Genomic DNA, 141,643 nt, shown 5'->3' on the forward strand with positions numbered 1-141,643 from the left:
GCTGCTGACGTCCTCAAATCATGGGTTACAGGTTTCAAGTGAATTCACCATTGACACTGGCTCAAACCTGCAAGGGACACGCTGCAGAAGAAGGTGAAACTCTCCCCCCCCCCCAAGTCTCTGCCAATCTGACCTGGGGGAAATCTGGGGATCAGTGAGATCCTGAGGGTGTGGGCAGGGCCCACCAGCCAGAGCCTGGGAAAGAATTTGCTGCAGTAACTCAGAGTCCTCCCCAGCCAGTGTCCCGTCTCCAACCACCAAGGATAGCAGAGCCGCAGCAGAGGTAGGTCCTGGACCCGTCGCAAGCCAGGACTGAGCTGGGCTGTTGGCCAGTCTGCTAAGAAATGGACTGGTGAGGGGGAGGGTAGAATTGTGTGTAGTCTATAGCACTAACCCAGTGGTCCCCAACGCGGTGCCCGCAGGTGCCATGGCGCCCGCCGGGCCATTTACGTGCGCCCGTGGAGACATCTGGGCTGGCCCCACCCCCGGGTGTGCAGCAGGTCCCAGGTGCGTGGCACATGCCGGTGCTGGCCCCAGGGCACACAGCGCCTGGGCGGCTCCTGCCCAGGGTCACGGCACCTGGCCGGCCCCTGCCCCCAGGCCCATGGCCCGTGAACGGCCCCGCCCCCGTACGCGCGGCGCGTGAGCAGCCCCGCTCCCAGGCGCCCGGCAGCCCCAAAACGTTGGGGACCACTGCACTAACCTATAAGCTATGCTTATCGGTTAATCGACTATACTATTACATCCCTACTGCAAACAAATACCTCTGGCCTGACACCGTTCAGTGGGACCCACTGCAGTCACCCGCACAGCCAATTCCTTAGCCACCTCTCCGTTCTTGTATTGCTCCCATCTTCTCCAAATTCTCCAATGAGTGCTCATGTAGAACAGCACCCGTTGCCTTGCGAACATGCAGGTAGATTAGCTCTGCTGCATTTCCTTTGTCCACCTCTTTGATTCAACAATTGAGCCAAATGGAAAAAACCTGCAGGAACTTTCTATCCTTCAGGCCACTCTCTTTTTGCAAGTCCCCGGGGCCCTTTAACTTTAGGAGACACCCAACTGCCTTTTCTTGTCTTAGTCCCCTGTGAATCACTCTGCTTATAAACCAGGTTGGGACTCGCAGCCCCTCGGACAACAGCAAAGAGGGAGCAACAGGTGCAGGCCCCTGGCAGCAGGAAGCTGTTTTTGCAGAACACCCTGCGCATTCCGGCCGCCTGCCTGCCTCTTGCAGTTTGGGGAAAGGAGGCAACAGCCCCCATGCCCCAGACTCCGCCTCTGTGCTCGGCTCATGCGCTTGCTGCTCTGAGAGCCACCTGCAGGGAAGGGTGCGTGCGCTCCCCACACTAGCATGGCATGGGGGTTTGTTTTGTGCACATAAGAGGATAAAAACCTACCACAGGTTCAGCAAAGAGAGTGCCCCTAGTACCTTGGGTACTAGAGACTTTGAACAGTGCAAGCACTGGGGAAAGGGGTTTCCAGAGCCACATCTAGCCCACAGGAGGCACAGGCGCAGGAACTATGGGTGCGGGGGAGGGTGTCTTGCAGCACCCCCAGGTTTTACCCAGGGCTCTGCTCCTGGGGCTCCTCTGCCCCCTTACCTCTGTCTACCTCCTCTTCTCCCAGAGCCACAGCCTGCTCCCAGCTCCAGCTCTAGGGGGTGCCGACAGGGCACAAGAGGAACAGCATCCTCACTCTAAAGAGCGTTCCAGCCCCATTGGTAGAGGGCATTAGCCTGGGGGCTGGCTCCAGGCTGGGTTGCGGAGACACGATTCCAAGGCGTGGTTCACAGATGCCAAGGCCCGGCTGAGCTGGTCCATTAGCCCAGGGGATGCGGGAGTTTAATGAGCTGCCATTTTGTAGCTACCTCCCCGGTGGCAAGGGCGTCCTTTAGCACGAAGTGCACCGTGCTCTCATGCTGCAGGCTATATTTACCCACAGGCTCCACACATCCTGTGAGAACCGTTCGCTCTGCGCAGCACCAGCTCTCGCTCTCGCTGCAGCCTGCTTCCTGCACTAGTGTTTCGGCGAGCTAGGGGCAGGAGGCAACGTGCGGGCTCTTTGAGCAGCTCCAAACATCTCCGTCCTGTCCCAGGCCCCCGGTGCGGGGGAGCTTGCTGGTGGCCGAGGCACATGGCGTGGGGGTGCCCTGTGCGGTGTCGTGGTGGCTGGAAGGCATTCTCAAGACTGCAGAGGCGCAGGAACGTGAGAAGATAAACGTTGGTATTACTGCCCTCGGCTCCCCTGTCCTCCTGTCCGCCAGCCCTCAGGCACCCTGTGCCCCAGAGGGCTCTGTCTAGGGATCCCCCCAACACAGATTTCCCCAGCTATGAAGCGACCATGTCTCTGGTGGTGCCTCTAAGGGCTCTGAATGGGGGTCTCCTTTGGGCCTCACTCTTCCTTGCCAGGCTGAGCCCAGGGGACCTGCCCCACCAGCCCCAATGCCATGGCCTTCCTCCTCAAGCTCTTCCGCTTGGGCCTGGAGAAGAAGAAGGTGAGACACTACGAGAATGTGAAGCGAGATGTCAACCCCGAGGACGTTTGGACTGTGCTGGGGGAGCTGGGGGATGGCGCCTTTGGGAAAGTCTTCAAGGTAAGTGGGGGAAGGGCTGGGATAGGCCCAATCGCTAGGCCCCTCTGCTCAGAAGTCAGGCCAAGTCAGGGCTAGCAGCCCAGCCTGATCCCTTAGCAAAGGCCAGTGTTCAGAACTGTGCCAGGCCACAAACCGGCAATGAGGGAGGCCAGAGATGCTGTGGAGGGGACCAGGCCTCTGGTTTGGGTGGTCCGGGAAGGAAGGGACGTGAGAGGAAATGTCCCGGCTCACTTCCCGGGGTCCTGTGGTCTTTGGTGTGTGGGCAATGGACTGTTTGGAGGAGGAATACACGTGGGTTTCTGGAGGGGTCCTGCGTGTACCACTGTGCCTCCGGGCCAAGCGTTTTAAAAGGATTCCCTATAGTGGGTGCCCAGCTGAAACACCTTAAAGACCCCTGATTTTCAGAGTTTTTCAGCCCCCCCAAATCAGGCCCCCGGAAGGAAGCTCAGGGCCAGCACCCATAGTCACTGGTTGCTTTTGGAAATCTGGGCTCTGTTATTTCCTTCTCACTGTGCTCAGATCTTGTACTCAGCTCTCAGCCAGGTGCAATGAGCCACTTGCCTGAACTCTCTGGATCAGGCTGATAACAAAGCCTCATCATTTAGTTTTTCTACCTCTCGCCATGATCTTCAACCCCTCCACATACAGCTCCTCAGTCCCTGCATCTTAGTTCCCTCTGAAAGATAGGGAAACTGAGGTACAGAGGGTCATGCCCAATAGCTTAAAGGTCAGGGGCGTGAACTCCCAGGGTTTGGGGAGACCCGTTCCTGCCAGCGGCTTGCAGGGTGTCTAGCAGAGCAAGAATCGCTGGTAATTAAGAAACCACAATGACTTCCGCAGGGCCTTGCACATGCACTCAGCACCTGGGCCTTGCTGCTCTGTGCTGAGAGCCGAGCCGCAGGGAGGGGAAGAAACATGGCTGCCCCATGGCACGGCCTCCCAGGCAGCTCCAAGCTTCATGCAGCGCCAGGCTGGGGCTGGAAGGGTTCCAGAGCGTGTCTTGCGTTCTGCTCTATAGGAGTCAGAGTCCCAGCTGCTCACTCGAGGGCCAAGAATAATTCGCTGCCTCTCAGCCCTCCCAGCCCCACTCTGGGAGAGGGAGCCAGGCAGGGCCGTCTCGAGGCACTTGTAGCGTCCGTAGGGCATCACTGAATGCTGTGGGTACCTAGGAACAGGATGTTAACCAGCCACAGGCAGCACCAGCCCGGCTGCCCCTCCTGCAAGCTCACCACTGGACAGAGAGGAAGCTGTTGCTCCCCTGGCCTTGCCGAGGTATCCAATGCGCTCTGAGGGGAGCGTGGAAAGAACGTAAATGACAAATGCCAAGGCCTGCTGGGAGGGGAAGGTGACTCAGTGGGAATGGAGGAGAGGAGTCTGGGGAGCAGCAAGAGATGGGGTGATTATGGGAAGTGGGTGGGTAGGACTGGGAGAGGAGTTGGGGAGGGAGCTGGAGGGATGGGATGTTGGGAAGAGAAGTGCCTGTCAGCCCCACATTCCCTTCCTCTGTGTGTGTGCCAGGGTCTGAGGGGGGCAGGCCTTCTAGGGGGGTCTGGCCCAGACATTGCTCTTCCACTTCTGAGATCTGGGGGTGTCTGAACCTCATTGCCTGCCCCTGTGTTTGTGTAGAGATCTGGGATGCCTTGGCCATCTGTGAAGGTCTGAGCATCTCTGGTCCCCATCATGTGGGTTGAAATCTGCAGGGGGCAGGGCTTGTTCCTCTGGAGGGGTCTGAGATCCTCTCTGTGTCCCCCATGCGAGCCAGGATCTGGGGAAGCCCTGCTGAGAAGAGGGTATTGGGGAGCGTGCACCAAGAACTGGGGGGAGGAGATAAGAACGGGCAGATCACAGGGTCATATCCCAGGGTCTCCAGCTTCCCCTGCCCTGAGTGGAGCAGTTCACACATCTCAGAGCTGCTGCCTTAGGGTGGATTCATCTCCATGAGGTGTGCTCATTCCATGCCAAACTGCTCAAATGGGCCACTCCACATCTCTGAGCCTCCTGCCCAGCAGCCGGGGGTGGACAGCCCTGACCCTCCACTCTCCCTGGTATGGCATGGAAGGCTGCTGGAGTCACTTGCTATAGTGAAGGTTACTGTAGACCAGCTATTATTTAAAGTTTGACAGCATACTTTGTGTAAGGGGGGAGGGATAGCCTGTTAAACCCAGGGTTGTGAGTTCAATCCTTGCAGAGACCGTTTGGGGCAAAAATTTGTCAGGGATGGTCCTTGGTCCTGCTGTGAAAGCAGGGGACTGGACTCGATGACTTTTCAAGGGCCCTTCCAGCTCTAGGAGATAGGCAATCTCCATTCATTTATTTATTTTATAAGAGCTATTGATTAAAGACCATGTCAAAAGCTTTCTGGAAATCTAAGTACACTATAGCTCCCTCTTGTCCACATGCTTGCTGACGCTCTCAAAAAATTCCAGCAGACAGTTTGATGTTGAAGCACATCTGTTTGTGGCTTGTGTTTGGCATGGGTGCATGGATTCATAGCATCCATACAACACCATTACTTCACTCTCTTTGGGTCTAGTGTTTTGAAGGTCTTTTGATTTCCAACAGTCAGTTCATTGGCTGTCAGCTCATTCCTTCCCTTTCCCGCTGATCAAGTCTCAGCAGAGATGGTGCACTATCTTTCATATCTGTTTGTGGCTTGTGTTTGGCATGGGTGCACAGGTTCAGTGTCAGTGCGATATATCCTCAAGACAGTGCTGAATTATATGAACAAGAATGTATCTGTTCAACACATGGAGCTTGCTACAGAAAGCTGGGTATCTGGGACGCAGGGTACAGCACACAGAACCAGCCTGGGCCAAATGACACTGGACATTGTTTGTTGGGACAGTATGCCCAGAGCTCTTCCCTTGAACTACAGCTCACAGCCGATCCATCTCGAGGCCATGGAATTGAGGGTCACAGCTCAGTGGTGGTGCAGGAACTTGACATTGTAGCTTTTGCAGCATGACGGATCCCTTACAAACTGCGTGTGCATCTTTGCAATAGTTTCTTTAGCAATCGACAAATAATTCCTCTGCCTGCCACCACCGGCTCCCCGCCTTTCCGCCCCCAGCCCGACTCCCTCCACCTCTGCCAAAGGATTAGTGCTTGCGGGACCCAGCCCCAAACTGGAGGGGGTGGGTAAGATGCAGTATAAGCTCCCCCCACTCCACCCGGGGTCGAGCTCAGCTATGAGCCAGGTTTGGGCCCCCACCATTTGGCAGGAGGGGGTGCCAATTTTGCCTTTGCCCCGGGCGCATAACTCCCTCGCTACGCCTCTGGAGAGGAAGGGGGTGTTTGTGAAAATGTGGTGCTGAGCAGTATCAGGGAACTTCACGAGCAGGTGTTTTAGGGGTTTTTTGGTATTCTTTAGTTAGTGGGATCAAAGGAGAGAAGCTTGTAGAATCTGGAGTTGGTGAGTTGTCTGGTTGCTTCCTGTTGATAATCTGTTCTGTTCATGATGACTACTGCGCCCCCTTTGTCAGCCTCTTGGATTATGATGCTAGAATTGGTTTGGAGACTTAGGCTGTGTCCAGACTCAGGGGTTTTTTCGGGAAAAGTAGCCTTTTTCCGAAAAAACTTCACCTGCGTCTAGACTGCAGCCGCGTTCTTTCGAAATTAAATCGAAAGAACGCAGCTTTTTTTTCGACGGCGGTAAACCTCATTTCACGAGGAAGAACGCCTTCTTTCGAAAGTGCTTCTTTCGAAAGAAGGCGTTCTTGAATGTAAATAGGGCTTCTTCGAAAGAGAGCATCCAGACTCACTGGGTGCTTTCTTTCGAAAAAGCGGCTTGCTCTTTCGAAAGTTCCGCGTGCAGTCTAGACGCTCTCTTTCGAAAGAGGCTTGCAGTCTAGACATAGCCTTACTGTATAGTATTGCAGTCTGCATGGCTTTGGTTATGTGTTATATGTTGTTGTTTGCTAACAATGTCAGCCCGGGCATTTTTGCGGAAGCAATCAATGTAGAAGTCAAGACTCTCGTTACGACTGTTAGTAGGGTTCCACATAGACGCTTTCCTCCTGTACAATTGGCAGAGGTTGTTGCACGTTGGTGTGTTAGAAATATTCCTTTAGGTGGAGGCGGTAAAAGTAGGCCTCCAGCTCTCCATGGAATTGAATCATATTCATGGGGGTGGTGGGGCAGGAGAGTCCTCAAGATAGGACAGATTCCTCTGCCTGGCTCAGAGTGTGGTTGGATCGGCTGACAATGTTGCTAAGTGAGTTAGCAATCAAGTTGCTCTGTGAGAATTTGAGTTTGCCATGTTGCCTGTTTGCTGGGATTTCCTCTCTTCCTACTTGGCTTCCATCTTCCCCTCAAGAGGTGGCTGCAATTCAGTGGCACTGAGTATAACATGTGGGAAGTGCTTTGAGATCCTCACATGAAAAGTGCCACATCATGTGAACTAGGGGATTTTCTAGAGCTGACCCTCAGCATCTGGCTGTTCCCAAGGTGACTGGGCAGGTTTGGGGAAATAAAGGGGATTGACTGAAGATTGCGCTGCACATGTGACCTCTGTCTCACCAGGCACAGAACAGAGTGACAGGAGTGCTGGCTGCTGCCAAGGTGATTGATACGCAGGGGGAGGAGGAGCTGGAAGATTACATGGTGGAGATCGACATCCTTGCGGGCTGTGATCACCCAAACATCGTCAAGCTGCTGGATGCACTGTACTGGGATGGCCGGCTGTGGGTGAGCTGCGGGACCTAACCTGCCAGGGGTTGACCCCCAAGCCAGGCTTGCCCCAGGCCACGGTCCCTACTGAGCCTTAGGATGAAAGCTGAGTGTGCCAGGCAAGGCCTGGAAAGAGCTAATGACCCTACCAGCACAGGCACCCTGGGCAGGTAACTGGGACCAGCTGTGTGAACCTTTGAGCTCAAGGGAGCTCATACAGCTTCTTGCAGTGTGGCAAAGCTCTGGCCAGGCCCTGTGGGCCCCGCACTCCTAGGCAGTTATTGTGGCTCTCTGTGACCCTCAACGCTCCCGCTTACCTTTTCTAGAGGCCAGAGTCACGCTTACCGAGCTATTCACATCATTGGTGCAGTCAAAGGATTGGGGTGAAACCCCTCCGTAATTCTAGCCTCCCTTTCCAGGAGCAGACTCTAGTGGTGTGGGGAGGGTTGGGGCAACCCAGGCCCACCCACTACTCCAGGTTCCAACCCAAGGATCCTAGATAGGAGCACCTGATGGGGTTTTTCATCTGGCCCCAATACTACAGCCTTTTCCCTGGACCACTTCCCCAAACATCCCAGCTACGTCTACAGTGCAGGCTTCTCGTGCGAGAACTGTTTTGCCTAAGCGTTCTGGTGCAAAACAGTTCTTGCGCAAGAGCACGTCCACACTGCCATGTGCTTTTGCACAAGAGACGTGCTTTTCCACAAGAGCGTCCATGGCAGTGTGGACGCTCTCGTGCGCAAGAAAGCTCTGAGGGCCATTTTAGCCATAGGGGTTTCTTGTGCAAAGAAACCCCTGTTGCCCATCCACAGTGCCTTCTTGTGCAAGAGCTCTTGGGCAAGAGGGCTTATTCCTCGTGGGGAGAGAAATAACTCTTGCACAAGAAGCTCTCTGTTCTGACGCTTTACTGTAAATTTACTTGCACAAGAACACACACGATGGCTGAGTCTAGATTGGCATGATTTTCCGGAAATGCTTTTAATGATAAAGTGCCACCCATGACAGTGGCGGGAGGAGGTTAGCAAAATAATGCTGCTTTTCTCCATGTGTTCACGTTGTGCAGCCTCCACTCAGTGAGTGAAGTCAGTCTCATTTTGGTTGCTAGCCAAACACACTTCCTACCTCACGCATAATTTAGCTCTTGTGCTGCTCTGGGCATGCCCTGTCCCAGGCCTGGGCAGGAAGCAGTAAATCAGAAACGGCAGCTAAGGAAGTAGCCAGTAGCAGTGGGGAGAGAAGGGGAGGAGGTGTGGGACAGAGCATGTGAGGTGTCTGCTCGAAGACCCTTCTAATCCTCCACAGAAGAGCAGAGGGACCCACAAAGGTACTCCTGGGGCATGTGGTTTCACAGGTGCTTTAACACAAAAGAGATTTTTTTTAAATGTGGTCAGTTTAAAAAATAATCTAGCTGTTGTCCTGGGACCTGAGCCAATTGCCATCATTGAAGCCGTGGAGGGTTGTTCCCTTTAGCATGAGAAATTAATGCCACGAATCAGGGATATTCTCAGGTGTGTGATCTTGACTGTTCACGAAACACATGGGCTGTGTCTAGACTGGCAAGTTTTTCCGCAAAAGCAGCTGCTTTTGCAGAAAAACTTGCCAGCTGTCTACACTGGCCGCTTGAATTTCCGCAAAAGCACTGACTTCCTACTGTAAGAAATCAGTGCTTCTTGCGGAAATACTATGCTGCTCCCGTTCGGGCAAAAGTCCTTTTGCGGAAAAGGGCCAGTGTAGACAGCTCAGATTTGTTTTGCGCAAAAAAGCCCCGATCGCGAAAATGGCAATCGGGGCTTTTTTGAGGAAAAGCGCGTCTAGATTGGCACGGACGCTTTTCTGCGAAAAGTGCTTTTGCGCAAAAGCATCCGTGCCCATCTAGACGCTCTTTTCCGCAAATGCTTTTAACGGAAAACTTTTCCGTTAAAAGCATTTGCGGAAAATCCTGCCAGTCTAGACGTAGCCATGCACTGTGCTTGAGTCCCTGAACGCTGTAGGAACGAACAGTCAGCAGCTTCGCCGCTCAGGAATCCCCCTGCCTGCCTGTCCTGCCCTCTCTGTGCCCAAGAAGCTCCATCTCTGCTTCCTCCCTGGAAACTGGGGTTTCAACACGACTAAGAGCAGAGGTGTTGGAGGGAAGTCTAGGGAATCGTTGCCTTTATCACAGCAGTGCAATCAGTCCAGCAGCAGTGGGGGATAGCTAGGGCAGGGTCAGAGAATGAGGCATTGATGGTGGGGAAAGAGAGACTAGCAGATAGGTGACACTGTCTGGGTGGGGAGAATGGGGAGTATCCAAGCCAGCACCCCCGACATGTCAAGAGATTAGACGCTGTGCCATTGGCGTGGCCCTGCTCTGACATATTGCCCTCTTCTCAGATCCTGATTGAGTTTTGCCCAGGAGGAGCAGTGGATGCAGCAATGCTGGGTAAGTAAATATTCTCCTGGCATCTCTCCAGGGGCCTGTCTGTATGACCACATAGTACACAGCAGTGTTGTCAGCTGGCTTGTGCGTGCGTGTGTGTGTGTGTGTGCTTTCCATGTGCACAGACAGCTGGCTCAGCAGACCTTGCTAGTGCTAGTCAGGGTGATTAGGTGCTGGAGACTGGAAGGGTGTTGCCTCAATTACACTGTCTAGGCTGCCTCGGAGCTCCCATGTTATCGGTAGGCAGTGCAGCCTGGGAGTTCTACAGACTCATAAAGGAAGAGCACGAGCACAACTCGATTTGAAGGCACTCGGCCAGCAGTCAGCAACGGGACTTTCAACTGCCCCCCCGTTGCCTGGACAAAGAATTAAGGTGAAGTAGGGTCATTTATAGGCTGAGACAAACAACTAGAATACACGACTACACCCCCCCTTACATGCTCCATGGCATCTGTTTGTTACGTCCCTTTGTTCCTCCTCGTCTCGTGGACAAAACACCTCTAGCCAGTTTTGTCAAACCATCTAATCTTGTGCCCAGTTAGGCAGTGTCTGTGCCAGCTGGGCTATGCTGACGTGAATTTCTAATACCTGGGACAGTAGCAACTGCGCCACATTCAGGGGCTGGCTTTAATCCATAGTCTGACTTTGGTTCACAGGCTCTGGGTCAGGCCTGAGATCTTGTACCAGGCAAGGTGCTCCAGGCCCTCTCTTAGATCAAGGCGCCGTAGGGACATTCCAGTGCATGGCAGCAGGGATCTCACAGACACTTAGTGCACAGCAGGCCAGTACATGGCAGATTTACACCCTAGCCTGCCGCCAACTAAATATTTGTATAGACAAGCCGCCCCAGACTTCCTTTCCCCCTGGTGTCATATTCACCCCGGCACAACCCTCAGATCCTAGGATCTGTGTTACCAAAGCCTGGACAGGGCTTTGAAAGTGCAACTGTGATTTGCACTAACTCGAGCCCTTTTCAGCCCCAGTCTTACTGCTCTTTACAGCCTCTCACAAGAGCCCTGCAGCACTCTTCCCAATCGCCAGGTGAATAAGGCCCAGAGGAAAGAGTAACTTGTGCTTAAGGCTGGGATGGGGATGTGAGAGATATGGCTGAAACTCCTGTCTTGCCACAGGCTCTTGGTGACTTTGAGCGAGTGGCTTTGTGTCACAGTTTCCCCCTGTGCCTGGCTATCTATTGAGAGTGCAGGCTCTTTGGGGCAGGGTCGGGTTCTGGCTCTGCCCATTCAATGGGGCCCTGATTCATCCTGAAGTCCCTGTACCAGGCTGCCTTTGTACCCACACTAGCTAGGCCAGCTGTACCTCCAGGCCAGGGCCTCTCTCGGTGTCTGCGCGGCGCCTGCACACACAGCCCTGAACCCTTCTGCTGCTTTCATAACAACTTCTATTCTGCCACCCAGCTCTGTGGAATAGATGAGGTGAGGCAGGGACCATCTTCTGTGGTGAGAGAGGCCAGCTTTCAAGTGCTTCTTTGCAGGTCTGCTTGCACCACTTCTGCCTACCTCGAGCCAGGCCATAGGGGCCCCTCCCCTGGTTGTTCAAGCAGAGATCCCGAGAGACCCACAGGGGCTGGCTATGCAGAGGGAGACCCGGCTCAGGAGTCAGACCCCAGCCCTGAGGGAGGGTCATGATGGTTCTTGCACTGTGCCCTAGGCGTTGTGGGCCGTTAGCATTAACTGCCCAGAGGGGTCTCTGTTTGCAGAGCTGGAGAAGGGCCTGACTGAGGAGCAGATCCGAGTGGCCTGCAGGCAGATCCTGCTGGCCCTACAATATCTCCACAGCCACAAGATCATTCACAGGGACCTGAAGGCTGGGAATGTCTTGCTGACCTTGGAAGGGGATGTCAAGCTGGGTGAGCCTGTTGGGAAGGGAAGTGGGGAGGCTGGGGATGGGACACGCGTGCTCAAAGGCAGTACAACTCCCTAGCAGCAACCCAGGATCCTGCAGCAGGGGAGCTGCACCACCTTCCCCCAGTGCTTGTGAAATGTACAGGGACCAGATTTTGGTCCCTGTGCTCCATGTAGCCAGCACCTGAGGTTGGTCAGCCGTCACGTGTTTGGTGTAAACACACTGTAGGGTTGCAGGTGGCCCTGCACTGTCCACACACTGCTCCAGGTGTGCTGTCCCAGCTAGGGAAATGTGGGGTCCTGGCAATTAAATTTCCTTCCCCCCCCCCGTCCATTTCACTTCATTTTCAGACATTACAGATGCTCCTAGAGACCTGATTGGCCATGAATAGTTTTGACAAAGTGGCTACATTGGTTAGGAGCATGAAAAAATCCCCTACCAACCAACGTAGCTGTGCCAGCAAAAGCCCTGGTGTAGACACAGTTATACTGGCAAAAATATCCTTTTGCTATCTGGCATAACCCATTTCTTTTGGGAACCTGGTATCAGCTACACCAGCAAAAGGACTCTTGCTGGACCAAGCTTCCAGGAGGGGGAATGCCAGCATAGCTTTTCTGGTAGAGGTACCCCCTAGGCTAGCTAATGCCTTTGGGTAACTCACAGATAGTTCTACCCTCAGAAGCGTTCTAGTGCATGATCAGCAGGAGCTATGGGCCACAGCCAGCGAGATGCACCGTGTTCCCAGAGCAACCGTAGCGGTGGTGTGGGCAAGCGAGGGGTCACACACTTGGCTGCCGTAACACCACTGGCAGCAGTGAAGTGCCCTCTTCCATTGCTATGGAGTTACATACACAGAGAGCTCAGCCCCAGGAAACGAGGCCCACTCACAGTCATTGTCTTCTTTCTTTATCACGTAGCTGATTTTGGAGTTTCTGCCAAAAATGCCCGCACCCTGCAGCGACGGGCATCCTTCCTTGGGACACCATATTGGTAAGTTCAAGCACTGTCTGGGGACAGAAGGGCATTGTGGGTAATGGACTTGGGAACAAAGTGCTTTTCGACTGGCTTCTGGAGCCTGTAGATACGCATCAGAAATGGTCAGTACTGTCCCTTCAGGGGCAGGCTGAGCTCCAGTGAGCCAAGAGACGGGAAACGGGAACCAAGGGTTTCCATTGGCATAATTTCAGCACAACAAGGGTGTTTTATTGAAAAGGAAAATGTGATACAAAAAGAGGTTTGGATGAAAAAGCAGCAGCTGAAAAAAATCTGACAATCCTTGGCTTTTGGTAAAAATTGTTGCTTGCTAATATTGAAACCCATATTTTGTTTTACTGGCGATGGTTTCATAAAACGATTTTTTTCTGTTTCCGAGTCCGGCTTTTCTTTGCAAATGTGACAAATTTCCTAGGAAATTTTGAAAAAAACCCAGAAACAATGATGTTTCCCATCATAAATTCTTGGCCTTTTGACCAGCTGTGTCCGGTGCAGGATGTAGTCAATTCCAGCTGTCCCCTGACATTGGGTGGCATCTGCAGCCCCAGGTGAGCGCCGAACAGGCTTTTGGCCCTGAGCCACTTCACCTAGGCAGACCCCTGTTCCCACATGCCTCGCTTTAGGAGCCTGAGCAGCGCTGGATGGGCTCCATGGAAAAGACGCCAAGCTCATCCTCATTCCTGGGCCACTTGCAAGACAGCCCGACATGCCACTTGGTGCTGTAGACAGCAAATGCTCCGGGCAAGGCAGATGCTGAAACCTCTGTCCCCTGAGTGCACCAGGGCAGTGGACTGCAGGGGGCACCAGTAACCGTTGTGAGCTTGTCTTTCTCCTGGGGTGCAGGATGGCTCCAGAAGTGGTGCAGTGTGAGACCTCAAAGGAGAACCCCTACAACTACAAGGCTGACATCTGGTCCCTGGGGATCACCCTGATCGAGATGGCGGAGATGGAGCCCCCCTACCATGAGCTGAACCCCATGAGGGTGCTGCTGAAAATCTCCAAGTCCCACCCGCCCACCCTGTGCTATCCCAAGCGGTGGTGAGTCCATTGACCAGGGAACCCTGCAATGTCTCGTTCTGGAAACTCGCCTTCGTGGCCACAGCAGTGACGTCCAAGGGCACTCACTTCCAGCAACCCACACTGCTCAGCAGGTAGCATCTCTGGGGTGGGCACCAATGTGCTGGTAACTCTGGTCCATGGTGCAAGCTGGTAATGGGTAGTTACCATCACCCCATAAGGCAGCTGCAGGCACTGAGCCAAGGTCACCTAGTTAGCTCCTAGGAGTGCCAGCTTCTAGGCCACTTCTTAGCCACAAACTGAGTCTTCTTCCCACCGCCTGCCTAGGCTTAAAGGAGGGTCCTTGGCCAGGCTGCCTGGGGGAGCCCAGAGCTAGCAGAGCTCAGGGCGAAGCAGCACAGAGTGGCTGAATTGTCCATTGCTGTGTCCTGCAGGTCTGAGGAATTCAAAGATTTTCTGAGGAAATCGCTGGAGAGGAATCCCGAGGCCCGGTGGTCAGCCATCCAGCTCCTTCAGGTGAGACACGCACCCACGTTGGCCATGTCCTCCAATCAAGGAAGGGGCAGAGTGGGGGTGCGGGCGAGGGGAGAAATGTTCCCTTTAATCTTTCTCATCCATGTGTGGAATAAATTATGTGCACCAAGGCCTGTGAAAATGTGCACTACCAGTATAAACACAAACCTAGCTGTGGGCGCTCTACTAATCAACTGGGCGGCACTGGACTCTCTCCTAAGTGGCTGCATGTGTGCACAGCTTACAAGGAATACCGGAGGGGAGTTCATGTCATCTTGTGCCCCAGAATCCCCCTTCCCTCAGCAGTGAAACTCAGGTTCCACCTGGTTTTGTGGAGCTCACATCATGGGGCAGTTTACACCAGCTGGGCCCTGGCCCTGGGCCTGGCAGACAGAGACCATCTGGTGGAGAACTGCACCGTATGGGCCTTTGCTTCCTTCCAGCATCCCTTCGTGGCAGAGGTGTCAGAGAAGAGGCCCCTGCGGGAGTTGATTGCAGAGGCCAGGGCTGAGGTGATGGAGGAGGTGGAAGAGGAGGAGGAGGAAGAAGGACACGTACTGTCAGTAAGCACCAACTGAATCCCATTCTCGTGTTCTTAAGGCTGTCAGCTCAGGAAGGGAAACATCAGACCACGTGGACCAGGGCAGCCTGCCCCTCAAAGAGCCCCTGCTGAACCTGGCCTGCCTTGGGGGGAGGGGTGATAGTGGGGGGCCAAGTGTGCTGCACGGGAGAGAAAGAGCAAGACCCATGTGCTGGGAGGGACAGGCTGGGGTGATAGGGGGCAAGGCTAGTTTCCGGAGTGGGGAGTAGAGTGTGTGAATCCAGGTGTGTTGGGGTTGTGGAGCGAGCAAGGCCAGGCATGTTGGGCTCTAGAGCAATGATCTGGCCCACTGGCGCCTCGTGATTTGATAGGGCAGGTTCCCGGGGTTGGGATGGGAAAGGATACATCCATATGCAGCCTCTAACCCATCTCCTTTTGGTCCAACAGCCACCGCATGGCTCCTACAAGGCCTCCAGCAGCAGTCCCTGCCAGCAGGAGACACTGTCCAAACCCAGCCAGAACCTAGAGGGGAGGGAAGTGCCTCCCTGCTGGCTGGTAGGAGCTGGCGGGGAGATGGAGATGGCTCAGCCAGCCAGCCAGTCTGCTGCGCCAACAGAGGAGAGTCAGCAGGAAGAGCAAATGGGGTTTCCAAAGAATGAGACAGGGAGCCCTTCCCCTCTTGCCCAGCTGGAGTCTGCAGGACCGGGGGGAAGCACCAGTCTTCAGGGGGAATCTGGTCACTGTGGTCCCCAGATGAGGGCAAAAAAAGCTTCTGACTTCCTAAAACAAATGAGGCGAAAGTCCACACCCTTGTTTGCGGCTTCCCGGGAGCTGCGTGGCTCCATGAGGCTCCCCTCTCGAAGGCCCCCCGACATCCTGAAGCTAATGAGACGCAGGTCATTCTTTGGTGGATTCAAGACACAAGAAAATGGCAGCAAACAACGTGGGGTCAGTGGCGAGCCTGGGGTGCATGCAGCCACTGGAAAAGAGGGGCTGGAGGAGGAGCCGCTGCCTGTGTGTCCTGAGCCTCAGCCGTGTGTGGGACGGCCAGGCACACTAGAAGGAACAGCAGCACTCAAACTAGAAGCAGAGATGCAATTTATAGACCGCCGTGAAAAAGAGACTAGCCCTGTAGAGAGACCAGCTCCAGCAAAAGAACTGTATATTGAGCCAAATCATTTAGCACCATCTACAGATCCAGCCGAAGGGCAAGAGCCGGAAAGAGAAGCAGCAGAAACTGATGATCAGGCCAAGTCTGTATTGGAAGGGATTCAGGCAGGTTTTAAACTCTGTGAGACCCCCACAACAGACAGAATTCCCTCCCCAGAAGCCTGCAGTACTCCAGAGAGTCACCAGGCTGCTCCAGGCCTAGAGGGCAGAACCCCGACGTGCCCCAGTTTGCACTCAGGGAGTCCCACGGAAAGCCTGTCAAATCACGACCCTACCTGTGATTTATTGTCTCTGCATGAACATGCAGGAGCAGCCAAGTGGGACATGTCTGAACGCTCAGCTGGGACGGGAGAAGGGCAGACAGGGGATGAGAATCCTGCCTCCGGTCCCAGGAGACTGAGGACTCAGGCTGAAAGGACAGAGGAAATGCGGTGCCTAGCCATGAACCATTACCTGGATTGTGCGTCTGTGCCCAGCCCTCGTGCAAAGCTGGACCTGAGCGAGGGCATGCGGCTAATAGCAGCTCTAGACCTTTGTCAGACTAGCACAGGAGGTCTGAGCATCACAGAATCCTGGCGACACGTCTGGCCCAAAGGCTCTGGAACGTGTGTCAACCAGGGATCAAGTGGGGTTAGATTACAGACTGAAAATTGCTTACCTGCAGCAGAAGTACGAGCAATAGCAGAGCAGACACCCTGTGAAAGTGAGAAGGAACAGCTCCCCAAGGAACTAGCCCAGAGTGATGAGAATCAGCAGGAGCCAGAACCATCCTCAGTGACAAATGAAACAGAAGGAGATGTGGAGAACACAAATGAAAACATAAAGGTGGGATCAGCAGCCCTAGAAGAGCAACAAGAGCCACACTGTATGGGAGAGACTGAGACAGTGGGCAATAGATTTTCTAAAGAGACAGAGGTTCCATCCAAAGAGGAAAGAGGGAAAACTGAGGAAGAAATTCCAGACTATAGAAGGGGTCCTGTAAATGAAGACCCACAGTCAGGGGTGGACACCTCCCCCAAGGAGATCATGGGGCCAGCACGTGAGGAGACGGAAAGAGTTCCTGTAAAGCAGGTTGTGGAGGAATATTTCAATGGAGACCAAAGTGCAGAGGTGGACACCTCCAGCCAGGAGATACTGGGGCCTGCAAAAGAGAGAGCCCAGGAAGGCAACACAACACTGGGATATTTAAATTTAGAGGCTGAAAACTCAGTGGTGGATATCTCCCCTGAGGAGAGCCTGGTGCCAGCCAAAGCACACTCAGGGGAGAAAATGAAAGACACAATAGACAGCTCTAGAGGTGGCCCATTACATGTTGTTGAGGACAGAAATCATAAAGCTGAGGGAGGCGTACATGGTAGAGAAACAGCGAAGGAAGAGAGACGCCCACCTGGAGAAGATCTGGCAGAGGCTGCTCCGGATCCAGAAGGGGCTTCAGGAGCTGGAAAAGAAGAGATAAGTGCCCCACTGGGGAACGGAGCTGTGCCAGAACCCCAGAGGGCACCTGCTGAGCACCCAAAGGTACAGAAGAGAGTGAGCTTTGGTGAGGAGCCCCTGGAACAAGCAGCTGATAGAGGAGCAATGAGAGATGGAAAAGATCCTAGTGGTAAGGGAGATTCGACCTTAAATGATGGTTTAATACAAAGCCAAGGAGAAGAGACGCTGACCTCACCAGGCGCTACAGAGTCTGACATACACCACCACCTTCCTTCTGCCAGGCTGCAGCCCCCATGCCATGTGCAAGACATCACACAGGTACGGTGGCACGGCACATGAGTCCAGAATGCTTTGTGTGGGGGTGGGATGGGCTGCCAGGGGCTGAGGCCTGGGGCCTTTTATCTCTAGGGCTGTCTCTGGGCCTGGCTGAGAGGCTGATGTGGGCTTACTTGGCATGCTAAGTCCTGTGTCCATTCCCCCTGAGCCCCTGTAACACAGCTGGCCCAGCACAAACTGGCTCCCTGGAGAGGACTGAGCTGATGGAATTGAGAAACGGGTCCCATTGGGTCAGGGCTGAGACAGCCATGGGTAAAGGAGAAAGCAACTTGCTGCCATTTCGTGGCTGCAGACAGGACATCATCCTGCTGTGCTCTCCCCTGGCCGCTCCAAGGGCCGGCTCCATTCCGAGCCATGCTGTGTGGCTGGGCAGTGCAAAGCAGTCCAGTAGCACAGTGCTGGATGGTGTGTGTCTCACAGCACATAGTGAAACAGAAAAGCCATAGAAATGGATTAAACTGCCAGCAGCAACCCCGACACCCTTTTCTCTGCCTGTGCTCAGTGGGACAGACTCCCTGCTGGTGCCACGTGCACTTTACCCTGGCTGAGGAGCTGTTCCAAAATCTCCTGCACTGGAGCTTTGCCTGAGTATGGATGGTGCGTGGCTTTGGGAACTCGCCACCAGCCCATTAGTCTGTGGGTGGTATGGAGCAGCCCTCGGGGGCTTCACCTCACAACTGCCTGAAAACAACCAACATGAAGTTAGACCCACAGCCAGATGGAATTTCCTTGGGGAAACCCACCCTGCTAAAAATAGCAAACAAAGCTGCTGCTACTGTCTCTGCCTCCACATTAGACAAAGCTACAGCTTCAAGGTACCTGTTGGCAAAATCTGCCCCACAAAGATGTGCTCCTTCCAAGGGCGGCCCGTGGACCTAGGAAAACTAGGCAGTTTCCTAGGGCGCCGCGGGCCCGGGCGCCCAATGATGATGTCACGGCCATTGATGGCCGTGCAGGCGGGGGCGCAGACCACACCTTCCGTCTAGGGCGCCAGCTGCCGCAGTCGGCCTCGGGCCGCTCCTGGCTCCTTCCCATTCCTGAAAGGCGTTGGGAGTGGTCCCACCGACACTCTGGCAAAGGCCTCCCCAATGATGGGTAGAGGCTGCAGGGGCACCTTGCTAGGCCCCCTTAACTTCTTATGCTTCTGTCACAACTCAGCTTCTGTGATAGTCTCACTGACCTGAACATGTGGGGTCAGTAGAAATTTTGCTCCGGCCTATCACCAGTTTTGCTGACACCCAGATGTCCTGCAAATGGACCATGATGAGCCATTTTTAACAATTCATCACAATAACACTCAGGTATCACAAGCTGCTTGCTAACTGCTGCCTGGGAACGCATCCTCCCACCAGGAGGCTCCCTATACTGCAGCAAGGGAGGTTGAGGTTGGACATTAGGAAAAATTTCCTGTCGGGGTGGTTAAACACTGGAATAAATTGCCTAGGGAGGTTGTGGAATCTCCATCACTGGAGATATTGAAGAGCAGATTGGATAGACATCTATCAGGGATGGTCTAGACTAGCGGTTCCCAACCTTTTCCAGATGGGGACCCATTTTGACAATTCAGGAAGACTTGGTGACCCAAGGCAACTTAAAAACGGGGGAGGGAGGGAGGCAGAGCCACCCAGGGAGACACTTGGTGACCCTTTTGAAATGTAATAATGACCCATATTTGGATCCCGACCCATAGGTTGGGAGACCCTAGTCTAGACAGTGCTTGGTCCTGCCATGAGGGCAGGGGACTGGACTCAATGACCTCTCAAGGTCCCTTTCAGTTCTAGTATTCTATGATTCTGTGATTGGGTGGCTGGCTTTGGGCTGCCCTTCAGCTCCAGGCAGTCTGGCCTCGTGTGGTCAGGCCTACCTATCACAGCATGCTAATGAAATTTGCAGATGACACAAAGCAGGAAGGTATTTTCAATCCAGAGAAGAAGATGCAAGAAGATCTGAATGACCTTGAAAACTGGAATAATAGAAATCGGATGAAATGTAATAATGCAAAGTGCAAGGTCATGCACATAGGGACTAAAACCAGAATTTTTTGCTATAACCTGGGGCATATCAGTTAGAAGTGAAAGAGGAGAACAATCTTGAGTGGTGGGGAACAGACTATCCCTAGTTTGTTCCTTCAGCACTTGCCCCCAGAAATTGTCCCTAACACGCTTCAAAAATATTCAAATTCTTTATCTGGAAACCCTGAGTGCAGTTCTGGTCTCCATGTAAGAAAGTTGAATTCAGACTGGAACAGATGAACTGCTGAGCTACTAAGAGGATCTGAGGAATGGAAAACCCACCTTATCAGAGAGACTCAAAGAGTTTGGCTTGTTTAGCCTAAGGAAACGAAGGCTGAGGGAGGCTTTGATTGCTCTCTATAAATACATCAAAGGGATAAATACCGGGGGGAGAGGAGTTATTCAAGTTAAGGGTCAATGTGGGCACAAGAACAAATGGATAGAAACTGGCCATCAACAAGTTTAGGCTTGAAATGTATCAATGGTTTCTAGCCATCAAAGGGGTGAAGGTCTGGAACAGCCTCCCAAGAGGAGCAGTGGGGGCAAAGACCTACCTGAGCTTGGTAAGTTTATGGCGGGAAGGAGAAGTTGCCCCCAAGGGCATGGATCTGACCTGTGACTGCTAATGGCAAATATCTCCAATGGCCGGAGATGGGACACTAGGTGGAGAGGGCACTGAGTTACTGCAGAGGATTCTTTCCCGGGTATCTGCCTGGTGGGTCTTGCCCACATGTGCAGTGTCTAACTGGCTGCTGTTTTGGGGGTAGGAAAGGAATTTTCCGCTAAGTCAGATTGGGAGAGGCCCTGGGTTGAGGGGATGTCAAGGGGTGCAGGTCATGTGCTGGTCTGAATTAGAGAGAGTGGGTGCAGTTCTATGGCTGGCAATGTGCAGGAGATCACACTGGATGATCATGGTGGCCTCTTCTGGCCTTGCTGTCTGTGAATCTATGAGTATTAACTCAGTCCTTTCTCAGGCAGTGACTTGGCTTCTCTGGGAGCTCCCCCGAGAAAGAACAGAGTGAACGCTTGTGTCAGTCCTCATGGTTATCTGGGCCCTGAGTGGTACAGGAGCAAATGGAATTCTGTGGTGCAGGCTGACGCTGACTCCACATCAGTTATTTTGTTGGGTTTCGCTCTGAATTTGTGGATTCTAGGCTTGTTGTGAGCTTAAAACCCCATTTCTGATCTCAGGAGCCTGTTGCCCTAAGAAGAACAGTGAGGAAAACCCGGAAGTTTGTTGTGGATGGGAAGGAGATCAGTGTGACAACCTCAAAGACAATCAGCAAAGTGGATATGAAGGATGAGAAGATGCGCTCAGAGCGGTAAGGGGCACTTGGTCAACTGGGAAGGGACATAGAGGAATGAATATAGCAGGGGATCCTGGTGCAGGGGTTGAGTGCACCCTGCCTTTCCCATATTGTGAAAAAGGGAGGGATGTCTGCAAACAGCATGTGTCAGAGTGTGGGAAGGACGCTGGCAGAAAGCATGCGCTGGGGTGTGGGAGGGACGCTGGCAGGCAGCATGCGCTGGGGTGTGGGAGGGATGCTGGCAGGCAGCATGCGCTGGGGTGTGGGAGGAACGCTGGCAGACAGCATGCGCTGGGGTGTGGGAGGGAGGTTGACAGCACACTGGAGTGTGGTTGCGACATGTGCAGACAATGTGCTCTGGGGTGTAGAAGGGACATTGACAGACAGCATGTGCTGGGCTGTGTGAGGGAGGTTGACCCCGCGCTGTAGTGTGGGTGGGACATGTGCACTGTGGTGTGGGAGGGATGCTGGCAGACAGCATGCCCTGGAGTGTGGGAGGGACGATGGCAGACCGCATGCACTGCGGTGTGGGAGGGATGCTGGCAGACAGCATGCGCTGCGGTGTGGGAGGGACCTTGGCAGACAGCATGCGCTGGGGTGTGGGAGGGACCTTGGCAGACAGCATGCGCTGGGGTGTGGGAGGGACCTTGGCAGACAGCATGCGCTGCGGTGTGGGAGGGACCTTGGCAGACAGCATGCGCTGGGGTGTGGGAGGGACGCTGGCAGACAGCATGCGCTGCGGTGTGGGAGGGACCTTGGCAGACAGCATGCGCTGGGGTGTGGGAGGGACCTTGGCAGACAGCATGCGCTGGGGTGTGGGAGGGACCTTGGCAGACAGCATGCGCTGCGGTGTGGGAGGGACCTTGGCAGACAGCATGCGCTGGGGTGTGGGAGGGACCTTGGCAGACAGCATGCGCTGGGGTGTGGGAGGGACCTTGGCAGACAGCATGCGCTGGGGTGTGGGAGGGACCTTGGCAGACAGCATGCGCTGGGGTGTGGGAGGGACCTTGGCAGACAGCATGCGCTGGGGTGTGGGAGGGACCTTGGCAGACAGCATGCGCTGCGGTGTGGGAGGGACCTTGGCAGACAGCATGCGCTGGGGTGTGGGAGGGACCTTGGCAGACAGCATGCGCTGGGGTGTGGGAGGGACCTTGGCAGACAGCATGCGCTGGGGTGTGGGAGGGACCTTGGCAGACAGCATGCGCTGGGGTGTGGGAGGGACCTTGGCAGACAGCATGCGCTGCGGTGTGGGAGGGACCTTGGCAGACAGCATGCGCTGGGGTGTGGGAGGGACCTTGGCAGACAGCATGCGCTGGGGTGTGGGAGGGACCTTGGCAGACAGCATGCGCTGGGGTGTGGGAGGGACCTTGGCAGACAGCATGCGCTGGGGTGTGGGAGGGACCTTGGCAGACAGCATGCACTGCGGTGTGGGAAGGACGCTGGCAGACAGCATGCACTGCGGTGTGGGAGGGAGTTTGACAGCATGCTGCAGTGTGGGTGAGACATGTGCAGAGAATGTGTGCTGGGGTGTGGGAAGGACACCTGCGGACCAGTATATAGAGAGTGAAAAGCCTGTTGAGAGTCTACGGGTTAAGTTTAGAGGTGGAAGCAACAGGAGTGATGTTGTGTTTGGGATCTGCTATAGACCACCGGGTCAGGTGGATGAGGTAGACCAGGCTTTCTTCAGACAACCGAGAGAAGCTTCCAGATTGCAGGCCCTGGTTCTCATGGGGGACTTTAATCACCCTGACATCTGTTGGGAGACCAATACGGCAGTACACAGACAATCCAGGAAGTTTTTGGGAGAATGTTGGGGATAACTTCTTGGTACAAGTGCTGAAGGAACCTACCAGGGGCCATGTGCAGTTTGACCTGCTGCTCACAAACAGGGAGGAACTAGTAGGGGAAGTGTAGAGGCGGATGACAACCTCAGAAGCAGTGATCATGAAATGGTAGATTTCAGGATCCTGACCAAAGGAAGAAGGAAGAGTAGCAAAATACACACCCTGGAATTCAGAAAAGCAGACTTTGACTCCCTCAGAGAACTGATGGGCAGGATTCTGGGGAATGCTTACATGAAGGGAAAAGTAGTCCAGGAGAACTGGCAGTATTTTAAAGAAGCCTTATTGAAGGCACAGGAAGAAACCATTCCGATGCGCAGTAAGAAAAGCAAATATGGTAGGTGACCAGGTTGGCTTACCGGGGAAATCCTTGGTGAGCTTAAACACAAAAGGAAGCTGACAAGAAGTGGAAACCTGGACAGATGACTAGGGAGGAGTATCAATATATTGCTCGAGAATGCAGAGGTGTTATCAAGAAGGCGAAAGTGCAATTGGAATTCCAGCTAGCAAGGGATGTGAGGGGTAACAAAAAAGGTTTCTGCAGGCATGTGAGCAATAAGAAAGGGTGTGGGGCCATTACTGGTTGAGGGAGGTAACCTAGGGTATGTCTAGACTACCTGGCTTCATCGACAGAGCCATGTAAACTAGTTTACCCGACATAGGCAAAGAAGTGGGGATTTAAATAGATGCGGATCTGTCGGCTGGGGAAGCCTTTGCCGACCGATCCTGTAAACCTCAATTTACGAGGCATAAGGGATCAGTCAGCAAAGGCTTCCCCAGCCGACAGATCCGCATCTAGACTGCCGCGCTGTGCTGGATCAGCTGATTGTCAGCACAGCGCGGCAGCCGTGTTTATTTTAATGAAGCGGGGATTATTTAAATCCCCGCTTTTTTGCCTATGCTGGGCAAACTAGTTTACATGGCTCCGTCAATGGAGCCATTTAGTCTAGACATACTCCTAGTGACAGATGATGTGGGAAAAGCTGAAGTGCTCAATGCTTTCTTTGCCTCGCTCTTCCAGGGCAAGGTCAGCTCCCAGACAAATGCACTAGACAACGCAGTAGGGAAAGGAGGTGCACAGCCCCGGGTGGAGAAAGAACAAGTTAGGAACTATTTAGAAAAGCTAGACATAAACAAATCCATGGGTCCGGATTTAATGCATCCAAGGATTCTGAGGGAGTTGGCAAATTTCATTGAAGAGCCTTTGGCCATTATCTTTGAAAACTCATGGAGATCGGGAGAGATCCCGGATGATTGGAAAAAAGCAAATGTAGTGCCCATCTTTAAAAAAGGGAAGAAGGACAATCCAGGGAACCACAGACCAGTGAGCCTTACCTTGGTCCCCAGAAAAATCATGGAGGGGTTCCTCGAGGAATCCATTTTGAGGCACTTGGAAGAGGGGAAAGTGATGAGGAATAGTCAACATGGATTCATGAAGGGCAAGCATGCCTGACCAATCTGATTGGCTTCTGTGATGAGGTAACTGGCTCTGTGGATATGGGAATGTCGGTGGATGTGATAGACCTTGACTTCAGCAAAGCTTTTGATACAGTCTCCCACAATATTCTTGCCAGCAAGTTAAGGGAGTATGGATTGGATAAATGGACTGTAAGATGGATAGAAAGCTGGCTGGAATGTCAGGCCCAACGGGTAGTGATCAACGGCTCGATGTCAGGTTGGCGGTCAGTTTCTAGCAGAGTGCCCCAAGGATCAGTTCTAGGGCTGGTTTTGTTCAACATTTTTATTAATGACCTAGATGAGGAGATGGATTGCACCCTCAGCAAGTTTGCGGATGACACTAAGCCAGGGGGAGAGGTACATATGCTGGAGGGCAGGGATAGGGTCCAGAGTGACCTAAACAGATTAGGGGATTGGACCAAAAGAAATCTGATGAGGTTCAACAAGGACAAGTGTAGAGTCCTGCACTTGGGACGGAAGAATCCCAAGCATTGTTACAGGCTTGGGATGGAATGGCTAAGTAGCAGTTCGGCAGAAAAGGACCTGGGGGTTACAGTGGATGAGAAGCTGGATATGAGTCAACAGTTGCCTTTGTAGCCAAGAAGGCTAATGGCATATAAGGTTGCATTAGGAAGAGCATTGCTATGAGATCTAGAGAAGTGATTATTCCCCTTTATTTTTTGTTGGTGAGGCCACACCTGGGCTACGTCTACACTGGCACGTTCTCACACAAAAACTTTCGCGGAAGAGTTCTTCTGCAAAAATTCTTCCAGAAGAGAGCGTCTACACTGGCATGTGCTTTTGTGCAAGAGCATCCATGCTAGTGTAGACGCTCTCTTGCGCAAGAAAGTTCTGATGGCCATTTTAACCATAGGGCTTTCTTGAGCAAGAAATTCATGTTGCCTGTCTACATTGGCCTCTTCTGGAAGTGCTCTTGCGCAAGAGGGCTTATTCCTGAGCGGGAGTGTCAGAGTATTTGCGCAAGAGGCCTTGATTTTATACATTAGAACATCAGTTTACTTGCACAAGAATACGTGGCCAGTGTAGACAGGCAGCAAGTTTTTGCGTAAGAGCGGCTGCTTTTGTGCGAGATCGCGCCAGTGTAGACACAGCCCTGGAGTATTATATCCAGTTCTGGGCTCCCCACTAAAGAAAGGATGTGGACACATCGGAGAGGGTCCAGCGGAGGGTGACCAAAATTATTAGGGGACTGGAGCGCATGACCTGAGGAGAGACTGAGCGATTTGGGTTTGTTTAGTCTGCAGAAGAGAAGAGTGAGGGGGGATTTGATAGCAGCCTTCAACTTCCTGAAGGGAGGTTCCAAAGAGGATGGAGAGAGGCTGTTCACAGTTGTGACGGATGGCAGAACAAGGAGCAATGGTCTCAAGTTACAGTGGGGGAGATCTAGGTTGGATATTAGGAAGAACTATTTCCCTAGGAGGGTGGTGAAGTAGTGGAATGGGTTACCTAGGGCGGGGGTGGAATCTCCATCCCTGGAGGTTTTTAAATCTCGGCTTGACAGGGCCCTGGCTGGGTTGATTTAGTTGGGATTGGGCCTGCGTTGGGAAGGGGGCCAGACTTGATGACCTCCTGAGGTCTCTTCCAGCTCTCTGATTCTACCAGTGCTGACTCGTGTTTCTATTGGCATAGCTGTGCTGAAGACAGTGGAGTTTGAAAACTTAGGAAAGGGTCACCCGAGGAGACAAATGAAATGGGTTTGGGGTCAAGTCTGGGTCTGAAATGGCTGACTGTCACGAGGTTGCTTGCCAATGTATCTCCCTCTTGGTGGATCTGACTTGCCAGGCGCCAGGAGCTGCATGAACTCCGCCTCCTCCAGAAGGAAGAGCAGCGAGCCCAGAGTCACCTGGAGCAGAAGCTCCATCAGCAGCGGGAGCAGATGTTCCGCCACATTGAGCAGGAAATGATGGTAACCAGGCCAGGCAGACCACAGCCCCTCCCATCCCCATGGCACATCCTGTAGCACCAGGCTCACATGCAGCTCAGCAAGCAGGGAACTGAAAACCATCCCAGGCCTCAATCTCCCCAGATTCCTCTTCCAAATCCCACATGTATGGGACATGCTGAGGGTGACCATCATTCCCAAAGGGAAATGGGACACCACATGGGACTGGACCAAGGACCTCTGGTACCCGGCACGGGACTGGTCTAAGTCACTCGCCCAAGCCCTCCTGGCCTGAGCTGCCCTCCCCATGTGGGGCTGGTGTCGCTGCTCACCTGAGACTCCTCCCTGCATATGTCTGGGGCTGGCAACCCTGCTCCCCCCCCACACTGAGCCCTGTCTCCCTTTTGCATGGGGTCTCATTGCCCCCCGGGCCGAGCCCTACCCCCTTCAGCATGGAGTGTCATTGGGCCTGCAGACGGGGGGCGAGAGGAGGGCAGAGGCCTGGAGGCTGCCCCGTGTTCACAGCCTGTGGGAGGCAAGTGTGCAAGAGGCTCATGTGCCCAGCACTTTCCCGCTCTGCGAGGAAGACCCAGGGTGGCCAAAGCCCAGAGGCTTGGAGCCAACTGTTTGCCTGGGAACAGCAACCCCTGCGATTTGGGGCTGGTGCTTTCTTGGTTCAGCCCCTCTGGCAGGCCCCGCTATCAGGGCTGCTGGGAGTGTGTGGAAAAGGCCTGCTAAGCACCCTGCTCTGTGCTCATAGAGCAAGAAGCAGTATTATGACCAGGAGGTGGAGAGCCTGGAGCGGCAGCATCGGCAGGCCCGGGAACGCCAGGAGCACGAGTTCACCACCCGGCTCCGGGACGAAGCCAAGCGCCTGAAAGCCCTGCAGGAAAAGGACTATGGCAAGAAGCTACCAGCCTTGAGAGGCAACAGGAGAGAGGTACCTGCCTGCCGAGAGCCTACAGTCTCAAGCCAGTGGGATCTGGGTCTCCTTTCCCCCCCGCCCCGAGCCAGTGAGACCTATGATCCTTCTTCCAGACAATGGAACCTAGAGCCCTAGGGATCCTTCCTCCCCGAGCCAGTGAGACCTATGATCCTTCTTCCAGACAATGGAACCTAGAGCCCTAGGGATCCTTCCTCCCCGAGCCAGTGGGACCCAGGGATCTTTTCTTTCCCCCCTAAGCCATGGGGAATCTAGGGATCCCTCTCCTTCCCTAAGCCAATGGGCAACAATGACAATCCGGCTGCTCAGAGCTAAGCCGCCTGACTTAGCTAATGGACTCTGCAGCCCCCACTGTGCCACTGGCTCTAAGACACTTCACTTACCCAGTAGGATCCAAAGGTCCCTGCCATCCTGTAAAAACCCTGGTCATGCAGCCTAGGTGCGCCTACGGCTAGGGCTATTTCTGTGGGGAGCACTCCTGGCTCCCGAGCCCTTGTACTGCTGTTCCTGCCCTACAGCAGGATTTGTGACTGGAGCCCTGAGGGCTCAGCTCCCAGCTGAGGCCAGTGCTGGTCTAGTTCAGCTGGGTCACTTTCATACACCAGCAAAGCTGGGACTTTGCACAAGGCCAAAGGGGGGCAAGTGCCCGACATGTGTTGCAATGTGACTCCTTTGGGCCCAAGGAAAAGCCCAGGCCGCGTGGAATGGCATTAACAGCAAGCTGGAGCTGGGCTCCTGCAGAACAGACTTTGTTCAATGGTTAGTTCCTGCCCAATTTTTGCTGCCAGCAGCACGGGGCATGTGGAGCCCTCTCTTGCTAGGGGCCCTGGGGTGAGATTCCCTGCCTTGGGGGGCTCCGAGCAGGCCTGCTAAGGACCCTTCAAGCAAGCTGCTAAATGGTGGGCAGAGCAGCCTGGGCACTGACCCAGAGAGGTCCCAGCTGATGGAGCTGGCTCATAGCAGCGGGTCTGACTGTTTGAGACTGGTTGCCGTGGGCGGGATTCATGTGATTCTAACTGGCAGGAGCAGAGATTTCTGCAGCAGCAGCAAGAGGAGCTAAACCTGGCCTTGCAGAGAATTGTGCAGGAGCACAAAAAGAAAGTGACCTCCATCGAGTGGGAGTGCGTCAGCAAGATCCACAGTCTCAAGAGAGGTACCTGGAGCTCGGGGAGGGATAAGGGCTGAGATGCAGCAAACCAGTGATTCACGTCTGCTTTTTTGCTGTCCTCCATTGTTAGCTCTCCTTCCCCGCTAAGAGGAGGACCGGCACTTGCCTTCCCCTTCCTCCTAGGTCTTTAAAGAGCCTTCTCTGCATGCTGGTTTAGAGGGAGAAGGAGCAGCAGGGATGGGTGGTGCTAGGAACAGCTACATGGGGGAGTCACGTGGTGGAGGGAGGGAAGGAGGGAGGGTCAGGGAGTGTCAAAGGCCTGGCGGGACTGAGCAGAGAGAAGCACTTTGTGTGGGTCAGAGCAGGGATTCTCCGCCCTTTGCAGCCCGGGAGTCAGTGGTGTGGAGCGTTGAGCAAGGCCACCTGCAGGAGAAGTACCATCTCTTCAAGCAGCAGGTGAAGGAGCAGTACTCCCTGCAGCAGCAGCAGCTCAACAAGCGGCAGGAGCAGGTGAGCACTGAAGCTCCCCCTGCATGGGACAGGGGAGCGGGTTGAGCCCAGCCACTGAGTGAGCCACGTGGGCAGAATGGAAGCTAGGGCAGGAGGCTTCAGTATCCGCAGAGAAGGACCAGAGCCCCTGGGCCAGCAGGACCCAGCATCTCCTGTACCTGAAGAACTGGGCTGAGCCCACACTGGCACAGCCATTGCCCACCCCGGTCCCAGGCTCAAGCTGGGGAGGGAATGGCAGGCCTGGGCCAGTGCACATGAGCACCCCCTGCCTGAGCAGCACTCTCCCTGCACACGGCCTCCTCCAGCCACTGCATTGCACTGCCCTGCCCCTCCAGGGCGCCCGGCCTGGCTCATGCTGGTTCCTGAGGGAGGGGGTGCTGGGCTAGGGATCATTGCTGGAACCCCACCGAAGTTCTCGCAGCTCAGCCTGGAGCCAGCACTGAGAAGAGAGGGGGAGACTGGAGCTTGGAGGGGAGATTTCTGCCAGGCATTCACTCTGCCCCCAGGAGGGGCTGTGCAGTTGTCAACAGGAGCCAGCAGGCAGTCCAGAGCTAACAGCAGCTCACTGCCTAAGCACCTGGGCCTGCCCCATGCTGGCTGCTGACCCCTGAGACTTGTGTGTGCCTCTCTCCTAGGAGACCGAGCGGATGACCCGCTTCCACCAGCGCCTGCTGGCCGAGCTGAGGCAGCAGCAGGCACAGCAGCAGGTACAGCTGCTGAAAACCCAGCGTGGGGAGGCCAAGCTCCGCTTGGCCATGTTCAAGGAGAGTCTGAAGATCCAGGAGGTGATGGGCGCTGAGCAGAGGGACAGGACTAAGCAGGTACTGGCCACTAGCAGCCCCTCTCCTGCTGCATGGGCCTCAGCACAGCCACAGGTCGCTGCTAGTGCAGAGCCTGCGTGGCCAGCCCAGGCACTGGGCAGAGGAAGGCGCTTTCTCAGCTGTGGGCAGCCATGGCCCAGCTCAGCCCCACAGCTGAGTACGTTTCCGTTGCTAGCAGGGAAGATAAGAGGGTCCAGTAGTGGAGCCACCAGCAGCTGGCCAGTCCCCGAGACTCCCAGCACATGGGGTCTGGGGCCCAGAGTGGCTGTAATTTCTGTGAAGGGTCCTGGAGACCACCACCTCCCTCCTGGCTCGGCTCTGGCTGCCAGCTGGACCTCTGGCACCCTAGCCAGCAGCAGGCTCAGTCCCGGGGGGCCGCTCAAGGAGCTGGGCTGATGCCAAGAGGGTTGTGCTGAGCAGGAAGAGCCTGCACCTGCCCAAGGCCTCTGGCAGGTCCCCCACCCCTGAGGCCTTGCCAGAATTGCGAGCACAGCAGCGTAATGCAAGGTCCTACCTGCTCTCAGTTCCTGCAGCAGGAGGAGCCACGCCAGAGGGCAGAGGTGCAGCGCCAGCAGCAGCAGCACAAGCAGCAGCTGCAGGACCTGCAGCAGCATCTGGCTGAGAGCCTCAGTGAGCTGGAGCAGCTGCAGGTGAGTCTGAGCCAAGTCTGGGCAGGTCACTTCCCAGCACCACACAGGAGCAGGCCTCTTTCCCTTCCCCTATGGCCCAGCTGGCTGACGTGGGCTGCTGGGCAGTTGCCTCGGGAACCAGCACACCAGCCCTTGCAGGTTTTGGTATCAGGCAACTGTGAGCTCCTCAGGCATCTGGGAGCCTGGCCTGGAGGTGCTCTGCCTCAGCGGCATGCTCAGATCCCGGCTGTGCTATCCCCATGGTCCTGGCTAACAGCTCCGGCCTCGCACTTTACCAGCCCCCTGCTCAGAGCAGGGATGGTAAATTGCAAGTAGTTGACTAATCGATGCATTTTGCATTGACTATCCAGTTAGTCGATAGGGCGGCTCCACCTTTGAAGTGTAACGGCAGCCTTAGGGCTCTTGCTGCTCTTCAAAGGTGAAAGTGCCAAGTGGAGCCTAGGGACAGCTGGAGCCTCCCATGCTGACTCTGGGCTCCATGCGGAGCTACCGCTTTGAAACACTGTGCGGAGCCCGGCATCAGACTCCTCATGGCATTTCAAAACAGCAGTGCCCCATGGAGCCCAGGATCAGCTGGGGACTCCCCCACTGAGCCTGGGCTCCTGGAGTCCCCAGCTCGTCCTGGGTTGCACGCAGTGCTGCCCTTTGAAGTATCCCATCTCCCCCCCCACGCTGCCTATTTCTGATATAGAGGCAACAAGGGGGAAAGCAACTAGTCAACTACTCTGGTGACCATCCGATAAGCATTTGCCTATCGGATAGTCAACTAGTCGTTCACATCCAGCTGGGGTCTCCTCATCGCTCTAGCTAACTGCCCCTGCCTCACACGTCTCACCAGCCGCATGCTCAGAGCTGGGCAGGGCTTTCCCCACAGCCCTACCTAACTGCTCTTGCCCTGCACATCCCCAGAGAGAGAAGCTCCGCCTGCTGGTTGAGCAGGAGAAGAAGCAGCTGAAGGGACTGGATGAGGAACACACCATGGAGCTGAGCGAGTGGAAACAGCGGCTCGCTGCCCGCAAAGAAGTGAGCCTCCCAGAGCTGGGATTATCACATCAGCACCGGGAGAGGGGGAACAGCATTGCAAAGCCCTAGAAATCCAAAGGGGGGAGGTTCTAGGCCCCACTTCTCCTTCCCCACACCGTGCTGTAGCGGCACCAGCTGTACTGCAGGGATATGGGGGAAGAAACTGACCTCATGGGCAGGCCAGCCTGGCTGTTGGGAGCTCTTAGGAGCGGTGGATGGCAGCTCTGGAGCTTGCTGTGCACACAGCACATCCCCAGGAGTGGGGCACAATCTACATAGAGCAGCACGCTCCTGGCCCTGCTCCAGGCACCCATCGCAAGGCCCAGTCAACCTTAGGAGCAGGTGTGGAGCCTTCACATGTCTGACACGTGCTGCTTTGAACCTGGGTCTCCAGCTGGGGCAAGGAAGGGCCTTGGCTGAAAGGCCGAGCAGGCTTCCCTGGGCAAGCGGCTCTAAGCTGCACTGCTGGTAACCCCTGACCCTTTCTTCTCATCTGCTCTAGATGCTGGAGGAAGAGCTGGCTCACAGGCACCCACTGCAGCTGAAGGGGCTACCCCAAGGCAGCGGACCAGGCAGCAGGATATCCCGGTTCTTCCACTTCCCACCCTGACAGCGCCCTTGGATCTCAGCGGGGACAGCCAGGGGGGGTCCTAGGCCTTCTCCCCAGGACCCGCTCGGCTCCTGCGAGCCAGAGCAGAGAAAGTGCCTGAGCAGACAGGAGAAGATCCCACCTATGGGTTTGACCAAGGTGACATCAGGCAGAAAGGACATGCTGGGACCTGCTATGCGATACGGCCAGGGAGTCCTGGGGGTAGACTGCTGTTTCCAGTTGGACACTGTGAGGGGGAGCCACAGAGCTTGTTGGCCCAGAGCTCTATAGACTGATGCTCATGGCCCATAGTAGGAGCATCTCAGGCTGCTGGAAACAAAACCTGTCCTGGAGGGACATAGGACAGACTCTTGTGGGGAGGCTCAGCCATAGCTACTTTCTGTGTCCCCCTTCTGCCCAGCCCAGTATGTTCTGCTCCCTAAGCAGGAGCATAAATCCTTATGTGCTCGTGGCACTAGAAGGCCTCCCAGCAGGATTCACTGACTTCATAAGCACAGGAACACTTTGCATTTAAGGGCAATCCAGGATCTACCTCAAACCCAACACCTGTGGCCCGCCTCCTTCTCCACTCCTGAGACCCCACCTCTTCTCACATCCTCACTCACTTTCACCAGGCTGGGGCAGGAGTTTGGGTGCAGGTTCTGGTCTTGGGCCAAGAGGTTGGGAGTATGGGAAAGGCCCCAGGCTGAGCTTGGGGCAGAGGGTTGGGGTGCAGGAGGGGACTCAGGGCTGGGAGGTCAGGATGCGTGCTCAGGCTGGGCACCACTTACCTCAGGTGGCTCCCAGACAGTGGTGCAACAGGGCAAAAGCAAGCTCACCCCTCTGGCCTTGCACTGCTCCCAAAAAGTGGAGGCTCCGTGTGCTGCCCTGCATCCACAGGCACTGCCCCTGCAACTCCCAGTGGCCACTAGCAGTCCAGGAATGGGGAACTGTGACCAATCTCCTTGTTTGGCTACAGCAGCCTCCAAGATTTATCCCGATTCCAGGAGACTTCCTGCTGGTTTCCCTTCTAATTTTTTCCATGTGCAGAATGAGTTTTGTTATTAAGGTAACATGTGGATGTGCACCATCAGTAGAAACCATTCATATATGGCAATTAAAAAAAAAAAAAGAGAGATAATTACTCCAGCCATGACAGGTTAGGCATTTTTTAACTCACTACTCAGAGAATTAAAATTTAAGCACAAGAGAAATAAAAGTTATGAAATTCACAGGCCAGTCAAAACCCTACAAACACTTTGAAAGTAGGTGAGTGTGAAAGACAGGGTATGTGAGAGACAGCGTACATAAAAGGATAGAATGACAGATGCGCATCACTCCTTTAAATATTCTGAGCAGTCAGACATAAGAGCTGCTGCCAGCAAGCTCCTCCATCTGAGCCATCATATTCCCCTTATCTCTGCAGAGATGGAGTACAGAAGTGGAGGAAGGGGGACACCAGGACATCCATGCTCCCCTCTTCTCCCTCACACAGCAAGCAGGAGGCTCCTGTGGGGCAGCCAAAGCAGAGGGCAAGTACAGCATGACAGTAGGTGAGGGGCAGCTGAAATGCTTGCATTTGATAGTTTCATGGCCAAATCAGTCAGGATCACCTGTCAGAGGCTCCAGGATCTACTGGGTGGTCAACTTAGAGAAACTTATGAGGGCAAAATCCAGGCCTCGGATTCTAATTCAAGGTGTGCAGTCCATTGGCCACAAGAGGGATTATTCGGGCCACTGACAAAAGCACATTAACCTACAGGCAGAATTGCAGGGAGCACCCATGGAGGAGCTAACTTAACGAGCTATTGTGCTGTACCAAACCACCATGAAATGACTCCTTTGGCAGGAGTGGAGTAAAACCAAACTACAAATCTCATGTTTCATGGTCTTAATATAGCAAGAAACATGCATTTATACCAGTTTGAAGGGAGAGATTGTGGGTCTTAGCAAAGTGGCTGTAGTGACACTGGATCTCCATGATGGGGCTGGTATATTTCCCCAACTGGTGTGGAAGGCACTGCGGTTACTGAAGCAAACTTTTCTTCCAACACAAGCCACAGAAAAAGGGTGACATTAAAGCAGCTGAGACATTCTTCCGGGCAGAGTAAGAATGTTCCTTCTTTCACGCCTTGACCCATACATTTTCCAAGCGACTTTGCAAGGCTGCCTTAGAAAGATCAAAAACTAGGGGAAACATTTCCAAAAGGTCATAAGCAACTACAGTGTTTCAGTTCCAATGAAACAGACCCTGATCCTCCCAGTACTCCTGTTACAATCCACACAGCTTGCTCTGCACCAGCATCCTCATGCTGAATTCCACTTGCTGGCAGGCTTTCTTGTTGCTTCTCAGCCACAGCTACGGAAGTTGGGGAAGAGAACCAGCTCCCCCAGGGCTCTTTGCTGGGGACACCACAGGAATGCAGAGAGAGAAGGGAACTTAACACTCTCAAATGGGGCTCAGGAAAAGGGTCACCGTTGGTACTTGCATGGTATCAGTCTTTTCCAAATCATAGAACATGGCAGAGAGCTGAGTGAAATAGTCTTCATGATAATTTCACTATGTACGGTTTCATGAGCCAGAGGAGCATGGGGTAGGCTGGGTCTCCAAGGATGACTATTGGCATTTCAACATCTCCAATGATTTTCCGGTGTGGGTAGAAAGTTCTGTCTTGCAGCTTTCTGAAGAGGAAGATGTTCCTAAAGATGCACGCATCATAGACTTTTCCCAAGCAGTCTACTTTTATGTTGGTGAAATGGCCTTTATGATCCACCAGTGCCTGCAGCACCACTGGGAAGCACCCCTTGTGGTTTATGTACTATTTATTTGGCAAGGTGACCAGGATGATGCACCATGGAATTCTACAGCTCAGTGGTGGCACCATTTGCTGTTTACTCCAGTTTTGAGAACGGGCAGAAGAATTAGTGTCAAGTCTGTCAATGCAGCCTCTTCAGGCACCCTAGGTCTTGTGCCAGAGGTGCAGGAGGGCATTCGCAGTCCCATGCTGCAGCATTCACAGTTTTACTCTTCTCTGCTTTAGCACCTCCCAGCCCTGAGAATTCTATAAGGGAGATGTGGTAGGTTTGATTCTACCCTGGGGAAACCCTCTCTCCCCCACCCTCGTGAAAGCAGAACCCCTCAGATCTGAACCAACGCTGCAGCAGTTTATTTTTTTTTAAAAAGAAGTCTCTGTACAAAATATGTAAAATCATTTCAGAGAGAACGCAGGCAAGGGGGTGAAGCCTCATCTGTACAGGAGAGCTCAGCAGTGTTCACACCCAGAGATGGGTGATACTGGGGAGTTCCTTGCTGAAGCAGTGGCTCTGGCAAGCACCAGAAATCTGTGGGTCACTATTACAGGGGACCCACCTAACAAAGCAAGGGAGAAGGGTGATAGTTCAAAGAGGTCTTCCGCTCCCCTGGAGGCCAAAGAGCAGCAATCCCATCTGCCTGAGTGACCTTACAAGCTCAGGTTGAAGAGGCAGGTGTCCATGATTTGCACGAGGGGTTGAGAAAGCCAATTGATATTGCTGGCCGGGGAGAGAAACCTCTGAGTGATGAGACCCAGTCGTGTCACTTGCTGGAGCAAATGGCCAGTCTCATGGTGGGATGAAAAGCAGCCAGCTCTGCCCACGGTAGGTCAATCCCCTTGCTTCACAAGGACATCAGACAGGTCCTCCACCCCCTCCAGCTTCAGATTCTGAAAAGAGTAGGAAAGATTCTACAAGCCAGACTCTTTCCATCAGCACCCAAGCACCATGACAGCATCCCACAGGTACACTGTAACCCATCAGTCACAGGGCTCAGGACAGGGTCAGCAGTAGCTAGACCGACTTCCAGCTTTGTCCCTAAAATGGTTCCAGGTGGCTCAGGATGGCTCTTGAGCCACTACCCAGGAGCCAACTTGCCTATTTCTTATCTGCACTCAGGGAACGGAACTAAAACCCAGAACTGATGTTCAGAGGGAAGCTTGGGGTCTGATTTCAGAGGTGAAAAGCCAAATTCAAGCTGTAAATTGTGGCCAGTGTGTTTGCTGCTGGATGAATAGCCACTTCCAAGAGAATGCAGGAGTAAGCAGAGAGACTTATACAAGGACTCACAGAAGGGACCGATCAGCAAAGAAAGCTACAGCTGGGAGGCTAGAAAGCATAGGGATGAGAGAGGGTTCAAAAAGTCAAGCTGAGTTACCTCTTGCAAAGGAAATTTAAATAGCAAGAAAAGGTATCTGGCCATAGAAACAAACAGAATGAGAAGAAAAGTGGGGTTACTATGAAGCAGCAGAGGGGTGAAGATCTGGAACAGCCTGCCAAGGGGAGCAGTGGGGGCAAAAACCTACCTGGCTTTGAGCTTGAACGTGGCTTTGAGACTTACGGCAGGACAGGATGGTGGGACTGCCTCTAATGGCATGGCGCTGACCTGGGACTGCTAACAGCAAATATCTCCAGTGGCCGGAGATGGGACACTAGGTGGGGAGGGTGCTGAATCACTGAAGAGGATTCTTTCCTGGGTATGTGCCAGGTGGGTCTTTCAAACCCAGCACCCCACCCTCTTTCACTGACTGCTGCCTGTAGACCCCATTGATTCATGGGAGTTGCTCGGAAATGCACTCACATACAGCACTCACCTTTTCATTTGCCAAGTGCAAGAGGCAGGCAAACGCCAGTGGCACAGAGAGGTTCTGAGCCATCATGGAAGGCAGCCTGCAAAACAGCCAAGGGAAGGAAGGTGGTTATACGGCGAAGCCTGCAGCTGTCTGAACATACCACCGATGGAGCACACTGGTTAAGTATGGACAGATCCTTCATTGGTCTCCAGCTTTTCCAATTTCTCAATAAAGGAGCCCAAAATCTGTCTCCCCCGAAGGGAAGTGCTCACAAACCCGGCTCAGGCCTGAAGCTACTTCACACTGGTCTCAGCAAAGCAGCCTAGATGGTGCCTGGGCTGAAGGGTAATCGGCATTCAGCAACCAGAACTTCAGCCCAAGCAGTTCTGACACGCAGCAACTAGGAGAGCCTCTCATTACAGCCAAGACAGGCAGCGCTGGCCACACAACCAAGAGGCACCGCAGCTGGCTTGGGCTCAGGGCTATAAAATGCCAGTATAGACCTATGAACTCAGCCCAAGCTCTGGGATCTGGCAGAGGGAGGGTCCCAGAACCCAGGGTCCCGTCTGTGCCTGAGCTGACACAGGGCAGCTGTTGGTGTTGCACTGTAATTCAGGCACACCCTCAGCAGCCAATTGCTTCAGACTGACACCCCTGGTTAAAAGCCAAGAGTGACATTATCCTACAACAGGACAAGATGGGTAGTTAACTGGCAACACCCGGGACAGCTGTGGGCAAACCATGGCCCTCGGTCCACATCCAGACAATCAGCCATTTTTATCCATTCCTCAAGCTCCTACTAGAGCCTGGGGTCGGAGGCTTGCCTCGTCCCACATGGCTCCTGGAAGCAGGAGCACATTTCCTCTCCAACTCTTATGTGTAGGCACAGCCAGAGGCTGCGTGTGCTGCCCCCACAACTCCCATTGGCTAGGAACCACAGCCAAAGGGAACTGCAGGAGTGTGCCTCCGGACGGGGCAGTGCACGGAGCTGCCCAGCCATGCCTAAGCATAGGGGCTGGCTGGACGGGGGGACGTGCATCTGGGAGCTGCTTGAGGAGGTAAGCACCACCAGAGCCTGCAACCTGACCTCCTCCTGTGCCCAATCACCCTACCAGAACCCTGATCCCCCCCTCCTACCCTCCAAGGCCAGGCCCAGGCCCTCTCAGTCCCAGCCCAGGGCCCCTTCCTGAGCTCCAAACCCCTCATCCCCAACCCCACTGTGGAGCCTGTGCCCCCAGCTGGAGCCCTACTCCCCTTCTCACAGCCCATCCCCAATTTCATGAGCATTCATGGTCCACAATACAATTTCCATACTCTGACATGGCCCTCAGGTCAGAAAGTTTGTCCACCTCTGCTCTAGAGGCTTCTAGCAGCATCACATCTGAGTCAGCCACCAGCAGCCGTGGCCCAGCCCCTGTAAGGGTCTTGGCCCCACATACCTGTGAAGCAGATCCTTTGTGATGCCACTGAAAACCTTCTCGCCTGCTACTGTTGCAGAGTGAGTCTTCTTCTCTGCCTCTTCATTCTGCTTCAGCAAGGGGAGAAAAGGCGGGTCATATTCAGGCACAGGCAGGTCCAGCAATCGGGTGCTCTCTGAGACCACGCCAGGAAAGCCTCCAGGTCTTTTGTTTTCCCAAATATGAGCAGGCACAAGATGCATCAAGGAGGAGACTCACAGCAGCACCAGACTTGAACTTCTCTCCCCATCAGTGCAGGAAGGGACAGCTCCTTTTGAAGGGAGCCAGCCCCTCTCCTAAGGCTGCCAGGGACAGTCTAGCCCTCAAGGGGCCATGGGCATTGATCTGCAGCCCTCCCAAGCCCACCTCAGCATGAGAGAAAGGGACCAAAGCCAAGAGCATGTCCTTGGAGCTCCTACACCTGAACAAGACAATTCTGCCAGTGCTAGATGGGTTGCACTCAATGGACTGCTTCATCCAACGTTCAAGATCCACCAGGGAGGTAACTGGCTCTGTGGACGTGGGAAAGTCAGTGGCTGTGATATACCTTGACTTTAGCAAGGCTTTTGATACCGTCTCCCACAATATTCTTGCCAGCAAGTTAAGGGAATGTGGATTGGATAAATGGACGGTAAGATGGATAGAAAGATGGCTAGAAGGCCGGGCCCAGCGGGTAGTGATCAACGGCTCGATGTCAGGATGGTGGTCGGTTTCTAGCGGAGTGCCCCAAGGTTCGGTTCTAGGACCAGTTTTGTTCAATATCTTTATTAATGACCTGGATGAGGGGATGGATTGCACCCTCAGCAAGTTTGCGGATGACACTAAGCTAGGGGGAGAGGTAGATACGCTGGAGGGCAGAGATAGGGTCCAGAGTGACTTAGACAAATTGGAGGATTAGGCCACAAGAAATCTGATGAGGTTCAACAAGGACAAGTGTAGAGTCCTGCACTTGGGACGGAAGAATCTCAAGCATAGCTACAAGTTGGGGACCAACCAGTTAACTAGCAGTTCTGCAGAAAAGGACCTGGAGGTTACAGTGGATGAGAAGCTGGATATGAGTCGACAGGGAGCCCTTGTAGCCAAGAAGGCTAATGGCATATTAGGTTGCATTAAGAGGAGCGTTGCCAGCAGATCCAGAGATGTCATCATTTCCCTTTATTTGGCTTTGGTGAGGCCACATCTGGAGTATTGTGTCCAGTTCTGGGCCCCCCACTACAAAAAGGATGTGGACGCATTGGAGAGGGTCCAGTGGAGGGCAACCAAAATGATTAGGGGGCTGGAGCATATGACTGATGAGGAGAGGCTGAGGGACTTGGGTCTGTTTAGTCTGCAGAAGCGAAGAGTGAGGGGGGATTTGATTGCAGCCTTCAACTTCCTGAAGGGAAGAGAGGATGGAGAGAGGCTGTTCTCAGTAGTGACAGATGGCAGAATAAGGAGCAATGGTCTCAAGTTGTGGTGGGAGAGGTCCGGGTTGGATATTAGGAAAAACTTTCACTAGGAGAGTGGTGAAGCACTGGAATGGGTTACCTAGGGAAGTAGTGGAATCTCCATCCCTAGAGGTGTTTAAGTCTCGGCTTGACAAAGCCCTGGCCGGGTTGATTTAGTTGGGATTGGTCCTGCCTAGAGCAGGGGGCTGGACTTGATGACCTCCTGAGGTCTCTTCCAGCTCTATGGTTCTATGATTCTAAGGTGACTCCTAGAAGCAGCAGAGATCCCTTGGCTACAAATGCAGGGGACTAAGTCAGCTAGGGCACTAAGATGCAGAGGGCAGCCTGAGATTGGGATGTCAGGTTGGTTTACACAGGGGTGAGTGGATGGATGGTGGCTTTGGATTCTCTTTGCACTCACCTCTGCCCCCACCTGTTCCTTCTGCACATCAGTCAGGAGATCCCACATGGTCCGCTTTAGCCTCTTCATATCCATCTTTTTGGCCATCTTTGCATAATGTATTTCTATCTTATTGACCTGAAGACAGAGATGCAAGGTGAGAAGGGTGGTGCGGAGCAAAGAAAACAGCTGTTGCCCCAAACAAGTGGAAATGTATCCATTTGACTAAAGAGCTGAGCCCAGCAGGGTCCCCTCTCTGGTCGATTTGAATCCTAGAATACTAGGACTGGAAGGGACCTCGAGAGGTCATTGAGTCCAGTCCACTGCCCTCATGGCAGGACCCAGTAGCCCATCCCTGATAGATGTCTATCTAACCTGCTCTTAAATATCTCCAGAGATGGAGAATCCACAACCTCCCTGGGCAACTTATTCCAGTGTTTGACCCCCCTGACAGGATACCTGCTCCATCTCACAGCTTTCCTCCCAGGGACTGAGCCCCCTTCAGATGAGTTACCCTCTCCTGCACTGACTGCTAGTGTGCTATGGGGAGCAACACAGGGCTCCCCTGCTCTCCGGGGGCCACAGCCCGGACAGGACTGGCCCTGATGGTGCTTGGCCACATACCTGAAGGGACTGCACATGCAGCGCACCAGTTCTTACCTTCTGGGGCTCAGCAACAAGGTTGGCCTCGCCGTACGTCATGATGTCAGCCACAAGCGCCCCGCTGAGCTCACCGTATGGATCCACGCCCCCGACAGTCACCTCAAAGGTTCCACCCTGGCCCACACAATCCATGGGATCATCGTCGTCATCACTGGCAGCAGCCTAAGCAGATTTTGCAGAGAGAGGCCTCATGCAGCTGCTGGAGCCCATGTCCTTCCTGCACTCGCACACCCCTCAAATATCCCCAGCACGGTGCATTTCCCAGCGCTGGACACAGGACGCCTAAGCTCTCCCATGACTGAACAAATGGTCTGAGAGGGCCCTGAAACAAGTCCATGAAGCTCTGAAAGAGCCAAAGCAGAGCACTTGGACCAGGATCCTGAAAACCAGCTGAGATGCTGCTGGAGGCCTTGGAGGATGTGACAGTGGCGCTGCAGGCTGGGCAAGGGGTTGCACACTGGAGATGGCCCAGAGGGTGAAAGTCCGGCCCAGGGTTTCAGCAGGTTTGCAGACCCAGGAGCTGGCAAGTTCGTGTCAGCATGAGTCCAAGGTTAGTAAGTGTGGAGGGGTAGAGTTAGTCATGAAGACGCTCCTATGGGCCAAGAAAACTTACAGCTGCATTATAGGCCAGTCAACAGCCATTCCACCAGTGGGCTTTTCTAGTGCTGGCTCAAGCACTGCAGGGACCACATGGGAATGAGTGGAAGCAGGCAGGGCAGCAAGACACGGGGTCTGAGCAGTGCGGCAGGCCACCCTACCAGCTGGGGCAGGCGGGATAAAGGGCCTACCCGTGGTAAGGTGGACAGGACAGCCCACATCTGAGTGCCCCACCTACCTTCAGTGCAGGACAGAAGTCGGAGGTGTCATTGGGGTTGTTGTAATCATACTCGCCAATCTCATCCTCTTGCTCAGCAGGGTTGCTCTGCACAGCTCTCCTCCACAGCTGCAGGGACAAGGCCAGAGTGAGGAGAGGACACACAGACCCTGGCCGTTGCACAGAACAACTGGCCACATCCCCTTCCTCCTAGGCCCGCCCCAGCCCTCCTCCGCTTTACCCTCCCCTCCTGCTTGTGCACAGGGTGAGGAGCACAACACATCCGATACCAACAAGTCAGGTAAGGCCAGATAGGTCACCAAGGAGGTGCTCAGTTTATCTCCTGCTGGAGGATGCTCAGTGATTGCACAATACGAGTCCCTCTGCCCACAGCACATTGGCCAGGCAGAGAACACAATGAGGTCAGGAACTCTACCTTGACAGCTGGTTTGAGGGAGAGCTGGATGATGCTGTCAGGGTCATAGTGGAAGTCTTCAGGGAGCGTGGTGCCCTTCTTGTTTTGGTTGTCCAGAGTTGATTTGGCCAGAGTTGTAGCTGCCTGTTGAAGGTCAGCACCGTATTACATAAGATCACCTGCCAACCTGACGGCTGGGCCTAGACTAATCATCTCCAGCCTACACACTGAGGAGCCATTTCAAAGAACCCCTTTGCTTGCCAGGGCACAGCAGCTGCAAGGTCCATGGTGCATTGGAGCTAGCACACTAAAAATTCTGCAGTGGGTCCTCAGAGCTTCATGTGGCACAGCAAGTGGGGGATAGCAGCAGAGAGTATGTGGGCCTAGCACTATGGTAACTCAAGAGGCTTGAGCTATGGGTCTCATCTCACAAGTAATGATGGAAAAGAGACCCTATTTACTCAACAGATCTGCCCCATTCTCTCTGAAGCCAGAATCAAGCAACCGGTTAGGAGGGGAAAAGAACATAAGAACAGACTGGGTCAGACCAAAGGTCCATCCAGCCCCAGTGTCCTGTCTTCCCACAGTGGCCAATGCCAGGTGCCCTAGAGGGAATGAACAGAACAGGGAATCAGTGAGTGATCCCTCCCCTCTCACCCATTCCCAGCTTGACTAACAGAGGCTAGGACCACCATTCCCCAATTCCAGCTGGGACGGGGCACAGGGGGTAAAGGCTCAGCAGCATCAGGGCTGAGAAGGGGCACACATGGAAACAGACTCTGTCAGCAGGGAGACCTATGGCCGGGCTTGCTTGGAACAAACCCCAATAAACATGGCATCGCCTGCACTTCGGAGTGCTGATCCTTCGTCGTCTGTCTTTGACAAGAACTGGGGGGGAAGGCCGCTAACAGTTTGTATTAAAGAGACTCCTAATGTCCTGGAGAAGGGAGCAGCAAACAGACAGGTCCTCTTGACAACTCAGTACATACCCTAGTCTTACGGAAATGCATCTCAAAGTCAATATCCTCATCAAAGTTGAGTTCAAAGTCTTTCTTTGTGTTCTTCTTCCTGCCAACCTTCTCAGAGGCCACGTCTGCTGCAGAAAGGGGGGTGAGAGTCAGCGTTAGACCTTTTGGGGAAGAGAACAAAGTGCTGCTGCGCTTACTTCTCAGCATTCCTGGCCTACTTGGAAAGCTCCTCAGAACACCTCACCCAGATACTCCTGAGCTAAAGGAAAGGAAGATGGGATATGCTCTGCCTTCACACAGCACAGCTTTCCTGGGAGCTACCAGAGGTACTGGAGTTTTCATTCTAGGGCTGCTTGTTTTCCTAAAGAAGCACAAGCAGAAAATGCAAATGAGTTTTGTGGTGTTAGAGGGAGGTTGCAGGCTGAACAAGGATAGATGCTGTACTAGGAGAGTGCCTAGATACATATTGCCTCTCACTCCATACCTACCTAGAAAGAATTCCTCTTAACTGGCTGCAAAACAACTGGAGAGCAAAGCACGGAGGATCCCTACCCAGCTATTCACAATTCAGTGGCTCTAGACATACTCAAAGCGTATAGCAATTGGATCCACTTTCTGAACTGCATCCACTAAATACATACGTTTATGGAGAGGCTTAAAACGCCAGTGCTCAGGGCCGGCCCACATTGACATGGTGCGAGGGCTGAAGTAGGAATACTCTCCAGGGTTCACAGAGAGATGGAGGCACATGGTCCCGATGTCTCCCTCCACAAGGGGAATCTCGTCCTTTCTAGAAAGAGCATCCCCCACAAGTCAGTTATAACCTGTACAAGCTTTGCATTCAAAAAGCCCCCACCACACACCACAGGAGCCCAGAGGGTGGCCAGTGTGTGCTTGCTTCACTGTTGGATGACATCAGCCCTGCTCAGATGCTTGTCATTTTCCCCTCCAGTGGTTAGTCTGCAAAAACCACAGACAACTCTTGGGCTCAAGCAAGGGGGAGCAGGGGCCTCTAATCCCTACATCTCTTCTTCATTAGAGCCCATGCCGTTTGTTATAGAGGCACACACACAAAGTATTACAAGTTAGCTTACTTGCCAACAGAGTTCTGGGAAGCAGATGGTGACTGGCTATCTTGCTCCCTAAAGGAGGTACCAGAGAAGCAACTGGATAAGGGTGATTTCCTGAGTTTCATTCCTTTTTGTCTCATCCCATCCCAGCAAGTGGTGGGAAGGAGTTTTACTTTCCTCCTTCTGAAGTCTACAGGGGGTAAAGCTAGCTGTTCTGGCTCTAGCCAAAGGAACAGTCTGGGTACCTTACAGTCCCTGCCACATGTTTGGGGCTGTCAGCTTCCAGCTACAAAAGCTTTTCAGGACACAGCGGTCAAATGGTTGGTGCAGGGCAAGGATGCCAGTCCTTTCAGAGATGCTTTACACAGGGCCAGGGACTGGTGGTCAACAGACTGAAGCGTCTTGAATTGAAGTAACAAATACTTTGGTGTGACACAGACAAGTTCTAACCAAAGATGGAGGTTCACTGACATAGCTCAACATGAATATCTTCTGCAAGGAGGGTCCCAGTGATTCATAATAGGAATGGTCAGTATTGGGGAATGGGAGAAATGTAACACCATTTTAATTGCATGTAAAGCCCTTTGCAGCCTAAAGAAACCCTTCAGAGAGCTATGTAGCTTATTTTTAACCTGGATAACATACTGGATGGATGCTGGCTAGTTTTCTGTGATAAGAACATAAGAAAGGCCAAACTGGGTCAGACCAAAGGTCCATATAGCCCAGTATCCTGCTTTCCCACAGTGGCCACTGACAAATGCCTCGGGGGAATGATCAGGGATCCTTCTCCTGTCACCCATTCCCAGCTTCTGGCAAACAGAAGCTAAGGACTCCATCTCTGCCCATCCTGGCTAACAGCCATTAAAGGATCTATCCTCCATGAATTTATCTAGTTCTTTTTTAAACCCTGTTAAAGTCCTGGTCTTCACAACACTCTCAGGCAAGGAGCTCCACAAGTTGACTGTGTTATGTGAAAAAGGAGAAATTGGATGGGGTCCAGAGAAGAGCAACAAGAATGATTAAAGGTCTAGAGAACATGACCTATGAAGGAAGGCTGAAGGAATTGGGTTTGTTTAGTTTAGAAAAGAGAAGATTGAGGGAGGACATGATAGCAGTTTTCAGGTATCTAAAAGGGTGTCATAAGGAGGAGGGAGAAAACTTGTTCATCTTGGCCTCTGAGGATAGAACAAGCAATGGGCTTAAACTGCAGCAAGGGAGGTTTAGGTTGGACATTAGGAAAAAGTTCCTAACTGTCAGGGTGGTCAAACACTGGAATAAATTGCCCAGGGAGGTTGTGGAATTTCCATTTCTGGAGATATTGAAGAGCAGGGACTGCACTCAATGACCTCTCAAGGTCCCTTCCAGTCCTAGTATTCTATGATTCTAAGTTGGACCTCCCTGATCTGGCATCCTCAGGACCTTAGCGGTCCCAATGGAGGGAATTTGCCAGACCAGGGAAGGTCCCCTATCATCAGCCCCCTCAGCCTGCTGCCACTCCTCACCGCCAGCAAAAAAGTCCAGGAAAAGTATCAGGAAACCTATAAGCAAGACAATGCTGTATGGCATGGCAATCCTGAGCTGGAAGCTGTTGCTCAATTGCAAACCCCAGCTGAGTGCCATAGCCCTAGAGACCAAAGCAACGTACCTCATGTTCTCACGCACCATCCTGCGGGCTTCCAGCTTTTCTGAGAATTCTCCAAGATCCTCTGCTACTGTCCTATCTGGCATGTCTGCATCAAAGTCATCGTCTACTAGAGCGTCAGCCAAGTCTACAGGGTCACAATCCACCTCAGTGTTGATATCAAACACGTGGTCGCTTTTCTTAAATTTATCCAGCAGAGCAGATGCTGACTACAGAAAGAGCAACAAAGGGTTCAATCCAAACCCTGGGCCTCCAGGGCAAAACAAGCACCTACCAACAGCTTTAACACGTGCCCCAGAATATAAACCACAGTACTTGGAGACAGTGGACCAACCAAACACATCAAGGAGATTGGTTATCCAGAGAATGGTCACTTCAGAGAATCCCACATTCAAGCTACATTTAGACTATAGGGGTTTGGGGGATACCATAGGTATCCCACAAAAACCCCAGTGTCCAAGGAACACATTTTGCTCTTCTGCTTTTTTTGAGGAAGAGTAAATGCACTCTTTCGGGGAGCACTGTATACCTCATTTCACGAGGCACAAAGGCTCCACCAAAACAGGAGGATTTTCCGCCATTTGGCCCCATCTAGACGGGGCCAAATGGCAGAAAAGTCTCTTCTCGGAAAAAAAACAAAAACACGGAAAAAGCTATGCAATATGCGGAGTGCATTGTGTGTAGCTTTTTCCACAAAAACATCGCAGTCTAGACCTAGGTCACAGATAACCTGCTCAGCCATGGAGCCTCCAGCCTGCAGATTAGATGCTATAGGACAGTGGGCTCCAACCTTTTTACACCCAAGATCACTTTTTAAATCTCCGAACAGGCGAAGATCTATCGCCCCGCCCCTTTCTTGAAGCCCCGCCCTCTCTATTCTCCTCCTGTCCATCATTTGCTATCCCCAGGCCTTATTTACATACTCTGATAAACAGTTCATTTTTAAATTATGCGATGTATAAAATTAAAATCAGGTGTTTATAGTTATGAAATAAATGGTCTGTTTTTTATTCATGCCATTTAAATCTAAAATGAAGCATTTAAAATTATACATTTTGTGGGGACAGAGTTCTGTGGCTGGGGGCAGGGAACAGGGTGCTGGGAGGGCAGAGGACAGGATTCTGTAGCAGGGGACAGGGTGCCAGTGGGGACAGGAATAGGGACAGAGTTCTGTAGCTGGGGACAGGAGAATGGGGACAGAATTCTGTGGCTGGGAACAGAGTTCGGGGAGTGGGGGACCGGGGAGTGGGGGACCGAATTCTGTGGCTGGGGACCGGGGGACAGAGTTCGGGGAGTGGGGGACAGGAGAGTGGGGACAGAGTTCTGTGGCTGGGGAGTGGGGTGCCAGTGGAGGCAGAGTCCCCTGTATCTGCCTCCTCCCAGGATTCCTCCGCCCCCACAGGGAAACCAGCGCGCGCCTCCCCTGGGGCCGACCCCCCCCGGCGCAGGGAAACCCCGCGCGCGCGCCTCCCCCGGGGGTGACTCACCCCTCCCGTGCGGTGCAGGGAGCCGATGCTCCCTCCCGCAGTACACCCGGCAGAGCAGCTAGTGCACTTCTGGAATCGCCAGAAGTGGCGCTAAGCTGCGGGACTTCTGTCCATCCCTGGGAAGCCTACACTACCTCCATTTTCACTGGAGGTAGGTAGCGGGGCTTCTCAGGGGCGGGAGGGAAATTGGGGTGGGGCAGACAGGACGCCTCGTGATCGACTGGTCGAGGCCTCGCGATTGACCAGTCGATCGCGATCGACCTGTTGGTGACCACAGCTATAGGACATTAGCCCTAGGGAAGAGATGGGGGAAGAAATGGTTAAGAATCTGAAGCCCTGAACTCAAGTGATGCCTCCAGAATGAATCATATCCTCAGGCACATGCAGGCCATTTGAGCCCAGAGTACGTCACCCTCCTCCCAATCTAGGAGGACAAGATTTGTTTTCTCAGAACCTCAATATGCAAGAGAAATCAACCTTTCTGCTCCACACCAATGGGTGCTGGGGAACCCCTTTGCAAAGGCTTTAGATGTCTGAGCAGTCCGTATTTCTCCAGAGATGTCCCTTCTAATAGGTTTGAACCCTATTTTCTGTTTAAAAGTAGTTCAGAGAATGCTTTACTTAGTCCCAGAGTTCTGGTTAAGGTGCACCCCAGGGAAATCCTGCATACCACTTCCCTGTCCAGTTCCGGTAGAACAGCACCAACCCCACAGAGCAAATCTCACTTTTCTTTCCAGCCTACAGAAATATTTGACAGAGGCAGTGGAGCACACAGAGTACGACTCCCATATCACAGTCTGCATGGAGCTCATACAAGCCGCTTGTTAACAGACATACCTCATTATGGGAGTCACTGTCCCACTGAGTGAACTGGAAGCCACTCAAGGTTGGGCAGATGGGGCGCTGTTCCAGACACTGCAGCAGGATAGCTGGGTACCATAAAACAGTAAGGAGACATTACAAACAGGTTAATGATCAGCAGTTACCTAAACATATACTTCTGCTGAGGTGACGGTGCTTCAAGTACGAATGAGCATTTCAGAACACACTCAAGGGAGCTGAAGGTTGGAGAAGAAAGCTATTGCCCCACAGCTGAGTGACCTAAAACAGAAAATAAAAGCCTGAAGCCTCTCATCCTACACGGTCGACAATTTTATGATCTAAGCCTAAAAAGCTGGAACCCAGAAACATAAAATACGCACCAAGTGTAGGAATCAATCTCCCTAAGCAATAGATGCAGGACAGCACTAAAGACATAACTGGGGGGGGGGGGGGGGGGGGGGGGGGGGGGGAGGAGCCAGAATTGGATAACAAACAAGAATGAGATCAGCTGAGACCAAAATGTTCACAAATGATCCAACAGGAAGGGAGCATACAGCCCATGCATGGAGAGATAACGAGCATAAGAACTTCATTAGGGAGTTAGATAGAGAATGAGCTTATTGACAGTTATGACTTGCACCTACATTTCAAGTCTGCCACCTTCACAGGAGTTGAGCTCGGCGACTCTACAGGTTCAGAAGATGGGAGAGGTGTGACCTTAGAATCCAACAGGAGTTCACAGCAATAGCTGTGAGTGTGCAGGGTGCTGAGGAAGATGCCAGCCGTGCTGCACTCATCAAAGGAGGCTGCGGTCTTCTGGAACATGGGATCGACCTGCATATGGACACAAAGCGAGAAGAATCAAGCAACAGAGGGGGAGGGAAAACATGACGGATGGACACAAGGCCCCACCACGGAGAAGCTCTAAATAGATGCATGAGCTTCACACTCACATTTGGGTTAGTGTCCTGGGCTAGTGCAGAGTTGTTATGCTGTAGGACAGTGGGGTAATCTGCGACCCGTGGGCCACATGCAAGTCCTCAAGGTTGTGTGTTCAGCCTGTGAGAGGTTTACTGTTGCCCATGCACAGGGTTGCCAGATTCTGCTGGTATCCATCCGTGTCATTTTTTTCCTACCAGTATTACTAAAATGACACGCCCGTAAAGCAAGGGCCCGTGATGTGAGGTGCATGCTGATTGCACATGACACTGACTGATTGCTGTGCGCTCCCTCTGCATCCAGTCAGCACAGCCTGTAAATTCTAGGCCTGCACATGCAGTGAGCAAAACAAACCTATCCTGGGAGACCATCTTGGTTATGATAATTTTGCAGCTCATTGAGATGCAGAGCTACTCATGCAGCCATTCACTACCTAAATACATAATATAAGAACTAGGGGCCACCAAATGGAATTAATGGGCAGCAGGTTTAAAACAAATAAAAGGAAGTTCTTCTTCACACAGCACACAGTCAACCTGTGGAACTCCTTGCCTGAGGAGGCTGTGAAGGCTAGGACTAGAACAGGGTTTAAAAGAGAACTAGATACATTCATGGAGGTTAAGTCCATCAATGGCTATTAGCCCGGCAGGGTAAGGAATGGTGTCCCCAGCCTCTGTTTGTCAGAGTGTGGAGATGGATGGCAGGAGAGAGATCGCTTGATCATTACCTGTTCGGTTCATTTCCTCTGGGGCACCTGGCATTGGCCATTGTCGGCAGACAGAGTACTGGGCTGGATGGACCTTTGGTCTGACCCAGTATGGCCATTCTTATGTTCTTTCCTGAGGTTGCCCATCGCTGCTGTAGAATGTAAAGCACATCACTACGGGAGGGGCAGAGGGAGACAGAAAAGGGACTTGCTAGGACAGCAGTGTGTAGATAGACAAGAGGAGAGCATATGAATGCCAAAGCCTGACTCAGGATTGCCATGTTGAGGAGAGCAGTTACATAGGGGTGAGGAAGGAGAAGTGTCCATCTGGCACAGGGTTGACTAGAACAATTGCTACACTATGACACCAGGGTCATGTTCCCCACCTCACTTCTGCGATCTGCCTCAGAGATATTTATGTTATTCAGATTCTGCTCGATTGTTTTGTACGAGTGCTTCTTCTTTGGCTGAGATTTCTTGGCAGCTTCCGTACCAGCAGCAGCTCCATCTATGAAAAGAAGAATTACTGCAGAGGCTGTCTCAAGAGCAGTGAGGGGGAGCGGGAGGGTTCAACTCACCACTTTTCAAGAAGAGTCAGAGTATATCCAACCTAGACCTGACCTACCCATACCGTTTATCTCTGCTATTCCCTCAAGGCCTTGTCTATGAGGGGTTGTGTGATTCGGTTTTATGAGGTCTTACCACAGAATCAGTGAGCAGGTTCAAGAGTTTACAAAAAACCCCAAACACACTCAGAATTACTATAAATAACACCAGTCCTACAATCAACAGATACCTCCCCTTCTTCCCCCATTATAAATAACTTGGTTTCTGTTATTCCTACTCCAGCTCATCAACTGCTGAAGTGGGTTTTGCCCACAAAAAACCCAAAACAAACAAAAAACCTCATGATACTATATATTTTTGTTAGTCTCACAGGGTGTGTCTAGACTACATGCCTCCTTCGACGGAGGCATGTAGATTAGCCAGATCGGAAGAGGGAAATGAAGCCGCGATTAAAATAATCGCGGCTTCATTTAAATTTAAATGGCTGCCCCGATCTGCCGATCAGCTGTTTGTCGGCAGATCGGGGGAGTCTGGACGCGATGCCCCGACAAAGAAGCCTTTCTTCATCGACACAGGTAAGCCTGGTTTCACGAGGCTTACCTGTGTCGATGAAGAAAGGCTTCTTTGTCGGGGCATCGCGTCCAGACTCCCCCGATCTGCCGACAAACAGCTGATCGGCAGATCGGGGCAGCCATTTAAATTTAAATGAAGCCGCGATTATTTTAATCGCGGCTTCATTTCCCTCTTCCGATCTGGCTAATCTACATGCCTCCGTCGAAGGAGGCATGTAGTCTAGACACACCCTAAGGTGCCACAGAACTACTTGTAATAATTCTAGTGTTATGTAGCAATCTGAGAACAACAGGCATTACTTAACCTAATGGGCAGATACTGCAGAGATGCAGACAAGAAAGTGTCCTTTGGTGTGCAGAATCCAATGCAGTCTTCCATAAAATCTCTTCCCATTTAAATGAGTTTATAGAATGACACTGCTGGCAAGACTATCCTCTCTGATTTCGCATTGTACAGCCCTACCTCACTGATTGTGCAGCTAGTAGTGACAAGTCCTTGGGCTCAGTTGAAGCGGACACAGTTTAACAAAGCCAGTGTTCTGTCTGCCAGCAAACAGGAAACTAATTGTACACTTGTAGATCGTCATCTCCTTTCTCCTCCTTGTGTTGGTCTAGGTAAGCAACTCTTTGGACTTCATTATTCATTAGGGAATGCAGACCTAGACAAGTCAGAAACCAAGGCCCCAAAACCGATCAAGTCACCCCCAAAATATCTACTAACAACAAAGCCTTCCTTACACTAAAGGAAAGTAGGGAGCACAAACAGGCCAGAATAAGCACTAAACATTTGGAGAAATCTTTTAAATTATTTCTTATTCAACTGCACTTATATTGCTAAATTAACAGGGAATCAGAAACCCAAGCAATTCAGCCCTTCCCTTACTGCCCATGTATTGGGAAGCTAAAAAAGAATGCTCTAGCATACTAGAGCAATCTGAATTCATCCAGCTTTCTTAGGAATATAGGTTTGCCATAAACAGGTCAGCCCATTAGTCCATATGGCTCAATATGTTGCTTCAACCTGTAGCCAACACCTGCACACAAAACTGTCCTATAATGCATCTAATCAACGATGTGACGCTGATGATCACAAAGGGTGTGGAAAATCCAGGGCAATGAAGATAGTACCCTAAGGATTAGATTCCATAAGTTTTATTTTATCTTGTATGTCTACAAAGGTTGATGGGCATAAAGTTATTCATACTGGGTAATCTGAATTCCCAGCAAAGGGAAGTTACTAAAATTAGATAAAGACTTTGTTTCCTTTTGTTGAGTTATCTTGCTGCATAACATTCTGCATTTGTAACAAGATAGGTTGAACACAAACATGCTGCTTCTCATGAGTTTGAATCTGTCAGGCCTTTCAGACCAAGTAAACCAAGTTCTCACCCGTGGCTCAGGGGAGGGAGAAGGCTGTAGCAGACTAAACACAGGACGTAATGTCAGGAGATTTGGATTCTAATCCTGCCCATCACTGACTTACTGTGTGAATTTATGCGCTTTCCTCCATTTTCCCATGTTTAAAAAGGCCCTTGAAATCTATAGATGCTGTTCAAGCATAGGATTGCTATACAAGCAGTCCCCGGGTTACGTACAAGATAGGGACTGTAGGTTTGTTCTTAAATTGAATCTGTATGTAAGTCGGAACTGGCGTCAGCCGCTACTGAAACTGATCAGTTTCAACAGCGGCTGAATCTGGACGCCAGTTCTGACTTACATACAGATTCAACTTAGGAAACCCAGGCGTCCCCAAGTCAGCTGCTGCTGAAACTGATCAGTTTCAACAGTGGCTGAATCTGGACGCCAGTTCTGACTTACATACAAATTCAACTTAAGAAACCCAGGCGTCCCCAAGTCAGCTGCTGCTGAAACTGATCAGCGGCTGATTACAGGAAGCATGGGGCAGAGCAACTCTGCCTCGGGCTTCCTGTAGTAAGCCCCTGGTCAGTTTCAGCAGCGGCTGACTTGGGGACGCCTGGGGCAGAGCAGCTGGGGTGCTGCTGAGTTGCTCCAGTAGCGCCGCTCCTCGGCGCTACTGGAGCAATTCAGCAGCACCCCAGCTGTTCTGCCCCAGGCGTCCTGATTCAGCAACTGCTGAAACTGACCAGCAGCGGCTGAATCAGGGCGCCTGGGGCAGAGCAGCTGGGGTGCTGCCGGGTTGGTAAAGTAGCGCCGAGGAGCGGCGCTACTGGAGCAACCCAGCAGCACCCCAGCTGCTCTGCCCCAGGCGTAGGCAAGAAAAGCCTGGTCTGCTGGGGGGGCACTAGCTGCACCCCCCCCCCAGCAGACCAGGGAGACACAGGTGGCGGGACCGCCCGCGTCCTCCACGGCTTTGCTCCATCTCCCTGGTCTGCTGAAAAGCAAAGCCTTGGCGCACGCCCGCAGCAGGACAGCCCAGGGTCTGCAGGGAGATGGGGAGCAAAGCCTTGGAGCACCCCCACAGCAGACCAGGGGGACAGGAGCAAAGCCGCCCAGGCGGCGGCTTTCCTCAGGTGTCCCTGGTCTGCTGGGGGGGGGTCCAGCGGCTTTGCTGGACCCCCCCCCAGCAGACCAGGGGGACAGAAGCAAAGCCGCCCAGGCGGCGGGAGTCCCGCTGCCTGGACGGCTTTGCTCCCGGGCAAACGAGCAAAGCCGCCCAGGCGGCGGCTTTGCTCGGGTGTCCCTGGTCTGCTGGGGGGGTCCAGCGGCTTTGCTGGACCCCCCCAGCAGACCAGGGAGACCGGGAGAAGCTTTTCTTGCCCCGGAGGACACGGGTGGCGACCCGCCGCCCGTGAGCTCTGGGGCGAGAAAAGCCCCGTTCGTAAGTGCGGATCCGACATAAGTCGGGGACTGCCTGTACTAAGGTTCTGCACCGGTATTTGGAATTATGACCAGAAGAGTCTGTTCTGTCTCCCTTGATTAATATACCAAAATAAAAGCAGCAAGCAGCACACCTGTATCCTGGCTGTCCACATCCCTTGGAGGTGCTGAGTCTTTGCCCAGCCCTCCAAGAACTTTGTACACATCTGCATGGACAGCATCCACTCTAACCGCATAGATCTTTGTGCTGGCATCCAGGGTGCCGGCTGCTATCTGTGAACAGACCAAACAGAACACACAATTAGACATGATCTGATCTCATCGGGACAAAGCGCTGTCAGAGAAAATATACACATAATGGGAGCTGCAGGACTGAATTTCTGCAAGAACGTTTATTTTTATATTCCCTATGTGACTGGAGACTAGCAAAAAGGTGATAGGTAACAGCCAGCATGGATTTATAAAGAACAAATCATGTCAAACCAATCTAATAGCTTTTTTTTAATAGGCTAACGGGTCTAGTGGATAAGTGAGACGTGGTGAACATGGTATACCTAGAATTCAGTAAACATTGAATAATCTCACATGACCTTCTTATCAATAAACTAGGGAAATACAACATAGATGGGGCTACTATAAGGTGCGTGCACAACTGGCTGGATAATCAGTCTCAAAAAGTAGTTATTAATGGTTTACAGCAGGAATGTCAAACTCGAAGCCACACAAACGAAAACTGATAGCTTTCAGAACCACCAAAGAAAACATACTTCTATTGGAAAGTCATAAATATTTATTATAGATTATGTTTTAGGTATACTTTATAATATTTGTTCAGGTCTTGTTTTAATATAATAGTCATTTGAGGTGTAAAATTGTTATCTGCATCCATGAAGACTTTGATTTTAAGGTACTTCAACTCCCCCCCCCTCCCCCCCGCTGTAACCCAATGCCCTCCCCCTCCCGCAGAGCCAAGCAACCTCAGCCTCCCTGCTCTAACCCATTCCTCCTCTTCTCCCCCAGAGCCAGGCACTCCCAGCTCCCCTCCCCACTGCTCTAACCCAATCTCCCGCCTCTCCCCCAGAGCCAAGCACTCCCACCCCTCCCCCTCTAACCAAATGCCTCACCCCTCCCCCAGCCAGGCACTCCCCCTCCTCTCTAACCCAATCTCCCTCCTCTTCTCCAGAGCCAGGCACCCCCCAGCTTCCTGTCCTGCTCTAACCTAATGCCTGGGTCCCAGAGCCGCTGCCGCCTTGTGCTTCTCCCTCCAGGCACTGGGGTGCATGCACAGAGTGGCCTGCCGTGAGCAGGTGCTGGGACATGTGTGCACAGTGGCCGGCCGTGAGCACTCTGGGCGTGCGGCTCAGAACCAGCAGGAGCCGCATTTATTTAATCAAAGAGCCGCATGTGGCTCGAAAGCCACGGGTTAGCCACCCCTGTTATAAACAATGTAACCGGGCCGCACTTAGATAATTTATAAAGATGTAGTTGTGGGCCACAAAAAAATTCGATCAGGCCACATGTTTGACATTTCTGGCTTACAGTCATGCTGGAAGGGCATAACAAATGGAGTTACTCAGGGGTCAGTTTTGGGACCGGTGCTGTTCAATATCTTCATCAATGATGTAGATATTGGCATAGAGAGTACGCTTATTAAGTTTGCAGATGATCCCAAGCTGGGCGGGGTTGTAAGTGCTTTGGAGGATAGGGTTATAATTCACAATGATCTGGACAAACTGAAGAAATGGTCTAACTGGAGCTTGGGCTCCCCCAGACAGAAGCAGCTGGAGAGAGCCGCTAGAGCCTAGCTTCCCCCCAAACAGCCTGCAGGGAGGGCTGCTGGGGAGGGGCAACCTTTGGATCCTGGGTCCCCCAGCCTGTAGGCTGTGCGGGACAGCCCCCAGATCCTCCCCCCACTCAAGATACTGCAGGCTTTGTGCATGGGGATGGGGATGCTGCAAGCCAGGGCCAGCCCCAGGAACCTCATCCCCCCAGAGAGCCTGCAGACTGTGGGTGAGGGTGGTAGAGGGGGGCCAATGGAGGCCCCAGAGCCTCACCTCTCCCCCAGACAGCCTGCAATGAGGGCCGCTGAACGGGGGGCAGCACCTGCAGCCTGCCGCCCCAGACTGCCTGCAGGGGGCAGGCAGCCTCAGGAGCATGGTTCCCCCCCATAGCCTGCAGGCTGTGAGGAGGGGCTGCTGGGGGCAGAGGGGGTCAGCCATGTTTGGTGCCTCCGACTTCACACACAGCCTGAAGGAGGCTGATGGCAGCCCCCAGAGTCTCGTCCCCACCTCAACAGTCTAAAAACCATGGTGGGAGGCCACTGCAGACCAGCCGCAGTCCCCAGAACCTTATCCCCCCCCAGACGACCTGAAGGCTGCCAGTGGGGGCTGGTGGAGGCAGCAGCTTCCAGAACTTGGTCCTCCCCCCCCGCAGACAGCCTGCAGAGGGAGACCACTGGCAGGGAAGCATTGCCCTGGCTTCCTCAGAGGAGTTGCTGCCGGAGCAGCACCACCCTTGCTGCCACAGGAAGCCCTGGTAAGCCCTCCCCGCCCCTACCTCCAGCCCCTTGTCCTTAGCCCCCTGCCCTGACTCCTGCACCTCCTCTCCCTGCCCTGAGCCCCCTCACACCGTCCAACTCCCTGCCCTAAGCCACTCACTCCCTGCCCCTCCTCACACCTGAACACACTCAAGCCTTCATTTTCGAAAAATACAACAATTGAAATAAAGCATGAACATTTTTCATTTGTTTTTCAAAAACAAAAAACAAAAAACAAACAACGCCCCTCCCACAAAAAATAACACACCACACAGACCTTCAGTTAAAGACCCGAGCAATGCCAGGCACATCTGCTAGTATAATATTTTCAGCTATCCAAAACCAATCATTCTACTGAAATTAAAACGAATTCTAACATTTTGTAACGTGATTATCTAACCCAGTGTTTCCCAATTTTGGCCACAGAACCCCTAGTGTTGCCTTAAAAAAAAAAAAAAAAAGCCCCCACTGCATTTCATCAAGCAAAAACTAAAAAAATCACGAGTCCTGCCACAAAAAATAAAAGCTCTGTCTCATTGAGAGGGGGCGCAGGAGTGCCAGGTCTCAGGGTTCCACGAGCACCAATTGGGAAACACTGATATAACCAATTATATCCCACCGCCTAATTGGTTTACTCCCAACAACATTAATTATGCAGGAAACAGAAACAATACAAAAACCAGACACAGACCATACAGATAAACACTAGCGAGATAGAGAACATAATGACAAAGCAATAAAGAAATGCAGATTTCACAACCCTTCTATTGACATGTGGGTCATTGCCAAACTGAAAGCTATCAACCTGTTTCTAGGCTCTTCTCTTTATCTGGGAGCAATAGATTGGACGGCCAAGTTGTTGGAATGTGCCTAATTTCAAAGACTGGTTTGGAATGTGCTTTATTACATTGTTGCAGAAAGTTTCATTAATGGCTTCTCCATGTGCCTCTCCCATCCCATTACATTACCACTGCCTGCCAGAGACAGTTTCACTTGTACTTATGCTGTACAATTTTCTAGCCTGTAGTGCCCTTCAGCCAATACCAGCTTTCTAAGTCCACCCAAAGCTTGGAAAAGATTGCAGAAGTGTGGGATGTTGATGCTTCTCAGCAGTCTGTACCACAAGGAATTCTTGTCTACTAGGTATCTGTTCCTCAACACCAGCAGCCTCTGGCAACAGCAGAAGGGCCATTTTGGATAAGACCAACGGTCCGCCCAGCCCAGCATCCTGGCTTCGGACAGTGGTTAATACAAGACACTTCAGGAGAATTTAACAGAACAGGGCAATTATTAAACAAAGCTTAAGGGCTCAGAGCATGGACTAGCATCCCTGCCCATCCTGGTGAACAGCCATTGTTGGACCTGTCCTCTAAGAACTTATCTTATTCTTCCTGAATCCAGTCACTCTTGCCCTTCACATCATCTGGCAGCCTGTGCCACAGACTGTGCATAGTGTGAAGAAACACTTTTATTTTAAACCTATTAATTTCATTGGGTGACCCCTGGTTCTGGTCTTACATAAAAGAATAAAATTGTGAAGCATGTAGAAGAACATAATTTGTTGGACAAAAGTCAACATGGTTTCTGTAAAGGGAAATCCGGTCTTACTAATCTATTAGAGTTCTTTGAAGGGGTTAACAAACATGCGGACAAGGGGGATCCAGTAGATATAGTATACTTGGATTTTCAGAAAGCCTTTGACAAGGTCCCTCACCAAAGGCTCTTGTGTAAATTACATGGCCATGGGATAAGAGGGAAGGTCCTTTCTTGGATTGAGAACTGGTTAAAAGACAGGAAACAAAGGGTAGGAATAAATGGTAAATTTTCAGATTGGAGAGGGGTAATTAGTGGTATCCCCCAAGGGTCAGTCCTGGGACCAATCCTTTACAACTTATTCATAAATGATCTGGAGAAAGGGGTAAGCAATGAGGTAGTAAAGTTTGCAAGTAATACCAAACTGTTTAGGATAGTCAAGACAGAAGCAGACTGTGAGGGACTCCAAGAAGATCTCACCAAACTGAGTGATTGGACAACAAAATGGCAAATGAAATTTAATGTGGATAAGTGTAAAGTAATGCACATCGGGAAAAATAACCCCAACTATACGTACACTATGATGGGGGCTAATTTGGCTACGACAAATCAGGAAAGAGATCTTGGAGTTATCGTGGACAGTTCTCTGAAAACTTCCACACAGTGTGCAGCGGCGGTCAAAAAGGCAAATAGGATGCTAGGAATTATTAAGAAAGGGATAGAAAATAAGACCCAGACTATCTTACTGCCCCTGTATAAAACTATGGTACGCCCACATCTTGAATACTGTGTACAGATGTGGTCTCCTCACCTTAAAAAAGATATTTTGGCTTTGGAAAGGGTTCAGAAAAGGGCAACTAAAATGATTAGGGGTTTGGAACGGGTCCCATATGAGGAGAGGTTAAAGCGACTGGGACTTTTCAGTTTAGAAAAGAGGAGACTGAGGGGGGATACGATAGAGGTATATAAAATCATGAGTGGTGTGGAGAGGGCCAATAAAGAAAGTTATTTATTAGTTCCCTAAATAGAAGAACTAGAGGACACCAAATGAAATTAATGGGTAGCAGGTTTAAAACTAATAAAAGAAAGTTCTTCTTCACTCAGCGTGTAGTCAACCTGTGGAACTCCTTGCCAGAGGAGGCTGTGAAGGCTAGGACTATAACAGAGTTTAAAGAGAAGCTAGATAATTTCATGGAGATTAGGTCCATAAAAGGCTATTAGCCAGGGGATAAAATGGTGTCCTTGGCCTCTGTCTGTCAGAGGCTGGAGAGGGATGGCAGGAGACAAATTGCTTGATCATTGTCTTCAGTCCACCCTCTCTGGGGCACCTGGTGCTGGCCACTGTCGGCAGACAGGATACTGGGCTAGATGGACCCTTGGTCAGACCCAGTACGGCCGTTTTTATGTTCTTATTCACTATTTCTACACCATTCATGATTTTATAGATCGTTATCATACCACCTCTTGCTCATGTCTTTTCCAATCTGAGTAGTCCCTATCTTTTTAATTTCTCCTCATACGGCAACTTTTCCATATTCCTAACAATTGTTGTTGCCCTTCTCTTCATATTTCTCAATTCTAATATACCTTTTTGGAGAAGGGGTGACCAGAACTGCATGGAGGATTCAAGGTGTGGGTGTTCAATGGAATTATACAGAGGCATTAGGATATTAACTAATTAATTAATGTTAGGATATCTGTATCCCTTTCCTAATATTTTTACTGCCTCTGCAGATTGAGTTGACATTTAGAAAACTGTCCACAATGACTAAGATCTTGAGTGGTAAGCTAATTTAGTACCCATCAGTTTGTATGCATAGTTAGATATTTGCCCAGGTGCAGTACTTCGCATTTATCAACATGGAATTTCATCTGCCATTTTGTTGCCTAGTCACCCAGTTTTGTGAGATCCCTTTGTGACTCTCTGCAGCCTGAGAGGTAGAGAAGTGTCTCCTGTTTGAAAGAAACTCAATTACTACCTTCTGATGAGCAGCCCTAACTCAAACAGATCTTGAGCACATTATTTTGAGTATACACACATCGATCCTCACTGGTTATCTGTGCACGTTTCACAAGGATTATGACCACTAGGGTGACAAGTTTCAGTTGAGATCTATGTGGCAGTCTGTGGCAAACAAATATGTAAAGGCCAGATTCAGGGGATCTCTGTAATCCTTGGTAATCTCTCTCTAATTTGGCAACAAGAGGTCCCTGAGGCACAGAGACAATGTTTTGGACATGAATTCCTCCTTGGCTGAAGTGGAATTATAAACTCTTCTGTGCAGGCTCTTCTTTCGCCAAGCCTAACAGAATCCTCTGCTGAATGAAGATGTCAATACTCTTGCCTATCTTATCTTTTACATAGTTTCTATGGGCTAAATTCTGCTCAATTATACCAATGCAGAACTTCAGTGAAGTCTCAGGGAAACTGGCCCTATTGAAGACTATTTGGGGTTACTTACTATCCAGTCATTTCTAGCTGCTCTTCTAATCAGGGCCAGCAGAGGGGTTCTCATCCACCTGGCTGTGCCCACTGGAGGACGCTGAAGCAGAGAGGAAGAGACAGACCATTGTGCCAAGTTGGCAGCAGCCACCCCCCTCACCTTGAAATTGGTCAGTTCGGAGTCCTTCTGTTTGAGTATCTCGGCCATGTAGTCTATGAGGTGCAGGCCAAATGCATTCTTCGTGGTGATTCTCTGAAACAGAGCACATAAGTCAACCTTTAGCTTTGGAAAGTCATGTCCCTCAATTCAGTTACATGAGCAACTCTTTTTGGGGGGACAGGGGAAATCTCTTCTTTGGGGAGCAGTTCAAGGCCTGACACTGTTCAGCATTGTCATCAGTGATCCACACACAAATACATAAATCTCAGCTGTTAAAATCTGAGGCTAGCACAAAGATCAGCAGAATGGTAAATACTACGCATGACAGGAGTCACAGTGATCTGTATCCCTGGGCAAACTGTGCCCATTTAAAACACACTGTTGTAATGCAGCCAAAGGCTAAGTTTACACATCTAGGCATAAAGAATGCAGACTACACCTTCAGAGTTCATCAATTATAAGTTATTGCCAACATCTAGGCTGAGCTCCTGCATAGCACAGGCCAAAGAACTTCCCACAATCCTATCCTGTTTGAACTAGAAGGTATATTTTAGAAAAATATCCAAACATTATTTAATTAAATTTCCCAACGCGTGGGACTCCACCATGACCACTCATGGTGAGCTCTCCTCACGGTTAACAATTTGTGCCTATTTAGAGTCTGATCTTGTCTAACTCCCACTTCCAGCCACTGGCTCTTGTTCTCTCTGTCAGACTGAAAAGCCTTCTATTATCCCATTTCTGGGGTCCCGAACTCCTCGCAATCAACTGGTCGAGCCCTCCCCATCGACGGGTTGGTGACCATAGGTCTACACCCTTCCTGGGTTGGTGACCATGGGTCTACACCCTTCCTGAATTGTCAGAACTGGGCATAGTATTTCAATAGTTACTGTACTGCTGCCAAATACAGAAGTTAAATATCCTCTCTGTTCCTACTCAGTATTCCCCAGTTTATCCCTCCAAGGATTGCATTAGACCTTTTGGCCTCAGCATCATACTGGGAGCTCATGTTCAGCTGATTATATGCCACGACCTCCAAGACTTTTGCAGAGTCACTGCTTCCCAGGTTCACAATAATGATTGGAAGGGACCTCTAGGAGTCACTAAGTTCATCCTCTGTCCCCCGGCTGAGGCAGGATCAAGTAAACCTAGACCACTCCTGACAGGTGTCCATCTAATCATTTCTTAAAGACCTCTAATGATGGGGATCCCACAGTCATCCCTGGAAGACTATTCCAGAGCCTAACTTTCCCTCAGAGTAAGGTCATGTCTACAATTGCAATTAAACAACAGTAGTTTTGTTGTTCACAGTTTGCTGCATCAAGTGCAAATGTCACTCTTGTCGCCATTTGAGAGGGGTAGAAGTATTTCATTAGCAAAAGCACTAACAAACAGCGTTTACACTGCCCAACTTAACAACAGGCCTATGTCGACACAACCTTGTTGCTAAAAAGCAGCACAGTGTAGACAAAGCTGTTAGAAAACTTTGCCTAAAATCTAACCTAAATCCCCCAAGACTTCTTGGCCTATCTCCAGGCAACATGGAGACTAGTCCTCCTTAGAACAGTCAATCACATATTTGAAGACTGTTGGCAGGTACCTACACAGCTTCTATTTCTCAAAACTAAACAGGCTCACGTATTTTAACCTTTCCTCTCAGGGCAGGTTTTCTAACCCTTTTCATTTCTGTTTCCCTCCTCTGAATTCTTTCCAACATGTTCACATCTTGTTCACAACTTCTGCACCCAACCTCCATCCCAGCCCCAGCACCTCCTCCATTAACACAGAAGTGTGCAGCCCTTTGACCACTTACCAAATTCTTGGAGCGGCCCATCAAAAATTATTGCCGGTTCCTGCTGTAGCATATGCATAAGAGCCTCAAACATCACCATCCCCAGCAGGCTATGCCACCTCTTTCAGATTTGTGTTTAGGTATGAGCTGCACGTGTAGAACTGCCCCACCTTAGAACCAACTTTTTTCAAAGCTAGCTTGCTGTTCTACATGCAGAACTATTTTCACTCACATTCTCTGTTGACAGCTTGATGCAGGTGGAATAGTGATCTGAAATCTGGGTGTTTGTCAATTTCGGGATCACAGGTACAGAAATCTCAGCTGACCTAAAGAAACAAGCAAAAACCTCTGCTTTAGAGAGCAAAGCTTCCCCCTGAACTGCAAGGCACAAGAGAGCAGGTATAAAACACACACGTTATGCACTCAGAAATGCCTTCTTATCCTTGAGTCCTGGCCTTTAGCACAACTCTACCAGCATATTTACCCACCTCCGCTGGTACTATCCCAGACCAGGGCATATCCTGCATGCAATCATCAAACTTGTACAGACCTGCTTCACATGGGCAACCTGGACTAGTGAGTAGGCTGCATGAATGGACCTCAAGATTGTCGTTAACCAGGGCTCAACAAGCACGGCGAAAATCCACTCACCAGCCCCGCACATGCGCCAGACCCGCACTACGCATGCACGCACCACCGGTGAACGGGGCGACCGGCTGAAATCCACTCGCCATGGGCGAGTAGATAAGCAGATTTGTCGAGCCCTGGCCGTAACCAAGACAGTATCCAAGGATAAGGTAGTTTTGTTAACGGTAGTTGCGTACCTAGAATTTGTGGGGTGTACCAATTGCACCACAGCAGCACTTTGATGGATGCAGTGGAAGAGCACAGTTTTCACAATGTTGTGTACAATCAGTACGCACCTCACTTCAGGCACCCCTACCCCTCTATGTGTGTGTCACTTCTGTAATACAGGCAGGAAAAAAAAAAACTATCCCGATGGACACCAGCAGAATCTGGCAACTCTGTGCATGGGCTACGGTAAACCAAATGTCTGGTGGACCACACCTAGAACCCTAATGGGCTGCAATTTGCCTGTCACTGATCTGACCTGTTGGAAATGGACTTCACAGAGAGGGGTGACTCATTGCTGCTGAGATGCAGATCAATGGCCCGGGAGCGTCGTCGCTGCTTCCTTTCCTGTTCATCGTCATTCCCCAGAAAGCTGTCAAGCACCGGAGTGTTGGAGGCACTGAGAGGCTGCCGCCGGGTGCTGGGGGACACGAACACACCATTGGAGGAGGCACTCTGGCTGCGACCATGACACTGGGGTGTGGAACCACTCATCTTCCTTGCAGGGCACAGCTGAGAAATCAAAGACAGGTGATGAGCTAAAGAGACCTTATCTTCTGCCCCGGCCTGCTGCCAGTAACTGCTCTGAGACCGCTCCTCTTCCCCCCCCCCCCCCCGGCTACCTTCCAGTAACTGCCCCGAGACCGCTCCTCTGCCCCCCCCGCCTGCCCCCCCAGTAACTGCCCCGAGACCGCTCCTCTGCCCCCCCCGCCTGCCCCCCCAGTAACTGCCCCGAGACCGCTCCTCTGCCCCCCCGCCTACCCCCCAGTAACTGCCCCGAGACCGCTCCTCTGCCCCCCCGCCTGCCCCCCCAGTAACTGCCCCGAGACCGCTCCTCTGCCCCCCCGCCTGCCCCCCAGTAACTGCCCCGAGACCGCTCCTCTGCCCCCCCGCCTGCCCCCCAGTAACTGCCCCGAGACCGCTCCTCTGCCCCCCCGCCTACCCCCCAGTAACTGCCCCGAGACCGCTCCTCTTCCCAGCCCCCGCCTGCCCCCCAGTAACTGCCCCGAGACCGCTCCTCTTCCCAGCCCCCGCCTACCCCCCAGTAACTGCCCCGAGACCGCTCCTCTTCCCAGCCCCCGCCTGCCCCCCAGTAACTGCCCCGAGACCGCTCCTCTGCCCCCCCGCCTGCCCCCCAGTAACTGCCCCGAGACCGCTCCCCTCCCCCCCTTGCCCGTGACGCGCTGGCCCCGCTGTCTCCCCCCCACTTACCGCTTCCCGGTTTGAATCGGCGCGCGCTGACACTGCGCAGTCGCGGCGGTTCTGACGCGCCAAGCGCACAGAGGGGGCGGGGCTACGGGTGCCGAGAGGCCAAACCCTGAGCGACCCGCGCTGCGGATGGTGGGTAGACACGGGGGCGGGGCTGCGGATGGGGAGCGGGGGGGCAAGGCTAGGAGTGGGCGGGCGGGGGCTGTGAATGGGGAGTGGGGGGGCAAGGCTAGGAGTGGGGCAGGCAGGGGCTGTGGATGGGGAGTGGGGGGGCAAGGCTAGGAGTGGGGCAGGCAGGGGCTGTGGATGGGGAGTGGGGGGGCAAGGCTAGGAGTGGGGCGGGCGGGGGCTGTGAATGGGGAGTGGGGGGGCAAGGCTAGGAGTGGGGCAGGCAGGGGCTGTGGATGGGGAGTGGGGGGGCAAGGCTAGGAGTGGGGCAGGCAGGGGCTGTGGATGGGGAGTGGGGGGGGCAAGGCTAGGAGTGGGGCAGGCAGGGGCTGTGGATGGGGAGTGGGGGGGCAAGGCTAGGAGTGGGGCGGGCGGGGGCTGTGGATGGGGAGTGGGGGGGCAAGGCTAGGAGTGGGGCGGGCGGGGGCTGTGGATGGGGAGTGGGGGGGCAAGGCTAGGAGTGGGGCGGGCGGGGGCTGTGGATGGGGAGTGGGGGGGCAAGGCGTGGGGCAGGGGCTGTGGATGGGGAGTGGGGGGGGCAAGGCTAGGAGTGGGGCGGGCAGGGGCTGTGGATGGGGAGTGGGGGGGCAAGGCGTGGGGCAGGGGCTGTGGATGGGGAGTGGGGGGGGCAAGGCTAGGAGTGGGGCGGGCAGGGGCTGTGGATGGGTAGTGGGGGGGCTAGGCGTGGGGCAGGGGCTGTGGATGGGGAGTGGGGGGGGCAAGGCTAGGAGTGGGGCGGGCGGGGGCTGTGAATGGGGAGTGAGGGGGGGCAAGGCTAGGAGTGGGGCAGGCGGGGGCTGTGAATGGGGAGTGGGGGGGGCAAGGCTAGGAGTGGGGCGGGCGGGGGCTGTGAATGGGGAGTGAGGCTCCTTGTTCCCTGCAGGGAATATTGACGGGGTGGGCACTGAAAGGGTAAGAAGAAGTTGTCCCCAAGGTTTCCTCTGCCCTGGAAGAGACCAAGGCAATAGCTGGGGCAGGTGTGACCTGACACATTTGGTTACTGACCTTGCTGGAGTGCAAGGAACAGTCCTCAGGGCTCTAAACCGCATTCTGAGCTGAGATCTTGCTGAGACTTGCTGGCTCCTTGTCCTTAGCCTTACCAGAGGAGGAAGACAGTGCTTGGGTCTGACAGGGTTTGGTAAGTCAGTGTAAGTGTTAACCCTTGGCTGCTGTGTGATGACTCCCAGGCCTCTTCCCTTGGACTGCCTTGATCTCTTTTTGTTCCTCTTTAAGGTGCTGCAGGACTACTCATTGTTTTCAGTCTTTTGGGTGAATACATGGGTGCTGTTGTTTGGTCACCACTGTGCGTGAGAGGTGGGGCCTTGAGCTTTCATTTTCTGCTTGGTGAATGTTTTCTGTTTAAATGTCTCAGAGGGGTATTCCTGTTAGTCTGTAACTTTAAAAACAAAATGCTGATCAAGGCAAGATTTGTTCAGGACAGACCTCTTTGCTGCCTGGGCAGAACTGTGAGGTTTGGAGAGAATGTTAATAACACCGTGCTGGGGAATCTGTAACTTCTCATGATATTTCAGTGAGGCCAACCCTGGTCAGCACAGGATGATGAGTTTTCTGGTGATACCTTACCTGGTAAAAGATTGATACTCGTGTGTAGGTTGTGAATGCAGGGGTATGTTCCAGCCCCATCTGATACTGAGGGGAAGTTAGGGTGTTATGGGCAGGACAAAATGAAGGGAATGGGCTCCTGCCTGTAGCACACCTTTTGTGGGGCCTGTCAAACACCTGGAGGCTTCTGGAGCGAGCATCACCACCATGGCTGCCGGTTGCCATCTCTTGACCCCCAGCATGGCTGCTGAGTGAGGTCCTGACCAGACTGAGCTAGAAAGAGATGTAAACGTCACAGACTCTGGCTGAATCCGAACCAACAGCTGGGATGTGAAACTTTATCTCTTCTTCTCCAGCCCCTGTCTCCTTTTCTTTCTCTACCTTTGTTCTTCCCTTGGCCTGCCCTCTCCTCTTTCCTTCTGCTTAACGAGTCAAGGCAGCCAAGCCTGCAGATTTTGTAGCATTGCTATAAGCCTGAAACCAGAAAAAAGCAGCTAAAAGCAACACCCTGACCAGCCTGATGCTGGTACGAGTTTGCCAGGCCTCAGAGTACCCGAGCCTGGGTTTCTCTAGCAGGGAGGCTGCAAGTGTCACACCAGAGGCGGAAGCTGCCTTTTTCTTTCCTGTTCTTTTCGTTCCTGGTTTGTGGGTTTGGACTTGAACAGCAGCTGCAAGGACAGCTCCAGTTCCTTGTCCCCAAAACAGTTGTTCCTGTCACAGGTACCAGCTTCCAACTCTCCCTATGGGTCTCTACCCCCTCTCAGCCTTGGGCCCCATTCCACACCACACTGTTGTCTTTTTGAGCCATTGTTCTATTCCATTAGAAGTGTCCGTAACACAGTTTGCTTGTCCATCATTTATTTCTATACTGTCCATAAAAAGAATTTTCAACGGTTACCTACCCTGGGGTGAGTGGGAAGTGCTGGGAGGGAGGGGGAGGAGTTGTTCAGCAGGGCCCTGGCAGATGGGAAGAGCTGGCTGCCAGCAGATGCTAAGCAACCCATGGAGTCTGTGCCTATGATGGCCATCTTTGTTACCACCAAACAAAGGGAGATTTCCTCCTAAAACCTCTCTCCAATCATAGGAAGAGGGACCGCAGGATATAGGCAGGAGGCGGCAGAGGGCTTGCCTGTGAGCTGGGAGTTGTAGTTGTGAGACACGAGTGCTCTTAATGCCTCACTTAATACTTTTAACTGGTTTCTCATTGTTTCTCTAGCTTTAGCAAAGGGTTAAAATGTTTCCTGGTACTGAGCAAGCTGAGGGCTCTGCATACCAAACTCCGGTTTGACCTTGGACAGTCTGGGTTATGTGTTCATTTATTCCATCCAAATTCAACGGCAGACTCCGTGACCCCCCGGGGCTCAGTGGGATATGTTTGGAGGTAGAAGATTGTTCCTCGGCCCAGGAGTGATGGGTTCAGGTGTTTAACAATATAGTTTTGTCAAAGCTTTTATTTGAACCAATAGAGCCAAGCCCTTGAGAACATACGTACACATGTACAAAAATACTCTGGGACAAGAAAGTTCGTCTGCCTTGGCTTTAACTGTACAGTGCCCTTTCTTTGCCGACCTGTCTCCAGATGTCTCCGTGCCTAGGGTACACAGGCTGGCATCTCCTGATTGGAAACATGGCCCTGCCCCAGGCTCAGCAATGCTGTTCTGGCTCCACTCTAAAATCAGTGGCATGGTGACTGTGCTGCGGACGATGTGCTAGGCTACCAGAGTCTAGGGAGCTCAGTGCAGTGGACCCACATTCTGTCTTGCTACTTGCTGCTCTGTGGGAGTAGAGCCCTCACTTGTTCCATCACTTCCAAGAATTCGCTTCTGGCCTGGGCATGAGCAGCAGGCTCCAGTGCCAAGTGCTGAAAGAGGTTGAGTGGCTTGGCGTTCTGGAAGGCCTTGGGTACAGGGATCTGCCTGGGCAGGGCACTGTTTCCAATCAGGAAGTGGTAGAGGCATTTCTCCTCTAGCCCATGGTGCAGGTACAAGAGGATGTCCTGCAGCCTCTGAGCTAACTGCTCCGGGCACCATTCCGACAGTGGCAGGAGGAGCAGAAGGTGCATCAGGGCGGTTTTGAAGTGGTAGGTGGTGAGGATCTTGTTCTCTAGGGTGGGCATCCTGCATTCCTTGAGGTAGATGAGGATCTGGAGGCATTTGAGGTGGCAACTGTCCTGGGGGGCATACCTGCTCATCAACTGGAAGAACAACATTTCCTGAACAGCGAAGGTTTCTAGCCACGCCAAGCCGCTGGAATGGCCCATCTCAGCCCCCTGGCTGGCCAGGAAGACCAGAGAGTCTCCCCGTTGCACCCCCAGGATGATCTCGATGGAGAGGGCCCTGCCAGACTCATAAGCCAGCCAGAGCTTGCAGCAGGAGGTGGAGGGCTGGAGTGAGAGCTGGAAGCTATAGTTGTGAGACATGAGCTCCCAGGCCTTGCCTATCAGACTCTGGAACCAGTGGGTAGTTTTTTCCACATCCAGGTGGGAGCTGCTGCATAAAATGTGCACTCGGAAGGGTCCCCGCTTACTGTCACTCATGTCTGCCTCGGAGTGGTGCAAGAGACACAGCACGTCCCCCAACAGCCTCTCCCTCTTGCACACACACTCCAGCTCCACCAGGATGTGGCCGTGGTTCTCTGGGGTGCCCTCTGTGTAATCCATCTCCAGATGGAAGGAGTGCCCCTTGGGTGGCAGCAGGGGCACGAGCACGCAGTAGGTTTTGGAGTCCCTGTGGGGGCACCAGCCTTCAAAGGCGCTGGCCACGCCAATGCAGTTCTCCAGCTGGGGGAGGAAGGTCTGGCAGATGAGGACTCGGCATGCCTCCAGCAGGCTGTTCACGAGGCCTGTCACAAACTCGCAGGTGCTAGCCAGCTCCTTGGACGTACCTTGGAGGTGCTGCTCGTAAAAGTGCTCCAGGGTCTCTGTGTCTGGGAAATCAGGATGTTGGGTGCAGACGCTCCTGGGTGCTGTTTCGGCCTCCTCCTCCTCCTCAACACTGCTGGCATCATCGCTGCTGGAGTCATAGCTAGACTCATGCTCCATGCTTGGCCTGCAGAGCTCAAAGAGCAGGATAATAACCAGTACCCCGCAGTGCCAGCCATGCCAGGCCACCTCCTCAGGCCCTTGCTCAGACTCCACCTTCAGCGCAGCTCCCTCCTCCCCCTGGCTTTGGTTTGGCCCCAGGTTCTGGCTCTGCTGTAGGCCCTGCCCCTGCTCTTGGTTTCTCTGCTCAAACTCCAGCTGCAAGCGGTTCATCTCCAGGGCCAGCAGCTGCTCCTGCTGCTGCACCCTCTCCACAGTCATGGGGTCTTGCTTGTTGTCACTAACCATCATGGGGTGGTACACAATGGCGAGCACCGCCAGAAAGAGCAGGCTGCCCACGGCCATGGCCTGCAGGAGGGAAGAGACCAACTCAGGGGGACATATGAGGGAAAGGATGAGGGCATTGCCCCTCCCCCCGGCTCTGCCACAGCACCCCCAGGTCCCTGGCTGAGTACTGCCTGAGGCTCTACTAGCAGAGCCATAGGGCCGCCTCCAGCCTTTCATTCACCCTGTGCCCTGGCCCTGGGAGAGGGCAGGTGAGTCGGGGCATGGATAAACATGGGGGCTATCAAGAGAGAGGGTGGATGTATGCGGGTGCAGCAGGTTGGAGGGGTGGGCCCCTGAGCTTGTGGGAGGGGATTGGACTGCTGCGGTTGTGGGGAAATGGGGGTGCACCAGCTCAAAGGCACAGGAGGGATTTTCTGCCCCGCTGGGGCCTGCAGAGCTGATCGGTGCCATGCTGGGTCTGCCCCTGCCCTTGTGTCTCAGCCCAGACATGCTGCAATGGGACACTGTGTGGAAGCCAGTTAGGAAGGGCTGAATAGTCCACAGGAGCTGATTGTGATCTACACAACTGCCTGCCATGGGGGAGTTTGGGTCCCATTCCGCCCACTGCAAGCCGTGAGTTGCCAGCTGCTGTGGCCCCCAAAAGCCCAGTCAGGCTTCCAGTGAAGGCTGGGAGGCTCCCCTGTTTTCATGCCCAGCTGGAGGTGCCGTGGCTGATGCCCCCATGCACAGTGCTCCTGTTAGTGTGCCAGGGGCGGCACCTGCTCAGCACCTCTGGCCTGGGCACCTCAGATTAATGGGAGCTCCTGCAAATGTGGCCCAATGCTAAGGACTCTCAAGACACCCATGCTCCAGCAGTCAGGATGCTTCTCTAACTCTGTACACAGGGCACCCCCTCTATTTGACCCCCTCCCCCCAGCCTCTCCCTACTCACTCTATGGAGATGTCACACTCTTGCAGGGAGGATGCAGCTTATGCCAGGAATGGCCCATACTACAGCCCTGCTACAATCAGCCCCTCTTACTCACTGGCTGTACCACCTTCCCAGCTCCCTGGCCCAGTGACGCCAGCCACCTTCCATTGTTACCCGCTCTCTGTGAAGTCACACCTGCTGGAGCCCTTTAAAGGGACGGCACACAGCGCCCTGTGGCAGCGTGGCGGGAAGTGGCACAGTTCAAAGCGGTTGGGATGGCTTGTGATCAAGCTGAAGCTTGGCTCATCAGGGCAACAATTGCCCCCCCTCTGAGCAGCTCTAGCAAAGGGGACATGCTGGAGCAGAAGCCTGGATTGGGTGACAAGGCCAAGGCCATGGGTTTGATTCCTCTGTAGCCGTTTCGGCTGAGTTATGCAGGGGGGCGCAGCATCCATAAAGCTCTGTCTAGCTTTCCCTGGCTTTGCTTTTTGCTCTGCTCTGACGCTGGCTTCCCTTCCTGCCTTCTTTTCTCAGTGTTTCATACGCAGGCTACAAACCCAGGAGCTGCTAGGGATTGCTGATCCCCACAGCCAGCACAAGGCTGCCAGCCACTGGCCCTTAGTGGGTTTGAACCCAGCATCCAGACATGGAGCTCTGTTCCTTAGCAGTGCCAACTAGTTCCTGAGAAGCCCAAGAGACGCTCTAACAAGGCCCTACTCCACCGCTGGCTGGGGCTGGCCCCTGGCTCCTTTCAGCCAGCTGCTTGCAGGAGCAGGGAGGAACTTGGCAGCGCACATGATGTGGGGAGCAGAAGAGAATCCATTTTATTCTGGACAGCACGTAACCTCTTCAAGGCACTTCAAGCATGAACTAAGCCCTGCTTGCCACCTCCAGTGTCCCAGCCCTGGCCCTCTTCCTTTCCCTATCCCCCTACCCACAGATTCCCCCCCCCTACAGCCTCTCAGCCCTGGCTTTAAGCTGTCTCCTTCCCCAGCCTCTTGTGCCTCTGCCTTTATGATGAGTTACCACTGGGTTGCTGTGGCAGACCGAGCCAGGTCTGGGCACAGCTGAGGGTGTCCACTCGGGGCAAATTGCTTAAAAACCAGGGCTCCTTAGAGCCCCAGACTGGAGACCTTTCCCAAACAGGTCATAAACCAGTCACGCAGAGCGCTTCAGCTGCCAGTCCGGCCAGCAGGAAGCATCATGAGTAAAACCCCTCAGACACCCCAGCTCTCCCTGGCTGCATCTAGACTGGCAAGTTTTTCTGCAAAAGCAGCTGCTTTTGCGCAAAAACTTGCCAGCTGTCTACACTGGCCGCTTGATTTTGTGCAAAAGCACTGACGTTCTACTGTCCGAAATCAGTGCTTCTTGCGCAAATGCTCTGATGTTCCCGTTCGGGCAAAAGCCCTTTTCCGGAAATGTTTTTGCGCAAGAGGGCCAGTGTAGACAGCTAAAAACTGTTTTGCACAAAAAAGCCCCGATGGCGAAAATGGCGATCGGGGCTTTCTTGTGCAAAACCGCGTCTAGATTGGCACGGATGCTTTTCCGCCAAAAGTGCTTTTGCAGAAAAGCATCCATGCCAATCTAGATGCTCTTTTCTGCAAATGCTTTTAACGGAAAAACTTTTCCGTTAAAAGCATTTGCGGAAAATCATGCCAGTCTAGACGTAGCCCCTGTGCTACAATCAGCCCTGAGCCTAACACACAGGTGAGGAGTTATAAAACCCAATCTCACCTACCCTGAACAGGTTCTCCTGGTCCCAAAAGACCAGCCACAGTTCCCAGTCAATTTAAACTCTGGATCTTACCCGTAAGATCATGCTGCGCCAATCCTTTAGAATCTAAAATCTAAACGTTTATTAAAAGAAAGAAAAGCATGAGAATAAGGTTGTTAAGGAGAATACATTACATGCATCGAATCACCAAGTTTTCAATGCAAGCTCTCAGCAGAGAAGTTACAAACTGCTATCTTAAAAGTCTTTGGTGTACATCCGATGTCAGGATGGGCCAATGATTCTTCCCGGCTAGCTGTTCCTCACAAGGCTGCATCTGGGATCAGGAGCAGAACTGAAGGCAAGATGGAGTCTGCCTCATGGCATTTTATATCCATCCCTGGTATCATCGAAGCTGGAGCAGGTCACATGGCCCAGTGACCTATCCCTGTGTCCCATGTCAGCAGTAAAGATATTGGCTGGTTTGCAGGTCCCAGACACATTCCTCAGGTGTGTATTGGCTTCTCTGAGAGCCTTGCCCCTGGAGCCTTGCTAATTAGCATAGTCACTGACTGAACATTCCTAGCCCATTGCTTTGTCTCAGACAGAATCTTCCCGCATCGACACAGAGTCCATAGTTATAACTCCACACGCAGATATCACACGAGTACATGAACAATCAGTAGAACGTAAGCTTTTGTTTGACACCTCACATGGCCCCTTTTTGTGCAGACTTTATGACAACCCTCCCCCTTGGGTGCAGCAGTGACTTGTCTGATCCCCATCAAATCCAGTAATGTGACAGCACAGCAGGGCCTTCCCCATGCAAGGCCCTGAACTCACACATCAGAGACACAGAGCCTCAGTCTAGGGTTTCCTAGCTGTGAACTGGGTTGGGGTATTAACCCACCATGCTGGGACAGGAATTAGCTAATAAACTGCCAGGTGCTAATTAACAGACTAATGATCAGCCCCTTTGCCAGAGTGGAGCAGACTCTTTGCTGTTGCTGGCTGGGCTCCCCCATCCCAGGAGCTTGGCTGGATCCCGCTGGCCAGGAGGTGTTTGATCTTCCCCTGTGCTACTTTTGGGCTCCCTGTTCTGCCAGCTCTCTTGTGTCTGTAGTGTGCAGGCCTAGGGTGCTGGCAGTTTGGAAACTCTGGTCTTCATGGGGGAGTCTAAATGGGAGCCACGCAGTGTTCCCTGTAAGTTTGCGCGGCTGCCCAGCTGATTACCAGAGCACCCACAGCGAGTTTCCACTGGTGGTGCACATTCACACATCCCTCAGTGCTCATAAAATTTATTCTGCACAAGGATGGAAAAAATGAGTGGGAACACTGGAGCCATGCTCTTTTGGCAGCCTGGCCCTTAGTGCAGGCCCCTCTGTACAGCGTTGCCACTTGCAGCCTGGGCTGGGAACACAGCTGCCTGGCAGCTACCCAGGGTTGCTATGGCTCTTTAAAGGTCTCACAGCTCAGCTCCTACCAATGCAGTGCCATGGCTGGGAGCCATTTAAATAGGGTCTACTGCCCGAGTCATTGCCTGGAAATTTGGTGGCACAGGCAGCAGGAAATAAATAGAAAGCAGCCAGATACAGACCGCAGGCCGGATCAAAGTGTTACATGGGCAGGATCTGGTTCCCGGGCCGCATCTCGCCTAGCCCTGGAGTATAACGTGACAGAGGCTGGTGTATTTATGGCCTGAAGCAGGGCAAGATTGGAGCCTAGCATGGCCAGAGATGTTGAGTAACCTGTGATGTCGCACCTCATATTCTTTATGGAAATACACCTATGAATATGAATATGCCTGACTCCAATGGCCTGATGTGACCCATTGCTGGCGAGGCTGGAACCCCTGGCAGTGCACGTTCTGCTGGCTCAATGTGATGTGCCTCTCTGGGGTGGGGAGCATGGGGAAGTAGAAGCATAACCCTGTTTGTTGATCTCCACATGCTAAGGGAGGGCCCTTCCTGGGACTTAGGGACCTGAATGGCCCAGTTTTGGACCAATGAGCTGTGAATAGACCTGCTTTTCCTGGGAGCCTGGACTCTGACTGGTCCTACAAATAGGGCTGCCAGATGGTTTCAACAAAAACATCAGACATGCTTGACAATCTCCATTACATCTGATTTAGAAAATACCGGACATTTATAGTTTCTCATTTATATTTTCTCAATTTGTTTCCTGAACAGAAAGGAATGAAACTGTCTACAGAATCTGTATGGATGGATATTACATGTGTAACCCTGACTGACCTCAGTCATCTGCGGACACAAACAAACCTGGGGCTTCCGGGGATTACTGCATAAGCCAAAAGCCAGCTGGCTAAAGCTATAGAACAGACTCATTATTTTCTCATCTTGTAAGTGGTCTTGGCTAACTGTTGAACTGCGTTCCTATCTTCAGAGACATCCCCAGTGAAATCTTACATGAGACCCCAATTTAATGCCACCAGCTCCAGCATTAGAAAAATCAATGTATAACTTTAAGTAGGAATTAAACTTGAATAACTTCAGTGGTGTTTAAGCTCGTGCTTAATCAAGCTTCCCAAATTAAGGATATGTTCCTGAAATGGGGCGGGCACATGGTGTTGCAATCTCAACGATATAAGAAATTTTTAAAGAACTTTTTATGTTGTAATTATTCACATAAATTAACTCTCCATGCACATTTTTTTGACCTTTTCTTTGCCTTATGTGTTTGAGCCTCCTGTTATATTTTTGAGGTTGCATTTGTTTTGTTCAAATCTTCCCTAATTGTAACCAGATATAACATACTTGACTTGATCCTAATGAATAAGGTTGCCTACAATTATTTCTCCAGGACACTGTTGGTTGGAGAGCATTTACCAAAACAAGTTGCTATACATCTGACTGCTAGTTGTAATAGTTATTAGTGGATCTTTTCCCAATACATACTTCCCTTCTAACTGTCACCTAACAGCACTATTATGGGTTATGTGGATAGCATAATTTCTGCTATTTTAAATTCTATTTTCAATAACGCCAATAGCCATATTGCCACACTCCATGTATCCTGCCCTTATAGTTCTTTTCACACACTGCCTTCCTTAATAGGGCCAGTCTTTTTGTGAATCCATCCAACACTAACTTTCTGAAGATAAGTTTTCCAGCTAATGCCCCCCTTCTTGTTCTGGGAGAATTCTGCAATGGCAGTGGAAACATTTGCTTTCTGAATTCAGTTTTTCCTGTTTTATTCAGATTTATGAAAGCATGCTCGTCAGTGATGGATGTACCTACAGCAATGAAAGAACCAGTGTGCTCAAGCTGAAACACATTCTTGCCAAGTAAATATTGGAAAAGCTCACAGCTACTAGGACATGGATGCAAATCATATCAGATCACAGCTAACTTGCATTATAAAGTCACACTAGGAATAATGAGTATGAAGGTCCAAAGTAATCTACCAATATAAAGGATTTACAAAATGCTACCTGCAAATCAAAACTCAATTTCAGGTTTTGCAAAGCCTAAAATACATCAATTCAGAACGCACAGTGTGCTTTTTACTAGGACATACTTTAAAAGACTTTGGAGGGATTTGAACAATTTTGGCAACTCACTGGAAAAACTAAAGTTTGAGCTGTTGAAAAATGAAACATTCATGTTGGGAAACATTGCAGTTTTGAAGTGTCTGAAAAAACATATTTTGGGGGGTTAATTTATTTTGTGAATCTTTTGGGACTCTTTTGTTACCCAAGTTCTATGAAACACATAGTAAAAAAGTTTTGTTTTTCTTTTCCAGAGGCTGGATTTTTTGTAAAAAACTCTTTCAATTAAAAAGTTTCATTTGGGTGTTGGGGTTTAGCTCCAGGCACACCAGCAATGTCTGTGTCCTCATCTATGGCTCTTCTCTCATCTCAAAGAACAACAGCATCCTCTTTGTGATTTGGCCCTCTCTCTAGGTCGCTGTCCACTTTCATACAGTCCTGACACTTGCGTGGCAGCGAGTGGAGGGGGTGGGGATCTGGACCCACCCACTACTCCGGAGATCAACTCACAGACCCTTAAAATAGCAAGCAGCTTCCTGCTGCTCCTCTGTGCCATAGGTCAACGTTGCTCTATTTCCCTGGGCCACTTTGTTAGCTCCTGCTCTGTTCATGGTGCTAACAATTCTCTCAGCCATCTACAGATGCCCTGTGTGGGCTCTTAGCAGCAACTTTTATATGGCCGTGTCTCTGAGAGTCTCTGCCATGTGTGGTGTCATGGCTCAATTCCCCAACTTGGCACTTCAAGTGTAGGTATGGAGGCTGGCTAGTAGAATAAATTCTGTAAGAACCTGTCTCTGTAACTCCCGGGCTATGTCTAGACTGTACCCCTCTGTCGACAGAGAGGTGTAGTCTAGACACAGCCCCAGAGACAAACTTGTCCAGTCTCAGTTTCCCTGAGACCCACCAAGTGTCAATACAAATATAAATAAGCTGTTTTCCAGGGAAGAAATCACTTGGAATCTCCTCCCTGAGGCAATCTCCTCCCTCCATTTTGCTTGGAGTTGGGAAAACAAACAGGCTATGTCTAGACTGCAAGCCTCTTTCGAAAAAGCAAGCTGCTTTTTCGAAAGAGAGCACCCAGGCAGTTTGGATGCTCTCTTTTGAAAAACCCCTGTTTGCATTCAAGAATGCATTTTTTCGAAAAAGCACTTTTGAAAAAAGGCGTTCTTCCTCATGCAATGAGGTTTACCGCTGTCGAAAGAAAAGCCGCGTTCTTTCGATTTAATTTCGAAAGAAAGCGGTTACAGTCTAGACGCAGGTGAAGTTTTTTCGAAAAAAGGCTACTTTTTTTCGAAAAAACCCCTGAGTCTGGACACAGCCACAGAGATAATCCACAGAGAAAAATGGGTTTTTGCTCCCCCTGGGTACATAAGTTTATGGACACAAAAATCAACCAATACCAGTTAACCAAACCAAAAAGAAAACACTTTTATTATTAAAACAAGACTACTGTTGCAAGCATAGTAAATGACTATGGACTGTGAAATAGATTCAGGGAGAATCCCTGGGCTGTAATCCTTAGCTACCAAAGAGAGAAACAATTAACCAGATCAGACATGATTTCCAAACCCCCAAACAAGAAAAACAAGAAAACCCGATGGACTACTTACACATTTCAGTGAATTCAAGGAGTTTGTTTCTGGGAGAGTCTGTCTCTCCCGCTACCTGGGGAAAAATTACTCTGACTCAAAAAAAAAAAAAAAAAAAAAAAAAAAAAAAGGAAGAGAAAAAAAAATCTCGAAATTCCGTATCTGCATTTTACTGGCTGAATGCCCAAAGCCCCCTCCCTAAGATGCATCTCCAGAGTTGCTTAACCCTTTCCTCACTCCCCAGGTAAGTCAAACTCTCCTTTGCAGCTCCTATTCATGACAGGTGGCCTCCTACACAGACTCCCCAGTAGCTCTCTTAACCCCTTCTCTGCCTGTGTGGGGCAGATATCTCATCATGCAGTTCTGAAGCGCTGACAGTTAAAAAGCACAGTACAGCCAAGGTATGGACTATTCTTACCATTTTAGACAGGGAGAATTCTTGAATGTAATGTGGAAACCAGGAATTGAATGCAGAACTTAAACGTAACCTCATCTGTCAACAACTGACACTTCCTCTCTCTTCCTGTATCAAGTCATGCTACTGTTGGTATGTGAGCCTGGATCATTACTTTTACCACTGCCTGGAAGCCCTGCTTATCCCACTGTTTGAGGCGGGTCTGGGCACAGCTGAGGGCGTCAGCTCAGAGCGAATTGCTCAAACTCGGGGCTCCTTACAGCCCCCGACTTGCGGCCCTTCCCAAATAGGCCACAAACCAGTCCCTCAGAGCACTTCAGCTGCCTGCCTGGCCAGCCTGAAGCCACACGAGCAAAACCCCTCTGGCACTTCAGCTCTCTCCATGCCCCAAACAGCCCCGGGCCTGCTCACAGGTGAGGGATTTTAAAGCCCAATCTTACCTACCCTGAACAGGTTCTGTCCGGTCCTAAGAAACCAGCCACAGATCCCAGGTCAATTTACACTCTAGATCTTACCCACAAACCACGCTGGGCCAATCCTTTAGAATCTAAAATCTAAAGGTTTATTACTAAAAGAAAGAAAAGCATGAAAGTAAGGTAGTTAAAGTATCATATATTACATGCATTGAATTTCACACTTCTCAATGCAGGCTCGCAGCAGAGATGTTATAACTGCTGGCTTAAAAGTCAGGGTGGGTCCACAGTTCTTTCTGGCTCATTGATCCCTCCAATGCTGCATCTGGGATGAAGAACTGAGCTGAGCACCAACATGGAGTCGGCCACATGGCCTATTTATATCCCTCCCTAGCTTCTTCCAAGCTGGAGAGAGTCACATGGTTTCTGGCCAGGCACCTAGATTCCTTCTCAGGTGGGTCTCTAGTACTTAAGAGACCTATTGTTGCTGGTGGCTTGCCAATTAGCATGTCCATAGAAGCAAAATGCAGGACAATGTAGCACTTTAAAGACTAACAAGATGGTTTATTAGATGATGAGCTTTCGTGGGCCAGACCCACTTCCTCAGATCAAATAGTGGAAGAAAGTAGTCACAACCATATATACCAAAGGATACAATTTAAAAAAAATGAACAAATATGAAAAGGACAAATCACATTGCAGAACAGAAGGGGGATGCGGGGGGGTGGGAAGGGGGAGAGGCCATGTCCATAGACTGAGCTTTTCTCGCCTATTGCTCAACCACATACAGAGAAACTTCCAGTATCCATACAGAGTACATATTCATAATTCCACACACAGACATTATACAGATATATGAAGAGCATATGCATTACACAGAATCAGTCGAAAGTGAGCTTTTGTTTGACACCTCACTTGGCCCCCTTGGTACCAACTTTTGGGGCCAACACCCCCCCTCAATGAGTACAGCAGTGATCTGCTTGCTCCCCTCAAAATCCAACCTCATTTGTCAACGACCTCTCTCTTTCTGTATCAAGTCATGCTATTGTTGGTATGTGAGCCTGGATCATTACTTTTACCTCCGCCTGGAAGCCCTGCTTATCCCACTCTGTCTCCTGGACCTTTTTGTGATCAAGTCTCTGCTGAGAGCCTCTCTTTCCTTCATTCTCTAGACACATCTTTAGAGCTGCTACCATTACTGTATTTTGGGATAGATCAATATGAAAGACCTTATCCAGAATAACGTTTTTGATAGTGCTACAATTCGTTCTAGTTCATCCTTTCGAGCACCTGAAGTGATTTAAGGGTTTGAAAGATTGTGTTATAGTTCCTAGTGTTAATGCAAAATTACCACTTAATCCTAGACACTAAGCCATATGTTACTATGGAAATGTTCTGTTACAGCCTTGCCATGCTATGAAGATTACTACAAGGCTTACCTGTTTACATTGAACTAATCATTGTAACACTAGATCATGGTTTAAAATATAACATTCCTCCTGTCATTTGCAGCATGCAAGCAGCTCTGCCAAGCCTGGTCAGCTGGCGATGCCTGCACAGGCGCGGGGATTCCCCCAGCCGACTCACTGGAGAGGGGTGGGGGGCCGAGAAGCACATGTGCCAGTGTCCCAGGAAGAGGGGTCCGGCTTTAAAAAGGAGGGTGCCCACCCTCAAAGGAGGAGGAGGGTAGGAGTCGGGTTGGTGGCCGGAACCCGTGAGGCAGATCCACCTGGACCGGGCGACGGAGAAGCCATGGGACCCTGAGACGCCGAGGCCAGAGAGGCACCAGGTGACTGGGGGAGAAAGCTGACGGGAGCGACCAGGACATGGGACGGCCCGAGGGAAGGAAGGAGCCCAGGACGGGGTCAAAGAAGACCCGAGAGTCGGTGAGTTGCGGCATCGGTCCCCCTGGCCAAACAAAAATGAGTTTATTTGTTTCAGGTCAGAGTGTCAATTGCAAACATGTAAACTGAAAAACAAAAATTTTACATTTTCAATCATAATAGAACCATAGCTTCAAATAATACTAGAACTGGAAGGGATCTTCGAGCTCATCAAGACCTGTCGCCGCAATCATGGCAGGCCCAAGCACCATCTAAACCAGGGCTACTCAACTTTGGAAGCTCCGGGGCCCACAGTGATACTCACAGTGCATGCCAAGGGCTGCAGCTTTAGTGTGGTTGTGTGTACATGCAACTATATATGTAAAAATATGGAAATAACTTCTTTCACCTCCTCCCTGGGGGCTCGAAACGCCAACTCCTGGTACCTGTCTGTTCCAGCCAGCCCATCTGCTTGTGTCTTTCGATGCTCACCCCACCTGGGAGATGCGTTGCTGTTGTGGAGCATGTTCTCAGTGGAGGCCATGTTCAAAGGATCCCACCTGTGGGCTGTGTGAGCCCCATGTAAACCCAAACTGCACCGTGGGCTGCAAAGAAATAGGCTGTGGGCTACATGCGGGCCACGTGTTGAGTAGCCTTGGTTTAGATTATCCCTGACAGCTGTTAAGCAGGCTTGCTCTTAAATACCTCCAATGATGAAGATTCCACACTCTCCCAAGTCAGTTTTTTCCAGTTCTTTATTACCTAGCCAGTTAGGAACCTAACCACCCATTGCTTCTTGCTCTAGCATTGGAGGTTAAGGTAATGTTTTCTGTAGCTTTAATTATTTTATTGCTCTTGTCTGGATCTTCTCCAATTCTTCCACGTTGTTCCTTAAATGTGGTGCCCAGAATTGTTGAGGCATAATCAGCACAGAGCTAATGAGATGTTATTCACACTATTATCTTAGAGATAGAAATGTAGCCCTGTTAGTCTGGTGTAGCTGAAACAAAAAACAGGACTATGTAGCACTTTAAAGACTAACAAGATGGTTTATTAGGTGATGAGCTTTCCTGGGCCAGACCCACTTCCTCAGATCAAATAGTGGAAGAAAATTGTCACAACCATATATACCAAAGGATACAATTTAAAAAAAGTGAACACATATGAAAAGGACAAATCAAATTTCAGAACAGAAGGGGAGTTGGGGGGGGGGAAGGTAAATGTCTGTGAGCTAATGATATATGAGGTGATAATTGGGGAACTTGATTACCTGCATCAAAGACCTTTTAAGACCACACTTGAAAGAGAATCCTCTGAACTGACATTCATGCTTAAATTCAACACTTTACACCTAAGTTTAAACAAAGACATTAATTATCTTACCCATTACAAAGATAGCTTCCCCAATTATCACCTCTAATATCATTAGCTCACAGACATTTACCTCTGTTGCTCAGTGAGGTGGAGGGGCTACAGGGCGGGGGGGGGGGGGGGATTAAGAACAGATCAAACAATCCCTGCTGCCCAAGTTTGGGCTGACCCCTGAGGTGTACAGGAAAAAATTCCAGTGTGCAGAAGGGCTCTGAGGATCTAGTCTTCTGGATGGCGTGATACGTCCTCAAGTGGGTATACGGCCCAGACCCCAGCAGACCTGGTTAAGCTGATGGTCCTGGAGCAGCTCTATGAAATCTGCCTCCCTACCCTGAGACTGTGACTGAAGAACAGGAAACCAGAGGATTGAGTTTACAGTCAGCCAGTCCAGGTGTGAAGGGGAAACCCAGAGAGACCATCTCACAGCTGTGCAGTGGGGAGAGGTGCCCACTTGGGCCTCTCAGAAGGGAGGATCCGGCAACTTCCTCCCTAGGGGGACAGCCAGTACACGGGTGAATCAGCCTGCCTGAGGTAACCAATGGGACCTGACCTGCCATCGCTGTGGGCAAGAGGGCTTAGGGCTTCCGGGACCATCCTGGGAAGTCTCAGTTTGCTTAGACTAACTGGGTGAGGCTGGAGGAGGGGTAAGCTCTCCAGGCGGGAGGGGCTGGCAGGCTGCCTTCAGCTCAGGTTGGGGAGGCCCCTCAGGCCAGTTCCTCTGTGGGGTCTGATGCTCCAGAGGAAGGTTTCTCAGTGTACCAGGTGGGGGCTGGGCTGCCCCTGTGGAGCGAGTGCCTCATTCCCTTGGAGGTGGATGGGAGGAAGGTCATGGGTCACTGGGACATGGGCACACAGATGATGCTGGCCTGACCCGAGCTAGTGGCACCAGACTGCGTGGTGCCCAACACCCACCTGACCCTGATGGGTATAGATGGGACCCTGTTCATGGTACCTGTGTCCAGAGTGCATCTGAAATGGGGGGCTAAGGAGGACCCCAAGGATGTGGGGGTGCAGCAGCACTTGCCTGCTGTGGTGCTGATGGGTGGTGACCTAGAGGATTGGCCTGAAGGACCCCACAGTGCCCTGGTCATTACCTGTAGCAGTGCTTTTCTTGTGTTAAAAAATAAAAGGTGCCAGTACTCCAGGGGAAAAGCGGCGAGGAGTCCTGTGGCACCTTATAGACTAACTGAAGTGTAGGAGCATAAGCTTTCGTGGGCAAAGACCCACTTCGTCACATGCATCTGACGAAGTGGGTCTTTGCCCACGAAAGCTTATGCTCCTACACTTCAATTAGTCTATAAGGGTATGTCTACACTACCCCGCTAGTTCGAACTAGGAGGGTAATGTAGGCATACCGCACTTGCAAATGAAGCCCGGGATTTGAATTTCCCGGGCTTCATTTGCATAAGCGGGGAGCCGCCATTTTTAAATCCCCGCTGGTTCGAACCCCGTGCAGCGCGGCTACACGGGGCTCAAACTAGGTAGTTCGGAATAGGAATCCTAGTCCGAACTACCTAGTTCGAGCCCCGTGTAGCCGCGCTGCACGGGGTTCGAACCAGCGGGGATTTAAAAATGGCGGCTCCCCGCTTATGCAAATGAAGCCCGGGAAATTCAAATCCCGGGCTTCATTTGCAAGTGCTGTATGCCTACATTACCCTGCTAGTTCGAACTAGCGGGGTAGTGTAGACATACCCTAAGGTACCACAGGACTCCTCGCCGCTTTTGCAGATTCAGACTAACACGGCTACCCCTCTGATACTTGACTCCAGGGGAAAAGTTGTTCTGCTCTGACTGGAGGTGCTGGTACTGTGTCTTGAGGTGCTGGTACTGTGTACTGGGCAGTACCATCACAAAAAAAGCACTGAAATCTACCATATCATGGTCACTGCGTCCCACCCACCTCTACTTCCCCTATTAGTTCCTCCCTGTTTGTGAGCAGGTCAAGCTGCGCACGGCCCCTGGTTGGATCCTTCAGTACTTGTACCAAGAAGTTATCCCCAACATTCTCCAAAACCTTCCTGCATTGTCTGTGTACTGCCATATTGGTTTACCAACAGATGTCAGGGGGATTAAAGTCCCCCACGAGAACCAGGGCCTGCGATTTGGAAGCTTCTCTCAGTTGTCCGAAGAAAGCCTCATCTACCTCATCCACCTGATTCGGTGGCCTGTAGTAGACACCAACCACAACATCACTGCTGTTGTTTGCGCCTCTAAACTTAACCCATAGACTCTCAACAGGCTTTTCTCCCTCTAGATTCTGGAGTTCTGAGCAATCGTAGTGCTCTCTTACATATAGTGCAACTCCTCCTCCTTTTCTCCCCTGCCTGTTCTTCCGGAACAGTCTATACCTTTCCATGACAGCACTCCAGTCATGCGAGTCATTCCTCCCCTCTGTTATCCCAATTAAATCATATTTCTTGGACTGGGTCAGGGCCTTCAATTCTCCCTGTTTGTTGCCTAGGCTTCTCGAATTAGTGTACAAACACCTCACAAAACTAGTTGATTGCCCTATCTTCTCCATTCAAGTCAGGGGCCCTCCTTTCTTGCTCGTTCCTCTTTGCATTTCTTCCCGGTATCCGACTTTCCCATTCCCCTCAGGGTTTTGGTCACCGTCCCCCGATGAACCTAGTTTAAATCCCTCCTCACTAGGTTTGCAAGCCTGCCCACGAAGATTCTCCTTCCTTCTTGGTTAGGTGGATCCAATCTCTTCCTCACAATCCTTGTGCCCGGAACAGAGTCCCATGGTCGAAGAAACCAAAGCCTTCTCTGCGACACCATCTGTGCAACCGTGCATTTACTTCCTCAGTCCTTTCCCTTCAACAGGGAGGATGGACGAGAACACCAGTTGCACTCCGAATTCTTGGATCCTTCTTCCCAGCAGTACATAATCCGCAGTAACCTGTTCAATGTTGTTCTTGGCCGTATCGTTAGTTCCCACATGGAGAAGCAGGAAGGGGTAGCGATCCGAAGGTTTGATCAGTTTTGTAAGCCTCTCAGTCACATCCTGAATTCGAGTTCCCGGTAAGCAGCACGCCTCTCGAGATTCCGGGTCCAGACGGCAGATGGATGGCTCAGTCCCTCTTAGGAGGGAGTCCCTGACCACCACCACCCGTCGTCTTCTTTTGGGGGTGGCAGTAATGGAACCCCCATCTCTATGGCTACTTATCTCATGCCTTCCAGTAGATGGTGTTCACTTCCGGTTTCTTCTTTGTGAGGTCCCTTCCAAAGCATTCTCCACTGCAGAGCCTGTGGAGAGAGCCTGAAAGCGATTACTTACCTCTGTAGCATTGGGGGATTCCTGTGCTGGCCTTTTTCCCCTTCTAGAAGTAACATGCTGCCAGTTCTCTTCCTGGTCCCATACTGCCCTCTCTGGCTTTTCCGCCTGCCGTGCTTGCAGGATTAAACGTAAAAGTCTAAGTAGTATAAGTTTGTTAAGTAGAAGAAGCATATAAGTGTTTAGATTTATTCTTGTTAAAGTGTTTAGATTTAGTGTTATCAAACTTGATAAGTGTTTAGATTTATTATTATTATTATTATTTGTTAAGATTGTTAAATGTTTAGTTTTATAATTATTGCCCCTCCAGAATATAATTTGTTAGGGATGTAATATTAGGTCATGTAACTTAAAACTGTTAAAAATATAATACTATGCAGCCAGAAACATCTCCCCTCTCTGTGTTCCAGGGCACGCTCAAACTTTTGCAAGTGGCTGCTTGTCAAGCCACTAACTCTGCTCTGGGAGCCAAGCCCGGTAATTGACTAAGGGCATTGTTACACAATTGACGCCAGTTCTCTTCAAAGCATTGTGAAAAATTAACCCTAATCCAACAGTGGATCAAATAACTGAGAGATTTATTAACACAGAACATATTAGTGACAAAGATATAGATTAGTGACAAAGAGAACATAAACTCCTGGAATTTTTGGAATTGAATGACATGTTCTTTTCTAGTCTCTTCTGCTTTGGTATGTGCTAACTTACTCGTTCATTGAGAGCCATATCTCAGTAGTGAAATCCAAAGTAAGGCTCTGTTGGCCCATTAACTCCCTTGTCATTCCAAAAGAAATCTTGTTACACCTTCTTATTGCAGATATAGTTACTGAATCCAAATCAAACTCTTACCGCCAAGAGATGGACGGAGAGATAGATGCACATTTCTAAAATATATAGATAGATAATTGTGCCTAAAACTGTTCTAATTTATTTCAATTACTGAACCAGAATAGCCTATGCTTGTATAAGTATGTAATTGTGTCCACTCTGGAGGGTGGGTTTGTAGGGTAAACTGAGGCAGCCCTAAATGTGCTAGTAGGCCTCTAAACAGCATAACTCCATTCTAGGATTAAGGCCTGGGAACAGCACAGTCAGGATAAGAACTAAAGACAGTAAAAGACCCTGGGCACCATAGCAACCACGTTCTAAAACACTCGGACAGGGTCCCAGTTGGTAACGTCAAACGGCATTTTGCTTAAGATAACATTCATAAAATTTGCTTAAACTGTCTTGCTTCACTCCTAGATAATAAGCCTGAGAACCAAGCGCTGCACCAACTCAAGGCCATACCCGCCTGCTATAGCAACATCATCATCTATGCAGACTAAAATGTTATTACTGTTTTGCTGACATGTTTTGGCATTTGAACAATAACCACCTGTATATTAATTAATGAGCTGTTACTTTGCAATGGACGGAGATATTATGTAATCTTTACTAGTTCTGTTGGCTTATGTGCTTATTTCATCTTGCTGCTAGACCTATCAAATCATTTTTCCTCCGTCCACCTGCTGACTATATAACCTATTGTATTGTGTTAATTAACCAGTGTTCACCAGAGTAACCCCTGTGTGTCACTCCATCAGCTGGTGTATAATAAATCCTCCGCTTGTTTTCACCTGCATCCAGAGTGTCCTGGATTTTTTCCAACAGGGTTGCTACTTTAACAACATTGGTATAGTATAAGCAGAAAAATATCCACGTGTGAATAAGCCCAGAGACAAAATATTAGATTAGATGTGCCTATTAATAGTTTCCCAGAAATTACTTTCTTTGCATGTGAGTACTGGGAGTTCTGCTAATTTAGAACTCTGGCTTTGCTCCCTGTTTATGGAGACAAAAACTCTGTAGCCCTTCCAGATGGAAATAACAAAACTCTGCAAGCAGAAATATCAGTTCTCTCCAATGCGGCACACGTGTTCTGATCAGTCTCCTTGCCTCCAGGTTTAATCTTAAGAAAGAAACTTGGACCAATAAATTTTAAAAATCTCTGTGGGGCAAAATATATTTCAATGGAAAATACTTTTTCCTGTCCACAGTGTTTGGTTCAGTATAATTAACATGAATAATGCACGGCAGTTTCCTGATAGTTATTATATTAGAAGCTTAGCTGGCTCATAACTGCCCCCATGACATAGCCAGAATGTAAATTACTTGGAGAGAAAGAGGATAACGATGGTTTTATTAAAATGTAATATGTATTTTTCATTAGAAATGTTCAAGGTCTTACTAAATGAGCTTACTATGATTTATTTCTCCCCCTCCAAAAGAAATCTGAATAATAGTTCCTCTGACAGCTTTTTATTTTTCTTCTCCTCCTCTGGATCAATGGGAGTTTAACTGGAGTAAAATGAGGAAGGGCTGTTTTGTAAGCATGCTCTCTTTCAGAAGCAGGTTTCCCCTTTCATTAATAAAAAGATGATTGTCCTCAAACCCATTGGCAACAAAAAAACAGTAAGAGCTTCATTCCCATGTACCAAGGAGTCTGTATTCCATGCTGGTAGTGCAAAGGGGGCATAACTAGGGGTGTGTCTAGACTACAGGGTTTTGTCGACATGGGTACATCTAGACTACAGGCTTTTGTCGACAGAAGTTTTGTCGACAGATACTGTCGACAAAACTTCTGTCGACAAAGAGCGTCTACACTACATTCAGTTCTGTCGACAAAGCAAGCTGCTTTGTCGACATGATAGTGTGGACGCAAAGGACAGTTTACATGCAATAACACCTTCTGTCGACAGAACTCTGTCGACAGAAGGCGTTATGCCTCGTAAAATGAGGTTTACCAGCGTCGACAAAACTGCTGAGTTCTGTCGATGTTATGTCGACAGAACTCAGCGGTAGTGTGGACGCAGGTCTAGTTTTGTCAACAAAAGTCCACTTTTGTCGACAAAACCCTGTAGTCTAGACACACCCCAAAAGTGGACTTTTGTCGACAAAACTATCCCTGCGTCCACACTGCTTTTTAGTTATGTCGACATAACATCGACAAAACTCAGTAGTTTTGTCGACGTATGTAAACCTCATTCTACGAGGAATAACGCCTTTTATCGACAGAGTTCTGTCGATAGAAGGCATTATTGCATCTACACTGTCCTTTGCGTCCACACTGTTATGTCGACAAAGCGGCTTGCTTTGTCGACAGAACTGGATGTAGTCTAGACGCTCTTTGTCAACAGAAGATTTGTCGACAGTATCTGTCAACAAAACTTCTGTCGACAGAACCCTGTAGTCTAGACATACCCTAGGTATGTCACATACTCCTCTTTTAATTTGCAAGAGGAATGTAAAGTGACCTTGTGTAAATAACACTTAATCACTATACAATTAGTTTAATTTCTTGCAAACTTCTATTTACAGCTGAGAAACTCCCAACTGCCATTGTCTTCCAGTGATATTTGGGCATCTGCTTTTTTTTGGCTCCCTGAAGATCCTTGCCAGGAACCATTATAATTTCACTATCTCATGATTCTTGCCTTTTGGCTTTGTCTGCCCTAGCGATGGTGCCTGCTGGTTTCTATGGGGTTAGGTGGGCTACTTGTCTGGTTTTATGCCAGAGAGTCCTGTTTTTCTCTGGTTGCCCTCCATCCAGTATTCATGTAAAATAAGGATGTGCTTTTGTCCACTACTGGGCACAGAAACTTCTATTTTGCAGAGCATGCTGACCAGTTCCTTCTGGTATTACTTCAAAAACTCTGGTCATTTGAAGAAGTGGGCTGTGCTCATGATACCTTACCTTGATAGTCTATAAAGTGCTACCAGACGTTTGTTGTTTTTTAAGTTAAACTGTACAGACTAACTCGGCTATCCCCGAAGCTTCCAAACACACTTGTATGCGATGTCTTACCAGCAGGGGAATGTGCCCTGTACAATGTTGTCCTCTGTCTGGCACTGACTCAAACATGCTGGGTGAGCAAGGTCACACTGGTGATGTGGGATCACGCAAGTGGAGGTAGCCAGGCAGGACTGTACTTTGGGAGGCATTGGTGTTCACATTCTTGTGTATGTCAGCATTAAAGTTGAATTAAATCTACAAATGTGCATGATCAGTCCTCAGCTACCTGTAATGCTGCATCCCTGTCACAGTGGAATACATGGAACCTCACGCTCTAAAAGGAGGAGTAACGGTAGTTCGGAATAGGAAGCCTAGTCCAAACTACCTAGTTCGTGCCGCGTGTAGCCGCGGGGCACGGAGTCCGAACTAGCGGACATTTAAAAATGGCGGCGCCTGGCAACATGCAAATGAAGGCCAGGAAATTCAAATCCCGGGCATCATTTGCAACTCCGGTTGACTACATTAACCACCCTAGTTTGAACTAGGGTGGTAGTGTAGACATGCCCTAAGGTGCTACAGGAATACTTATTGTTTTTAAAGTTACAGACTAACACGGCTACCAGGGGTGCCATTTCAGATTTTTGGGGGGTGATCTGTGGATGCCATGATGGGGGGTGTGTCGAGAATGAGAGCATGAGGGGAATGGACTGTGGGCAGAAGCTTCAGCTGTGTTACTGAGCATGCTCAGTACAAGCCAAGCACAAAATAGAGAGGGGGAAACCAACCCCATCCGCCCTCCCCCTCACATCATCTCTATCCAGGAGCTACTAAGTCACTGGAAAACTCTACATTTTTGGCAGACCTCTTAGCAGTTAGCTAACAGGATCAAATTGTATCAAATTCCTATGTAAAAGAAAGCACATTAAATAAATATTAGACCCATTCAGCTCTCACACTCGTATATTCTGGTATCTTGTGGCAAGACACTTAAGGGACACTGGTTAGCCTTAAAATTTTAATATATATTCTTACTGTGTCTCTAACTCTGTGGAGAGAGAGAGAGAGAGACAGACCCTGTCAGGACTCTTGGGCTCTATCTCAGCTCTGGAAGAGGAGGAGGTCTAGTGGGTTACAGCAAGGGGGCAGATACATTTCAGCTCTATATAAGAACACCAGAATGGCCATACTGGGTCAGACCAACCATCCTTCTAGGCCTGTATCCTGTCTTCCAACTGTGGCCAATGCCAGGTAATTCAGAAAGAATAAACAGAAGAAGCAATCATCATTGTCACCTATTTTGTTTGTTTTAAATCTGCTGTCAATAAATGTAATTGGGTCATCTTGTGTTGTGTTACTGAAGGGAAGAATAACATTTCCTTATTCTATTTTCCATACCTTTCATGATTTTCTAGACCTTCTAACATATCCCCCTACTCTTTAGTCATTTCTTTTCCAAGCTGAAAAGTCCCAGTCTTGTTAATTTCTCCTCATATGGAAGCTGTTCCTTACTCCCTAATCATTTTTATTGCTCTTTCTGTACCTTTTCCAAATACAATTTATCTTTTTTTTTAGATGAGGTGACCAAATCGGCACACAGTATTCAAGATGTGGGCATACGATGACTTTATGTAGAGGTAATATGGCATTGTGTTTTATTATCTGTTCCTGTCCCAATGATTCCCAGCGTTCTGTTAGCGTTTCAGTTTTTAGACTGCCACTGCACATTGAAGAGATGTTTTCAGGGAGCTATCCACAGGGATTCCAAGATCTCTTTCTTGAGTGGTAACAGCAATGTTGGACCCCATCATTTTTGTATCAATAGTTAGGATTACATTTTCCCATGTGCATTACTTTGCAATTATCAGCACTGAATTTCATCTACCCTTTGTTGTCCAATCACCCAGTTTTTGAGATTCCTTTGTAACACTTTGCAGTTAGCTTTGGATTAGTCACTGTTTACCCCCTTTTCAAAGACATTTTAAAATTTTTAATAGAAGTGGTCCAAATGCAGATCCCTGCCGGACAACACTCATTCCTACTCTTCCACCCCTATCTTTTAAGTGGAGTACCCGACAATGTTTTCATGATGACCTAATGATCCTTTAATTGCTTGAATGCCTGGTATTTTGTTATTCTTAACCATTCTGCCTCCCTCTTTTTATAACAAAGTCCCTGCCCCTAAGTCAATGCTGCAAGCAGCTCAAACTCTGTTGCATTTAAGAACTGCCTCTGGAGTCAGAACATGGGCTTTAAGCAGCCCTCAAATATGAAATCCAGGGGTTCAAATTCAAGAGGGGAGGCTATTGCCTTCCCCAGCCCCCCATAAAGGGTACTCTTGATGACTACCCCTCTGAGATTTTAAACATTGACTGTGAGAGCCATGTGCTCCCTCTGCATCCAGTCAAAGTGCTGCCACAGTTTAATTAGCACACCATGCAAATGCAAGGTATGCAAATGCAGTTAGCAAAACACTGGAGAGACCATTTTGGTTAGGACAATCATGTGGCCTTTTGAGATGAAGGAAGGATACTCATGCGGCCCACTCACAAGCATAGGTTGCTTTCTTGAGCTAAAATGTTCCATTCCTCTAGCCAGGGCCGTATCAGGTTCATTAACCTCTCTAGCTGGCCCAGCCACCATTAGAAGGGGACAGGAGAACCACAGAGTGCATATGGGTTACATTCTTCATAGTTTAAATCACTGAGACACAATGGAACATGATCTGGTTGAGGTTTTCTGTGTTAATAAATTTCTCCTTATTACTGATCCACAACTGATAGACTGGTGAAAAATATGAACACAACCTTTTTGGCATTAAAAGTTGTTTTCTCTTAGGTCTCTTTTGATTCAGTGAACAATTGATCCTAGGCTACACCTGTAATTACACCTTGTGCCAACAGAGACTTCTGAAAACAAATGCTAACCCCTGCTATGAGCAGTAGGTAACTGCTAATTTATGCAGTGGTTTAGAAGTTGGTAGGCAAATTGTACTGTTTAGTTCAAGCATGCTTATTATTAGTATTGTAATGGTGGAGCTGGTAGGCTAATGTTATAATAATACCTAGCTCTTACATGACACATTTCATTTATATGTCTCAAGCGGTTTTTCAAAGGACATCAGTATCATTATCCCCATTTAACAGGTGGGAAACCTGAGGCACACAGAGGGGAGGTGATTTGTCTAGGGTCACTAAGTTGGAGGGTCAGAAATTGAACTCAGATTTCCTGAGTTCCTGTTTGGTCTGATATCAGCTAGACCAGTGTTTCGCAACCTTTTTTTTTTATAAAGTCTTTAAAAAAATTATAAGAACCCCCAGTACTTACAAGTTTTCAGACACACAATTTTTTTTCTACCATTGCAACACATTTGTTTAAACAACTTAGTCGTAGTCGGGTGGGTGATGAAATTTTTGGGTGTAAAAAGTACAAAAATAATAAAGCGCTGTAAAACTTAAAACAAAAATTCAGTTTTCTCCAAATTTCAGTTGTGTTAATGTATCCCCCAGACTTCTCTCAAGTACCTCTAAGGGTACTCAGACCACTGGATGAGAAACACTGAGCTAACAGGAACACTGCTTTCAAGCACACAAGCCTCTACGCAAAAGCAGGCAATAATTTTTGGTGGGAGGCCAAGATTTTGGAAAGTGGTCAAGGCCGCACCGTTCTGTGGAGGAGATATGGGGTCTTGGATGGAGGCTGGGTACAGAAGGGTGCACGGGGTAAGGGAGTGGGGTGCAGGAAATGGTGTGAGGTCTTGAGAGGGAGTTTGGGTGAAGAAGGGGGTTGAGACCTGGGTCAAGGGATTGGGGTGCAGGATCTGGGAGGCTGTTTGGGTGCAGGAGAAGATTTTGGCCTGGGGGAGGGGTGTAGGAGAAGGTACAGAGCCTGTGAGGGAGTTGTGACTTGGGGCAGGAGGGTGCAGAAGGTTTGGATGGTGACCTGGGGGAGGGGTGCCAGAGGCTGGCTCTGGCTGAGAGATGCTTACCTAAGAATCTCCTGGCCAGCACCCCCAAGGCAGGCTGGGCTCCCTGCCTGCTGCAGTCCCAGATCACTTTAAACTGCAGGCTTGTTCCCTCCATGTGGCTCTCAGTCCAGGAGGGGGAAGAGGCTTGTGCTGCCCCCAGCCTACGGGCCAATCTGTCAGCTCCTGTTGGCCGGTTGTTTCTGGTCCATAGGAGCTGAGGATTGGTCTGGGAGCGGGGAGATCACACAAAGCCTCCCTCTCCCTCCACAGCAGAGAGCTGCATGGACTGCGCTTTAAACCTGCAGCTGCTGTGTGCCTGAGGGTCCTGACAGGGTGGTCCACAGGCCGGATCTGGTGGCTTCGTGGGCCGGATCTGGCCCCCAGGATGTATTTTGCCAAGAGCTGCTCTACTGTTTGGTCTATCAAATCAGTCCGGTTCATTGGAAGCCAATTGCTTGGACTGCTTAATGTAGGGCAATTAGTAGAGCGAGAGAGAGCCAAGTAGTGCATGGCTCATGTGAATCTTGTGTGGAGTTTAAATTTCCTATAATCTAATTCCAGGAGTATCTATTCTTTCTGTTTCCTAACTCCACAACAAAAGTGGATTCAATGAAACTGAAAAGTTGCAAATCCAAAGCTGATGAAATCTGTGTCAGTTTTGCTGTCAGAACCAGGAATAGGTGACAGTAAATGAAGAAAGAAAGCAGATTAACTCTCACATCCCAAAGGAAGTTGAGAGGTCTGCCAGCTAGTGGGCAAAATAATCTTTTAAGTGTGTAAACTGAGCACATTTAATCTGGAAATCAGTGATGCATGATAAATTAACTGTACCATACATGAAATGTGAGCTCGGTGGGGCAGGGATATGTCTTCTTCCCCCCCTGCCCCGTTTGTATAGTGCCTAGCAGAATGAGATCCTGGTGGATTACTAGGACTTCTAGTAATATAGATATTAAATACTTATAGGTATTGCAGATGCTAATACAAATAGCTGTTCTTGGTAGAATCTCTTTCAATTTTCTAGTGAAACCCATTCTACTTGATTGGATTTCTGCCCAGTTTGTCAGAAGCTCTGCAGGCCTTTCAGCAGATGGGTCTGGAACTTCTGGTTCTTCACAATACTTCCAAGCCAGGTGATATTTTTAGCACACTTCTGGTTTATTTGTGTACAGGGATAGCCCATGCCACATTGCTAACACAGTTCGTTCCTATGCTGCATCTGCATAGTCACATATGCTAACTCATCTTCTGCATTAAACTCTAGGTTCTGCCATACTGTGAGGTACACAGAATCACATGATAAAGTTCTCCCAAGAGACATTATTCTAAGGTGGTAAGACACATCATTTATCCTTCTACCCTCCATCATTTGTTAATGACACAAGCTTTCCTCGTGACCCTTTGCTTTCCTCCCCCATTTTTTATGATACTTGTAGAAGTGTGCGATAAGAACTTGGCAAAGTCATCATTAATCCACATTTAACTGTAGGGCTACTGTCTTAGTCACCTATTAATTTCAGTGTGTGCCCAAGTTAATTTATCTTGTGACATTCATTCTCATTATGTATTAGTCCTCAAGCCACCAATACACCGCAGTGCTACCTCTTTTCTTACGTGTTTAGTTTTTTGGAAAAATTAGCCATTTTATTTAATTTTTAGGGTACGTCTACACTAGGGGATAAGGTTGAATTTAGATATAAAACTTCAGCTACATTAATTGTGTAGCTGAAGTCGAACATAAGAACATAAGAACGGCCGTACTGGGTCAGACCAAAGGTCCATCTAGCCCAGTATCCTGTCTTCCAACAGTGGCCAGTACCAGGTGCCCCAGAAGGGCTAGACTGAAGACAATGATCAAGCAATTTGTCTCCTGCCATCCTTCTTCTGCCTTTGACAAACAGAAGCCAGGGGCACTATTTCTTATCCCATGGCTAATATCCTTTTATGGACCTAACCTCCATGAATTTATCTAGCTCTTTTAAAAACTCTGTTATAGTCCTAGCCTTCACAGCCTCCTCTGGCAAGGAGTTCCACAGGTTGACTGTGAGCTGTGTGAAGAAGAACTTTCTTTTGTTAATTTTAAACCTGCTACCCATTTTCATTTGATGTCATCTAGTTCTTATATTATTGGTACAAGTAAATAACTTTTCTTTATTCACCCTCTTCACACCACTCATGATTTTATAGACCTCTATCATATCCCCCATCAGTCTCCTCTTTTCTCAACTGAAAAGTACCAGTCTCTTTAGCCTCTCCTCGTATGGGACCTGTTCCAAACCCCTAATCATTTTAGTTGCCCTTCTCTGAACCTTTTCTAGTGCCAGTATATCTTTTTTGAGGTGAGGACACCACCTGTACACAATATTCAAGATGTGGGCATAATATAGTTTTATATAGGGGCAGTAATATATTCTTCATCTTATTTTATATCCTTTTTTAAATAATTCCTAGCATCCTATTGGCTTTTTTGACTGCTGCTGCACACTGTGTGAACGTTTTCAGAGAACTATCCACGATAACTCCAAGATCTCTTTCCTGATTAGTTGTAACTAAATTAGCCCCTCCTCAAGCTGTGCTCACTTCAGCTCCAGTGGCCATGGACAGCCACTTCTTGCCTGGCCCTAAGCTGCGGCAGAGAGAGAGGGCTGGTTCACCCTTTCTCCCTCATCCCCAGCCTCACCCCAGAATGATTTAAATGAAGAAAAATGAAACTTATTTCAGTGAAGAACCTGAAGAATGCTGGGTAAATCTTCTTGTACATTATAAATCCTGAAGAGACCCTTGTGATCACCTCAACTCCTTCATATAGAGCAGGACTTGACAAAATACAGCCTGAGGGCCAGATTGGCCCGCAAAGCCACCAGATCCAGCCTGCGGACCACCCTGCCAGGACCCTCAGGTATGCAGCTGCTACGGGTTTAAAGCACAGTCCATGCAGCTCTTTGCTGTGGAGGGAGAGGGAGGCTTTGTGTGATCTCCCCGCTCCCAGACCAATCCTCAGCTCCTATGGACCAGAAACAAGCTGCCAACAGGAGCTGACAGATTGGCCCGTGGGATGGGGGCAGCTCAAGCCTCTTCCCCCTCCTGGACTGAGAGCCACATGGAGGGAACAAGCCTGCAGTGTAACCTGATCTGGGACTGCAGCGGGCAGGGAGTCCAGCCTGCCCTGGGGGTACTGGCCAAGAGATTCTTAGGTAAGCACCTCTCAGCCAGAGCCAGCCTCTGGCACTCCTACCCCTCCCACACTCCAACTCCCTCCCGCAGGTCACCATCCAAACCCTCTGCACCCTCCTGCCCCAGGTTATAACTTCCTTCCAGACTTTGTACCCCTTCATACACTCCTCCCCCAAGCCAGAATCCTCTCCTGCACCCAAACACCCTCCCAGATCCTGCACCCCAATCACCGACCCAGGTCTGAGACCTGGGTCTGAGACCCCCTTCTTCACCCAAACTCCCTCTCAGACCTCACACCATTTCCTGTACCCCACTCCCTTACCCTGTGCACCTTCTGTACCCAGCCTCCATCCAAGACCCCATATCTCCTCCACAGAACGGTGCGGCCTTGCCCACTTTCCAAAATCTTGGCCTCCCACCAAAAATTATTGCCCACTCCGATGTAGAGAGTACAATGTGTCTGCTCTCGTGGTCGGAGTCCGTAAAAAGTGCGCCAAGTGCATCCAGTGAGGAACCAGTGCAAGTGGAAATGGCAGCCAGTTCTGCACAAATTGATGCCACCCTGCGTGCAGCGCAAAGGGCTACAGCTGCTTTCAATTATGTGGTTCTCTGAAAGCAGCTAATCAAACATTCATTCCATTCTGGTCTTTGTTGTCACGGCAATGCATGCAGTGAACTCTGGTTTTACTGTTCTCTTGGGGTATGTCTAGACTACATGGCTCTGTTGACGGAGCCATGTAAACTGGTTTACTCGGCATAGGCAAAGAAGCAGGGAATTAAATAATCCCCACTTCATTAAAATAAACATGGCCGCCACGCTGTGCCGACGATCAGCTGATCCGGCACAGCGCGGTAGTCTAGACGCAGATCGGTCGGCTGGGGAAGCCTTTGTCGATCGCTCCCTTATGCCTCATGAAATGAAAGCTCATCACCTAATAAACCATCTTGTTAGTCTTTAAAGTGCTACATGACTGCTTTTTTTGGATGGCTCACATTACTCAGATTTCCACACTTTGGTACAGTTTTGATTTTTGGTATTTTTGGTACTTATTTTGATTTTATTTTAAAACGGCAACAAACTGGTTAGTGTGTCTGTACTGTATCCCTCTGCCCTCTAGTGTATGGGTGCAGAACTGTTCAAATGTGTGTCCAACACCTCCACTTCTGCAACCTGAAGGAGATTCCTCATTGGCTGAAGTGGCAAAGGCTTGTGGTTTTGCTGTTATTCCTCCCTACAATCTTTCATTGGGTATGTTTATTAACACTTTTTAAATCTGAAACTTGACTACAGTAACTTCAGGGAATGTACTTGGATACTCTCATGATGAAAAGCAGTAGGTAGATGGCTGTGGATTAATACCGGGAATGAGATTCCAGATGCACTGTTTCCGTTTTCTGCTTTAGTCATGTCATCATGTTGCCTCTATATCTACATTGCCCCTATATTCATGTTCAGTAGAGGCTCTTCTCTGGTCACTGGCTGTGCAACTGGGCATAGTTTGAAGGAACATTATCTGAGTATCAACTGTATTGCTCACAAAGCTCAAAAGGAAGCATGAAACATGAACGGGAAGTATTCACAGCAGCACAGCTGTTATTTATTTTTAAGCAAATGAGACTACATGACCCAGTGGCTCAATTACTTAAAACATCACAGGCAATATCTACACTTTTCCCAATTTGTCTGTAATCAGGTTATTTGCAATCCATTTTTTAGCAAGGGTTTTAAAAGTCTATCCAGTTACTTGACTCAGCCGGCTAGGATTCATTGAGGGAATGTTTAGTGTGACTAGAGGGATCTTTTGTATTTTGATGCAAATTGATTTCTGTTCTCTTTTGTTCATCTCACTATCATTTAAATACTTTTATTTTCTTTGAAGGGGGAGGAGAAAAATCCTATTCCGTTGTTTTGCTTCAGATTCACCTTCCTTCCCAGCATCAATGGAAGATGTTGGGTAGAAATAATGTATTTTCAAAACTGATGCTGTTGCTCCAGCCAATCATAGGGTATGTCTACACGATAGTGCTAATTCGAACTAACTTATTTCGAATTAGTTAATTTGAAATAAGCTAATTCGAAATAATGCATCTAGACCCAAAAACTAACTCGAATTAGCGTTTTGCTAATTCGAAATAGCGCGTCCACACTGATTGGACGCTGGGTCGCATTTAAGGGCAGCTGAAACCGGTTCCGGCAGGGCATCAGGTCAGTAGTTGTTTTGTGTGGCTGCTGTCTGAGGCTATCTGAGGCTCGTGCTTAAAGGGACCCCCCTGGACAGCCGGTTTTCAGCTTTTTTGCTTGCTTGCCTACCTTGCCGAGGGACAGCAAAGCATTTTCCTCTCTGCCTGCCTGTGTCGGTGGTTCCCATTGGGGACGCCACCGCAGTCGGCACCAAGGAGCCAGAGCTCACCTTGGGCATTCTGCTCCAGCTTTTGGACTTGCTGCTGCAAGCCTGCCAGCAATGGCTGGAGGCTGCATGGCACCGTCTGGTGCACGTCAGCCCCCTGCCCCTCCCCCTGGCCTCCCTGGGGTCATGGAGGAGCCACAGCAGTGCCTGGATGCCAGCGTGCCCCACCGCATCTGGCGTCTGGACAGCAGCAGCAACTGGTGGGACCGCATCATGCTGGAGCACTGGGGAGACCAACAGTGGACCCAGAACTTCAGGATGAAGAAGGACACCTTCCTGGAGCTCTGCGAGTGGCTCGTCCCTGCTCTGAGGTGATGGGACACTCGCATGAGGTCCGCCATCCCCCTCCAGAAGCGTGTGGCCTTCGCTCTGTAGAAGCTCTCCATGCCAGACAGCTACCGATTCGTCGGGAACCAGTTCAGCGTGGGGAGATCCACCGTCGGAGCAGTGCTCATGCAGGTACGGCACTCACCAGCCACTGGGCTGGCAGGGAAGGGAGGCTGCAAGGAGGGGATGGGCTGCCCCAGGGAAAACAGGCGGGGGGGAGGGAGGAGGTGAAAGTGCCCCACACAGGAGGGTTTGGTCTGTCCCGGCCGTATTAAACGCCACCCGCAGCGGCCAGGATTGCAGCGGGGGTTGCTTCTGGGAGTGGGGCGCGGGGCAGTGCCAGGGAACGAACACTCCCAGCCACCCGGGCACCCCAGTCATTCGCGGTTTGCTGTGTCTCTCTGCAGGTGGTCAAGGCCATCAACAGGGTGCTGCTCCGCAGGGTGGTCCACCTCACCAACCTTGACATGGTCATCCAGGGGTTCGGCGCCCATGGCTTCCCCAACTGCTGGGGGCCATCGATGGGACGCACATCCCCATCCGTGCCCCGGAACACCAGACCTCCCAGTATATCAACTGCAAGGGTACTTCTCCGTCATCCTGCAGGCCGTGTGTGACCACCAGGGCCAGTTCACGGACATTAATGTGGGATGGTCTGGCAAGGCACACGACGCACGGGTGTACCGGAACTCCTCCATGTGCCAGAGGCTGCACGCTGGGACCTTCTTCCCCGACCGCAATATCAGGGTTGTGGAAATAGACATGTCCGTCTGCCTGGTGGGGGATGTGACCTACCCCCTGGAGCCCAGGCTAATGAAGCCCTACACGGGACACCTCAACCCCTCCCGGCAGGCCTTCAATGCCAGGCTCACCAGGGTCCTCATTGTAGTGGAGGGGGCCTTCGGACGCCTGAAAGCCCTATTCCGATGCCACCTAACCTGTCTCGGCCTCGCCGAGCACAATATCCCTCCCGTGGTGGCAGCATGTTGTGTGCTGCACAATTTATGTGAACAGAAGGGGGAGGCTTTCCTGCCAGCCTGAATGGCTGATGTGGAATACTTGGCTGGCCAGTACATGCAGCATCGCACTGCCGCCATCTGAGAGGCCCAGCGGGGGACCATCTGGATCCGGGAAGTCCTGTGGGAGAGCTTCCTGGTGGAGGAGGACTGACCTCTCCCTGCATGCCCCAATGGGGCCTTCTTCCACCCTCACCTCCTTCCACTTTTCCCTCTCTAACCCCCCTTCCTAATGTCAAATAAAGACACCTGTTTTGACAACAAAAATCTCTTTTATTTTACATCATTGGGGTTGGGGGAGGGAGGAATGAGGGTGGGAGAGGGAAAGGGGAAACCTGGGAGGAGGGAGCTGGAAGGGGGAGGAAGGGGAGGAAAGGAAGGGAAAGCTCAGGGTTAGGGGTCTTGCTGGCTCTCCTGTCTTGCAGCACTGTGGGTGTGGGGGCATTGGGGGAGAGTGGGTGTGGAGGGTGGGGCAGGAGGGATGGGGGGTGGAGGAAGCGGGACGGGGAGCAAAGGAGGGAGGAGGAGTGAGAGCTGGGGTGGTTGCAGGGGCTGAAGCAGGAGGAGGAAGGAACCTGTCCACCAGGGTCTGGAGGTGGCCTCTGAGGGCACGGCCCTGCTCCTCCAGTGCCTCCAAGCTCCACTGCCGCAGTCGCAGGTCCTCCTGGACCCAGTGGTCCTGGGTGCGGAACTGCTCCTCCAGTACCCGCAGGTGCCACCGCTGGTACTCCTCTTGGTTGTGGGTGCGCCTGTTGGCCCAGGTGCAGGTGGCTGTTCCAGATGGGGTGGTGCGCCCTGCAGGCCCAGGTGCTGCGGCTGTGATGAAACAAGCGCAGTGGTCAGTTCTCCCTGGGGACACAGGCGAGGTTGGAATGTGGGGAATGGGCCAGGGCCCCTGCATGAAACCCAGCTGCTGCTCCATGCTGGGCAAGGCCTAGGCGCACGGTCCCTGGGCTCCCTCTCCACCCACCCCATACACATAAGAGGAGCATGATGGCACTCACATGTGGAGCCCTCCCCGGCCTCAGACGACACAGCAGATGGGCTCTGTGGGATGCCTTGGGGGTCCTGGGTCCTGGGCAGGCTCCTGGATCTTGGCATCCTCCTCCTCCATGTCAGGAACGGGGCCCTCTGCCCTAGGATCAATCACCACCCGGGGGGCATGGACTGTGTGAGCCCCCAGGATGCGGTCCAGGGCCTCATATTGAGGGCATGCCTCCAGATTGGCCCCTGGCTGGGAGGCCCTGGACTAGGCCTGCCGCAGACCCTTTATTTTGCTGTGGACCTGCTCCTGGATCCGCATGTGGCCTCTGGTGGCCAGGCAGGCAGCCGTGCAGCTGTAGACGGCCGCGTTCCTGTGCCTAGTGCGGAGATCGTGGCCGTTGAAGGCCTCCCCCCAAACCTTGATATGGTCCACGATCTCCGCACTAGACCAGGCGGGTGCCCGCCTCTTGCGGCCCCGGGCAGGCTCCTGTGAGCCGCCAGCCTGGTCCTAGGAAGAGGGGGAGGGCTGGGTGGCAGCGGGTGGCTGGCTCATCCTGTGCCAGGTGCAGGGTCTGCTGGCTGGGTGCTGGCAGGCTTGCAACTGGCACAAGCACCGTAGCTAGACCGTGGCCCTTTAAGGGCTCCAGGGCCGGGACAGGGGCAGAAGGGTTTCCCTGGTTTGACCCAGAGTGGCCACCAGGGAAAGTTGGGGAGGGCTAGCCTCCCACTAGTTCGAATTAAGTGGCTACACAGCCCTTAATTCAAACTACTTAATTCGAACTAGGCGTTAGTCCTCGTAGAATGAGGTTTTCCTAGTTCAAATTAAGCGCTCCGCTAGTTCGAATTAAATTCAAACTAGCGGTTTGCATGAATAGCCGCTATGAAAGTTAATTGAAACTAACGTCTATTAGTTCGAATTAACCTTGTAGTGTAGACATACCCATAAGGATTAAGAATAAGCTGGGTGTTAAGATCAGCCTTAAATGTCTTTGCTTGGCAAGGTATTATTGTATTAGCATCAAAGATGTCAGCTTGGAAAGACCACTTGTAGAATAAAGACTTCTAAAAATTTACTAATAAATCCTGTTCAGTAGCAACATGGATACTTAAAAAAGTAGTTTGCATTCAGAAATTATTATTATTTCAGGGTATATATTGGTCTAGCACATAGACTAATGGATAGTACATTGTATTGAAAGATGCCTCAGCACCTAATATAGGTTTAAGGTATTTGTGTGAAATGGACCAAAATGCCAGGATGAATTTCTTCCATTTCAACCAAATATAACTCTTTGGATAAATGTGATGTCCCCCTCTAGTGGCTGAACAACACAGAAGCAATGGAGGTACTAATTGTTCTTATCAGCCTCTTGTAACTTGAACAAACTATTCACTGTCTTTTTTCTCCTTTTTTTTCTCCTTCCCCCTGTCCCCTTATTTATTTTTGGATCTTGACTCTTAATACTCCAGTCATCTGGGTTGTGCCCACGAAAGCTCATGATACCATCTACATGTTTTGTTACCCTGTAACTAGAAAAACTTTAAAAACAACAAATAGTCTAGCAGCACCTTAAAAACTAACTCGGCTACCCCTTGGAAGCCTTTGAACACAAAAACAAAGAGCCTGTTCTTTGCAGCACTTAAATAAATTCTTTCTTTAGTTCAAGTGGTATCTGTGCTCAATGCCCTGTGTTCAAATCCTTTCACAAAAGATTTCAAAGTGCATTGACTAACATCTGACGGTCTGATAGTATGCCTCATTGCGTGTTATTTTTTGGATGGATAAACTGAAACTCAATCAGGTCAAACGACTTGCTCGAAGTTCTAGTGCATCAATAATAGAAAATAGGATCCAGGGCTCCTCTTCTCCAGTTCATTGATTTGACTGTTGAAACATACTGCCACTTATTAATTTCTGAAGCGGTTTTTCAGTGTTGCTATCTGAATTGTGTGGTATGCAAGTTCTAACTGAAGTCTGCTGGAAATTCTGCAAGCACAGATAAAATGTCAGCTTCTGTAATGAAATCTAAATGTTTCTGAAGGCATTTGGTTTCTCAGATACCAATCAACTGGATTGTGTCTAACAGCTTGGCTGTTTGTATATGTAGGAATTAGATCCCAGGCTGAATCCGCTAAAAAATTACACTAAAGAGACATTGAATGCAAAAATTTCATGCATCGTAAAACTTTGCTGCTCCTCTTTATCGCCTTCATACTTAAGGAGAGCTTTTCCTCTAAGAATGAATGATTAGTAACACGTTTTAAGTCCAGGATTCATAGTGCATAATTTACTGTAATTATAACGACTCCTTATGTAGCTAACATTAATGAATACAAGGATATAATTGAGACTATATGGCAATAGAACAACATGAATTGTGCATGCCATATTTGTTAATCAGTTCTGAAATCATTTGAGTACCATGACCTTTATTTGATCACTTCTTTGGGACTTGCTTTGTCTGAATTTTTAGTGCTGCTGAAAAATACCTGAGGGTATGTCTACACTACAAAGTTAATTCGAACTAACGGACGTTAGTTCGAATTAACTTTGATAGGCGCTACACAAGCGCTCCGCTAGTTCGAACTTAATTCGAACTAGCGGAGCTCTTAGTTCGAACTAGGTAAACCTCATTCTACGAGGACTAAGCCTCGTTCGAACTTACTAGTTCGAATTAAGGGCTGTGTAGCCCCTTAATTCGAACTAGTGGGAGGCTAGCCCTCCCCAGCTTTCCCTGGTGGCCACTCTGGCCAACACCAGGGAAACTCGTATGCCCCCCTCCCAGCCCCGGACCCCTTAAAGGGGCACGGGCTGGCTATGGTGCCCGTGCCAGGTGCAAGCCTGCCAGCACCCAGCCAGCAGACCCTGCACCTGGCACAGCTCGAGCCAGCCACCCGATGCCCCCCAGCCTTCCCCCTCTTCCCGGGACCAGGCTGGCGGCTCCCGGGAGCTTGCCCGGGACCGCAAGAGGCGGGCACCCGCCTGGTCTAGTGCAGACATAGTGGACCTCGTCCACGACCTCCGCACTAGGCACAGGAGAGTGGCCGTCTAGGGCAGGAGAGCTGCCAGCCTGGCCACCCAGGAGCAGGTGTGCATGAAAATCAAGGTGGTACACTGAGACCCCCGGCCCTGAGCGCTGAGCTTACAATGGCTGTACTGGGTCAGACCAAAGGTCCATCTAGCCCAGTAGCCTGTCTGCCGACAGCGGCCAACCCTGGGGACCCTGGAGGGGATGGACCGAAGACAGTGACCAAGCCATTTGTCTCGTACCATCCCTCTCCAGCCTTCCACAAACTTTGGGCAGGGACACCACTCCTACCCCCTGGCTAATACCACTCCATGGACCCAACCTCCATGACTTTATCTCACTTCTCTTTAAACTCTGTTCTAGTTCTAGCCTTCACAGCCTCCTGCAGCAAGGAGTTCCACAGGTTGACTCTTTGCTTTGTGAAGAACAACTTTCTGTTACTAGTTTGAAGCCTGCTACCCATTCCTTTCCTTTGGTGTCCTCTAGTCCTTCTGTTATGGGAACTAATGAAGAACTTTTCTTTATGCACCCTCTCCACACCACTCATGCTTTTATAGACCTCTATCCTATCCCCCCTCAGTCTCCTCTTTTCTAAGCTGAGAAGTCCCAGTCTCTTTAGCCTCTCTTCATATGGGACCTGTTCCAAACCTCTGATCATTTTAGTTGCCCTCCCCTCTCCCACCCTCTCTCTTCCCCTCTCCCACCTCCTTTTCCCAGTCTCCCCGAGTTTTTTTCAATAAAGAGAGATTCTATTTTTGACCACACGTTTTCTTTATTTTGTACAGGGGGGGCTAGGGAGGGATAAGTGGAAGGAGGTGAGGGAGGAATGGGGTACGAGCCCCCGATGGGGAGGACTGGGCTGGCTCTGCGGGCTTCTGGGGGTGGAAGCTCTCCTGCAGCCCCCCAATTGCGCCCTCTCCCCAGATGGCAGCCTGCGGCAAGTGCAGTCGGTCTGATGGCCGAGTGCTGTGATGTGCCCAGTGTGGGCACTCAGGGCACTTCAAGACAGGACTGCTTTGCAAGCGGGGCACCCCTGAGAACTGTCTGTCCGGGGTGGGGGTCGGGTCCCTTTAAGCACAGCCCTCAGCTAGCCTGAGACAGCAGCTCCACGCTCTAAGTCCTCATCTGATGCCCTGCCGGCACTGCTTCCGGCCATCCTTAACCCCGGTTCAGGGTCCACTTAATGTGGACATGCTAGTTCGAATTAGCAAAACATTAATTCGAACTAGTTTTTTAGTCTGGATGCGTTAGTTCGAATTAGCTTAGTTCGAATTAACTAATTCAAACTAAGTTAGTTCGAATTAGCGCTGTAGTGTAGACATACCCTGATTGATTATATATATATATATATATATATATATATATATATATATATATATATATATATATAAAAAATCAATCAAATACACTCACATATACGTAACAATAATAAGAGAACTTTACAACTCATTGAAAGTAATGTTGCCTCTAATTTTTTCCGTTCCATGTGCAGAATAAATTTTGTTATGTACACTGAGGCATTTGCGGATGTGCAGCACCAGTAGAAACACTTGCTGCCAGCTGTGGGTGCTCTGCTAATCAGGTAGGTAGGATTTGAATCTCTCCTGGATGGCCTCCCATGTGCACAGTTTGCTTGGAACATTGATGGTGAGTATTATCATCTCCATTTTATAGATGGGAAAACTCTGATGCTCAGAGGTTACATGGAGAGTCAATAGCAAAGCTGTGGACAGAATCTAGCTCTCCTTAGTGCTCATCTAATGCTGTATCATCTATACTAATTAGGGGCATGTCTATCCTACAGAGAAGATTGAAGCTGCTGCTGTTGATCTTCCAGGGTTCGAATAAGCGGGTCTAGTGAAGACAGCTAATGTGAACTGAGAGGGCATGCCTGTCGATGTCAGTAGTCCTGCTTTTGTGAGGAGTAAGGGAAGTTGAAGAAGGAGTATGCTCCCTTTGACTTCCCGCAGTGTGGACAGCCCCAAAATTTGAGTTCAGATACTTGGACTTCAGCTACACAATTCACATATCTGAAGTGGTGTATCTTAATTCAAACTTTCCCCTAGGCCAGTGGTGGGCAACCTTTTTTTTCAACTGAGCCAAATCTCGCCAAAACCACGATTGAAATTTATTTTGAGAGCCACATTTTTAAACCCGAAAATACATAGGATGGTACACTGTTTTTAGTTTCAATAAGTTTTTATTGAGAATATTCTGCATGCAAGTATGCCTTTTCACCACTCTTGGGTATGTCTACATAAAAAAGTATGCTTAACTCAAGGGTAGCTAATTTAGGACAAAACAGTGAAGATACAGCAACACAGCATTTAACTCTTATTAGTATACTGTTAAAGTCTATAGGGCAGCCTCAGATGAGCTAGCACTGCTAACCCAAGTTTAAAGCTAAATTGCTGTGCCTTAGTGAGCATGAGTTAAAACCCTTTTCCTCAGCAGTGAACTGTTCTCTTCTGATTCCCCTACATCTCTAATCCTCCATCAATAGGTCTTTCTGAAAATCCTCATCCCCACTCCATCTTTCTGTGGAAGTTGTATAGGGCTCTTCATCTATACCTTATAGCCAAGTAAACTAAATTGCAAAGAAGTTCAACTACCATCTCTATGCTGCCAGCTCAGTATTTCAGATCAGTCTCCCTCTGTCCAAATTCACATCTCAAGCTTGAAATTCCTAACTATAAGGTCACAGAAAACAAATAAAACCTTAAAATGTTCAGGCTACAGTTACACATCACAAAGCAGCACAAAAGGAACAACCCCCTCCCAGCAGGTCAGTTTTAAATAAACAAAGCTTCCCCAGCAGTATCTGCAATCCAAACATGAGGAAGTGCATTAACTCACTGGAACAATTACAGAAAGGCTACAATAAAAAAAACCAAATCCTGCAACCCAATCGCCCTATTTTCATTGTTCAATTGCAAGAAGTGAATAACCTCAAGGGTGAAGACTGCACTGGATTTTTAGAGAGCTTCCAGTTTCCAGAATCCCGGCTGTTCTTGTTAACACTTCTTAGAGGTATCTGTGTGTTGTCGGGTCTCTGGCTATCATGATAAGGGACCTTCTGCACTGAGTATCTTTGCACAGGCCCCTCCGAGTGATTACGATAAGAAAGAACTAGTATTTTACAGACTGTTTAATTCACACAGAAAGAAACTTCTTCTCTCATTTCAGACCAAGCAAAAATTCAGAATGAAGCATCGCTAAAATCCACCCCTCTACTCTCCCGGGCCGTTTATCTGCCCAGGAGTGTTTTACACAGGTTCAAACTAAATGCTCCAAAATGCTTAGCATAACGTTCAAAGTGCAACAGCAGCACAGGCCAGCCAGGGTGGGGGTCTCAGCTGAGAAAAGGCTCCGCAACAAAACAAACGAGCTGTGAAGCAAGGAGTGAGACCCGCGAGCAAAGGCAGCCCGCCCCAAGAGACTGGGGTCCCAGCACCAGAGACAGGCAGCTCCGTGTAGAGACCCCAACGCCACCACCCCCCGACCATGTAATGCAGACACCCCGACTTCCCGCAACGAAAAGAAGTGTCTGATCTGCCCCTCCTCCACGCGTCCGCACTGTCCTTTCCCGCACCCCGCCCTTCCTGCCACTTCCCCGTCTGCCCTCTCCGTCCCCGCCCGCCTCACTGACCCGCCCCGTCCTCTACCCCTTCCCAGTGCCCCTGTCTCGTCCACTCCCCCGCCCCGCTGTGTGTCCGGCCGGGCGCCATGCTGCCCCGGGCGCCACCCCCCCACTGCCCTTGCCCCCTCCTTTCTCCCCACCCGCCCCACTGCCCCTGCCCCCTCCTTTCTCCCCCTCCGCCCCTGCCCCTGCCCCCTCCATTCCCCCCCCGCCCCACTGCCCTCCTTTCCCCGCCCCTGCCCCCTCCTTTTCCCCCCCGCCCCATCTTCCCCTCCGTCCCACGGTTCCTCCACCCGCCACTCTGCCCGGGTGGCGCCCCCCCCCGTCCCCGCCTCTAGCCCCCTTCCTTTACCCCCCCCCCCCCACTATCTCTATGCCCTTCTATTCCCGCCCCCCCGTCTCACTGCCCCCCGGCCCGGCACTCACACGAAGCGGCGCTGAGCAGCAGGAGGTGCCGAGAAACACCACCCGGCCCCCTTCCCAGGTGAGGCCCCGCCCCCGGAGCCCCATTGGATCCCGGCCCACGCCCACCCGCCCCCTGCGGCCCCGCCCTACTCCAAATGCGGTTTGAATTGCGGTTTGGTCTAGTAACTAGACTTTTGGGGCGGCCGCCCGAGAGGAGGGAGGGGAGCGGGCGCCCGGCACACAGAAGAGCCGCATTAAAGCGTGTAAAGAGCCGCATGTGGCTCGCGAGCCGCGGGTTGCCGACCACTGCCCTAGGCTGTGTCTAGACTGCATCCCTTTTCCGTAAAAGGGATACAAATTAGACACATCGCAATTGCAAATGAAGCGGGGATTTAAATCCCCCTGCTTCATTTGCATAAACATGGCTGCCGCTTTTTTCCGGCTCGGGGCTTTGCCGGAAAAAAGCACCAGTCTAGACGAGGATCTTTCGGAAAATAAAGTCTTTTCCGAAAGATCCCTTATTCCTCCAAAATAAGGAATAAGGAATCTTTCGGAAAAGGCTTTATTTTCCGAAAGATCCCATCTAGACTGGCGCTTTTTTCCGACAAACTGCTGCTAATTGTCCCCAAGGTTATGGCAGGAGACTATCTTCCTGAACTGAACCCACCATCTCCTTTCACGTAGGACACCTAGATGACTTGGGATACCATGTTTTCAGTTTCTAAGGGTACATCTAGACTACATGCCTCTGTTGTCAGAGGCATGTAGATTAGGCTACCAGACATAGGGAAATGAAGCGGCGATTTAAATAATCGCCGCTTCATTTAAATTTATATGGCTGCTGCGCTGAGCTGACAAACAGCTGATCAGCTGTTTGTCGGCTCAGCGCGATAGTCTGGACGCACGGGTGTCGACATCAAAGGTATTTGTCGACCACCCAGGTATGCCTCCTGGAATGAGGTTTATCTGGGTGGTCAACAAATACCTTTGATGTCGACACCCGCGCGTCCAGACTATCGCGCTGAGCCGACAAACAGCTGATCAGCTGTTTGTCGGCTCAGCGCGGCAGCCATATACATTTAAATGAAGCGGCGATTATTTAAATTGCTGCTTCATTTTACTCTGTCTGGTAGCCTAATCTACATGCCTCTGGTGACAGAGGCATGTAGCCTAGACGTACCCTAAGACACAAGCGTGAAACATATTTTAAAAACATTTTAAGCAACTACACATTTAGCAAGCAAGAAGGATTTAACATGGAGCTAAGGAGAGCAGGTGGCCCAATAAACTGGTGTAAAGATCATCTACACAGCACACTTTGACCAAACGTAACACTCTGGTTGAATGTTTCATGTTCCCTTCTAGTAGCTGATCAATATGGAAAGCAAAAGCATACTCTTTATGACTTTATCTACATTCCTTGGTATCCTTTTCTAATACAACATCTTTGGACACTTATTATCCTATCCATTTCTTGTGTCTCCAACGTTCTTTCTTCAAGACTATCATGTTAGGATAGGTCTACACTACAGAGTTTTGTTGGAAAAACAGCCGTTTTTCTGATAAAACTTGTGGAATGTCCACACTGCAATTGAGTTCTTTCTAAAGTAAATCAAAAGAACAAAAGGCTTTTTCCAGCATTGGTAATCCTCTTTCTGCGAGGAAGAACTCCTTTTCCGAAAGTGCTCTTTCAGAAAAAGGCGTGTGTGGACAGGGAGGAGGGTTTTTTTTTTTCGAAAGAAGAGGCCTCCAGGAACTTAGATAGGGCCACGATAAGGTGGGTGCATAATTGGCTGGATAACCGTAGTCAGAGAGTTGTTGTTAACGGTTCTAAATCCTGCTGGAAAGGGATAACAAGTGGAGTTCCTCAAGGGTTTGTTTTGGGACCCGTACTGTTCAATATCTTCATCAATGATGTAGATATTGGGATAGAGAGTACGCTTATTAAGTTTGCAGATGATACCAAACTGGGTGGGGTTGCAACTTCTTTGGAGGATAGGGACTTATTTCAAAATGACCTTAGCAAGTTAGAGAAATGGTCAGAGGTAAACAGGATGAAGTTTAATAAAGAGAAATGCAAAGCGCTCCACTTAGGAAGGAACAATCAGTTCCATACATACAAGATGGGAAGCGACTGTCTAGGAAGGAGCATGGCGGAAAGGGATCTAGGGGTCATAGTGGACCACAAGTTGAATATGAGTCAACAGTGTGATGCTGTTGCAAAAAAAGCAAATATGATTCTAGGTTGTATCAACAGGTGTGTTGTAAGCAAAACTCGTGAAGTCATTCTGCCGCTCTACTCTGCACTAGTTAGGCCTCAGCTGGAGTACTGTATCCAGTTCTGGGTGCCACATTTCAAGAAAGATGTGGAGAAATTGGAAAGGGTACAGAGAAGAGCGACAAGAATGATTAAAGGTCTAGAGAACATGACCTATGAAGCCAGGCTTCATGAACTGGGCTTGTTTAGTTTGGAAAAAAGAAGATTAAGGGGGGACATGATAGCGGTTTTCAAATATCTAAAAGGGTGTCACAAGGAGGAAGGAGAAAATTTGTTCCTCTTGGTTTCTGAGGACAGGACAAGGAGTAATGGGCTTAAAGTGCAGCAGGGGAGGTTTAGATTGGACATTAGGAAAAAATTCCTAACTGTCAGGGTGGTCAAATATTGGAATAAATTGCCAAGGGAGGTGGTGGAATCTCCCTCTCTGGAGATATTTAAGAACAGGTTAGATAGACATCTGTCAGGGATTGTGTAGGTGGAGCTTGGTCCTGCCTTGAGGGCGGGGGGCTGGACTCGATGACCTCTTGAGGTCCCTTCCAGTCCTATTATTCTATGATTCTATGATTCTGGCAGCGAGAGCAGGGCTCGAAGGCTTGAGGCCCCAGCATTCCCAAACTAGAACTAACACTAACACTAACACTAACACAGTGGTCCCCAACGTGGTGCCCGTGGGCGCCATGGCGCCTGCCGGGGCATTTGTGTGCGCCCGCCGACAACCTGGGCCGGCCCCGCCCCTGGTGCGCGGCGCACTGGAGGCGCTGGCCCCAGGCGCGCGACACGCACTGGCACCTGGTGCGTGGCGCTCGGGCGGCCCCAGACCCAAGGCACATTCGGGCGCGTGGCGACGGTGCCGGCCCCAGGTGCGCGGCTCGGGCGGCGGCGCCGGCCCCGGGCCCATGGCACAAGGCGCTCGGGCGGCCCCGGCCCCGGGGAACATGCCAGCACAGGCGCGTGAGTGGCCCCACCCCTGGGTGCCCAGAGCATGAATGGCCCCACCCTCCGGGCACCCGGCGCGTGAGTGGCCCACCCCCAGGTGCCCGGGAGCCTCTAAAGGTTGGGGACCACTGCACTAACAGATAAAAACTAGTTAACTACTGTCATGATTATGAGGGTTAGCCAGCAGCCTGGGGATTAAGGGGTTAACTACACCTAGCCAGGTGGAGTGACCAGTAGGAATGTAGGAGGGAGTTTCAACCTGGGACAAAGGAATTTGGGTTTTTTCTTTTCTTTTTTTTTGTCTCTCTCAGAAAGAGTTCTCTGCAGCTACAGAGAGGGACAAGCATGTCTCTCTCTCTCCAAGACACCATTCTTCATTTTCTGTAAGTAGGGTAAAGTTTAGGTAGTTTCGTTAGGTTTTATTGTGTTATGGATTGGGTATGGGATCTGATGTCTGGCACTGCTTAAAAGATGTTTTGGCTTTTCTTTGTAACTAAGTTCTAGGCCCATGGAGTTTCTCCATGAGTATATTTTGTTACCTTCCTCTCTAGTCATTATACTTGCAACCAGAATATTGTTGTAATAATAAAAGTTCTTTCTTTTCTTTTATTAACCTGGCAGTGGTTAATGGTGTGCCCTGATTTTTGTTTTAGGGGGAAGATTTCCCAAATGGTCTTTCCCCTGGTTTCTTTAGCAACATTTGGGTGGTGGCAGCGGAAGTTTTATTCCCAAGATCTAGGTTTTTAAGATCTTGGGGGAAGTTTTATACCAAAGCCTGGTAGATAAGGCTTTGGGGTACACTTGCTGGCCCCCACTTCTGCATTTATCATGCCAGAGTGGGGAAGGAGCCATGACATGGTGGCATAGCGGTGGGATTATTTGGAGAACCCAGGATTTTTAAAAGGGCACAGTTTTCTTTTGAGTTGCAAGCTTTGCAGTTTTCCTTTTGTTTTTCTTTTGTTTTTGGGCTGCCTCAGGGAGGGGCAGACCTTAAGCCAGACACAGACCTACCCAAACAGTTTGTTTTTTTCTAGCTTTCGGGACAACTGGATAGCTAGGCTAGTTAAGACAGGATGTCCAACTCTAGGACAGATTCATTCCCCAAAGAGAGGGCAGGAGCAATGTATAGCAGCGCTTCTCCCCCCTCACCAATGCCTTCTACATGGGAAGTTGCCTGTAAGATCGGCAGGCCTCTAACTGACAAGGAGATAGAGTTTTTCCTACAGCTGGAGGACAGGCGTGCACAACGAGAGGCCGAAGACAGGCGTGCACAACGAGAGGCCGAAGACAGGCGTGCACGAGAGGCCGAGGAGAAGTGTGCCCAGCAAGAACATCTGGAGAGGCTAGCAGCAGCACAGGCAAGACTAGCGGAAATAAAGGCCGAGACCAGGCGAATCGAAGTGGAAACACAGGAGAGGATTGCTAAAGCGAAGGCCCCATCAACTGACCATCCTGCTCCCATGAATGCTCCAGTCCCTGTTCAATATCTCAGGAAACTCCAGGTCCAGGGAGTGGAAGAACAACAGAGACTGTATCCTCAGGGGGGTTCAGTGGAGAACCATGTGGGGATGGGGTGTGATTATGGCATGAATAGTATGTATAATCAGGCAGATACCTTAACCCAGCCCCAGAACATGCATGAGGTTTGGGGAGGGGGTGAGTGGGAATCTGGGAAGTTGTCTGTGGCTAGTCAGGCCTATGGGGAACCAGGTAAAAGTTTTCCTCAATGTTTGCCTGAGGGAGATAGTTGTGTGTCTGTGAGTGAGGCCTCTACATATCTGCCTGGAGCCTCAGAGGAGAGGCTAGTGTCAGATTTTTGGGCTCTCCCTGCCCTATTTCAGGAAAGTGTCCCTCTGGTGCAGTCTGGGGTGGCTGGCCAGAGTGAAAGTTTAGTTGGGGAAAAAGATCAAATTCTGGAGGGTGTTCAGTGTGAGCAGCCTCTGTGTGTGGAGCCTGGCAGTTTGGCTGCTGAGGAGGGGGGTATGCATGTGGGGGAAGGGTTTCTTCCCAGTTCTTTGTCTACAGAAGGTGCCTGTCAGCCTGGATTGGCTGAGGAGAGTGCTGTAGGCCCAGATTTAGCTCTGGGGGCAGCTGAAGCCCAGAAGGAGGAGGGGGAGGTCTCTGATCTTTCCCCAGAGGAGTCTGTGTGTTTTCCTGAAGGGGGGTTGTGTGAAGACCTGCCTGTTCAGGGGATAGAGGGATCACAGGAGGAGTTGGTGGTGGTTCAGCAGGGTGATGCTGCTGTAGAGCCAGGGGAAGATGAGCTTTTGCTTGCAGAAAGCCATAAGGAAGAGGATCCTTATGGTGAGGCTGGCCAGCAGGTTGCTGTGCCTGAGGGGGGTAAAAGTGACTTGGGGATAGAAAGATCCTGTGAGGAGCAAAGGAATTCCATAGCCATTGTGAGCAGGGGAGCCACACCCAGCCAGGCCTATGTCTGTGTGGGAGGGAGTTCACAACCTAAACCCACAGGGCATGGGGGAGGGGCAAGACTTGTGTTTGCCCAGGAAGGTTGCAACTTTTTAAATGTAAAAAGCCAGAATTGTCAATGTACAGTTGGGGTGGATGTGTTCCTACTGCTTATGTTAACTTGCAGAACCACTGTACTGCTGTTACTAAGAATGGTAACGATGTCCACTATGCATGATTTTGTACCAAAACCCTGGAAACTGTTACAAGATGTACCCAAGGACACTCTGGATGTTCAAAAGCTTTGGGACCCTGGTATTTCACTGTTAATACTTGTAATTAGTGTTGAAGCTTCTCACCTGAGAAGGGACATTCCAAAATTGATATGCTGTATGGGAAGGGAAACTGAGGCACGGCAACCTTTGGTGCAAAGGGACCCATGTAAGGTGTCTAATGAAAGCTTGTTCACTGTTGATTCTATGTATGAGACATGTGTACAGGTGTGATGTTTATATATGAAGGTTCTCATTAACAATCTTACTCTCGACATTTTCTTCCTTTCAGTAATGTATCTTTAGAGTTTAGATTCTAAAGGATTGGCCCAGCGTGATCTTGTGGGTAAAATCTAAAGTGAAAATTGGCTTGGGACTGTGGCTGAGTCCTTTGGACCAGGAGGATCTGTTTGGAGTTGGTGAGTGGGTTTTGGTAACCTCTCACCTGTGTATGGAGGCCTAAGTCTGGTGATGGCACCGGGAAGCTGAAGTGTCTAAGGGGTTTTGCTGGAGAGGCTTCCGGCTGACCGGGGAGGCAGCTGAAGTGCTCGGTGTAATTTGAGGGGTGCCTGGGAAAGGACCCCAGTTGAGGGCGGTAAATAGCCCTGGTTTTGTGCTCGGTGTAATTTGAGGGGTGCCTGGGAAAGGACCCCAGTTGAGGGCGGTAAATAGCCCTGGTTTTAAGCAATTCGCCCTGAGCTGACACTCTCAGTGGTGCCAAGACCTGGCCTGGTGTATGATAGTGATGTATTTCGTAAGAGGCACAGAACCTGGTCAATTGAACTTTAGATCAAGACCCCACGCTACTCTAAATTTGATTTTGAGACTGAGAGTTTGATTGGTTAATGAGGCATTTCTGGACTCAACTACTTAATATTCTCTGTATAGCTGTGATGGTACTCTATGGATATGGAAGCCTTTGCTTACTTTTTATGTCTTCAAGCGTTTAGTCAAGTGTGCATAATGTATTTACTATGTTTTATCTTAGACCTACAGGAAGAAATCACAGCCAGTGTTGCCAGAGGCTGTCCAGCACCGTCTGTGATTTGGTGGGCATGTCATGATTATGAGGGTTAGCCAGCAGCCTGGGGATTAAGGGGTTAACTACACCTAGCCAGGTGGAGTGACCAGTAGGAATGTAGGAGGGAGTTTCAACCTGGGACAAAGGAATTTGGGTTTTTTCTTTTCTTTTTTTTTGTCTCTCTCAGAAAGAGTTCTCTGCAGCTACAGAGAGGGACAAGCATGTCTCTCTCTCTCCAAGACACCATTCTTCATTTTCTGTAAGTAGGGTAAAGTTTAGGTAGTTTCGTTAGGTTTTATTGTGTTATGGATTGGGTATGGGATCTGATGTCTGGCACTGCTTAAAAGATGTTTTGGCTTTTCTTTGTAACTAAGTTCTAGGCCCATGGAGTTTCTCCATGAGTATATTTTGTTACCTTCCTCTCTAGTCATTATACTTGCAACCAGAATATTGTTGTAATAATAAAAGTTCTTTCTTTTCTTTTATTAACCTGGCAGTGGTTAATGGTGTGCCCTGATTTTTGTTTTAGGGGGAAGATTTCCCAAATGGTCTTTCCCCTGGTTTCTTTAGCAACATTTGGGTGGTGGCAGCGGAAGTTTTATTCCCAAGATCTAGGTTTTTAAGATCTTGGGGGAAGTTTTATACCAAAGCCTGGTAGATAAGGCTTTGGGGTACACTTGCTGGCCCCCACTTCTGCATTTATCATGCCAGAGTGGGGAAGGAGCCATGACAACTACTCCATTTACAACTTAATTGAACTATTTACAAATGAAACTTAAAAAACCAACAAATAGTCTAGCAGTACCTTAAAGACTAACAAAACATGTAGATGGTATCATGAGCTTTCGTGGGCACAACTCACTTCTTCAGGTGAATGAAGTTATATTTACAGATGATTAGCAAGACGAGCCAAGGGTGCACTTGTGAAGATTGTAAGCCAAAGCACCCCAGCAACCGTCATGGGTGGGAAGAAGGAACTGAGGGGGTGGAGGGCCAGCAGGGGTATATATATGCACTCATATAGCAGCGCCACTCCAGGGGACTCCTTGGCTGGCCCAACGGGTACTGCTAAGAGTAAAAAGCTTCTGGAGCTCAGTGCACATTGCGTGCACACACCTACATGGACTGGACATAAACAAACAGCTCAAAGAACAACAGTTACGAGGTAAGTAACCATTTTTTGTGATAATTGCAACTGACGAGCTACAAATTCCTGAAGTAACTCTATGGGTGCATCTAGACTGGCATGATTTTGTGCAAAAGTGGCTGCTTTTGCGCAAAATCTTGCCGCCTGTCTACACTGGCCGCGAGTACAAAATCAGTGGTTCTTGCGCAAATACTCCGACGCTCCCACTCAGGGATAATCCCTCTTGCGCAAGTATTCTTGCGCAAGAGGGGTAGTGTAGACAGCCACGTTAATTTCTTGCGCAAGAAAGCCCGATGGCTAAAATGGCCATCGGAGCTTTATTGCGCAAGAGAGCGTCTACACTGGCACGGATGCTTTTGTGCAAAGGCACATGCCAGTATAGACGCTCTCTTGCGCAAATACTTTTAATGGAAAAACTTTTCCGTTAAAAGTATTTGCGCAAACTCATGCCAGTCTAGATGCAGCCTATGGTAAAACATCCATAATGTGACTTTCCTTTTACAGTATTTGTGTATGATGCCTAGTTGAATAGTCCCCATACTGATTGAGGCATCTGAATACTCCTGCAATATAAATGTTGAATTATTATTATTATTATTATTAGTATTAGTATTATTATTATTAATAATAATAAAACTGTCTATAATTTCAGAAAAACATTTACAAATATTTTTAAAAATGCATGGTTTATTTTTGGGAGGGTAGAAGGTCTCTCTATGGAACTATTTTGTTACAAGTGATGAGCTGAAAGTCCAAATACAAGGATTTCTGAAATTTGGGCATTGTTTTGATATGAATCCAGATACTGCATTTGCTACCATCCTTCATCTCTTCACATGGGCTGAACAAAACTACAGACATGTTTCTGCATCCAAATTTTGAGATTCTGACACATAGCAGATAAGAGATTCTAATTTGTACAAACTCCCAAGAAATACTAATATTCTTGGCTTCAGAGGGGTAGCTGGGTTAGTCTGTACCTGGAAAAACTTAAAAAACAATGAACAGTCTAGCAGCACCTTAAAGACTAACAAAACATGTAGATGGTATCATGAGCTTTCGTGGAAACAATCCACTTCTTCAGATAAATGGAGTATTAACAGTCCAGTTTAAAAAAAAAAAGAAGATGGGAGTAGGGGTGGAGGGAGAGAAGGAAGGGACAAAATAGTGAATTAGAGTGTTCATGTTACAGGAAGCTGATAGAGAAGGTGCAAATTGTTCTTAAGTACCGATTGTTTGGTTGGTTAAGTCATTAGGATGTGAAAGGTAGTGTGCTAGCCAGGTAACATCTTCACAAGCCTTGGGGTACAGGCCAATCCTCGCCTACAGACAACCCCCTAACCTCAAACAAATTCTTTCCAGTAACCATGCAGCACACATACATCATACCGACCCAGGAACACACCCTGCAATCAGCCCCCCTGCCAACTCTGTCCACATATCTACACAAGCAATTTAATTATTGGACCCAACCAATTCTGCCACTACAACAAGGACTCATTTAACTGTACATCCACTAATGTGATCTATACCATCCAATGCCAGCAATGCCCTCTGCCATGTATATTGGCTAAACTGGACAGTCTCTACGGGAAAGCATTAATGGACACAAATCAGATAGCTGAAAAGGCAACGCACAGAAACCTGTTGGAGAACACTTTAACCTGCCCAGGCACTCATAAATGTATCTTAAAGTCACCGTGTTGTTTCAGGACAATTCCACAAGCCAAATACACAGGGAAGTGTTGGAATTTAACTTCATTTACAAGCTAGCGCCCCATCACAAAGGTATGAATAAAGACATTACCTGGCTAGCACACTACCTTCCGCATCCTAATGACTTAACCAACCAAAAAATGAGTACTTAAGAACAATTTGCACCTTCTCTATCAGCTCATGAAACATGAACACTCTAATTCACTATTTTCCCCCTTCCTTCTCTCCTCCCCCCATCCCCTATTTATTTTAGAACTGGACTATTAATACTCCATTCATCTGAAGAAGTGGGTTGTACTCACGAAAGTTCATCATACCATCTACATGTTTTATTAGTCTTTAAGGTTCTGCTAGACTATTCGTTGTTTTTTAATATTATTGGATTTGCCTGTAGATGGCAGTGTGACAACACACTTGCTACATGATGGACAACTCTTTAGAATACATCTAAATTACATTAAAATGAATAAATGAAGTCTAGTTCAAGTCAGCTGTGGAGAAATATAAGAAATAAATGCATTAAAACATACAGATAATGTGACCAAAATGCAGCTGATTTAACTAAATGAGAAGCTTTGTGAATGGTAAATTAAATTTTTATTATACCCAGAGTACTTTTAGTGTGGTGGAACAGCCATTTTGACGAATGAATTACAATATAAACATAAGCAGTTGGCCCTTTGCTGCCTGTGACTGGTTGTATGACACCGTATAGCCTAACTTGACGCAAATATAAAATGAGACAAATATAAAATGAGTTCTCAAGGTAGTGCGAACTTGCATGGCTGTATGCTAGAACCCATCAACAGAAGTTACTTGTTTATCAAGAAAGATTAATTTCCCAGCATGTTTTCTTTATTAGTACTGAGCTATACTTTGAAATCTGCTGATTAAAAGGGCTGGGTGTAATTATTAGTGCTGTGGTTAAAGCAGGCAACCTCATTGTTTCTTTCCTCAAAGTGCTCTATAAGGAAATCAATAGCATTATTGCTGTTTTTACAGATGGAGAAATTGAGGCACAAGGCAGGGATGAAACTTGTTCATGGTCAGCCAGCAGGCTAGCAGCAGAGCCAGTAATAGGGCTCAAGTCTCCAGTAATGTTGCCTCTAATCCTTTCCATCAATATACAGAATACATCTTATATGCACGGAGGCATGTGCTGATGTGCACCACCAGTAGGGAAAAAAAAGCTTAGCTATGGGCACTCTGCTTGACAGCATTTACCTCTGTCCTGAGTGGCTGCACAAGCACACGTCCTACAGGGAACACTGGTTTACAGAGTTTCAGTCCAGTTGGCCATTAGTCCACTCAGGCTCAAGAGAGCTGAAGTTAGGTCCCATCTCAGTGTGTGCTTTTAGAGAAGCCATTATTGCAATTTCCTCTGCTTTAAAAGAAATACCTCAGAGGATTGTTGTGAGCATAGTGCACTAACAACCAAATCCGGATTCTGTGGCTGCTATTCCTCCCTCTGTTTCCATGGAATTGCAAATAAGCCTTAAATACCACCAGCTAGAGAGCTCTGGGGTTCATAGATTTGTGGGTTGTGGTGGACAACCTGATGAACCAGAGTTCCTGGTTTGACAATGTGGGTGAAAGACTGGGAGGCACGAACTGGGGAATCTCAAACTGGAGTGGGGGGTTATTTTATTGCTGTGTTTGGCACTGGTCACATCGCTGCTGGACTCCTCTGTCCAGTTCTGGTGTTTGCAATTGGAGAAGAAGGGTGATTACATTGAAGAGGGTTCAGAGAAGAGCCATGAGAATGATGAAAGGGTTAGAAAAATTGCCTCGTGAATAGACCGAGGGTATGTCTACACTACCCTCCTAGTTCGAACTAGGAGGGTAATGTATGCATACCGCACTTGCTAATGAAGCCCGGGATTTGAATTTCCCGGGCTTCATTAGCATAAGCGGGGAGCCGCCATTTTTAAATCCCCGCTGCTTCGAACCCCGTGTAGCGCGGCTACACGGGGCTCGAACTAGGTAGTTCGGACTAGGGTGCCTATTCCGAACTACCGGTACACCTCGTTTCACGAGGAGTACCGGTAGTTCGGAATAGGACCCTAGTCCGAACTACCTAGTTCGAGCCCCGTGTAGCCGCGCTACACGGGGTTCGAAGCAGCGGGGATTTAAAAATGGCGGCTCCCCGCTTATGCTAATGAAGCCCGGGAAATTCAAATCCCGGGCTTCATTAGCAAGTGCGGTATGCATACATTACCCCGCTAGTTCGAACTAGCGGGGTAGTGTAGACATACCCCGAGGGAGTTTGTTCTATTTAGCTTACCAAAGAGAAGATGAAGGGGTGACTTGCTTGCTGTCTGGAAGTACCTACATGGAGGTAGGAACGGGCTCTACAGTCTAGCAGAAATCCAGTGTAGAGCACAATTCAGTGGCTGGAAGTTGAAGTTGGATAATTTCAGACTGAAAGCATAAATTATTGCTGGGGAGAGTCATTCACCAATGGAAGAGTTCACCAAGGAGCGTGACTGATTCTCCATCACTGACCATTTTTAAATCAAGAGTGGATTGATTTAAATGATCTGCCCTTGGAATTATTTTTAGAGAAGTTTTATGGCCTATGCTATAGAAGAGGATCATAATGGTCCCTCCTAGCTTTCTAATCAAATAACCTATTATTCTCATCCTACCCTCTTTGTTTATTGGTGTCCCTACCTCATACTCAGGTGCTGCTCTGAATCTAAGTGCTGGTGGTATTTGCCCACTGTTTTTTTTCGGGCAGAACTCCCTTTCCTCCTTGAATTTCCCATTTAGTAGCACAAGATGCAGCTGCCAAGTGACTAGTGTGCCAATACTTTGACTGTTGCATCTAATTGGAGGCCAGGTGGTGAAGCCCTTGGGTCATTGAGCATACAAAACGTACAACATTAGATCAGCAAAGGAAATGCTGCATGATAATGTGAGAACCTGAGTTTTCAGGCAGCTCCAGGTTATTGGGATTCTGAATGCAAAACCCATTTATAGGAAGCAAGGTCTGCAGTTTGAACTGTAAGAAAAACCACGATTGTGCTAAATATGATGGTCTCTCTGAAAGTGTTTCCTCAATTCCACCAAAGAATAATTCTCTCTACATTTTATAAGGTTGTCTCCTGCCCTAGATTGAGTCCAACCTCCTAGGCTTCCTGCCACTGCTATGTGACACTAGTAATTCAGTGAGAAGGAGTCCTGTGGCACCTCATAGACTAACAGATGTGTTGGAGCATAAGCTTTCGTGGGCAAAGACCCACTTTGTCAGAGGCATGTCATGCATCTGATAAAGTGGGTCTTTGCCCACGAAAGCTTATGCTTATACGCCAATACATCTGTTAGTCTATAAGGTGCCACAGGACTCTCCTGGTCACTTTTGCAGATCCATACTAACACGGCTACCCCCGATATTACTAAAAAGACACCTATCTAAGGCTCGCAGCTGCCTAGCACATTGCTAACAAAACAATTAAATCTCAGCAACATTACCATGATACTACAGGAATTCAGACAGTCTAGCCGCCTGCAAAAATCTCATCATACAGAAAGCCAAACCTTAGGCTTCTTCTATCAAACAGATGTCCTGCATGTCCAGGAAAGTCACAAATTACTGGCTACTATAGACAAAGTTGCACAAATATTTCCCCAGAAGATTTGTTGGTATAATGTATTTTATTATAGTATCTGAGCCACTGAGTGGAGTTAGCATCATGATGGAATACAATATTCTAGGCTTCTGACGGACACACAGGAGTTAGATACTCCACCTTTGTAAATGAGCAGCTGTCTATTGACTGCTCCCATGTAGCTACATCACTCTACTCCAGTGGTCACCAACCAGTAGATTGGGGTCTACCAGTAGATCTGGAGCCTCTGACAGGGGATCCTGACTGGTTTGGCCAGGAAGCTCTCACGTGCTGGCACTGTGTGTGTCTCTGTCATTCTCACAAACACGCACTGTCCTTCCCTTTCATCTCCTGACCCAACACGTACATGGGGGGGGGCGGGGGGGGAGGTTGTTGCTACTTTTACTGCTGGCAAAGTGGGTTATTTTTAGTGTTTGACTGGACTGTGCATTTCATAACTTTCATTTCTCTCTTATGCTTCAATGTAATTCTTTGGGTACTAAAATGCCCAACTGGTCACGTCTGGAGTAATTATCCCTGTGGTTGGTTGTGTGTGTTCCTGGAGGTGGCTGACAAGTCCCAGCAGCCTGCTGAAGAAGTCAGAGCAGGGGGTCTCCACATACTGTCCTTACCAGTAGACACCACTCCTACAGCTCCCCTTGATCCATGATGGAGAACCGTGGCCTGTGGACAAGGAGCAGCACACGGAGCCATTGCTGCACATGCCAGCTGCTTTTGGGAGTGGGGTGGGGCTGCCTTGGCTCTGCTTTTCCATCTCTGGGGTAGCTGTCCAGCTGCTCCTAGGGTGGGCAGGACTTGAACCCACCACTCTATGTTCCCCGGGCAGCTGCCCTAGTCCACTCCAGAGCCCAATCCACTGCCCTACCGTCACAGGGTCCCTTCTCACTGGTCACTTCCAGGGTGAGTGGAGGGGGTGGGCTTGAAGATAGGGAGGTGGGCTGGACTCTCCAGTGAAATTGGGGATAAACATCAGCTGCTGGAGCACAGGGTGGTGGGCTTGATCCCACCCACCTCCACCCACTCAGGTAATGGCTGGGCTGCCAACACAGGCTGCCTGAGGCATGGACCTGGCTCTGGATTAGGAAGGCAGGATAAGGGACCTGCTGAAGGTAAGATGGTGGGGATGGGCTCTGGAGTGGCTTAGGAGAACAGGCATGGCAAACACATGGTGGCAGGTTCAACTGCAGTTTTTCCAAAAAAACTGTGTAGTGTTTTTCTCTACAAGAGGGTGTAGTGTACCCTCTCTCTAATCTCACCTAATCTATATGGGTATGTCTACACTAGCCCCCTAATTCGAACTAGGGAGGCTAATGTAGGCATTTGAACTTGCAAATGAAGCCCAGGATTTAAATATCCCGGGCTTTATTTGCATGTTCCCGTCCGGTCGCCATTTTTAAATGCCACTAGTCCAGAGTGATAGAAATGTAGCCGTGTTAGTCTGGTGTAGCTGAAACAAAATACAGGACTATGTAGCACTTTAAAGACTAACAAGATGGTTTATTAGATGATGAGCTTTCGTGGGCCAGACCCACTTCCTCAGATCAAATAGTGGAAGAAAATAATCACAACCATATATACCAATGGCCGCGGCTACACGTGGCAGTTAAACGGTAATTTGAACTAAGTCCTTAGTTCGAATTACCTGTTACTCCTCCTGGAATGAAGTGTAACAGGTAATTCGAACTAAGGACTTAGTTCGAATTACCGTTTAACTGCCGCGTGTAGCCGCGGGCAGTTAGTCTAGACTAGTGGCATTTAAAAATGGCGACCGGACGGGAACATGCAAATAAAGCCTGGGATATTTAAATCCTGGGCTTCATTTGCAAGTTCGAATGCCTACATTAGCCTCCCTAGTTCGAACTAGGGGGCTAGTGTAGACATACCTTCTAGCATGCAACTTTTCCTGTGTGTTTCATTTGTCATGGTGTACCTTACTGTTCAGAATATGAGAAAAATACACAAACAGATTATTTTTACCCGATCTTTACCCACTATTATATAATATTTTTGTTTAAGTAACGATAGTTTTTATTGAGTTGCAAATACCTGGAACACTGAAAACCATTTAAATCCCTTGCAAGATTTCGCAATTACTGTTTTCACCTTGGAAACCATTTAAAAAGAGCCAGATAATGTAGTAATAATGCAAAAAATATTGTTGGTTGTTGTTTAGCTCATTTTTCTGAATTGCTCCACATATTTCTCCTACATGATAAAGACAAAGCATGTCATTAAGGAATGTTTGTTTATTCCTGAGTGTCAGAGCTTCAAATACACCCTAACTGCACTCTCATCTCAGTGACCATGAAAAACAAGAACTATTCAGGGCATCATTTGTGATCACAAAACGACAGCAAAGCTTTGAAATGCAATATGCCAATATTGACCGTTTTGTTTACAGGCATCTGCAGGAGGGATTGCTGGACAAGCAGATCAGTTGTGTTTTTCTCCCCTTAATCTTACTCTTGGATGATGTCTGTGGCCAGGGCCAATCTATCTGTCACCCTCCTAGAAGCATAATTGCCAGGTTGATTCAGACCCGGGTGGTCCTTCTAGTGCAGGGGTCTCCAACCTTTTTAAGCACACGATTACTTTTTGAATTTAAATGCAATGTAAGATCTCTCTCAAACCCAAATACCCTGGCCCCGCTTCCTTTGTGCCCCTTCTCCAAGGGCCTGCCCCTGCTCACTCCATCCTCCCTTCCTCTCTCTTCCATTCTCCCTCCCTTTCATCAGGCAGGGGCAGAGGGTTGGGGCACAGACTCTGGTCTTGGGCTAAGGGATTTGGAGTGTGAGGGGGATCTGAGCTGAGCCCTGGTAAGGGATTTAGGGTGCAGGAGGGGGTTCAGGGTACAGGCTCTGTAAGGGAGTTTGGGTCCAGGGGCCTCAGGGCAAGGGCAGGGCCTTGGGGTGCAGGAGGGGATTCAAGACAGGGGCAGGGGTTTGAAGCTGGCTCCAGCTGGACACTGCTTACCTCAGTTGGCTCCTGGGTGGTGGTGCAATGGGGCTAAGGCAGGCTCATCCCTGCCCTGGCCCTGCACCACTCCCAAAAGCAGCCAGCAAACTCCCTCCATCCCAAGCCCTGTTGTACCCCTCCTCCGGTTTTTGGAGATAGGATACAGGGCGAAAGAGGGGGCACCCAGATATCAGCACCCCCTCCTCTCCTTCCCCTGTGCTTCACCACAAGCAGAAGGCTTCGAGGCGGGAGGAAGCAGCTCCAAGGCAAAGGGCAGGAGATGCGCAGCAGTGGTGGGAGGGGCAAATGAAGAGCAGTGCTTGGTAGCCTCTTGGCCAAACCAGTCAAGATCACCTGTCAGAGGCTCCAAGATCGACCAGTAGATCCCGATCGACTGGTTGGTGACCACTGATCTAGTCCAATATCTTGGCTCCACTAGTGTCCATCATCAGTTTCAGAGGACAGGGGAAGGAACATGAATGTAGAAAGTAGTGGGATAATCTCTTCCCCTTTAAAGTCTCATCCTAATCCTTAAGAGTTAATAAATGGTTTATTCCAGGGGCGTGAGGTTTTATATGCCCCTTTTAACTATTCTTAGCATTTGTTCTCATAACTGGATTTTCTTGTTACCCATTAAATGTCCAGTTGCTCTTTCACTCTTGCTGCGAAATAGCTCATAGCAGAGATGCAGGCCGCTGACAGAGGGGACAAAGGGGACAATTGCCCTGGGGCTTGATGTTTCAAAAGGCCTGCTGCTGCTGGAAGCGTACATACTCAGCTTCCTCTCCTGAGCCCCTCCTCAGAACTGCAGCCTCCTGCTCTGAGCCCTTCCTCATACACTCCAATTGTGACTTCTGCACCTCCCCCATACCCAGCCTCCTGCCATTAACCATAACATGCCAAGCTCCTGCCCTGACTCATGCACCCCCCTCATTCCCACCCCCTGACCTGTGCCTACCTACCCCCACCTCAACCCCACTCCATCCCATACTTAAATATTGTAGATACTGTTGTATCACAATCCCCCAACCCCCTGCCCTGAGCTCCCCTATCCCCAGTGTGATACAACAGGATTTGTAGGAAATGTAAGTTACTTTCACCTCTGAGCCCAAGTGTATTCCAATGCATGTTGCTTCCAGAGCATGTACAGTTGTGTGCACGGAGTCCACACTAGCGGACATTTAAAAAATGGCGGCGCCAGGCTTTATGCAAATGAAGCCTGGGAAATTCAAATCCCGGGCTTCATTTGCAACTCTGGTTGCCTACATTACCACCCTAGTTCGAACTAGGGTGGTAGTGTAGACATACCCATATTGTTTAATGTGAAGGATGAGCTTGTTTATTGTTGCATAATTTTTGAAATCTGGGTTCCTTGTTGAGATAGCCACTCTCATTTCTCATTCCACATTTACTTTTGATCGATATTTGCTTTTTATAGCAGCAACTGCAGAAAACCCTGACTCGCAAAAATAAGATGTTGCAGACAAGATCAGTATGTTCATAGCCTTCTCACTTAATTCGTTGTACTCATTTTGCACAATGATTCAAAATTCAGAGAGAGCCATTGCTGAGAATTTTATTTTTAAAGCAGTGTCAGAAGAGATATCAATGATTTGCTCCTCCTTGGTAGTAGTGAGTGTGCCAGCTATTAGCTGAGCATCAAATGGGTTCCTTATCCAATCACATTTTTCAATATCCATATCTGAGAAATAGTTCTTAAAGTGAAATTTTAAAGAAGAAAGGTGATTTGTTTCCAGATGTCATTTTAGTTTTCTTGGCTTCATACTTTCAGATGATAGGATTTTCTGACAAATAACACATTGAGGCTGTTCTATTCCAGTAACAAAAACACTGGTGAAATCAAAAGATATGTAACTTTCATCATACTTTCTTGATTTAGGCCTATTTTTATTAGCAATATCGGTAGATTTGTCATCAGCTTTTCGCTTACCACCCAACAAAAACCTTTCCATGTGGTAAGGCTAAAAATTTAAAATAACAGATACAAGTTTTTATAAATGTATAATAATTGATAGAAGAATGGAACTTCACATGCACTCCAAGAACTACTAAAGACGTTGTACTAGTAAAAACTACACTGTGTCGGCAGAGACACCGGAGACACATGAATATTTGTGAAAGAAGCCGAATCTGGCCATCTGAGATCACGGGATCGACGTTTAGATCATCAGTGGAGACATCGGAGACACGGGAACATTTGCGAGAGAAGCCGAACCTGACTATCAGTAATCACGTGATCACTGTCAATGGATTGCCAGTTGAGATGCTGGAGACACACATATTTTTGCAAGAGAAAAACCGAATCCAGCTGCGACCCCCCCCTTCTAAGTTACTCATGACCCCCTGGGGGATTGGGACCCACAGTTTGAGAAATGTGGACTTGAGGTAAGCTGAATCCAGCTACGTGTTTTGCATAGATGGATGATGTACCTTAAGCCAACCTGCCTGGTCTAGTGTAGTCTAAGCCATTTTTTAAAACAAATGAGAAGTAAAGTCCTTGTTTTTGAGTGATATTTTCAAAATCTTTAGGCCCCAACATTCCTTTGAAAATCTGGGTCTCTGAGTCTCAATTTCCCATCCGTAGAATGCCTTTTTTTGCCTGTTAGATGCCACTAGGAGTTACTACCATTGCCATTTTAAAAAAAATGTGACAAAATACAGACAAGTTCCATTTACTAAGTAGGCCATGTACTCAAGTCCCATATGAAGTCTTAAGACTTCAAGGCTGTGTCTACACTAGCAAGTTATTCTGGAAAATCAGCTGCTTTTCCGGAAAAAACTTGCCAGCTGTCTACACTGGCCACTTGAATTTCCGGAAAAGCACTGACGATCTAATGTAAAATCATCAGTGCTTTTCCAGAAAAACTATGCTGCTCCCATTCGGGCAAAAGTCTTTTTCCTGAAAACTGTTCCGGAAAAGGGCCAGTGTAGACAGCACAGTACTGTTTTCCGCAAAAAAGCCCCGATCGCGAAAATGACGATCGGGGCTTTTTTGTGGAAAAGCGTGTCTAGATTGGCCACAGACGCTTTTCCGGAAAAAGTGCTTTTCCGGAAAAGCATCCTGCCAATCTAGACACGCTTTTCCAAAAATGTTTTTGTTGGGGTCACTGGGCATGATCCTAGGTAACTCGGGGGAGTGGAAGATCACAAGGATTGATGAAGCCCCCCCGCTCTAGGCCCAAGCACCCTAAAAGCCCCCCCTTCTCTTCCTTCCCCCCCCAGGCATAACTTTTCTCTAGCTCGCTGATAGCTGGGAACGGCAGGACAGACCTTGAAGTTGCCTAGTTACTATCAGTGGTATAGAAGAAGAATTCAGATGTCTCTGTAGAGGAGGGAGGAGGAAGCAACATGTCCCAGCGTGGGAAACTTGCTACAGTTCACTATGTTCCTGCAAGAAAACAACTTGGGTATATAAGGAGGGAAAACTGCTTACACTGGTGTGCTTGATCTGAGGTCTAGTCTCCTGGCACCTATTTGAGCGTTCAAATAAACTTTTTTTTGCTTCTCCGCACCGGTGTGTTTATTGGAGCGCGCACACCAGGCAACGAACCCAGCTGTTGCCCCCCTCGGGCACTGTGTGCCGGCAACACTTTTAACGGAAAACTTTTCTGTTAAAAGTATTTCCGGAAAATCATGTCAGTGTAGACATAGCCCAAGTGTTTTGCTGAATTGGAGTAAATTCTATTTAATTCTATGTGGATTCCTATACCATCTCCATCACTATAGTATCCAAGTGCCTTTCAGACATGCATTTAGCAATATGACTAATATCCATCATGTATTTCTTCTCCTGTTCTTCTCCAGCAGGAGAAGTGTGTCTAGTGGAGTGTGTTTTGGATTTTATATATGCATGTTGCTATGTTTTAAAGAAGGAAAGTCAAAGAAATGCATCTTGTATTTAGGAACAGATGGTAGTGAGGTTTGGGTGGTGTTTAATTCCTATAGGAATTCACTCCACAGTCTTGGGCTGGCCCAGGCTTTGTGTCCTGTATAGAGAAGCTTTGTCCTTACAGTAGAAAGTTCAATTGTACCAGGAGGGAAGCTGTCGAACATGATTTTTGTCCCAGAGCTTTAGTTGTTGTTTTAGATATACTAGGTCTAGGATATGGGATGCCTTGAAGATAGGGCAGAGACTTTGAACGTGATTTGCTATTCTATAGAAAGTCAGTGAGGGACTGGAGGACACTGTGGATGTGTTTCCAATAGTGGAGGAGACATACTGCTTCTTAAAGACCTGATGCAAAGGCCAGTGAAGTCAATAAAATTACTCCCATTGACATCACTGGTGCTTGTAACAGGACTTCAGTTTATATTTCTATCCATTGCTGTTGTGTAAGGCATTTAATAGCTTTGCTGTATCAGAGCCGAAGCAATGTTATGTAAGGCTTAGCAAACCCCCTTCTCTGTAAGGGTATGTCTACACTACAAAGTTAATTTGAACTAACTGCTGTTAGTTCGAATTAACTTTAATAGCGGCTATACATACAAACCGCTAGTTCGAATTAGCGGAGCGCTTAATTCGAACTAGGTAATTCTACGAGGAGTAACGCCTAGTTTGAATTAAGTAGTTAGAATTAAGGGCTGTGTAGCCACTTAATTCAAACTAGTTGGAGGCTAGCCCTTCCCAGGTTGCCCTGGTGGCCATTCTGGGCCAAACCAGGGAAACTCTTCTGCCCCCCTCCCGGCCCCGGAGCCCTTAAAGGGGCACGGTCTGGCTACAGTGCTTGTGCCAGTTGCAAGCCTGCCAGCACCTAGCCAGAAGACCCTGCACCTGGCACGGCATGAGCCAGCCACCCACTGCCACCCAGCCCTCCGCTTCTTCCCAGGACTAGGCTGGTGGCTCCCAGGAGCCTGCCCGGGGCTGCAAGAGGCGGGCGCCCGCCTGGTCTAGTGCGGACATCGTGGACCTCATCCAGGTTTGGGGGGAAGCCTCCAACATCCACGACCTCCACACTAGGCACAGGAGGAGTACAGGTAGTTTGGAATAGGAAGCCTAGTCCGAACTACCTAGTTCGTGCCGCGTGTAGCCGCGGGGCATGGAGTCCGAACTAGCAGACATTTAAAAATGGCGGCGCCCGGCAACATGCAAATGAAGCCCGGGAAAGTTAAATCCCGGGCTTCATTTGCAACTCCGGTTGACTACATTACCACCCTAGTTCGAACTAGGGTGGTAGTGTAGACATACCCTCTGTCCTAATCTGATGCCCTGCCGGCACTACTTCCGGCCATCCTTAACCTCGGTTCAGGGTCCACTCATTGTGGACATGCTAGTTCAAATTAGCAAACTGCTAATTCGAACTAGTTTTTAGGTCTAGATGCACTAGCTCGAATTAGCTTCGTTCGAATTAACTAATTCGAATTAAGTGAGTTCGAATTAGTGCTGTAGTGTAGACATACCCTCAGAGTTCAGAGGTGCTTTCACGTGAGTACACCTCCCAGGTGGGGAGCAAGAAGTCACCTTGCTTGTTCCTCCAGCTGCTCACTGTTTTCTCTGGCCACTGTTGCTCATTGTGCCACCGTTCACTCCATCGCTCTGTTGCCAATGGCCCTGCGCCGTCACCTTCTGCTGCCACCTGCCACTGTGACCTCTGCAAATTGGTCTCTTGAGGTTCCTCCCAGCGCTCAGTGATTTCAGCTGAGCTCTCAGTGGAGGAACCTCGCTGCTAGTGCAGTCTGGGCTGTCTCTTACACAAAACCACTGTCCCCACAAGAACACTGTCCCCACAGCAGGACTAAGCACTTAGACGGGATAATCAGTGATTTCAGCTGTAGTGGTCACTTAACAAAACAAAAGACTATATATGGAGCCTAATCAGCTCTGTCTTTAAACAGTGGAGAGGGGCAGGTCAAATATTACTTGTGACTCAGACAGACCATCAAGCAAAACACCTGTCTCCACCCTCTCTCCGGATGTCCTCAATCAGTACAGGTTAAGTACAGTTCTTCTGCCCTTTACTCATACAATAAGAACAACAACATTTCATTCCCCCCGCCCCCACATTCAAGAGATTTGTAACCCAACCACAGCTCTGTTTGCTGGATACTTTGGTAGATTAGGTGTGAGTATAAATACAATCTGGTCCTGAAGCGTTTTCCCCCACCCCTCAGCTTATCACTAACTGTCAGGGAGAGCTCAGTTTGACTTTGCTTACAAATCAGAATTTGAAATTATTAGGTTGGCCAACATCACCAAAATGAACGCACTGACATTGTCATAAAAAACAACAGCTGTATAAGAAAGCTAGTCTAGGTTCATACTTTTCAACTCTGTTATACTTTTTCAGATACACATATCTTATCATACATTGTATATGCTTTTAAAGTGTGTATTGATGATTCAATTTCAATTGAAATTTCCAAACAATCACTAAATTGGCATGTAACTAGTTCACAAAACTGGGGGAGGGCGGTTGTTGGGGAAATTCAAGGGGGGTGTGTGGGACAATCCCTACCCACCCCCCACCCTTCTTCTGATGTCCGTGGAGAGAGCTGGGTCTTGTTTGTGGCAAAAGTACATTGATTCCAATGATGCAGCATTAGGAATTGAACAAAACCACCAGATATTGAGCAATTTTCATTTTGCAAGCTATGCGATAGTCCTTGACATGTGAAGTCCCAAATATAATACTCTGTTAAGTCTGTGTTGTTGATCAGAAGAGATTTCACCGAGATCTGTTGTACCCTTAGTTCCTATCTTTTCAGGAGTTTTTATTTACTTTTAATTGAAAATACAAGTTCAAAATAGGATGTTGGCAAATCCCCTGTGTGTGCTTTAGGTTTTAATTTTCTCCTGAATGGGATGCAGTGCCGACTAGGGAGTGTCTGGAGAACAAGTCGATGTAAAATGGTATCTTTCAAGGTGCCTTTAAAACATGCTAATATGTACCACTTCCTCAAATAAAGAAAGCCACATTTGTTATGCTCAGTAGTTTGAGATCACTACATAGAAATAAAGTTCAATAATTTAGGATTTTGTATATTTGTACTGATCATCTGAAAATGAAATTTTTGTATTGTATTGTGTCCATGTGAAGATGTGTTGTGGGTTTTTCTGTGACACAGTAAGCTATTATAGAGATGTGACTCACAGAGTCTCTGCTCACAGTTGATTGAGACTTGTCCTATTGTGCTGCAAAATATGGTTCTTTCTTTGGTACTATGAATGTGTGTGTCTCTCTAGCTTAAAATTTCTAAGGAGTAGTTGAATTAGTCTGTAACAGGAAAAACTTAAAAAACACAAAGGCTACGTCTAGACTGGCATGATTTTCCGCAAATGCTTTTAACGGAAAAGTTTTTCTGTTAAAAGCATTTGCGGAAAAGAGCGTCTAGATTGGCACGGACTTTTTGCGGAAAAGCGTCTGTGTCACTCTAGATGCAGTTTTGCGCAAGAAAGCCCCGATCACCATTTTCACCATCGGGGCTTTTTTGCACAAAACACATTTTAGCTGTCTATACTGGCCCTCTTTTTGTCGACATGGGTAAACCTCATTTTACGAGGCATAACGCCTGTCAACAGAGTTCTGTCGACAAAAAGGGCAGTCTGGACGTGGGGGTTTCTTTTGTCAACAAGAAAATACCTCCAAGGAACCCCCCTGTTGGACAGTCCTTCTTCAGGAAAAACCTCTTCTTGTTCCTGTCTGTAGCCATGTTTTAAAGGCACAGCCATCCCTGGCAGGCATTGTGACAGGAAGCTGGCCACAGAGGAAGCCTGTCAGCACACAGCTCTCCCAGCTTCACTTGCACATGGCCATGTGTGCAGCTTCACAGCACCTGCAGGCATTGGAGGGCCTATAATGACCTCTTGCGGGGGCATGTGGAGGTGATGGAGAACATTGAGGGGACCATAGCCAAAATGCAGGAGACCATGGCCGAAAGAACCAGGGAGGAGGCTCGCTGGCATACTCGCCTGCTTGAGGACTTCCTACCGCAGTGGAGTGCAATGTGTGCCACCATCCGGGAGGCCCTGGCTCTGCCAGGTCCTCTCCCCCTGGGGACTCCTCCTGCCCATCCAGCTCCAGCCCCCTCTGACTTCCCTTCCTCTCCCTCAGCCCCTGCACCCCTCCAGCCCTGCCCCCTACCCCCCACCTGCTAGAGCAGAGTCATCTGCAGCCCCGATTTGAGCCCGAGGACGGCAGGGTCCACGGACAAGAGGTGGCAAAGCCTTGCGGCCCAGGAGATACCACCATTACCCTTAAGTTGTCTGCCCTCCCTCCCTCCCTCCCTCCAGGCTGAAATCCCCCCTCCTACCACAGTTATAAACACAGGATAATAGTTCCAAAAAAAGTGTATTTTTTAACAGTAGTTGAACAATTCTATGTTTTATAACAGTTCCTAATTCTAACGTAACTTGTTAATAAACATTATATTTTGCATATTTAACACGATGTGTGTGTCTTAACTGTTTGGAGGCTGATACAGGGATGGATTATGGGAGGGAAGGTTTTGGGACGGGGGGGGCCAGGTCCACAGGTCCCATTGGGGATACCTTGGGGAGTCATTGGGCTCCAGCTGAGAAGTGCTCACGCAGAGCCTCCCGGATGTGAACCCCCACCTGATGGGCTTGGTGAAGAGCAGCTGTCTGAGGCTGCGCAAACCGCCTCCCCTCCACTTCAGCCATTGGCCCCCAACCTGGGAGGAAGGCCTCCCCTTTGCTCTCCACCAGGTTGTGGAGGATGCAACATGCTGCCACTACCTCTGGGATAGTGTGTTCCCCTATGTCAAGGCGAGTTAGCAGGCACCTAAACTTTCCTTTCAGCTGGCCAAATGCACATTCCACCTGTAAACGTGCGCGTGTCAGGTGCGCGTTAAACACTTCCCTGCTCGGGGTCAGATGCCCTGTGTATGGCTTCATAAGCCAGGCCATGAGGGGGTACGCTGCATCAGCCACAATGCGGACCGGCATCTCTATGTCCCCAATAGCAGAGGTTCGCTGGGGGAAGAAGGTTCCTGTCTGCAGCCTTTCGTACAGGTGCGAATTGTGGAAGATCCGAGCATCATGTGCCCGGCCTGACCACCCCACACACAGGTCCGTAAATAGTCCACAGTGGTCAACCAGGGCCTGCAGCACAATGGAAAAGTACCCTTTTCTGTTGATAAACCAGGCGGCTCGACGGGGTGGTGCACGGATGGGAATGTGCGTTCCATCGAGCACTCTGCAGCAGTTAGGGAATTCCAGCCCTGCAAAACTGGCCATGATGGTGTCTAGGTCTCCGAGGTGGACAATCCGGTTCAGCAGCTGTGAGTTGATGGCCCTCACCACCTGCAGAAATAAACACATACAAAGACACACAGAATATGAAGTAAGAGGGATTGCCCAAGTCCTTGGGAGACCCTCCCCCCCAAGACCCCAGTATTCCCCCCGCACCAGTGATTGCTCCCAGTGGAATGGTGGTGTAAGGCACAGGAGCCCTCCACCACCTCTCCTCCTTTGCCCCCCCCCGCCTTTTTCTGTTACAGTCCCCTTACCCCTCATGGACTGCACTCCCCCCCCGGAGGGACTTACGGCACCAACAGTAGATCTCCCCACACCAAACTGGTGTCCTACTGACCCGTAGCTATCAGGAGTGGGCAGCTTCCAGAGGGCAATAGCTACCCTCTTCTCCAGCGGGATGGCAGGGCGCAGGTGGGTGTCCTGTCGTTGCAGGGTGGGAGCAAACCAGTTGCAGAGCTCCAGGAAGGTGGACTTCCTCATCCTGAAGTTTTGGAGCCAAGCCTGATCATCCCACTGCTCCATTATGAGCCGGTCCCACCAGTCCGTACTTGTTTCCATCCTCCAAAATTGCCTCTCCGGGAAAAAGTTCGGAGGCAGGAACAGTGGTGCTGCATCCTGAGGGAGGGGCTCCAGTCTGGGTTCAGGATGCGGACCAGGCATTAACAGCATGAAAGTTTCAGGCAGTTGCAGCAGCATTTGAAGCACCGTGGAGTGGGGCCAGCGCCTGCCCGGGGCAGCTCTCACTCCATGGCAAACAAAGGTTTGGAAAAACCTTCCAAAAAAAAAAAATCACGCTGCTGTGCTGTGCCAGGAATCAGGGCACTCCAAGCAAGCACTGCAGAAGGCAGCTGCAGTAGCAGAGCAACAGCTAGTCGGGGGGAGAAGGGGGTCCCTTTTAGCATGCGTCTCTGCAAAGGGCAGGCAGCAGCACCAGGATGTACATGCTGCCCCTGTGACCTGGCAGAAGCAGTTCCGGGTACTTTCTTCTGTCGACGGCGCATCCTGCAGTCTGGACGCTCTCTGTCGACAAAGCGAATAGTTTTGTCCATCTGCTTGATGTAGTCTAGACAGTCAGCAAAGTCAGTGATAATGGAATCCACGTCACCACGGTTGATAACCCTGCTCGGCAGGATGAAGTTGATGGCCTGCACAACCTGTAGAAGGAGAAAAACAAATAAAGAGAATCACAGCCCACATCCTGCCCCCCCCCCACACATACCAGGAGCAACCCCCCATGCTTACCCCATCTCTCATCAGGGCTTTGTGAAGGCAGGACTGAAAAACCTCCTGGGGAGGGGGCTTGCACCACCCCCAAAGCCTCCCCTTTCCCTAGGAAACCCCATTCCAGCAGTACACCACCCTCCTGGGACAATAGCCCCAGAGCGCCATAGCTGCATGACAGAGCCCCAACAGTTGATCTCCTCATGCTGAACTGGTTCTCGATGGATCGGTAGCTGTCAGGCATGGCGAGCTTCCACAGGGCTATGGCTACCTGCTTCCACAGGCTACCTGCTTCTAGAGTGGGATGGCGGGTTTCATGTGAGTTTCCTGTTGCAAGGGCAGGGGCAAGCCACTCACAGAGCTCCAGAGCATTTGCGGAAAATCATGCCAGTCTAGACGTAGCCGGGCAGTAAGAGATTCTGTGTCTAATTTTCTATCCCTTTCTTAATAATTCCTAGCATCCTATTTGCCTTTTTGACCGCCGCTGCACACTGCGTGGATGTTTTCAGAGAACTATTCACGATAACTCCAAGATCTCTTTCCTGATTTGTCGTAGCCAAATTAGCCCCCATCATACTACATGTATAGTTGGGGTTATTTTTTCCAACGTGCATTACTTTATACTTATCCACATTAAACTTCATTTGCCATTTTGTTGCCCAATCACTTAGTTTGGTGAGATCTTTTTGAAGTTCTTCACAGTCTGCTTCTGTCTTGACTATCTTGAACAGTTTAGTGTCATCCACAAATGTTACTACCTCACTGCTTGCCCCTTTCTCTAGATCATTTATGAATAAGTTGAATAGGATTAGTCCTAGGACTGACCTTTCGGGAACACCACTAGTTACCCCTCTCCATTCTGAACATTTACCATTTATTCCTACCCTTTGTTTCCTGTCTTTTAACCAGTTCTCAATCCATGAAAGGACCTTCCCTCTTCCCATGACAATGTATTTTACACAAGAGCCTTTGGTGAGGGACCTTGTCAAAGGCTTTCTGAAAATCCAGGTATACTATATCTACTGGATCTCCCTTGTCCGCATGTTTGTTAACCCTTTCAAAGAACTCTAATAGATTAGTAAGACATGATTTCCCTTTACAGAAACCATGCTGACTTTTGTCCAAGAAATTATGTTCTTCTACGTGCCTAACAATTTTATTCTTTACTATTGTTTCGACTAATTTGCCCGGTACTGAAGTTAGATTTACCGGTCTGTAATTGCCAGAATCGCCTCTAGAGCCCTTTTTAAATATTGGTGTCTCTCAACAGGGTTTTTTCCCATTTTATACTGGCGCTCTTAGCAATCCTTAGGTCTGGTGTACACTAGGGCTTTATTTCAAAATAATACCCTTTAAGATGAATTTATAAGCAGAGCGACCACACTACCAAGCCTGTTATTTTGTAATAAGGGGCTGCTTATTTTAAAATCTGTACTGCTTTTCTTGGGAAATAACACTAATATTGAAATAGTGTTAGGGTGTGTCTAGACTACATGCCTCCTTCGACGGAGGCATGTAGATTAGCCAGATCGGAAGAGGGAAATGAAGCCGCGATTAAAATAATCGCGGCTTCATTTAAATTTAAATGGCTGCCCCGATCTGCCGATCAGCTGTTTGTCGGCAGATCGGGGCAGTCTGGACGCGACGCGCCGACAAAGAAGCCTTTCTTCATCGGCACAGGTAAGCCTCGTGAAACCAGGTTTACCTGTGCCGATGAAGAAAGGCTTCTTTGTCGGCGCGTCGCGTCCAGACTGCCCCGATCTGCCGACAAACAGCTGATCGGCAGATCGGGGCAGCCATTTAAATTTAAATGAAGCCGCGATTATTTTAATCGCAGCTTCATTTCCCTCTTCCGATCTGGCTAATCTACATGCCTCCGTCGAAGGAGGCATGTAGTCTAGACACACCCTTAGTGTGGATGTTCCAGTAGTGCTATTTCGAAATAACTATTCCCCAGAATAATTTGAAGAATTACTCCCCAGTGCTTGCTAGGGCTTTAAGTCGAGGTAGCGAGTCCACATTAATGAAGCTTGCCTTGATTTTATTTTGAGGCTTCCCCGTGCTGAGGACACACTATTTCAACTTTGTAAAATCAGGAGTTATTAAGTTGAGTTTAGTTATTTCAAAATAGTTTCCCAGTGTAGATATGGACTTACATACAGTGCATCTCCTCCACCTTTTCTCCCAAGCCTAGCCTTCCAGAACAGTTCATATCCTTGCAGGACAGCACTCAATTATGTGAGTCATCCCACCAAATCTCCCTTATTCCAATCAAATAATAGTTTTTTGTGCCAGAACTTCCTATTCTTCCTGGTTTTCCAGGCTTCTTGCATTCATGCCCAGACACCTTAGGTAACTAAGGGTATGTCTACACTACCCCGCTAGTTCGAACTAGCGGGGTAATATAGGCATACCGCAATTGCAAATGAAGCCCGGGATTTGAATTTCCCGGGCTTCATTTGCATAAGCGGGGCGCCGCCATTTTTAAATCCCCACTCGTTCGAACCCTGTGCCGCACGGCTACACGCGGCACGAACTAGGTAGTTCGAACTAGGCTTCCTAGTTCGAAGTACCGTTACTCCTCGTGGAATGCCCTCTCAGTTTGAACTAGCAGATCTTCACTAGAACTGCTCATTTGAAACATAGTAGATCGACTGTGGCAGCTTCAATTTTCTCTGTGATGTAGACAAGCCCTTAGTCTCTTGGAAGTGGGGCTAAGGAATGACATTTTACATATAAGAAGAATGTTGGGCTGTAGAAACTCAGGTATCATGGATCACAGGAGAAGTCTGGGAAGAAGGACAAGTAGTTAAGATACTAAAAAGAACAGCAAGTTTCCTTACTTAATTGTGCACTAAACTGACACCTGTGAAGCTGGTTATTGTGTGTTCAGGTTGAGCTAACCAATCAACCAACTAGAGAACTATGTTCAGAATAAAGCTCTCTGATCTTGCATTCAGGGTCTGCCAGTTTCTAGAGTTAAGGGTGTAATCTGTGCCTTAAAACCATGGTTTTCCAGCAACTTTCACAGCCAAAAAAACCAGGTTTGAGTGTTGTTAGCCTTTGATGTTTCCAATACTGCAGAAATAGCTATAGTTACAGATTTTGTTTTGTTTATTTATTTTTTACTTCCGTACCTATTCCGTTCCACTATACTCTCAGTAGTCATTCACATTTCATCTTCGCTGTTTGTTTTACCCACTAACAAGCCAGATGGGGCTTAGGTCACAGAACAGGGTACATTCGAGTATGTGAAGCAATTTGTTTAGTGCTAATTAGAATATTAATACCGGGTATTGTTTTGCTCTTTATCTCTGTGCTTCATAGTTGTGGAACAAAGGGAAGCAAAGCAAGAAGCAGTTAGTACTGTATATGTTGATTCGTGACAGGTCCAGTGTATTTAGAGCAAGGACAGGAGAGGATCTGGCTGAGTTTGTCAAGTCTTCAGAAATTCTCCCTGAGGAATTTTCTATTATGCAAAAGTGGGGAAAAATATGGAGAAATGAAAATGAAATGCTAATTCTTTTGGCAAGAAATATCCTCTCTTCTAGGTTAAGCTGCTATTGCCATAAGCAAAGTGCATTTGGTAAATTGTGCATAACCTCTCTCTGAATTCCTGGGGGGGGAGGGTATTCTGATATTGCACCTGGGGATGATGAGATCCAGCAAATTACTGCTGTTACTACTGCCACTTCGATTATTCCAGATCCTGCAGAGAATCACTGATGCCTCACACAAGGCTCCACCTGCCGGAGCCGAGAGTGGGTATGTGTACACTACAGAGTTTTGTCAGAAAAACAGGCATTTTACCAACAGAACCCACATTATGTCCACACTGCAATAGTGTTCTTCCAAAAGTAAACTGAAAGAACAGAGGGGTTACGTCTAGACTGGCATGATGTTCCGGAAATGCTTTTAATGGAAAAGTTTTTCCGTTAAAAGCATTTGTGGAAAAGAGCGTCTAGATTGGCATGGATGCTTTTGCGCAAGAAACCTCCAACTTCCATTTTCGCATTTTCGCAAGAGGGCTTTTGCCCAAACGGGAGCAGCATAGCATTTCCGCAAGAACGCTGACAATCTTACATGGGATCTTCAGTGTTCTTGCGGAAATTCAATCGGCCAGTGTAGACAGCTGGCAAGTTTTTGTCTAGACAACTTGCCAGTCTAGACGCAGCCAGGGGGTTTCCCGGCATTGGTAATCCTCTTTCTACAAGGAAGAAGCCTTTTTCCCAAAGAGATATTTAGGAAAAAAATGCATGTGTGGATAGGGAGGAAGGTTTTTTTCGAAAGAAGAAGCCTCCAGGAAATAACACAGGTGCCCTGGTGGCCACTCTGTCCAAAGTAATCAGGACTCTATAGTTCCTGTCTCCTGGCCCCTCTTAAAGCTGCAGGCACCCTGGACAAGCCTTGTGGCAGGAAGTCGGCCTGAGAGCAGCACCTCACTGCACACCTCTCCCTGCCACAGTCCTTGCCAGCCATGGCAGAACCTCAAGCCCCCCCACGACCCTCCTGGTCTTCACAGGAAGCAGCCCTAGGAGTCCCAGAACCCATGCAGGGGGGCCAAGGAGAGTGCACCCTCCTGGTCTGGAGAGGAGAGCCTGTCCCTCCTCAAGTTGTGGGGCAAGGAGGACGCCTTGAAGAATCTCCGCTCCAAGTGCCGAAAATGCAGAAATATTCGAGCGCATGGCTGAGTCCGTGGCGCAGCGTAGACACCCACCCTGGACCTTGGAACAGGTCCGGAGTAAGGTCAAAGAGCTCTGTCGGGGTGTGTCCAGTCCAGAGAGCGCAGCTTGCACTCCGGCCTCGAGACCTGCATTGTTGCCTGGCCAGAGCTCACAGAGGAGGAGGAGCAGGAGGACAAGGGCCAGCCGGAGGAGGAAGAGGAGGAGATCATAACCCTGTCCCTGGAGCCAGTGCCAGCCAGCCAGGACGTCTCTCAGGCCTTGTCCGACACCGGGGAGGGATTTTTGGGTGAGAAGTCTCAGTTTGTCACACTCACAGGGCGGGGGAAGCAGGCGCACAGGGGAGGGGAGGGGAGTGAGTGTTGCTCGAGCTGCTCAGGCTGGACATCGTGCTGCAGTCTGCGCACATGGAACCACGTGAAGCTTTAGTGTGTGGCTTGCGGACACAGTTGTGTGCCAGCTGCCACAACCCAGGGTACCCGACGGTGCGCCAGGGTCCATGAAGACCTCATGTGCCAGCATGTCAGCGTCCTGCATGACATGCAGCAGACCCTGGCGCAGAAGGTCTGCGAGGACACGGAGTGGCAGAACCACGCATGGGACCAGCTCATGCAGTGGTGTGACAACATGTGTGCCCCCATGTGGCACATGATGACACACCTGCCTGATGCTTCTGCTTCTGGCTTCCAACCTCCTGCCCCCCCGCTATGCCCACTACCTCTTGCCTCCCCCTCCACCCCCCGCTATGCCCTTGCAGGGACCTCCTCCCCCTGCCCACCTATTTGTAATGAAAGATAAATACAGAGTTTATTTTGTGGAAAACCAAACAAGTGTTTTTATTGAGAGGTCAGGGAAGGGGTAAAGGGAGGGGTTGTGCTGGGGAAGGGTTAGGGCAGCAAGCCAGAGGATCACGTTGGGGAGACCCTGAAGAGAGTTACTGGGGTCCTTGAGAGAACCTTTTCCTCAGGACCTCCCGGATGCACAATCCAGCCTGAGAGGCCTGGCGGATGAGTCTGCAGCTGCTCAAACGTTTGCCTCTCACAGCCAGTGTCTGCTGCCCACCCCGGGAGGAAGGTCTCCCCCTTCCTCTCCACAGTGTGGTGGAGGACACAACATGCTGCAACCACCTTGGGGATGTTGTGCAAGAACACTCGCGCAAGAGGTCTTATTCCTGTGCGGGAGCGTCATAGTTCTTGTGCAAGAAGCCCTGATTTCTTACATTAGAACGTCAGTGTTTTTATGCAAGAACTCGTGGCCAGTGTAGACAGGCAGTGTAGACTTGGCTGTGTCTAGACTGGCCAGACTTGGCGAAAAGCGGCCACTTTTGCGCAAAATCTTGCCGCCTGTCTACATTGGCCGCGAGTATTTGCGCTCTTCAGCAAGTTCAGCTCATAATAGAGGAGCCTCAGTGCTAGTTCTCCATTGGCCCACAGTGAAGTCAGCTCAGCAGCTCTCAAGTAGACTCCTAAGGCTGCATCTAGACTGGCATGATTTTGCACAAATGCGGCTGCTTTTCCCAAAATCTTGCCGTCTGTCTACAATGACCATGAGTATTTGTGCAAGAACACTGACTTTGTAATGTATAAAATCAGTGCTTCTTGTGCACATACTCTGACGCTCCTGCTCAGGGATAAGCCCTCTTGCACAACTGTTCTTCTGTAAGAGGCTAGTGTAGATAAGCAACATCAATTTCTTGCACAAGAAAGCCCGATGTTCAAAATGGCCATCGGAGCTTTCTTGCGCAAGAGAGCGTCTACACTGGCACGGATGCTCTTGCGCAAAAGCACATCTCTTGCGCAAAGGCACATGCCAGTGCAGATGCTCTCTGACTCAAATACTCTAACGCAAAAACTCTTGGACATAGCCTGGTGCTGTGGGGAGCCTGATGCTATACTGCTGAGCTACTAGCAGAGCAGCTTGCGGGGAGAACCAGCGGGTGCAGGTGGCCAACAGACTGGCTGGCCAGCAGAGTGGCTAGCGGGGACGACCTGCGGGTGGCTGGTAGGAGTGGCAGCAGGCAGCCAGTGGAGCAGCTGCAGGAGCAATCAGCTGGCAGTCAGGGGTGTGAACTGAGATGGCTGGTGGGGCAGAGCAGTTCGTGGGATGGCTGAGGCAGCTCACAAGACAGCAGATGGAGTGTGGTGAAGTGACTCATGATGACGGATATGCTGGGTCTGTTGGGCTTTGACCTAGGAGTCCCACCCCGGGAGGCTATTCCGTCACCTGATGAGTGGTTGAAGGCTTTGGGGCAGGCATTAGAGAAGGTTTTGCCACTCCGCCCTGAGTCAGGCCCCTATCGCAAACTGAGGTTGTTTTCTGGGGGTCCCACCCCAATACCTGGGGAAGAGGCATTTGAACCCTGGCTGGAACACACCACTGAGATGCTGCAGGAGTGGATGGTGCCTGATGCTGAAAAGAGAAGGCAACTAGTAGAGTGCCTCAGGGGGCCAGCCCTAGATGTGATTCGCACCCTGAAGCTCAGTAACCCTGGGGTCAAGGTGAAGGGCTGTCTAGAGGCCCTCGATCATACCTTTGGGAGAACCGAGGGCTCAGAGGATGTTTATTGCAAGTTCTTCAGTGCCAAGCAACAAAAGGGAGAGAAGGTTTCTGCCTATGTCCAGAGGTTGGAGAAATTGTTACAGAGAGCCATCATGAGGGGAGCAGTAGCAGCAGAGTAAATGGACCGGACTAGATTAATTCAGATTGTGAGAGGAATTCAATATCAGAACCTGATCCTTCTCCACCTTCGATTAAGGGAACGGTAAGACAATCTACGGAGTTACTCTCGGCTGATAAAAGAGGTCCAAGAGGAAGAGGAGAGGCAAGCAGCTGGTGAGGTTTGGGAGGTGTAGCCATACCAGGCGACTGGCACAACACCCATACAAATGCCCACAGCACTGATGGTGAATCCTCAAGAGGAACTTATTCAACGATTGCAGGCCCTGACACAGAAAGTGGCCAAACTAGAGAATACCGTTGATTCAGCCAATACCTCAAGGTACAAAGAACCCTCCTCTACCACAGTCTGGACGACTACGTTTAGAGCTTCTGCCCCACCGAGGCAACCAGGGAGAGGATAATCCTTCTTCTGCTACCGGTGTGGCCAGGTGGGAACATCACTGCAAGGTGTCACAATGCCGAGAATCCCACGCTAGTTTATCAAAAGCTGAAGACCACTTCGGGACTGTTGGGAAACAGCCCCAGGGCCTGGGAAAGGAGCCGCCCAGGCCTGTAGGGTCTGGAGGCTCCTCTGGAAAGAACCATGAAGCCCAAATCCTGCCAGGATTGATAGGATCTCGGGCGGAGATCACTGTAAAGGTTGAAGGGACAGAATGCAGGGCCGTGCTTGACATGGGATCCCAAGTGACTATCATATTCCAGTCTTTCTACCAGCAGATGCTTAGGCATCTGCCTATACAACCCGGTTACGTCTACACTGGCATGATTTTGCGCAAATATTTTTAACACAAGAGTTTTTTGCGTTAAAGTATTTGCGCAAGAGAGCGTCTACACTGGCATGTGCCTTTGTGCAAGAGATGTGCTTTTGCGCAAAAGCATCTGTGCCAGTGTAGATGCTCTCTTGCGCAAGAAAGCTCCGATGGCCATTTTAGCCATCGGGCTTTCTTGAGCAAGAAATTCATGTTGCCTGTCTACACTGGCCTCTTGCGCAAGAACACTTACGCAAGAGGTCTTATTCCTGAGCAGGAGCATCATAGTTCTTGTGCAAGAAGCACTGATTTCACACATTAGAATGTCGGTGTTCT

General features: G+C 49.8%; 3 protein-coding genes and 1 long non-coding RNA gene across 10 annotated transcripts; 2 read left to right on the forward strand and 2 right to left on the reverse strand.

Annotated features, from left to right (window-relative positions):
* Positions 1-1,985: 1,985 nt before the first annotated feature.
* Positions 1,986-34,087, forward strand: LOC102452579 (uncharacterized). 2 transcript variants are annotated; one of them, XM_075911053.1, is made up of 18 exons: positions 1,988-2,593; positions 7,115-7,279; positions 9,632-9,680; positions 11,395-11,544; positions 12,458-12,530; positions 13,377-13,571; positions 13,985-14,066; positions 14,507-14,626; positions 15,052-17,526; positions 20,748-20,878; positions 25,966-26,089; positions 26,826-27,005; positions 28,032-28,161; positions 28,502-28,626; positions 29,262-29,447; positions 29,972-30,097; positions 31,007-31,120; positions 31,623-34,087. In XM_075911053.1, exons 1-18 carry the CDS (start codon positions 2,447-2,449, stop codon positions 31,728-31,730), a joined length of 4,680 nt encoding a protein of 1,559 aa, XP_075767168.1. In that variant the 5' UTR covers positions 1,988-2,446; the 3' UTR covers positions 31,731-34,087. The 2 variants fall into 2 exon arrangements, with proteins under 2 accessions (XP_075767167.1, XP_075767168.1); XM_075911052.1 differs by lacking the exons at positions 29,972-30,097; positions 31,007-31,120; positions 31,623-34,087 and having other exon boundaries at positions 1,986-2,223; positions 2,409-2,593; positions 29,262-29,919.
* Positions 34,088-34,099: 12 nt separating this feature from the next.
* NCAPH (non-SMC condensin I complex subunit H) lies at positions 34,100-64,882 on the reverse strand. Of its 5 annotated transcripts, none has more exons than XM_075911055.1 (18): positions 64,760-64,882; positions 62,637-62,890; positions 61,758-61,851; positions 59,734-59,826; positions 53,196-53,334; positions 49,510-49,631; positions 48,123-48,312; positions 47,494-47,585; positions 45,173-45,378; positions 43,099-43,247; positions 42,479-42,585; positions 41,511-41,633; positions 41,096-41,203; positions 40,258-40,422; positions 39,619-39,735; positions 37,753-37,838; positions 36,335-36,410; positions 35,446-36,172 (listed from the first exon to the last, which is right to left on the reverse strand). In XM_075911055.1, exons 2-18 carry the CDS (start codon positions 62,870-62,872, stop codon positions 35,978-35,980), a joined length of 2,298 nt encoding a protein of 765 aa, XP_075767170.1. In that variant the 5' UTR covers positions 62,873-62,890; positions 64,760-64,882; the 3' UTR covers positions 35,446-35,977. The 5 variants fall into 5 exon arrangements, with proteins under 5 accessions (XP_075767173.1, XP_006129009.1, XP_075767172.1 ...); XM_075911054.1 differs by lacking the exon at positions 64,760-64,882 and adding an exon at positions 63,590-63,670; XM_075911058.1 differs by lacking the exons at positions 35,446-36,172; positions 64,760-64,882 and adding an exon at positions 34,100-34,771 and having other exon boundaries at positions 62,637-62,993.
* LOC102451755 (uncharacterized) lies at positions 64,538-85,380 on the forward strand. Of its 2 annotated transcripts, XR_012897994.1 has the most exons (5): positions 64,538-64,892; positions 73,456-73,625; positions 74,485-74,570; positions 78,704-79,077; positions 84,905-85,380. It is a non-coding gene; the product is annotated as an uncharacterized LOC102451755 (long non-coding RNA). The 2 variants fall into 2 exon arrangements; XR_001368675.2 differs by lacking the exons at positions 78,704-79,077; positions 84,905-85,380 and having other exon boundaries at positions 64,558-64,892; positions 74,485-75,024.
* Positions 67,080-69,705, reverse strand: ITPRIPL1 (ITPRIP like 1). The gene is made up of 2 exons (XM_025187691.2): positions 69,577-69,705; positions 67,080-68,705 (listed from the first exon to the last, which is right to left on the reverse strand). The coding sequence occupies exon 2, from the start codon at positions 68,700-68,702 to the stop codon at positions 67,080-67,082; it is 1,623 nt and encodes a 540-aa protein (XP_025043476.1). The 5' UTR covers positions 68,703-68,705; positions 69,577-69,705.
* Positions 85,381-141,643: the final 56,263 nt, after the last annotated feature.

The sequence above is a fragment of the Pelodiscus sinensis genome, chromosome 28, assembly GCF_049634645.1.
Source record: "Pelodiscus sinensis isolate JC-2024 chromosome 28, ASM4963464v1, whole genome shotgun sequence".
Taxonomy (NCBI): Eukaryota; Metazoa; Chordata; order Testudines; family Trionychidae; genus Pelodiscus; species Pelodiscus sinensis.

Coding starts and splice junctions, on each gene's coding strand:
- LOC102452579 (XM_075911052.1), top strand. CDS start 2,447: ATGGCCTTCCTCCTCAAGCTCTTCCGCTTGGGCCTGGAGAAGAAGAAG. Junction 11,545..12,457: donor GGAAGGGGATGTCAAGCTGG/GTGAGCCTGTTG, acceptor TTTATCACGTAG/CTGATTTTGGAGTTTCTGCC. Junction 20,879..25,965: donor GAGAAGATGCGCTCAGAGCG/GTAAGGGGCACT, acceptor CTGACTTGCCAG/GCGCCAGGAGCTGCATGAAC.
- NCAPH (XM_075911055.1), bottom strand. CDS start 62,872: ATGAGTGGTTCCACACCCCAGTGTCATGGTCGCAGCCAGAGTGCCTCC. Junction 48,313..49,509: donor AGGCAGATCGCAGAAGTGAG/GTGGGGAACATG, acceptor GTCCATATGCAG/GTCGATCCCATGTTCCAGAA. Junction 41,204..41,510: donor CCCTCAAACCAGCTGTCAAG/GTAGAGTTCCTG, acceptor TTGTCCCTGCAG/CTGTGGAGGAGAGCTGTGCA.
- ITPRIPL1 (XM_025187691.2), bottom strand. CDS start 68,702: ATGGCCGTGGGCAGCCTGCTCTTTCTGGCGGTGCTCGCCATTGTGTAC.